The following is a 134,774-nucleotide window of genomic DNA, read 5'->3' as shown; positions in this document are numbered from 1 at the left end:
TCCCTTAGTTTCCTCATCTGCCTTCATACTCAGTTTTGCTGATTTCCCTGCCCTGCCACTGTGGTCCTAAACTCTAAATTCTTCTTCCACCCTTTTTTTTTCTCTTACCTCTAGCTATGGTTGTCTCTTTACTAGTTATCTATCACTTTAGTGTGCTACCTGTAAGCTTTCCTGAAAGGTCCAACCTTAAGCACAATGTTTGAGAAAATGGATGGATGGATGGGTGATGGATGGATGGATAAGTGAATGGATAAGTAGATAAATAGATAGATGCATGGAATGATGGGTTGGTGGATAGATAGATGGATGGATAAATAGGTGAAATGATGGGTAGCTGGGTGGGTGGATGGATGGATAGATGAATAGATGAATGGACAGACAGATGAATGGACAGACTGATGGGTGAGTAGATGGATGTATGGAAAGATACATTGATACAGAGATGGATAGATGGGTGTGTGGGTGGGTAGATGGATGGATAGATGGATGGATAGATGGGTGAGTGGCTGGCTAGATGGGTGGGTGGATGGATGGGTGGATGGATGGATACATAGATGGATGCATGAATGGGTGAACAGGTAAGTAGACCAATGGATAAATGAATAAATGAGTGGAAGGATGGGTAGCTGGGTAGATGGATGAATGAGTGGATGGACAGACAGATGGGTGGATAGATGATAGATGGATAGGTAGATGGATGGATGGATGGATAGATGAGTGGGGATGGATGGCTGAATGAAAGGAAGACTGTTAGATCAGTCTTTCATGTTCCTTCTACTCAGGGCCTCAATTTTTCGTCTTTAAAATAGAAGAGCTTGCACTCAATGGCTTTTTCCAGATCGTTTGTGATTTAATGGTTCACTCAACAACTCCTCTTATGAAAGGCCCTATTAAGGGAAGCACTAGGGAGGTCTGATTTGGTCCCTGACTCCCCACCAAGGCACTCCTATTGGGATGGAGAAAAGCTCCCATCTGGAACAGAGCCTACTTGATCACAGTAGGAAGAATAGAGCAAGCTCACAGCACATTTCATCTTGCAAAGCACCATCACACACACCCAGCTTCAGGCAGGCAGCAGGCTTGAGGAGGGCTATAATATAGGGCTGGAATGAAATAAGGGGTCACCAGAGAAACCTGCCAGAAAATGTTGAAGTCTGGGGACTTCCTGGGCTTGGTGTCTGATCTCTGTTTCTAGTCAGATCAGAGTGAACACAGGAGGTAAAATGAACTCACAGATCTTCAGTGAAAGCCAACACTGTTCAAAAAACAGGGAAAAGCTAAGCATGGTAGCGCATACTTGTAATCTCAGTACTGGGGAGGTGGAGACAGGTGGACCCATTGGGCTCTCTGACTAGCTAGTTTAGCCTACTTTGCAGGTACCAAATGAGAGACTTTGTCTCCAAAAACAAGGTGAATGAATCTGAGGAATGGCTCCAAAAGATGACTTCTAAACTCCACATCCATGCATACATATGTGCACACACATACACACACACAAACACTTGCACACACACAGACACACATACAGACACACACACACACACACACACACTATACATACCAGAATAGACATACCTGTACACCCATTTACAAACACCACACACCTTCACACACACACACACACACACACACACACACACACACACACACACCATGATGACCCCTGCAACTGAAGGGAAACTGGAGAAAAACAGAGAAAACTGAAATGAGAAACATTTTTTTTTTAAATTTTGTTTTCCAGTGCCACTAAGTGCACATAGCTGAGCACTCAGATCTACACTGGGCTCCCCTCCTATCTGCTCCCGGAGACCGTGTGTGTTCCCATTAACATAAAATGCTTTCCTGGTAATGTGAATATTTGTTCATATCCATGTTCCCCTCTGAAAAACCAGGGACTAAAGAACTGTTCCCAGAAGGGCAAAAGGGCACAGTAAATATTTTAGACCTTGTGTGCTTGTTTCTCCAACCTTATTTTGCTATGTGTCAGGGTAGCATCTATGAACATCACACAGAGAGCTTTGGTTACAAAAGCTGGAGGCTTGCTTTGTTGTGCTGTATATAGACCAAGGCCATTAAAAAAAAAAAAAAAAAAGACATCAAATGCTGAAAGCTTGCTTATGGCTCAGTGGCACTGTTTCCCGACACTCTCAGAGAACAAATGGAAAAACCCCTACTTCATTGCTCAAGAGAAGTATTTCTACAATTGTTCTTTTAATGAAGAAGTCATCATGATCATGAACTCCATCACTAACAGTTTGTCTCAGTCAAACTGACAAACTGAACTGGCACCCATGTGCCTCTCTCAGTCACTCAGAGTTGGTTCCACAAGGAAGCAAAATACACTTTAATAGAAATCCTCATTATTGTCCATCTGCAAATTCCTTGCCATGGAAAGTGTATTGGCAGCCATTGCCTTAGGGCTATCTGGTCTACCTCATGTTCACCAGTCCACCATCCAGCCTGAGGAATGAAGTATGCCCATCCTGGCCAATGAATAAGCTGCTCTCCTGCATTGGAGACAATAGTCTCTCTTTCCTTTGGTGCCTTTAACCTAACACTCAAAGAGGGCCTGAATATATTTAATAGATCAACTCTCTTGATTCACTTCTCAAAATGGATCAACTGTTTGCCTGAACCTTCAGGATTCTTAGTGATACTTAGAAAATCACAAGAATATCATGTGGGCTTCTAGAGGAAGGATAGTTGACAGCTCTGGCTTCTACCCCAGCTCACCATCCTTATCCTCCTTCCACCCCAATGGCTCACTCTGCACTGTCACTTGCTGCAAATGAGCTATCTCCTGGTGGGCACATGGGTTAAGAATCCAAGGTAGGGTAGTGATTTGGATGACTTGCTAGTCTGTCCTCCCAAAGCCTGTGAGAAAAATGAGTTCAAGCCACCAGAAGACTCAGGCAGGAGACACTATGATTTGGTCTAACTTGGCTCATTCTAGATTTTTAGGAATTACATATTTTCTTGGGTCAGTGTTGATTCTAGAATCAAACCAGACATTTTTCCTTCACAGCTTAGCTCTTATTTAAAGCTGAGAGGGGAGAGAAATTGGGGGAGGAAAGAGAAACAGGCCTGTGCTTAGAAAAGTATTAATTTTTCCATTGGATTTATTTAAACGGCAAACTCTCTAATAGATTTCTAATATTTGGCTCATTTATTATATTAAGTAGATAATGCATGCGCGTAGTTAAAAAATAATTCAAACAGTCCAAAAGGGTTAGCCGTGGGAAGTCACTCCCTCCCTCCCTCGCTCCCTCCCTTCCTCAAGGTAAGTGCCTTGACTGGCTTTCTCATGAACCTCCAAAGACAGCACTTTGTATGTAAAGGACCGAGTATGTGCATGTGTGTGTGTGTCATTCTTAAACAAATAGCAGCAGCATGTCCTATATGCTGTGTTCTGTTCTTTACTTCCCTTCCCTCGGCAATCTATCTTGAGGTTTATTCCATATCAGTATCTATAAAGCTGCCTCGTCCTTCTTAACGGCTGCACAGCGCCATAATTTGTTTATCCAGCCCCCTGGTGGGGGGCATTCATTCTCTGCTGAAATTTTTCAGAGAATGAGATTAACACTCCATTAGCTGAGACATGTCAGCTAAGCAAGGTGAGGCTTGTAACAGTGCACAGAGGCTGATAAGGGGGTGAAGCAGCCACTTTTCCAAAAAAGCCTCAAAAAAAGACCCTTGTATATCTCACCCAAGACACACATCTGCCTGTGGTAGGGGAATATGGGTCACCACAAGAGTGGAACTAGTATCTGTGTTGCATTAGGAAGGAAAACTGGCCCCCCAATGTTGGCCTTCTCCTCCATGGAGTTAGTAAGACAAGTTTGTCTCTCAAAATCTCCATGTTTTCCTTGTCTGAGGAGTTGCCTCCATGGCTGGCTTCTAAAGACAGGTCTACTACCCTGCTTCCTCTGCCTCTCTGCAAGGACCCTCTCAGTGCCACGGGCCTCCCAGCACATCTTCTGGGGGTGGGGCCAGACAGTATGTGACTTCTCCCATTCTCTGGGGACTCTAATCTCACAATGTCCCCCTCCTGCTTTCTCCAGGCTCATCAAGCTCCCAGCTTAGATGCAGTGACGCATGGTTAAAAACAAACAAACAAACAAAACAACAACAACAATAAAACAGGAGGATGGAGATGAAGAGAGAAAGACAGACACACACACACACACACACACACAGAGAGAGAGAGAGCATTAGTGGGCCCGTTTTACAATCCCTGAAGGAAACAATAGTAAATCTCGGTATTTCGCCGATGATGGTATGGTAGCACCACACAGTTTGATTGGAAACACAGACTCAGGCATTAAGAAGCCTGCAGACTGCTGCTTAATATTTCATAGCAAGAAACTGAATCGCCTTGGCAGTGTACCGCCTTTTAAAATAAAGAATTCTGCAAAGTGGTTTACCATATTAGTGGCTGAGTTTAAAAAATTAAGGAACCTCTAAAAGCCACGTGTCACAGCCAGCCTCTTAATTTAGTTAAAGTACAGAACGGTAAAAAAAACAAAATTAATCCTTAAGCATGCGGACCGTCCGTGGATGGAGGCCTTATACCAGAATGTTTTTTTGGAAATCAGAAAACAAGGAGCCACCTTCACAGAGGACAGATGCTACTCATCAGCCAAAGGCATCCTGTAAAGAGTCTCCAGGTTCTGACTTCCCCAGCAACTCCAAAAGAACGCCCACAACGGATGACTCAGCAAATGGGCAGAAAATGTAATTCTCTCTGCAGAGCAGAGCCCATTCGCTGAGTCTATTAGTAGAATCTCCAATTGCCACCCTGGGGACAGCAGGGCCTATCAGGTGTACCTTCCTGTTGAATGGGAATTATTATGCAAACTGGTGGTCTTCAGAAAGTGATCATTAAAGTAATGAAGTTGAAGGATGCATGCTAACAGAGAAACAGCAGGCAGTGGACTCCTAGCAAACAGTCCCGCGGTGCTGAGCTACTCAAAGAAACAACACGTAGCCTGAAATGGTGTGGGGGAGGCCTAAAACACCAGACAAACCTTCAGCTGGGTCCTGCTTGCTGAGGTAGCCCTTACAACCGGCTGACAATGATTTTTGCAGATTGTACTTGGCTTCCATGGATGACTGTGCTTTGGAACCACTCAGGGATTTTTGACAAGTTGATTCCTCTGCCCTGAGAAAGCCCAACATTAGCAGAAATATGTATGTACTTTTGCTGGAAACTCAGTCTGACCAACCAAATCCAGAGAAGGGAACTGAAGATGTGGAGGTGAGAACACCATGGACTTGGTTCTGGTCTCAGGATCCCAGCGCAGCAAAGGTACCAGCTATGCTTCAGGGTGTCCTGACATCAGGGATCCAGCCTTAAAACCCGGGAGATCCCCAGAACCTCAGTGTACTGAGAACATGGTAGTAGTGCCTTCAAGTAGGGACAGAACCAAATGGTAGAGCAAGAACCTTCTTGTGCTTTCTCGCTGCTCCTCATGACTCAATGGGGAACCTGAGATGGTAACACAACTTCCTGGGTTCTCCACAGTATTGCCAGAAGCATCAGTGTCACAGACACAGGTCCCAGGGAGTCTCTGCTCCTTTGCCTATGGACCATTTCACCCAGGAAGCCAAGGGCTGTTTCCACAGCCTGCTGTAACTTCCTTGATCCCAGAAGCACATAAGCTTTGACTAAGAGGAAGTCAAGAGCCGTGAGCTTTGAAAACAAGTTCTCACCCCTCTTTGACAGCCTGAGGATGGATGAAAAACCCAGTCAGCAATATCTCAAGACTGCCCAGTACAGACAGCTGGAAAGACCATGTTAAATAAGTGATCATGAGCACTCCAAAGTCCTTCCAGATCCTTCTTCATGAACTGTGGAATGTCTGCAAATGGAACAGGTGCTGCTCGACAATCCATTGCAGGTCCTTGTGGAAAGGGACCAGGGCTTGAGACAACCATAACTTGTAAAACTTCAGTTTCAAAATTTCAAATTATGGTAATTCCTGTTCAAAACCCTGTTCTATAGAAGAAAGAGCTTTGCTGGAGAGATGAAGCTCATTTTTAAACAAAAAATCTGCACCAGTTTTTATGAGACACCCAAACAAATTCCAGGGTTGCAGGTTTAACTAAGCAGCCTGCAGGAAAAGGCAAGCTGTGAGCTCAAAGTGTACCACCAAGGAGGCTGGCAGCCTGTGGCTGGAGGCTCTGCCTGTTTATCGAGCAGTGATTTGGGTGGTATCGGAAATCAATCCCTTCTTTCCTCTACCTGTGTTGGGGAACTTTAGGGTTATCTAGAGAAGTGTGTTGTGGATCTGGTCCTGTAACCTTATTGACAAAATGCAAATGTGGTCCTGGTAGTTTCTCCTGAGCCTCTGTGGCCCAGACCCTCTACTCTGTCAGAGTTAAGAAGCAGAGACAGAGGGTGTGGAGGAGGATCACTGATCAAACCCAGGGCACCAGGGAACCTTGGCAATACCAGTTCCGGGGGGGTTCAAGCATCTGGAATGTCTGTGGGAAAGAACCTGAGACCTCATCTTACCTAGGTCTCATCTTCTGTCTGGCTCCATGTTCTTCTGCATGAAACCATACACACATCTCTAGCCAAGGACACACCCACCACAACCTCACTTACATAAGTCTGTGCCCTCTGTGTCTTGTCTGAAGTTTCCCATAGGTACAATGGCCCTTACAATGCTCGGGACCCTGAAGAGCTTCATCATTGAGGGCCTAGAATTCAGAAACGAACTTCTTAGCAGATACTTTCAGAATAAACAAACAGGCTCCCCACAGCAGGAAACCAGAGATCATTGGATGTTTTCTAAAGCATCGTCCACGACACTCAGTTATCCAAGAAGCCACTGTGAGGTACCTTCTGCATGCTCAGGCTACACTAAGGATTGCAGAGATCATCAGATAGGTGGCAACTCCACTATCCAGGGAGTCAGCAGGTCAGTGGCAGATAATCCAAAGAAAATTGATGAAAACCAATAAGACTGCCTGTGGTCAGGGCATGTGAGCTGTTGAGAGTCACAGCAGAGATGAGCGTGTGCAGAATCACATGGACCAGTTTTATCCCTTTGGGTCATCACAATCCCTCTTGCAAAGGGAAGTCTAGTATAGTGATTCTTATGGTACTACTGATGTCTCATAGGCAAAGGGACGCCCTGTCTTACACAGGATAATCCAGCCATACACACTGGCAAGACTCAGGGTATGAAGTTCTCCAGCATAGCAGTTAATAGATCGCTTGGGTTTCAAGCCGGGCCGACAAGGGGTTAGATACCTAAGATCCTGCACTCCGCAATGCCCTCATCAGCTCAAGGAAAGCAGAGTAGACTCTGAGGCAGACTCATTTTATCCTGGGTGAACGGAATGAGATGGCATGTGTTGAAGGCTGGAGGGCAGCTCCTAGCTCATGCATTTAAACGGTTTAGTTCTCACGATGACTCTGAACCTAAAAATTGTCAAACCGGAACAGAGATGTATGAGCGTCACTCTGCCACTCAGAGGTGTCCTTTTTGTTTTTTGTTTTTCCTCTCACCAAGAAAAGTTACACAAAAGGGTATAAAGTCCAACCTGGAACTCATGCTGTTGTTCCTGAATGGGTTCAGCACATATGCTTCCACCATCCGCGGGTGAGATGCAAGAGTTCCCAGCTGACCCTGCACTTGGGAGGCCCGTGACCATTACTCCTATTCCTGCTATTGCCTCACAAAGGAAGGGTCTCAGGTCTGAGTGCCTGGGACAGTTTGGGGCCTCCGGCCTGCTGTTTGTTCTCTGCAAAGCTCTTTCTTCCTCGGCTGTGGAGCCACTGGGGCTCCTGCCACATGAAGCACAGGTTGAACCAGTCCCCACCGGGAAAAACAAGGGACAGGAAGGTTGGGGAGGGGGTGTGATGAGATAGATGGGAGGTGTACCCTAGACACCTGGGATGAGCTATGGAATCCCATGTCTATGAAGACAGAAAGCAACAGTCAGGGGATGTGAGTGTCTGATCAAGGAGCTTGTCTTCCATCCAGAGCCCTTCCTTTGTGCACCCCCTCTCCCACCCTCTCCCCCTCCCTACTTCCTTCCTTCATCTTTCCCTTCATCCTTTCTTTCTTTTCTTCTCCCAAACTTGACCTTGCCAGCAAGATGGCCATGGTCCCTAATACTCATGCTGCCTCCCACCTGTTCTTCATCTTACCTAGTGTCCCTCATTTCTTGAGGAATCTTCTTCCAGCACCCACACTGTCTCCCTCTGTGGTGACAATCGATCTCCTCTGGCATACCAGCAGCTTTTAATAATACTGCCATGGTCCAACCACAGCATCCTAATTCCTAGGCCAGGCCCTGAGAGGGTTCAGTGACTACAGGAGTCTGCCACCAAGTCTGATCCCCAAAATTTACATGGTAGAGAGAGAGTACCGACTCCTACACATTATTTTCTGACCTCTAACATGTGCACTACAGCACACACTTTCCACCCCCAACATATATTAAATAAATAAATAAATAAAAATAATGTTTAAAAAAAAAAAAAAAAAACAACCTCCCAGGCGACTTGCAAAACCCCATGCAGCCATTTGCTCAAGAGCCCGTGACATGTTGTCCATGAAACCATGAGCGAAAGTGACCCACATCAGTGAGTCCTCGCTGCACACAGCCTGGCAGCAGAGGGACATTAGAAGACTATTCACACAAAGTATAAGATTATGGTCGTGACGGTAAAGACAGAAATGTGGCGAGTAGTCAGGTAGAATTGGCATTCTGGGGAAAGTAAGAACTGAGTGTGAAGGAAGAATGGGAAGATGGGAAGGGAACTGGAAACTGGGCGGCAGCATTGGATGTCCGTGATGATGGACAGAAGGGAAGGAACCCTGACAGCAGGAGCCGTGCTTATGGAGAAGGAGGGCTGCATGAGTGCTGAAGGCCATCAAGAGCATATTGGTGTTCATCCCATGAACAAAGCATAGCTAAAGGGGGGACAGAGAGGAACTCCCAAAAAACATCTCAGACTGGAGAGATGCCTTGGCCACAAAAGGCTCGTCTTAACGAGCAGAAGAATTTAGGTTAGTTCTTCACGTTCAACACTTTCAACAACTGAAGGCCAAGCTGGAGAGACAGTTCAGTGCTTAAGGTACTTGCCTCATCAGTGTGATGAGCAGAACTTTGATCCCCAGGACTCCAAAAAAATGCTGGGCAGACATGGCTGCACCCAGGAGGGAAAGACAGAAGATGTTGGGGAAAGATGACTAGTTAGATTAACCAGAATGAGTGAGCTGTCTGTTCAAGAGTCTGTCTTAAATAAAGTAGAGGGTAACCAAGGAAGATGAAAACCTCTGGCATCCACATTCATGCACATACATGTACCCACACATATATGCACATTCATACATGCACACGCGAGCACACACACACACACATACACACACACATGGAAAAAAATCAGGTTGGTGTGGTGGCAGCATCTGTAGTCACCAATGGAGACATGGGAGGTAGACAGGCAGAGCTTGTCACTGGAGCTCAGTAGACTGCTACCCTGGCCCAAATTAGTAACATTTCAGGCCCAGGAAAGATCCTGTCTCAAGTAAAAGGTGGAAGCTACTGAAGACCCCACACCTAAAGCTGTCAATTGTCCACAAACACATGTGCCCTCATGCACAGGAACACAAGAACGCACAGGCAGGCACATCTAGCTGCTACACAAACAATACACTAGAGAAAATATGAAGGCTGTCCAGAAAGACATTGCAGAGGCACAAGAAATCTGTCAGGGCCACCTAGGGTGGTAAGATGGGGGCAAGCTGGGGAGAGGGTAGATGTCTCCAGAGACTTGTATCCCAAGAGTGGGCTAGACACATGCTGAGGATAAGGAAGGGACCTTGCTTAGGAAGCCCTACTTAATGGAGACCCCAAAGGCTATGGAAGAAGTAAATGGGAAAAACCAAAAATAGTGGGAAATCCTGATTGATTTGGGGAAGAGGAGGTCTGAGGGCTTTTAGGACATCCAAGTCCTTTGCCATCTCCAGCCATTGCCTATGTCTACTTGGAAGCTACTTCTTCCACACCAAAGCATATGTCGACCATGTCTTTCCCCATCAAGAAACAGACCTTCCATCCAAAAACCCCCAAGCCTAGCTTTCCCTCCAAGGCCTCCTGCAGAGCTCTCATCGAGTACCTCAGACTAGAACAAGATCAGACCACCATCTTCCAAACAAAGTTCCCAAAGAACCTTTCCCCAACACACCCAGGCTCCGCTCAAACCTCTCCTCGGCATGCTCTCTGGTTATTCACCTGGGCATCTTAGTGCCCTGTCTGAAGGACAGAAGCCCTGTAGTGAAGGGGACCTCTGTGGACCCACACCTGAGGTCTTGCTCTGAGCTGTCACCCAGTGCCCTTGTTGAATAACAGTCCCCCTTCCCGAGTGATGGGGGCACAGCTGCATTTACGTGTCAGGGTATGCATTCCAAATGGGCAGAGCGAACTGCTTGCTGAAACACCATTCCATCTTATGCTCCAAGCCGAGGTCGCGCAAATGGATCTGTGCAGAAAACGCTCTTTAAAATGCATTACGTGCATGAGTTTAAAGAGACGCCTGCTGCTCGGTGAATTTCAAAAAGGAGCAAGCCAGTGATGAATGACCTCAGGTTGATACCAGGCTAAGGAACAAGGGGCTCTGTCTGTCTGCCGGTAAATAAAGTGTGATCATATATCACCTAGGGGGCTCTGCCGGGGGAGGCTTATAGACCAGCAGGACAGGAAAGAATAGATCCCCGTTCATCAAAATAGCATGCAGTAAGGATCCTATTTGGGCAAATTATGGAAAGAATCATCTTTTGGAGCTAGAGGCTGCCCCATAGCCATTATAAAGGACAGAACCTGGGGTCCAACGTCCTGCTTGGACACATCTGAACGTGAAGGCAACTTCTATGCAGAGCGGAAACAGAAGACTGCCTCAACCATGTTTTTGCCTCAACACATAGGCAAACAGGTGCAGTTATGTGTGTGGGGGGGTATATGAGTGGGGTTATATGTGTATGAATGTCGATGTGTGGAAACCAAGGTTTGGAACCAAAGGCTTTCTTCTGTTGCTCTCCACCTCATTCTTTGAGACAGGATTTCTCCCTGAATCTAGCATTCATCTGTTTTCCTAGGCTGGTTAGCGAACCGCCCTACAGGCCTTCCTGCCTTTACCTCCCCACTACTGGAATAGCAGATGAATACCACCATGCCCAGCTTTGTACAAGGGTTCCAAGAACTACAAGAGTCTTTTTGATCATGTGTTCAGCGCCTTACCAGCTGAGTCATCTTCCCATCCAAGTTTCTTTCCTTCCTTCTTTCTCTCTCTCTCCTCTTCCCTCCCTCCCTCCCTCCCTCCCCCCTCTGCCTGTTTTCCTCTGTCTCTTTCTATCTCTTTCTTTTCCTTCCTTCCTTCCTTCCTTCCTTCCTTCTTTCCTTCTTCCTTCCTTCCTCTGTCTCTCTCTTCCTACCTTCCTTCCTTTCTCTCTCTCTCTCTCCCTCTCTCTCTCCCTCTCTCCCTCTCTCTCTCTCAATCTACCATAGAGGATTCTACCTTCTGAGTATTTACCCTGGGCATGTGCTGATGAGATGCGTGTATGCCATTTTAGGTCAGCCTGGCTTAATGAGTGAACAAATGAGTTGAGGTCATGGACTGTCTATTAGTGATCACCTTCTGTGTCTTCTCCTAGAGCTAGCTGTGAGAGCCAAAACAAAATGAGCTATTAGCAAACCATTAATAACATTTCCCGTGATTTCCCGTGTCCAGAGTAGCATGACAGGGAACACGGGATGAGCTTTGGGGCGGCAGACATGCTCCTTGGTGCTCCTGGCCTCTCCATTCATTTGTGGGGAGCTCAAGAGCCGTGAGAGGGCCACACATCCTCCATGTGAGCGGATGAGCAGAAGTAGGGTAGATGTACCCCCAAGCTGTGGTTTGGGGGTAAGGGGAAGCTGTGTCCCAGGGGAGCCACATCTGTAGCCTGCTCACGCTTTTGTCTGAAGGCTTCCTTGCCATGTATTACAAACTGTCGCAGATCCGGTGGCCTGGATGCCACTGTTGTCACAGGGAGACCTACAGAGGCAGAGGCAGGATGAAGGATGGGCTCCGTCCTGTCAAGGTGATCAGGTGTATAATCACCCTGGAGCCAGTGGTTTGGGTAATTATTCATACCGACTATTTTTTTTTTTCCAAGATGGACAGCTTCTCATCGGAGCTCAGGGGAGCTAGGTTTGTGACCTTGGACAAGTTATTTGCTTCTGGGAACTCTACCTCGGCACACCCACCCCCTAATCTGTGGATAAGCAGTCCTTGCCAACTAGTCTCCAGGGCATATCTGTGAGCCCTCCCCATCCCAACTGCTTCAGTATTCCGGCCCACACCGGGGAAAGGAAGTGATGAATGATGCATGGGCGCCAGACTTGGCCCTGAGACAGAAGGCAAGCTCCTTGTTCAGCTCCCCAGGGCCAGCCGTATTCATTAAGCACATTCTTATTGAGTGTCTCCTAGGTGTCAGGAATATGCTGGCCACACATTGCTGCACCATTTATGCTTCTCGGTTTAGCGGCTTGGAATTTTTGATGGAGTTTATTTGAACTCAACTCCAGACATACTTTTGTGGTGAGGGCCATACTCACTGCTTGCTAAGGAGATGGCAGTGTGAACTGTTAAAGGAGAAGTCTCCTTGTCCCAAAGCTCAGGTTCCAATCCCAGTGTTATCACACACAGTGCCGTGATTTGAGCACCAACATTTCTGTCTGAGTAAGAAGCAAGCCGCTGAAACTGTACTGATTTGGAGGAACCCCCAGTACACAGACTTCTCACTGTCATCGCTGGGCTATGGGTAAAGTTCAGAGGTCACCTCTGAGTACTATTTCATTTGTTTCTTGAAAGGGTTTCTCCCTGTGGTGCCTGTGCTCATTGGTTAGCCTAGGCTAATGCAGACCCCACCTATACATCCGTCTTAATTTCCCCAGCACGAGGATGTCATCATCAAACCTTTCTCCTTTAAGTTGCCTCTGTCAGAATAGTTTATCACTGTGGCAGGGAAGGAAACTAAGAGCTTAAGCAAGCACTTGGCAGACTGAGACTTCTCAGCAGTGTATTTCAAATGCTATAAAGGAAAAAAGATTACCCTTGAGGCCATATGTGCTCTGGTTAAGTACCTGTCCCCTGGGCTTCTTCCCTGGAAACCTGTGGTGCAAACCCCTCCGTGTGTTCACTCCTGCATGGTAGCTCTGGCTGTTTCTGGGAATGAAACATGGAATCCAAGCCCTGGCCTCTTCAGAGTCCCACTGACAAGAACATCAGGTATGAAGAAATTCTCCACGGAGGACAAAATTGAACATGCAGTGTTGCAAATTGAAGGTTTGTCCCAGCAAACCCCACCTCCAGGTCTCTGGGCCCTGGAGCAGGGAACTCTTGCTCCAAATCCCAGGTTGCTGCTGTGTAGGCAGGACCGAGAATTATTAAGGAACTTAAAACATCACTCAATATGCTGGGAGAATAAACATTAAGGTGTCACTTTATGTTTTTCTTCCCCACAGCATTTTTTAAGCAGATATATATAATTATTTAAAATATTTCAGTTTTCAGATTTTTTTTCCCCAAGAGAGCAGGTCTCACTTAACCCAGGCTGACTCAGGCTCACTCATTATTTATCTGAAGATAATGTTGATCTCTCTGATCCTGTTTCTGCTTCCCAAGTACTTCGGTTACAGACAGATAGACATATGGACATACAACATCATGTCCTGTTTCAGATGCTAGATTTTGACAGAAGCAGACCCAAGCTATACTTAGATTTCATGGAGATCTAGTTCTCTAGCTTAGCCCCTCACACTGCACAGTTCCCAACACTGTAGCCAAGCATTAGAATCTCACGCAATTCAATCAAGTGTTTCCAAATCTTACACTGCAATGAAGTCAATAGTGTTTACACATTGGTCATACTGGCTGTGTGTTGGCACCAAAAAGTCTCATAATCCACAGCCCTGGCCAACTCAACACCAGCCTCCTGCTTAGACCCCAGAAGATAAATCAGTTTTGACAGCAACCTGCACAGACATAGTTTTAAAGCATGGTGCACCGCTGTGGGCAGGATATAGGTCCCAAGCTTGAATTTCCTTCAGTGGTCTGAAAACAGAGTTCTCTGCCTTCCATACCATAATACCAAATCCTAAGCAAATAGAACCTATCTTGGTCTGTGTACAAAAGTGTTTTATCTATGAATGACTCTGTTTCTTCACTGCTGTTGTGGTCTGGAAAGTTCGATAATTGAGGCATACCCTGAACACCTGATCCTACTTTGCAAGCCCCAGGCTTTCCCAGACTCTTTAGAGCTGTCTGTTCTATCAGGTGTCCCACAGCTGTTTCCCTTGGTACCTGCCAAGTCTGGAGAAGAGCTACCAGGACTATTGACAGCAGAGAAGAAAGGTTCCAAGATAGCATCCAAGCCTCAAATGAGGGAGTTAACCTTAGGACAACATCCTTGCTGAACCTCCCTCGCCCCTCAATGTAAGGGTGAAAGATGGAAAGATCATCTTCAGAGAGGCTCACGCGAACCTGAGGAAAGCAGGGGTGAAAAATGCCAGCCAACAGGAGCCTAACAGCCTTCCTTCATCTGAGAAAAGGGCAGGACATGTTGGAATCTGGAGATGACTCTTGTGTTAGTTGGGTTTCTATTTCTGCACAAAACATCATGACCAAGAATCAAGTGGGGGAGGAAAAGGTTTATTCAGCTTACACTTCCACATTGCTGTTCATCACCAAAGGAAGTCGGCAGGAACTCAATTGGAAGTCATCTGGAACTCAAGCAGGTCAGGAAGCAGGAGCGGATGCAGAGGCCATGGAGGGATGTTACACTTACTGGCTTGCTTCCCCCGGCTTGCTCAGCCTGCTTTCTTATAAAACTCAAGATGACCAGCCCATAGATGGCACTCCCCACAATGGGCTCTCCCACCATTGATTACTAATTGAGAAAATGCCTTACAGCTGGATCTCATGGAAGCATTTCCTCAAGGGAGGCTCCTTCCTTTGTGATAACTCCAGCTTGTGTCAAGTTGACACACAAAACCAGCCAGTACAACTCCCCAAAAGATTTGGGATCAACCCTTCATACATATGTAAACATATAACCTCTGTTGGGTGCCCTCCAGGTATCCCAGATAGCAGGCATGACTAAATGAAGTCACTCAGCAGTCCTCTGGTCCCCTGGTTGCTATGAAGCTCAGAGAAAATGACAACAAACACTTCTATGGGATTGAATTTCAGCATTTGACAAATTCAATCCAACTGTTATTCCTCTAGCCCAGGACAGCCTCAGGCTGTGTCTTAGGGTTTTACTGCTGTGAACAGACATCATAACCAAGGCAAGTCTTATAAAGGACAACATTTAATTAGGGTTGGTTTACAGGTTTACAGTGAGGTTCAGTCCATTATCTTCAAGGTCAGAGCATGGTAGAATATAGGATGTAGAGCTGAAAGTTCTAAATTTTCATCTGAAGGCTGCTAGCAGAATATTGACTTCCAGTCAGCTAGGATAAAGGTTGTTAAGCCCATGCCCACAGTGACACACCTACTCCAACAAGGCCACACCTCCAAATAGTGCTACTCCCTAGGATATGCATATTAAAACCACATTCTACTCCCTGGACTCCATAGTCTTGTTCAAACACATGAGTCTATGTGGGTCATATCTAACCATATGATAATTTTAAAAGTACATATGGTCCAACTTCCAAAGACCCCATAATCTATAGCAGTGTCAGCAATGTTAAAAACCCAAAGTTCAAAGTCTTTTCTGAGATCCAGCCAAATCTGTAACTATAATTCACCGAAGCAAGTCAGGAAACCAGCTGGGAAAACTTAAACTTTGCATCTCCATGTCTGATGTCAAAGCAGTTTTCAGATCTCTAATTCCTTTTTTATCTTTGTTGACTGCAACAAAGTTTTTTTCCTGGGCTGGTTCCACTCCCTGTTAGCAGCTTTCCTCAGCAGATAGCCCATGGCTCTGGCATCTCAAAAATCCTGGGATCCCTAAGGCAACTTCAATGTTACAGCTTCTTGTTTCAATGTCTGGGATCCATATGTGATCTTCTGGGCTCCTCCAAAGGGCTGGCGTCACTTCTCCAGCTCTGCCTTCTGTAGCACCCTAAGCTCTGATCCACTCCACTGCTGCTGCTGTTCTTGGTGGTCATCCCATGGTACTGGCATCTACAATATACTGGGGTCTTCTGTTGTAACTAGGCTTTACCAATAGCCTCTTAGAGGATCTCTTCATGGTGCCAAGCCTCAACTCCTTTGCATGATTCCTTCATTCCTAAGCATCAACTGCAACTGAGGCTGCACCTTCACCAATGGCCTTCCCTAACCTCTCACAGTGTCAAGACTTCACTGTTCTTCATGACCTCATAAGGCTTCAAAACCAGTACCACTGAGTGATTCTTACACATTACCAAGTGCAGCTATAGCATGAGGTACAACCTTAACTATCTCTGAAACACAGCTTTTTTTTGTGCTCTCAGAAAACACTTCCCAGAAGATTTCACCTCAGTGATGCTGGTCTCTTCTTAATCACCACTAATTTCTTAGCTTCAGCTGACCAGCATCAATCATCCCAGTAGTCCCTTCTATTCTTGACGCTAAAGCCAGAGTCACATGACCAATGCTGCCATGTTCTGCTGCTTGTTGAGGCTGGAAGATAGACCCCATATTTTATTACCAGCTTTCTGTTTTCTAACTCTCTCACTGGCTAAACTTGGCTGTCCTGGAACTTGCTCTGTGAATTGACATTGAATTCAAATGTCAATTCACATCTACATGGTTCTGTCTCCTGTAATTAAAGGCATCTACCATTATGCCTGGATTTAAGCTTTTCTTCATCTAGAACTTGCTCTTTCCCAAGCTGGCCTTGATCTCAGAGATCTGCTTGGTTTTTGTCTCCTGTAATTAAAGGTGTGTATCACCATGCCTGGATCTGAATTTAGCTGGGTAGAATCTTCCCGCAAGGTCACCAAACACTTAATTCTGCTTAATAGCTTTGACCATGGGATTCAGCTCCATTTCATTTTCTGGTGCCCCTTTAACACTAATATCACATAATGTTTTTTTTTTTCTAATTTGCTATGCTTTTTCAAAATGCTCTTCATGAGACTTAACCAGAGAACAAAGTCTATAATGGGCATCTCTGAGACTTCCTTTGCCAATGCAATTAATCTGAATCTCTTTACCTTAGCCTTAGGCAGACTCTTCAGAAAAGAGCAAAAATCAGCCACATTCTTCACCAAAATACTATAAAAACAATCTCTAGGCCACATACTGAAATTCTTCTTCACTGAAATGTTTTGGACTATGTCTGCACAATTTAAATCACTCACAGCAACAAAAACTTGCATATTCTTACTAGGAGCCCATTAAGCCCCCACTTAGAGCATTCCATGGTTTTCCAAATCCAAAGCCCCCAAATCTACATTCTTACAAACAAAAGCATGGTCAGGCCTATCACAGCAATACCCCAGTCCCTGGCACCAACTTCTTTCTTAGTTAGGGTTTTACTGCTATGAAGAGACATCATGACCAAGGCAAGGCTTATAAAGAACATTTCATTGGGACTGGCTTACGGGTTCAAAGGTTTAGTTCATTGTCTTCAAGGTAGGAGCATGGCAGCATCTAGGCAGAAATGGTCTGGCAGAGCTGAGAGTTCTCCATCTTATCTGAAAGCTGCTGGTAGAATACTGACTTCCAGGCAGCTAGGATGAAAGTTGTAAAAGCCCATGCCCACAGTGACACAACTACTCCAACATGGCCACACTTTCAAGGAGTGTCACTCCCTGGGCCAACCATATTCGAACCACGACAGTCTGTAATACAACTGCTACTCCTCTAGCCTGGCACAGTCTCCATCTGTCATTGGTACCCTGTCTCCACATTTCCCATTGTTTCACCTTCCTGGCATATCACAGAGGGCCAGAGACCTGTCAACATTCTTGGATACAACCTCTGAACTGAATGATAAAATAACAAACCCTGTATACAGTAGCTAATCTTGATTATCAATTTGACAGGATTTAAAGTTACTTATTGACAAAACCTTTGGGTGTGTCTTCAAGGAAATTTATAGAGAGGTTTAACTAAGGGGAAAACCACTCTAAGTGTGGGTGGTATTATTCCATTGTAGAGGTTCCTAGACTGAGGGAAAAGGAGAAAATGATTAGATTACCATCTCTCTGAGTCCCTGCAAGTGCACTGTTAACACCCATGTCACACTCCCGCCCCAGTCCTTCCTTCATGATGGACTGTTCCCCTTCAAACTGTGAGCCTTCCTGGGGTGCTTCTGTCAAGTACTCTGTCTCAGCAATAAGAAAAGCAACTATGATGAGTGGTTTTAGTGTTAACTTGCCACAAATGAGAGTCATAGGGAGCTTCAACTGCAGAATGATCCTGATGGATTTTATTGATGTGGGAAGACCTGCCCCAGATGTGGCTAGCATCCTTTGGTAGCAACCTATACTGGCAGGGGCTTTGCTGAAGGAAGAGAATGTCTCCTTTACCCCTTCGACTTCCCAATTGACCTTGACTTCATTCACCCTTATTGTGGCCACTGATCCCTCTGGTATCAACACCAGCATCCCCAAGATTCCATCTTTGAGTGAAGACTAGCTGTTCTGTAGGAAATTTCAAGGGTTCTGCTACTAGATTGGGGTTGTGAAAGAACCCAGCCTCATGGACCAAACAGCCTGTCAGCCTTTAAGGTGTGAGACAGCTGAAATTACTATTTCAACAGAAGCTGATTTCATAGATTCCCTTTCCTCCCTGTATCTCCCTCCTACACACACACACACACACACACACACACACACACACTACATGCACAAGCACACTCTCACTCATCCTACTGGCTCTGTTCTGCTATAGGATCCTGATTTATTCAATAGCTAATACAGAAAACTGTTGCTGAGGAGAGGTCTGTTGCTGTGATAAACCTGTGTGGTTAGTCTTTAGAATTGGTTTGTGAAAGAACTTAGAGAGAATCCCTGATGTGCTGCTGACAGGGCAAATTAGACTTTGTGGTGAGAATCCAATATATAAAAATACTGATCCACATGCTGACAGCGGAGGCCCAGCTCAGGAGGCAACTGGCTGCCAGCTTCCTGTGTTCTAAGAACTTTGAGTGAGGACGAACTCAAAAGTGATGGGTGAATTTGTTTGATGAAGAAAATTTCAAGACAGACAGCGTTCAGGCTGTGGCATAGTTACTGCTCGCTTCTCTTTTCCAAGTTTACAGTGGAGGAAAGCAAGTGCATCAGAGAGATTTGGAAATCGTGCGCTGTGAGACAAGTGCTGGAGTGTGAGTGTGAAGCTGCGGACAAGGTGGAATGCAGAAATCTGGAACCATGAGAGAGATTAGCATCAGTAAGGAGAAAACTGGGCTTAGCTCTGGGGAGAAACAGGATGGTACCCTGGTACTCATCTGACACTCCAGTTTATACACATTCAGATTCATTTCAAAGAGGACATCTGAAGGTAATCTCACCATGCAGGAAGGCAGGATAAAGTGAGGCCTGTCATTGGACAAGAAGAAAGGATGGGTGAAGGAAAAAGCTTTAGAAGGAGAAGAAGGAGCCAGAGTAAGAGAAGGCAAGATGGAAGAAAAAGAGGGACGGGCTTCTGCGTGTTTCTGCACAGATACAAGTTGTTATAAATATTTTAAAAGAATAGGGTTCTAAGTTTATGGTGTGGATGTTTTATGGAGGGTAAAATTTACTGAGAAAATCTGAGATAAAGCCATTGTTAAATTACAAGTTCCTGGACTTTTGAAATTTGTCAGGCTCATTGGAGTCTGGGTAAAGTTTGTGGCTAGCACTCTGCCGTTAGAGAGATGCCAGAGGGGAGAGGCCGCCGCTGAGATGAATTAATGTAAGTTCTATATGGCCTGCCAGTGCTGGAACTAACGCCAGGGAGCAGTGTGGCGAGGTACCACACTTGGGGAGCTTGCAGAGGGGCACAGAACCGGTAACAACCGCTCTTTTTTCTTACAGCAATAGAGATCCTGAGCTGGAAACGCTGTGGAGAAGGCTCCCTGCTCAAAAACTATGGGCTGGGAACACAATTTCTCGGGGTTAGTTACCAAGGCACACAGAAGTCACTACAGCTGCAATAGAAGATGCCAGACCTCAAGCTCTCTCACATGTCTTTCTACTATGGTGGACTTAGATACTCAGACATGAGCCATATGAAGCCCTTCCTTTTAAGTGGCTTTTGTCTGGCAGTGGAAAAGGGGTCTCTCTTCTGGAATGATTTGGCAAAACATGGGCAAATGGCCTGGGGAATTCTTTGTGGTTATCCTAGCCTCCTGGGAGTCAAGGGTAGCTGGTTGCCCATTAATAACTCACTCTATCTTTTTAGTCTCTACTTCACTATGGCTTCTACTGCAGTGGGAGAAGACTCTGTGCCTTAAAATACATAAAAATAAGCGTAGAAGGAAAGCATGTGTCCTCATCGTCTTCACTCCGCTATCTCTGATGTTAAAAAAAAAAAAAAAAAGTGGGGAGGCTCAGCAGGAAACATAAACAAGCTTGTGATGATGATTCTTGGTTGTTAGTTTGACTACATCTGAGATTAAAACCCCCAAATGGAGGGCAGTGCTGTGAGAGATTCCTGCCTAATTCTAATTAGGGAGATTTACTTCTCATCCAGACCTTTGAGAGTGGAAAGGGACATCTCTAATCCAGATCTTGGGGTGGGAAGACATATATATATATAAATATTCACACCTTTAATCCATATCTAATCTGGGCCACACCTTCTCTGGAAGACTATACAATCTCACCTAGTTCATGCCTTCATTGGCATTAGAAGCTTCTTCTTTGGGATCTGGGTGTACACTGAAGACCAGCTGAGAAACTATTGGATTCTTGGACTTTCTGTTCACAGCAGTCGTTGTTGGATTAGATGGACCACAGCCTGAAAATATATACTGTGTGTGTGTGTGTGTGTGTGTGTGTGTGTGTGTGTGTGTGTGATAAAAGATATATCTATCTATGATGTAATATATATTATATCTATATCTATCTATATCTACATTATATATAGATATATATATATAGAGAGAGAGAGATTGAAAAGATTGAAATTCAGTCTATAAGTTCTGTTGCTCTAGAGAATCCTGACTAATACAGGGTCAGTAGATTCCCATTCCACTGTAGGAAGGTTCAGTTTATGAGCAAGGTTAGAACCGTGGGGTGGGGACACTAAGGACCTGGCCCTTTGACCCATTCTGATCATATGGTAGAACATGTGCTGTGTAGTTACACTTGACCTTTAGATAGGTGAATGATAACTAGTCCTTGATGCCTTGTATTTGCAGGGGTCTGTTCTGATAATCCATATTGAGGGAAATATGAAAAGACCCTGAACACAACTGTGTCTTCCTTAATTTCTTTATGTCCATCCATAGAGTCCAACCAGGACATATTATATTTTCCCTAGGTCTTGCAAGCAAATACTTTATACACAGATGTACAGTTTGATAGGTAGATAGATAGACAGATGATAGATAAATAATATATTATGATAGATATGTAGATGATTGGATAGATGATAGATAGACAGATAGATAGATAGATAGATAGATAGATAGATAGATAGATAGATAAATGGGTGGGTGGGTGGGTGGGTGGATGGATGGATGGATGGATGGATAGATAGATAGATAGATATAGATAGATAGATAGATAGACAGACAGACAGATGATAGATGGTGTCTTAGTTGGGGTTTTACTGCTGTGAATAGACACCATGACCAAGGCAACTCTTATAAAGGACAACATTTAATTGGGGTTGGCTTAAGAGGTTCAGTCCATTATCATCAAGGCAGGAGCATGGCAGCATCCAGGCAGACATGATGCAGAAGGAGCTGAGAGTTCTACATCTTTATCTGAAGACTTTTAGGAGAAGACTGGCTTCCAGGCAGCTAGGATGAAGGTCTTAAATCCTACACCCATAGTGACACATCTACTCCAACAAGGCCACGCCTCCAAATAGTGCCATTTCCTGAGCTAGGCATACTCAAACCACCACATTCCACTCCCTGGCTTATGACCCCCCGTAGGCTTATTCAAACATATGAGTGTATGGGGGCCATACCTACACATAACATAATAAAAATGTACATTTAGTCCAACTTCAGAAGTCCCCATAGTCTATAGCAGTCTCAACAATGTTCAAAGTTCAAAGTCTCTTCTGAGATCCATCCGATCACTTAACTGTAATCCCCAGAGCAAAATGGGAAACAAGCTGGACAAACTCCAGACTCAGCATCTCTATGTCTGATGTCAAAGCAGTCTTTAGATCTCCAACTCTTTTTCTATCTTTGTTGAATGCAACAAACTTCTTTCTCCTGAGCTGGTTTCACTCCCTGTTATCAGCTTTTCTCAGCCCATATCTCATGACTTTAACATCTCCAACATCTAGGGGACTCCAAGAAAACTTGAACATTGCAGCTTCTTGTTCTGGTGTCTAGGATCCACACATGATCTTCTCAAACAGGCTTGGGTCATGTTAACTCTGCCCTCTGTAGCACTATAGGTTCTGGTTGACTTCACTGCACTGCATTGTGGCTGCTGTTCCTGATGGTCATCTCACGGTACTGGCATCTCAAACATGCTGGGATTTCTCATTGTAACTAGGTTTCACGAATAGCTTCTCATAGGCTCCCTTTATGGTACCAAGCCTCAAATTCTTTGCATGGCCCCTCCAGTCATGAGCCTTCAACTGCAATTAAGGCTGCAAATTCAGCAGTGGCCATCTACAGTCTCACACAGTGCCAAGCCTCAGCTGTTCTTCATGACCCCTTCATGCTTTCAAAACCAGTAAAACCTGGATGACTCTTACACATTACCAAGTCCAGCTGCAGCATGAGGTACAACCTTGGCTATCTCTGGGACACAGCTTCTTTGTGCTCTCAGAAAATATTTCCCAGAAGTTTTCACCACAATGATGCTGGTCTGTTCTTCTCCTTCTTCTCCTTCTTCTCCTTCTTCTTCCTCTCCCTCTCCCCCTCCTCCTCCTCCTCCTTCTTCTTCTTCTTCTTCTTTCTCCTCCTCCTCCTTCTCCTTCTTCTTTCAATTTTATTGGTTATTCTCTGTATTTACATTTCAAATGTTATATCCTTGCCCCCATGACTGCTAGTCGCTTCTTAATCACTACTAATTTGTTAGCGCCAGCTAACCAGCATCAATAGTCCCAGAAGCCTCCTTCTCCTCTTGAATATAAAGCCAGAGACACATGGCTGAAGCTGCCAAAGTTCTCCTGTTTCTTGGGGCTGGAACATGGCCCCCCTCATTCTATCACCATCTTTCTGTTTTCCATCTCCCTCATGCCTAAGATTGGCTGTCCTAGAATTTGTTCTGTAGGTTAACCTTGAACTCAGATATGCATGGATGTCTCCTGAATGCTGGGATGAAAGGTGTGTGCCTACCATACCTGGATTTGAGCTTTTCTTTATCTAGAACTTGCTCTGTCTCAAGCTGGCCTTGATCTCAGAGATCTGCTTTCCCCTGTCTCCTGGGGTTAAAGGTTGGTACCACCATATGTGGACCTAAATTTAGCTGAATGGGATCTCGTCCTAAAGCCCCATTCCCTGTTTATCTCCTTGAACATGGGATTCAGCTCCATTCTACTTACTGGTGTCTTTTAATACTTGTACCATATATTTTGTATTTTTTTCTTTCTCAGCATGCTCCCTTTCACTAAAATGCTCTTCTTAAGAGTAAACTTTAGTAACCACACAGCAGAATTTATACCAGGCTATTTTGAAACTTCATTTTTCAAAGCAACTAATCTAAATATATTCACATTAGCCTTAGGCAGACTCTTCAGACAATGGCAAAAAGCAGCCATATTCTTCACCAAAATACTACATACACAGTCTCTAGGCCACATACTAAAATTCTTCTCCACTGAAACTTCCTGGGTCAGGTCAGCACAGTTCAAATTACTCACAGCAACAAGTATTCCATATTCTTACTGTGCTATACCACTAAGGCCCCACTTAAAGGATTCCACTGCTTTCCAAATCCAAAGTCCCCAAGTCCCCATTCTTTCAAACAAAAGCATGGTCAGGCCTATCACAGCAATACCCCACTCCTGGTACCAACTTCTGTCTTAGGGTTTTACTGCTGTGAACAGACATCATGACAAATAACCAGCCTTTCACATGGCCAATAGACCCTGAGTCAAGGCTGGGACCTTGCTTACACCACTGTGTCTCAATTTACTTTCTGTTGCTGGACCAAAATCAACTTGAGAGAGGAAAGGGTCTGTTTGACTTGCAGGTTTCTGCCTATCATCAAGGAAGCTAAGACAGGAACCTGGAGAAAGGAACTGAAGTAGAGGCCATGAAGGAACAATATTCACTGTTTTGTCCCAGGGTTATGTTTAACTGCCTTCCTTTCTTTTCTTCTTTCCTTCCTTCCTTCATTTATTTTTGGCTACCGTTTTTTATACAACAACCTGTCTGGGATTGTAACAACCACAGTGAGCTGGACCCATCTCTAGCTATTAGTAATCAAGAATATGTCCCCACAAATAAGTCAACAGGAAAATCTGATAAAGACACTTTATCAAATGATGTTAGCTTTTTCTACATGTGTCAAATGGACAACCAAGATTAGGCATCTAAGACTTAGAACTCTGCTGGACCAGGAGAAGCCCTGACAGGGTCACTGTCACCTACATTGCTCTTTGGGATCCAAATGATTATCTTTTCTGAGACTTGATCTGAGAAGGTGGTTTCTTTCTGGTGTTTTGAAATAAGAAGTGCCATTTGCCCCCTGTTTGTTAGGTTTACTTTATGCGTCAGTCTCTCCAACCTTCAATCTAGCCAGCTGCTCCTTTAACATCACCAGAGAAATATTATAGTGCGTAATCTGAATGTGGAAGAATGCCCCAGATGTACTCCAAAATAGTTCATGATGACCCCTCACCCCTATTAAACTCAAAGTTCTCCATGAGGTCTGTAATCCGAAGCATGACTGAGTATTTATTTAATGCTGATCTCAAAGATTATGAGAACACTCTTAGGTCTGTCCAACAGGCCACAAAAATATTGTTTTGTGATAAGGCTAGATCCATAAGTTGGTGGAAGGCTTTACTAAAACCTTTAAGAGTCTTCTACAGGAGTTCCAGCTACTTCTCAGATGGCTAGCTAGAGAGTCTGGGTTATTGGCTCTCAGGAAGCTAGCCCAAGGCTTGAGACTAGAAAACTGAGGCCAAAACCTTACGGATAACAGACAATCCACCACACTAACACCAAATATTCAGAGTTTTAAAAGCAAAACCAAAAGGTGATGCCCTAACATCCACTGTGTACGCCTTTGCCAGCGATGAGTAGGGAATAGACTGAAATGTCATTGGGTTGGTCTTGAAAATCAACCTGTTAAGATTAGACTTATTTTTTTCAGGTGGGTTTTTAAATTTTAGGGTTTTTTTTTTTTTTAAGGAAATAAATAATCCTGTAGTTTTTTTTTCCCCTCCCAACCAGATGCCCATCTTTGAAATTAACCATTTCCTCAGCTTACCTCTGAACTGGGATCAAGCCCCACTGTGCAGGTAGCCACACAGAATGTAACTTTAAAATGTGATGAAGGGGGGAAATTAGCACTTCCAGTGAACTGGAAAGAATGCATCTGATTTCAAAACGCATACTTTAAAGAAAGAGAAGGTGCAGCCAAATTGATTCTACCAACTACAGGGCCCTTCTGCCCAGTCAGATTGGAAATGCGTTCTTTGCAAAAGGACAAGTTTATTTATGTGTGTGGCTTTTTTTTTTTTTTTTTTTTTTTTTGAAAGAAATATGAAGATCTAGGCAGAGGGAGGGGAAAAAAGCACTGTGGAATTAATATAGCTTGGATTAATCAAAGTGCCGGCTTTTAAGCTGTATGCCCCCACAGAGGAGAGAATTAATGAGCACTTTATGCAATGAATATATTTTTTTCTTTCATTATCTAGGTATTTCAGGGGAACGTGATTCTTCTGACTTGAATTCCCCCAGGTACTTGCCTTTCACTTTGCATGTATAATTACAGCCTCAAGTTGTTTGGAGAGGAGTCTCAGGGTGGAAGAAAACTTCAGGGGCCCCTACCCTCATGCAAATGAAGCTGGTCCTCACCATCCACTGCAATTCTCAACTGACTCCTGTGCGAAGACTCCATTTTGGGATTATCCTCAGGCCAATCTCTCCAGGACTGGTTAGGGGAAGGGGTGCTTTAATAAGAGTACAGATACCCAGCCCTCTCCAGGAAACTTAACTCTAGCAGGTCTGGGGCAAAGCCTCAGAACCTGTACTTTTTAAAAATCCATTCAGCAGATACTGTTAAACCACCGTAGTTAACGCATGAACCTCATTTGATTTGTCTCAGGCTCAGTTGCAGTGTGAGACCCCTAAGCATGTGAGGGCTCTGGAGAAAGGACCCAGTTTTCCACCTATCCCATCCCGGTAGCCCCCGGTCACACTGGCTGCTGGGTGGTCTGCCCAGGGTCTTCATAATCTCTGATGGTTCCAGCTTCCAGAAAATGGGGAGAGAGCCAGGGACTAGATGGATAGAATTCCCCAAACCCCAGGCTCATGTGTGCAGTTGCACACAACGGAAAAACCGGTGGCCGGAAGCAGTAGGTGTTCACTTCTCGACCTTTTGGCTAAAATCAAGCGCAGAAGCAGAAGGTGAGCGCATCCAAGAAGGCTGGGACCGCTGAAAGCCTGTCCCCGCCCATCAGCAGGCGTTCGAAAGAAGAGCCTGGGGCAAGTCCTCCACTGCAATGGCTTCGGACGTCTTCTGCCTGACCTTCCTGGGCCACCTCCTTCACTGAGCTCCCTTTTAGACTGAAGTAGGGGCGCATGATTGGAGAAAAGGGGTGCCCTGGGCCTGCCTCTCATTAATCCATACCCCCAAGTTTCCTATGTCAGCAGGCTGCAGCTTACATGACCTGCTGGTTCACATCATTCCCAAAGCCCCACTCAAGATGAAAGAGGAAAGGCAACAGCTAGTTCAGGAAACAGGCTGAGGTGGCTCCTTAGCCGATCCCTGCCCTACCCCCACTCTTTCTGAGCCCAGAGACTTCAAATTCAGTCAAATAGTAGCAGCACTCCTTCTGGCCACCTTCCCTTGGCCTCATTTCCATTAGCACAAGCAGTGCACCTTCCAAGGCCTGGGCTTGGGTAATTACAGTCTCATCAGTTCTGTTCACCTGCAACCTTCATTAGACACTGGTGTATAAAATGGCCATCTCTGTACACACAGCCAACTGGGCAGAAATGGCCTCCCAGACCTCCACCTACGCCTGCTTCCTCCGCGGGGGTGGCTGGCAACAGTTCCTTGTTCCCCCTGAGTGCTGGAGAACGTGACTTAGAGTGGGGCAGGGGCTTTGGGCCCTCTGCAGACCCCTCCCTCTCGGTACTCGCTAGCGCCCTCTGCAGACCCCTCCCCCAGTGCTCACCAGCAGGTCAGTGGTTAGAGTCGACAATTGTTCTTTTCTTGGAACCGCAGCCTCTTCAGGCCCTGTGGCTTCCCTCAATCACCCAGTGTAGGTCCTGTCTCTGGGACAGATGGCCCAGGGAGTCAGTATGTCCTCTCTCAATGCTGCCTTTGTCCATTCACCCAATACCATACATCAAATACCTACGAGGTAGCAGTCGCTGGTGTAGAGGAGCAATTCAGCAGAGACTCAGAGAAAGCCCCACATCTCAGTAGAACCCACCAGGTTAAAAACAGGGCATGGGCAATATGTAACTGTTTAACCAGCAGGAACCGAAATTTCTCTTGGTTGGAATGGATGCCTTTTGGTAATGACAGTCAACAAATCACAGCTACTTGTGAACGTACTATGGAACCTTGGAGTTGTAATAAAAAATAAATTAAAAATAAGCTGGAGAGAGAGAGAGAGAGAGAGAGAGAGAGAGAGAGAGAGAGAGAGAGAGAGAGAGAGACAGAGAGATACAGAGAGGTTAGGAGTACCTGCTAGAGATTCCTGGGCATTCTCAATAGAAGAGGATGGGGTGCATCCCAACCAGACCAAGGACAAGCAGGCTGGAGGCAAGCATCAGTCTAGCTGAGGGATAGGAGCTGAAATGGAGGTGGAATTTGCCAACATCTTTGTGGGGGTACCCACCTGCACCCAGGAAGCAATGGTCTATGATGTTCCTGGAGACAAAGCCACTCCCTACATGCAAACTTGGGCTAGAGATAAATGCCTGGACCATAAAGACAGAGAGAGACTCACTACCATGGGCCTCTTCTTTTGTAGATCTGCCCTCTCCTCCGAAAGCTGAGGTGTTACAATGTCCTCCAGTTTGGCTATGCCCTGGCCTCTCTAAAGGATCGTGGACTCAGAAATAGCATCCGCGCAGTGTGTGCTGCACTCCCCTAGACTCCTGTCCCGCTGCATAGGCACCTGTGGGCAGCTGTGGTTGCATCATCTTCCCATCATGCCTTGAAGATGACCCTGCCTCCAGAATCAAATCCGGATTGGGGGCCTGTCCCCAGTGGCTTCTGTCTTTGTGATGGTGGCTCTAGGCAGAGCCTTTTAAGAATGGTGGGGACAACACTCAGAACGCCCTCTAAATCCCAGTTAGGTGACAGCATCTTTCATACAGACCACATCCAATGGCTTGGGATCCCTGCCTTAGCCAACAGGCAGGTGTAGGGAGCTCCCTGAACCCAAGCCTGCTTGTGTCTCTCAACACAACAGTCAAGATGATCTTTAAATCTCAAAGGGCTGTTTCAGAAGGATCATAGACCAGCCAGAGCTGGCTTTCCCAGTTCATGGTCCACAGCTAAGATGCTTGTTGAAGAGAAGGAAGAGACCAGTTTTTCCAGTACAGGAAGCTGAGCAAGCAGACAGATGCCTACCAAAAAGTCTCTCAAAGGGGACCAGCCCATAGCCACTTAAGAGCTTGTATTAGGTAAAAGGAGTGGCAGGAAGACATCTCCTTGGTGACAGCCACTCTACAAACACTCAGCTGGGGTTCTCTTTGCCCCAGTTGGGAGAAGCCATTGTGCCTCCTCTGTGGGAAGCCTCCTGCGTCCTGCTGGGTGTTTCTGAGGCCACTTGCCTTGAGGTAGCTACAAAGCAGCACCATCTTCTCAAGTGTTAGTTTAGGCGGAGGACTTTGTCCCCTAACACATCACTGAGGGTCTCTCTTGATACCCCCGAAAAAGGATCTCAGGCAAGTGTGGATCTAGTCAAGCCCCCGGGATCATCAAGGCCTCCCTTCTCAGTTTTGGATACACAGCACTTAAGGCGTAATTGGCATGATAGAACGAACGGTACATTCTAGAATGGAACACAAAATACACTTTAAAATGGAATAGCAAGTGAAGGTCATCCCTGCTGTTCAGAGATGGACAGAGCAGGCACAGAGCATCTCGTACTTTGGGAGGTTGTTTCCCCACATCTGATTTGCTGCTCGGCGAGTCACTGAGAGCTTACTGAAAATGCGCATTATTCTCCTCTCTTCCCTTGATCATATTGATTCAGAGAGTCCAAAAGGACAGGACATTGAAAGCAATGTACATTTACTGGGAAAAATGGGGTGGGGGGTGAGGCATGTAGAACCATACACCCTGAATTTCAGCCATTGCTGCCCTAGTTAATATTTCCTTCATCTTGTTTTGTTCTCTCTTTATTTAAACACATGATTTGAAAAGGAAATTTGACACTAACATTTTGAATGAAAAACTCTGAGTCATTTGCCACAAATAGGGAGTTCTCCATAGTAATAGTCTATAATGTGCTTATTAGCATAATAATTCTCCAGTTCCCTAAACCTACTCCATTCTCATTAGGAAGCAAGGGGTTGAAGGAACAGGGGCTTTGGAATATCTTTTGATCTGTAACTAGATGGCATTGACACCTTATTCTTTAGAAGGACCCCCCCACACACACCAAACCATCACAGAACATTAAGCAAAGCAAAGGATCCTTCCAAAACAATAGCAGAAAATGAACCATTCTGGGAGCTGAAGCCAGGTCCTGGTTTCCCAGGAGACAAGGACGCGAGAGTTTATGGCTCATCACTCACACCTAAGCTGTTTTCATAACTAATTAGTGCCGGATGTTTTCCATTAGCTTGTTTTGTTTTTTTAAGAAATTAAATTTTATACTTTGACTCTGTTTTGAGGATTTTACTTCTGGTTTAAAAATCAGCACACAAGGGGAAGGGGGGAGAGGTCCAGTCAGTGAAGAGCTTCTCAGGAAGCATGAGGGCCTGACTTCAGCCCCCACCCAGCACTTACATTAGGGAAGGATAAGACACAGGAACAGGGATGGGTTCTATAAGCCCGCTGGGGAAGGAGGGGACAACTGGATCCCCTAAGCTTGCTGGCTAGCCACACTATCCAAATCTCTGAGCTCTGGTTGAATGAGAAACTTTTTCTAAAAAATTAAAACAGAGGGCAACGAGAAAGACACAGACATTGACCCCCAGCTTCCACATGCATGCATATACATGCGCACTTGTGCCTATATGTCCATATGCACAACCTCTTACACATATATACACACAAACTAACATATGCAAATGGAAGACATGGAGGTGTTCCTGTAGACTCTTTTACTGCCCCTCTGCTTGGATCCACACAAGGCACACACAGCCACTGCTTGTGTGTGCATACGTGTGCCTCCCTCCTTTCTTATCACACGTCAAGCAGTACAAACATTATTCTGTTCCTTGCTTCAACAATGCAATAAGAAGACTGTCGTCATTACCCAGAGTTTTGAGGCTCTTTTATTCACCCCCCCCCCCCCCCCCGCTTCCCTGGCCTACATCGTGACTCCATTGTGTGGAGGAGGGGCAGATGGGGTTTTTGAACCAGCCGTTGGTGATGGTTTCCTTGCTTTAAGGGAGTAGCACCGTGATGAATAAACCTGGGTACTTATCACCTGAGTTTCTATGGGCAGTGGCAGCGTGAATCCCAAGTACCAAAATCAGCATAAGCTTTAGAAGGTCATTTAGTGTGGGCTGATGCTACCCCCGTCCCTATGGGCTGAGGGGCTGCGGCAAGGGAAATATATCAGCTCAGAAAATTCCCCTTTTTATTTTCTCCATGTCAAGAAAATGCTTCCTCTGGCTTCAGTCTGTAGAAGGGGGAGAAAAAAGATAATTCAATTTGAGCTGCGTACCCCCTGACTGGGTTCTGTATGAATTATGGATTTTTAAAAAGACAGGAAGGGAGGTGAGATATTGAATTTTCCAAACTGGTTTTATCTTACTCAATTTAAAGTTCATCTTCTTGTTCCGATTTAGGCTCTGGCGTGAAAAGTGGCCCCGCAGCATCTCTCCTGGTCTTCTCACAATTAGTTGGTGGGTGTATGCAATCCCAGGAAGCGAGGGATTTGTTTTCCTGTGTTCAGTGGCCCCTTTCTGTGGTTCCCGTCAGCCCTGTCAATGTTTGCAGGAAAAACCAGAGCTCTACACCCAGGTTTTAATGGGGCTTAACAGGAAAACTACAGGGGTTCTCAGACCACCAAGGGGCTCACATTCGGGTGCAGGGCTGTTTCAGAGGGGGCTCACACAAATGGAAGATTGTTTAAAGACAGAAACACAGGCAGTGACTCAGAAATGCAGCAAGCAGAATCCTGACGTGGGGGACTGTCATCTTTATGAAATCTTTTTTCTAAAATATCAGGCAGGCTGGAGCCGAGGGGTCTGTACCAGTTGTGACCTTGGGCGCCCCCACAGGACATTTGCCCTTAAATCTGGAGACATTTTAGGTTCCTCATGACTTGCTGGGGTGGGTGGGGGTTGGGAGTGCTATTAGCATCTAATGGGAAGCCAGGGCAAGGATGCTGCTAAGCACCTCACAAGGCCCAGCAAAGCTCTCTACAATTAAGAATGATCTCACCTAAGTGGTCCGTGGCTCTCTGGCACAGAAATCCAGCCCGAGCCCAACTTTGAGATAAAAATCAAAATTATGTAGGAACCAATGGCTGCCTTGGCTCAGTGGGAATACCTCCTTCACACCTCCCAAGGGCTGGGAGAATGCTGGGTATGTCCTGCGTCTGTCACTAGTCATGGAACTGGCACAGATGGGGCTTTCCTGAGTCTCCCTGATTTCTCTGCTACAAAGCATACACACAATACAATCTCAGAGGGGAAATGGGGGGGGGGGGCGAGGAGAAGGAGGGAGGGAGGGAAGGAGGGGGGGATCTAATATTTTTTCCTCAGGACAATGTTACTTCATGTAGCCCGAGAAGGATGGATGCTTGCCTTCTCTATGCCCACATTTTCCAGATATCTGTTCCCGACAGCGAGTTAACGAGGGGCCTGAGTCAGAATCGATAAGTCCTGGAGCCCTTTTTTATTTGTGCAAAATGAAAACAGCTCCTTTTTTCCCCCCTTGATTATAAAAATGATACATGCACATTCTTTCTTTTAAAAAAAAATTCAAACTGTACAGGAAACCATGAGAAAGAGACATGAAAAGGCCTCCTTACAGGAGATAAACAAGTGGAGACATCTTGGTTTAGATGTATTGCTAGCTCTTTCTGTGACATGGGCTGGTTTTTAAAATCCCGGCTTGCCTGTGGGGGCCGGAGAGGGTGGGGCGGCGACTCTGTTCTCAACATTGATGTGCCTGGCTGGGTAGTTCTTTGTCCTGGCCATTGCAAGATGTTGACCAGCCTTCTTAACTTCTGCCCCCAGGGAACCAGGAAAATACCCAGCCCCAACTGTGACAACTAAAAACTGTCTCTAGATATTGCCACATATTCTTTGGGGTGAACAAACTTATCCCAAAACCAGAAAAAGGTCTAAGTTCCAAGTTCTTGTTGTTGGGTTTTGTTTTGTGGTTTTTTTTTTTTTTGTTTGTTTGTTTGTTTGTTTTTGGCTTGGTTTGGTTTTTCTTTTTTTTTTTTTTTTTTCTTTTCAATTCTTTTAGTCAGAACTCACTGTGTAGACTGCCAGCCTCAAACTCTAAATTCTGCCTGCATCTGCTTCCCAAGTGCTAGAATTAAGGGTGTGTGTGTGTGTGTGTGTGTGTGTGTGTGTGTGTGTGTGTTTACATTTCAATATGGAGGATTAGCCAAGAGCTTTAAATTCATTGTCTTTCCTCAGCCTCAGTTTCCAGCCCTACTTATTGAGAAGGTGATTGATCAATGAACACTTGTAAAACATACAGTGGGGGTGGGGCTGGGAAGGGAGGAGAAAGCCTTAGGGTGTTTCAGCCACTCAGCCCAGGTCAGTGAGGAGTGCTGGGTTGTTTGAGGTTTGAGTTTAGTTGAGTTCTCTTGGAAAACAGAAATAAAGAAAGTCTGCTTCAGTCCTGGAGGCTAAGATTGGGGTGGGAGTGTGGTTGTTTTGTTGTTGTTGTTGTTTGTTTTGCTTTTATTCCGTGTAAACCTCGCTGTCTTTTGAGCTTCAGATATGTTTAAAACAGGGGTAGGAAAAAAAAGACAAACTCGTGAGACCCGTTGGAGAGCTGAGCAAGAGAACAGGGGGATGGGAGAGATGAGTCACAAGATGATTTTATTGGATTGTCACGAAGAAAGCCATGGTTTTCAACTGATGCTGGAAAAAAAGAGGGGCCCTGGAAGCCTCTCTTTCTGGCTCCTTTCCGGTGTACCCCGTCTCCACACACACTCCATTGTACCATTGTGTGGCTCCGGGAAGCCTTTTAACCTAACAGCTGTGTTGTTGTTGGTGGTGGTGGTGGTGATGGTGGTGTGAATGTGTGTTGGTGGTATGTGTGTTGGTGGTGGTGGTGTATGTGTTGGTAGTGTGCTTGTGTGGTGTGTGTGTTGTTGTGTGTGTTGTTGTTGATTGTTTTGTTGTTGATGTTGTTGTGGGTGGTGGTGTGCGTGCATGTGTTGTTGTTGTGTGTGTATTGGTGGTGGTTTTGTTGTTGATGTTCTTGTTGTTGGTGTGTATGTTTTGTTGTGTGTGTTGGTGGTGTATGTATATGTGTTGTTGTTGGTGTGTGTTGTTGTGTGTGTTGCTGTTGGTGGTGGTAGTGGTGGTTTTGTTGTTGATGTTCTTGGTGGTGGTAGTGGTGTGTGTGTGTTGTTGTTGGTGGTGGTGGTGTGTGTGGTGGTGGTAGTGGTGTGTGTATGTGTTGTTGTGTGTGTTGGTGGTAGTGTGTGTGTTGGTGGTAGTGGTAGTGGTGGTGTGATGTGTGTGTGTGTGTTTCCCATGGGAAGAAACCATCTTTCCTTGGTCCCAAAGGGCAAACCTGTAGAGTGACCTCAGCCGCTGATCTCTATTTTCTTAGCCATAGCTAACTCTTCAAAGATGTCAGTGTTCCCCTTGAACCATGCTCCCCAGGGGCCCTTAAAGCCTGTCTCCTATTCCTGCCCCTCACTTTTCCTCTGCCCCAGAGGGCCTGGGGCTCCTTGAGGTCCCCTATTCCCTTTGCTGACTCTATATGTCTAAGATTCTCTGGTAAACACTGATCTCTCCACCAGTCTCAAAAACTCCCAAGGACTGCGTTTCTGAGTTTACCCACAGTTGTATTGAGACCATCTCATGAGACTGCCCAGAAGCAGTAGATATTAGGGTGGGAGTGTTTTTACACCCAAAAGTATGATTTGTTTTTTTAAGCTTTTACCATTGGTCTTTCATACCTGTCTGGAGCTCCCACAATTCCCCCTACTCTATTCTTCTGGAGTACCACTCCCTCTTTAGGAACTGAGATGAACATCTCCCATTAGTGAGTTTGAGGATTCATCCACTAAACTACTTGCCTGATGGCCCATACATCACACCTGCCCTCCCTCTGTGCATCTCACAGCCTAAGCCACCAAGACTGTTGAACTCATCCCATTCTTTCCCCTTCACCTCCTCCATGGTGAAGTAATAACACCTCTCCAGGACAGTCCCATCAGCCCCTGCTGAGTCTCCTGGTTTTCTTTGACTTCCATTAGCTATCTCCAAAGAACTTTCCGAATTGCAGACTAAGGCATGTCCGTCCCTTGACTCTAAGAAATATGCTGTGGTCTCATCCCCATCCCTGGTTTAAAAAAAAGAAAATCCAAGCTTGGGGTGAAGATAGTTCTATGGGATCAAGGCCTTCACATGCTCTACTTCCTGCCCCCACTAACATGGCTCTTCCTCTAAGAAGCCCCTTCTACACACTCTGCCAGGACTCTCAAGATATAAACACTGCAGGCCCATCTCTACCTAGTCCTTGCTGTATCTTGGGGGCCCAGAGCAAGAATGGCAAAAGATGACAAACATCCTGTGGGCGGTTTGCCCTAGCAGAATAGAGTGACTCACCATATGGGAAGAGGGCTGGTCCAGACTTTTCCGCCCTTCCTCCAGCCTTCCTGGGACCCTACCTTGGAGGAGGTTGCTCTAGGGAAGCTGAGGTGATTAACTCACCCCCACTCCCTCTCTGCCTTGAATCCTCTGGTCCTTGGCAACAGGCTGAGGACCTCCCCTTCTGCTGACCCCTGGGCACAGATGTTCCCTAGGTGTGAAGGCACAGACCACAGATGGCTCTATTCGCAGGCAGGTGCCAATGCCTGGTACTCGGGCACATTTGTTCTCTCAGAGGGTGGCATCAGCCCAGAATCACCTCAGATTACATGAACATCCTGCCTTTCAAGAAAGCAAAGAATTTCGGGGGAGTATAGGGAGGTATTTTGGGCAAACAAGGCCTCCTCTGAGTTCCTTCTGCCAAGTGCTCTAGGTTTTCCTCAACTTGTGAGAAACATTGCCAATGGTCAGACTCATAGCCCTCAGATAAGGTGAGCCCTGCTGGTTGGCCTCTGGCTAACCTTCTGAACCTATAGACTCTCCTATTAGAGACAACCAAGGCCTTTTCCTAAAACATTCCATACATATGCACGAAACCTCTGGACCCCAGTCTATCAGCATTACCACGGCTAGAGCCCAGTCACGTCTTCAGACTTGCCTACTGCCCACCAGGGCTCCTGCACAATGACACTTCTTAACTGCTCATCAGGGCCCCCTTTCCCCATGGCTCCACACCAAGGTGTTAGACTCTTCCTTTTCACCCAAACCACAATGGCCTAGTAAGGGACCATCTGCTGTTCCATCATAGGTGTGAGCACATAAAGATGCTGCCGCCTGTGTAGCCAACCCATGTATGCTCCAGTGTGGCTGCAAACCCTGCTTCATTCTGAATACTCCTGTAGCAGTGGGGAATTCCACCTCTGCATTGGCTTTTCCTGAGGCTTATGGGGGGTTCTCGCTCCTGGAGGACTAGGCAATGGGCCTCATGAGGCCACTTTATTATTCTTGATGGTGCTCCTCTCACTTGGAAAGAATGACACCTATTTGGCCTGACTACTCAGCTCTGGAGGGCTGGGCTGTACATTTACATATATGGAGATGTGTATTATAAATGATTCTGATTTACAGATACATTGGAATAATGGCCTCAAGCCCCCATGGCCTTGCCATTTCTGTTTATGATTTGCTAGGTGCTCAACTAGAGGACTGTTTCAGGATACCATTGGCTTAACACTCCTCCCCGTCCCATTCATACCCCAAAGGAAACTTGGTTCTCTCCAGACTCCCTGCTTTCTGTAGCTTGGTTGTTTGGAGTCCTTCATAGGATGCTCTTCAGTGTTGGCTGTCTGTCTGCTCTAGCAGTTTTTCATGTTGAACTGATGCAGGGGACACACTGTACACAAGTGACCCCCATGCACAGTTTACCAAGGCTCTGGCTTTTCTTCAACAGGAGGCTGCTATCTGGGGTGAGCGGCACTAACATGAATTCCTCTTGCCTTCTCTGACTCCCTATACACCCATTTGCCCCCTTAATGGCTCATAGATATTTAAAACTTTTTTTGGTTGTTGCTTAAACTGTTGCTGTTTTGTGTGACAGTCAAAGCACAACTTTGTAGAGTTGGTTCTCTTCTTGTATGGGTTCTAGGGATAAAAGGTAAGCAGCAGAATGGCTGGGTCATAATCTGGGATGACTACTGGTCCAACCACCCAGCTTTGACTCTTGGTAGCGTTCACTTTGAGTTCTACATCAGCATACCCGTGCTCCAGGGTCATCCAGTCTTAGTAAGAACCACCCATTTCCCTCCTCCCAGAAGTTGGATCCCTTAGTTGGCAAATGGCCTTTGCACCAAAGTCTAGGTATTGGCATTACTTCCAAGGGCAACCGTGCACGTACTCATGAGAAAAGGGAGACATGGCCATGTGTGTGCATGGATAGTGAGTTCTTCTGTTTGTGAATGGAGACTTCCTTGTACCACCGGAACCTCTGCTAGGTCACAGGTTCTTATGCTTAACTGTCTGAGGCAGCAGGATAGTTAGATGGAGTTGAAGACAGCTGACAACCCACATCCTAAGTGTATTTCAATGTTTCCTTTGAATTTATTTGTAAATAATTTAGGTAAAATTTCAGTGCAGCTAACAAACACTATGACCTCCCTCTGGAGTCAGTCATTTGTCCTCAGTATGATCTGGGACAAGGTCTAAAACGCTTCTGTTGTCATGGCAAAATGGGAATAGTGGCTTCTGGAATCTAGTGAATACAAGCCAAAGGGGATTCACCCCCTTTTGTGCTCAAGAGAAGCCCCCCACCCCCCAAATCCCAATGTGAGCAGTGGCCAAGCCAAGGGTGCACATGACTAGGGGTAAGGACCCCAGGAGATCCTTGGTCAGTTACACTCTCTGCCAGAGTCTCTCCTGACACGTGTCGATGTTCACAGTTCCTGATGCCAACCATTTTCTCTCACTAGTAATGCACACAGGAGAGTCTTACCTCTGTAAGGACAATGGCTACAGACAAGGAAAAGGGTGGAAAGAGGAGCGACAGGTACAATAGGAAGGAGGTTCAGTGTAGAGGAGTGTTGGAGAAGCAGAAAGAGCAGGCCTATGGTTTGCTGGGGCTTCTCTTGTTCTGGATGCTGGCTTCCCAAATGAAGAGAGCTGCATTTGACAGACTTCATGTCTGAGGGTCTTACCCAGCTTTTGCTCACAAGATAGCTGATAAACAACCCATTTGAGCTTCACAGCTACTCCCTGCTTAACACTTAACCTGCCCTATTTATGTTTGAATCTTCAATTTCTCTATCCACTCACCCAGCCACCTACCCATCCCTCCCTCACTCCCTCCCTCCCTCCCTCCATCCACCCACACATCCGTGTGTCCATCCACCTGCCCACCCACCCACCCATCCACTCACCACCCCCACCTCCATCCCTCCACTCAGGGTGTACTGTACTCTAAATGAAAGACGCTCCAACCCTCTTGCAGTTGAGTGTAATCTAATTAATGGGAAGAGACACTAAGAAGTGAGATCAAGCCAAGTGTTTGTGGGGAACACGCTGGGGAGTGGAAGAATAAGGAGCACACCCACTTTTTACCCCAGCAGGCAGCCGGGCAGCACGCAGCGCACACATGAGAGTAACACGACCAATCTTTCTACACCAATTTATTAGGCAGATACTTTGTCATACTTGGGAGAGGGTGGGTGTTAGTAAACCAAAACTGGGTGCTTGACCTCCATCTCTGGAGCTCAGTCTTACAGGGGTGGTTCACCAAACTGCCCTCTAGACTGGACATAGCAGTTTATGTCCGAAACGCTGGAGTCTAAGGCACGAGAATTCCAAATTTTAAAGCCAGTATGGATAATTCAGTGAGATCTTGTCTCAAAACAGAACAAAAGGGGCTGCCATGAAGATCAGGGTAGCTCACGGCCTTGTGGACCCAATGTCCATCCCCTCCTGTAGGAAGAAGAGAGAAGTGAACAGAAGCAAACACACGTCATGGAAGGTCTGGTGCTAGGAAGCAAGTTTCCCAGACAAGGGTACAGGAGGGTAGGAAGATGCTATACAAGGTTGTACAAGTCCAGGGAAGCAGGACACTGTCAGCCTAGAGCAGACAGGGTGGAGCCAGGTCTCTGGTACCCCATGAGCACTGGCTGGGGCAGGACTAGCCTAGCAGAGGCTGCCACAGGGATCAGGCCAAAGGCAGCAAGCATTCTCTAGAGCAATAAGGGACTCCTTACCGTGTGATGCTCTGCAGACACCTTCAGGAGAGCCTCCACCCAACCCTCTGAAGAGAGCACAACAGGATTGAGGGGGGGCCCTCCAGAAAGGTCCTTCCTTGTCATCTTCCACATAGGCTGTTGTGTGTGCATGCAGATAGATGGAGATCCCCTCCTAGGGGTTCTGCCTCTGTCTCCCTAACCCCAAGACCTTAGAGAGTCTCTTTCTGTATAAGGTCTCAAATGATCATTAAATGATTTTGACCTGTTCACCCACTTCCCAGCCACCCATACCCAGAAGCCCCTTGACAATGGGAGTGGTGGTCTGAGTAGTGGGCTCAGAGCACTGTGACCTCATGCCTTCATGGCTTTTACAAACAGCTATCTCTGGCCCCTTTTATTTCTACCAGCTACCTTGATGGGGGAGGGGAACCTTGACGATAAGTTCTGTGTGTCAACCACCATTCTACTGGAATCTGAAAGAAGGAAGCTGTTGGCCCATTCCTAAGCAGAGAGAAGGCTAGTTCCTCCCAGTCATAAAACCCAAGGGAAGAACAGCCCTCCTCTGCCGAAGGCTGGGGCCTCTTGGTATCTCTTTCAAGCACAGCAGGACCTTCCCAGCCTACCTCAAATAGCTGTGGTGCTCAGGAAGCAGCCTGGAAGCAGTCAACTGGGGAGGAGCTAGTGGGTGTCCTGAGGGCCACTCTCTGAGTGCTGCAGGGAAAGGGCCCACAGACATTTACATGGCCAGATTTGTTTAGGACCACTGCATCTGTGGGCTCATTTGCAAGCAGTAGCACAAGGAGGGCATGGTGTGGCAGGCAAGTATCTTGTACAGTAAACCTCTTGCTCTACTAAGGTGGCTTTCGGTTATGAACCAATCAAACCATTTCTAAGCAGCCCTGTAGATTCCCAGGATTCAAGGGGCTACCTTGCTGGGCCTCTGCTCCAGCAAGACCCACCTCCCAACTCAAAGGCCCCATCCCCATGGGTACTGACTGGGCTTATGTAAAGTGAAAAATCAATCCTTACCTGAGGAGATGGAGCTCCCCCAAACCTTTCCCTCAGGACTGAATGTTGTGCTCACAAGTAGAAGAGGCTAAAAGAATGCAGGCTCCAATCCTCGGGACTCCCCATCACATAGGACAATTGTTAAGACTCCAAAGGTAGTATTATTGTGCTGAAAGCTCAAAGATGCTTAGAACAGAGAGAAATGGAGTAGGGAATGTTAAGACATAAACAAAACAGACACACAGCCTCTAAGGTCATAGGTACAACGCTCTTCAACTTAATGGTTCTGTCCTAGTAGCCAAACAGCCACCAGAAGACATATTTATAGGCAATCTTTTGGCTACTGTCTGACCATGTGAGACACAAGAGCTATGTTTTTGAAAATACAGATCCTTTTCTAATGAGGGAATGCAAGTTGTTAATGAAATAGGCTTGAATGTCATCTTCCAAGGCCTTTGTCCACGACCCTAGACAAACCATCTTCCTAGGGTCCACGGTTTCAGGGCCCTCAGCGAGACAAGCACTGAGAACCAGAAATCAAGTCCAGAGACTTCAGAAAGGACTTTGTCTTTTCTGAAACCCTTCAGTTCAACAGAGGAAGAGGACATCATGCTCTCACAGGCCCAGCAGAGCAGTGGCGGGAAGTGAGACGCATCACGGAAAGACACATTTAATGGTCACCCACCCACCCTTGATCCCAACCACTAACATGGACAACAAATCCAAGCACCCAGAGGTGACAAAGCTGGGACAACTGGGGATGGTGCCAGGCCCAAGAGCTGCTCAGGACAGAAGGGTCACAGGAATCCTACACTAAATGGCTCTCAGAAAGGGGTGCATCACCACCAACCTATGAGGGGCCATGGTGCTTTGTATTTCCACTAGAGCCCCCCAGAGGAAAAGGGCAGCTTTAGTGGGATCCCTTCATGGAGTCCCCTCCCCTCTGTGCTGCTATTCCCAATGAATCTGACTTGGAGATGTCCAGTAACCTGTTAACTTCCTCATGGACTGCAGATGTGGCTCCAGGTTTTGACCATACAAGTCCCCTTTCCCACTGATCAGAAAACAAAGAAATGCCACAAGGTACACTGAACTTTCCAAGTTGCCAAGAAGGTAAGCTGGTGACCTCAGAGGTGCTACTAGGAAGCTACTGGAAGGGGCGCCCATTGTCCTCAAGGACACTCTAGGTCAAAACTGTGTGTAGCACCTCGTCTAGCTCCCTGCTGCAAGGGAAGAGGATGCTTTGTATCTTCACTTGGGGTAGATGTCTTATCTGTTCAAAAGACCTACAAAAACCCATTCCTAGATACAGGCTGAGCCCCCAAAGAGCTGAAGATTCCACAAGTACGAGGGGGCCTCAGAGAAACTCTGACTTGACCATTTTAGTGAACATTCCCCCAAATCCTCAGTCTAGGGTGGCTCAGACGTCCGTCAGCTCCGAGACAACCCTAAGCTTCCCCTCACACATAGACCCACCACTTGCCTCCTGCATGTATCATCCATCATAGCCACAATGGCCAGGGCTCACCTGAATCAAATCACCTCCCTGCCACTCCTGCAAGTAGACAATTCACATGTAGCCCCCAGAGCTTCTTTCTAAGTGTGTTGGCCCCTATGTGCCTTCCCTGTTATGCTTCCTTCTAACTCCCTGCCGGCTCACCCCAAACCTCTGTTCCAACCCCAGCAGCCTGCCCTCCACCTCACCCTCCCTCCCAGCACTTCAGGTCTCTGACAGCCTACATTCACCTCAGCCTGAGTAACATCTCGACCCCCTCTCAAAAGGCCCTTCAGTTTGCATCAGTATCGATGCCAGTGCTGGAAAATAGGCTCTGGACGTCAGCCCACTTTCTCAGTCAGAAGACAGGCTCTACTACTTGGCCAAACAAGTTGGGAACTCTGTTGCAGTTAGGCTTCTCTGTAAGTTGCCATGAAGATGGAGTGAATTAAATGAACATATAGTCCCCTGAGGCCTAGGACTCTACACTGCAGACTCTACAAACAGGTCAATAAAAATGAGGGCTTCTGAATCACCAAGACTGAGCTCGGAGCAGTAAGAAGCCAACACTGACACAGTGCTACCTTTGAAGCTCATAGGACATAGGCCTGGGGCTTCGGAAGACAGAGATCATCCATGCCTCACTGTTTCCAAGAAAACTATGTTCCCAAGAAGACTGAGCTGGGGGAAGAAAATGGAGGGAACCCAGGAGGCACAGGGTCACCTTCCCCATGTCTGTTCATATGCTGAGAGGAAGCTGCAGATTCCAGGACCTTCTGGCAACACTGATGCTCTCTATACCAGGCTAGGCCCCATCCATTTGGGGTGAAAAAAGGCCCAGGAACAGACAGCTCCGATGTTGTGTTGCCATGGCAACCATGCCGAATTATCAAGCCTAGTCCAAGCCTTCATGGAGGTTGTTCACTGCTTATCCTTTGGTCTTCTCTTCTGCAGACCCAGCTTGTGTCCATGAACAAGCTCAGCCTCCTAGACCAATGTCACAGCAAAGTCAAGGATAGCGCAGCCAACAGCTCAGCTCTGACGGCCCTGTATTCCTGGGACAAGAACAGCTGCACACTTAAGAAAAGGCAAAGGGCAAATGGCTACAAATGCCAGCTCCCTCTTCAAATGAGTGACAAGGCTGGCTGGGAACAGGCACCAAGGCTGAGCAACAGGGGGCAGTCGCCCCTTGCCCATCTGTGGACATGTGGATGGCAGGTTCAGATCCCTCTGTTATAAATTAAGTAACTGGTGATTTTGGTAAAATCTAATATCTAAACACCAGAATAAGCTACTATTATTCAGACAGAAAGAATGGGGGAAAATATGTGGCAAAATATCATGTACCTAGACAGAACTAGGACCAGACGGTGTTTTCTAGCTCTGATCTTACAATGGTGGCTGTTCAAACTTGACCCCCCCTTTTTTTTCCTGAAGCCCAGGGATTGGTCTGTGTTACTTTGGACTCATTCAGCTTCTTGCCTGTAGCCCTAAGAACACCTTGCATGGAGTTTGCCACTCATTTCTCTTTGACACCAGAACAGGGCTTGGCCAAAGATTTTCTTCCCATACAGTCCCTGTGAGCAGCGTTTACCTGGACTTTTCTGCTCTAGACTGTCCTTGGCCCCAACACTAGCTCACATTCTTCACCTGTCCCTGACTCTGGCTTATTCACTCTTTACATGGCCCCTCTTCTCAAGCTGGGCGTTGTTCAGTCCATAATCCTGCTCATATCTAGTCATAGCAAATGTGTCCTCCAAACCCCCTCCCTCTACCCTGCTTCCAATTGAGCAAACCATTTGGCCTCTGACATTTAAAACCACATAGGCCCCAATACTCCCAGTTGTTGGGTTACTGCTGCCTTACTTGGCTCCACATGCCTGGCCTCCAGCACACTTGCTTGTTGACTGACAGCTCAGGCCAGTCAAACCCTTTTCCAGTCAGGCTGTCTTAATTTGGCTCCTTCATCTCATAGATGGCCCACACAAGCCCATTCCTGTCCCTATAAGGAGAAGTCAGGCAGGGGACTAGGGGCGTTTTGAGCGGCAGGATAAGGTGTGGGCCATCTGTGTGCCTGTGACATAGGAGCCCATGCCTAGAGCATGGTGTGATGTCCGCCACAGCTGTCTTCTTCTTGGCTTCCAACCCCAGTGGACCCCATGGCCCTGCTATTAATATAATACAAAGAGGCCTAGCAGTTGGCTAGGACAAAATCTTTCCACACAGACAGTGACAACTGTCATAAGGTAGACTCCAAATGTCCCCACCATGCATTCTTCCAAAAAGGGCACAGCTGAATGTGCCTGGGTGCCTGCTGCTGAAGATATGTTGACTTGGTCTTGGAAAAACAGAAATTGGCAGAGACTAATTTGGAGGCCTTTCAAAGACTCCAAATCCAAGGGGTAGCAGCAGGGAGCTCTTGGGGCTTTTATCAGCACTGGAGGCCCAAGGCAGTGCCCATCCTGTTTGAATGGCACCTCATAAGAAACATGGGAAAGCTGCTTAAATGTTCCCTACTTGCTCTCTATGGGACAGTGAAGGAGGCTTCAACTTATCCAAAGAACTAAAAAGGGGCAATGACCACAAATGGAAGATATGGAAAGTCACTGTTGTCTAAGACTGCCAAGGGAGCTGTGTGCTTTCTCCACCTTAAGGGCTCCAGAGGAGACGGGCAGCTATCACAGCTACTGTCACAGTCATCCTCTGGGTTTGATGACTTTACCTATACTAGGGTAATCTTAAAAATGTCCTTAACAGGCTTAAGAATGTGGACATGAAAATAGGATTCAATAAATATTTTGAAAGACTCTGGCTGAAGCTGAGCCTTCCCTGGCCTGAGGAATCTAGGAAGCAGCTCCCTGAAGCCTACAGCCACAGGTCAAGCATTTTATGATAAAGGTTGCTTCCTCAGCAATGTAAACATGTCCGATGATGGGAAATGTCACAGCCAAGTCCCTTGCAACGATGACTTCTGCCCATGTATTATTAGGAGGCAAATGTCAAGGAAAGAAAATAGGCCCAAGGCATTTATCCTGGTTACAATTCAACTTACTAGAACTAGAATCCTCTTCCTCCTCCCCAGTGCAGACTAAGTCTCATCTGGAAGTTGGGAGAAGGCTGGTGGTGAGACAGTATAGATGTCTGCTGCTAAGAACCTGAGCTCCATTCCCAGAACCTACAACTGTCCTGTGATCTCTGTACCTGTGTGCACCACTCCCCCATCCCCAAAACCCATACACTATACCACCACACATAAATCAAATTTAAAAAATCAGACTGGATATGGTGGCATAAATCCTTAATCTCAGTACTGGGGAGGTAGAGGAGGGTAGATCTCTGAGTCCAAGGCCAACTTGGTCTATAACATGAGTACAGGACAGCCAGGGCCACAGGGCGAAACCCTGTCTGGGGGAAGGGAGGAACCAAAAGCTAAAAGCAAAGGAGTCATGGAAGACAGAGCTGCTGTGTTAAATGCATTAAGAGTAATAGGATAACACTCGTCTATAATTACCACCATATACTCTGCTGACACTGACTAATTCAACAGTGTCAGGGGACAGGCAGCAGGTGGGGCTGGGGACAGGAACCTTGACTTCTAAACTTGAGAGCATTCTTTAGATTGTGGCCATTCCCAGCTCCAACTGTCTAGATCCAGGATTAGAAGGAGGTCTCGTTTGGGCTTTGGTGCTATTACAGGAGGAGTGAGTGCCTATGATCTAAGTTGAGGTCAAGAGCTCTTTAAGGGCCACAAGTCCAGTCACCCCCAGATTAAAGAAAATAAACCCACAAGATAGAGAGCTCCCCACTCCTCCCCAGACCACGGCTATCATCCACCCCGTGTCCTTTTTTCTTTTCCGCTCACAGCAAAGCTCAGAAATACAGGTGGCTGACTTTAACTTTCTTCTCTGATGGGCAAGAGTGATTAAGCCAAGGTTACACCCTAGCCCCACAGGCAAGGAAAACAATCCCAGCTCTCTCCCTCCCACGCAGATTCTGGGCACAAAGTGACTTAAGTCGTAGCTCTTTGTGGTATTGTGGAGTTATTAGATAGTACATATCATTTAGACAACCACATATACCCAGTGGAGCTTTTAGCCTGCCATGGATTCATGGGGCAGACATCTTGAGACACAGTAGGCTCTCCTGTCTTGCGCCTCCACTGTCTGGTGCGAGTAATCACGGGAGCTTTAGGAGCTGGAGAAACTTTCTGAATAGCCAGCAGAAAAAGTACACTACCAAACTACATCAGCTTTTACCTTGGCCAAGTCCTTCTGGCCTTGTGTAGACTTCACCAGGCTTGACTACTGAGGCATGGTATAGTTCTATTTCTAGCCTCCAAGGCTCTTCTAGTTCCTGCTTTGTAAAAAAGGAGCCAGTGGAATGTCAGCACTGAAGTGATCAAGAAAAGAATGTGGAACTGTAAACTGTCCATTTGGTTGTAGACAAAAATAGATCCAATATCAAGAGGGTTGGCATCTGAGCCTGGGCTCACCATCCATCTCTACTTGAAGACTCTTCCTTTGGTGCATTAAAATTTGAAAGAGTTCAGATCATGCAGACTGGGCCCACACACTGGCTTTACTAGACTTTAAGACTCTACCCTCCCTCTCCCAGCCAGTGTCATTACTTGTAAACTGAGGGTGGCTTAGGGTGGGTCTCTCTGGTCTTTTGTTTCTAGAATTTCTGTGTAAGTCCAACCAGCTAGAAATAATGTGGAGCACTTCTAAGGTGGGTTCCTTGGCATTAGGTTTCTCCTACTTCCATCTCAGTGTTTCTCCACCAAGGGCCAGATTTAGACATCTCTGCATTATCCAATGCTTTTTTCTGTGGGTCCAAGAGTGCTTTTAGTCCCACAGTTAATGAAGAATGTTTAGCATGGGGTACCCTGCTATCACACAACCAGTTGTGTTCCCTATTTTTCTTGTTCAATGAAGAATACACATATCCACCCCCCTTGGCATACCCATGTTGTCCCCAAGCCTTGTGGCTGGCCTCTTAATGACACTGAATGCTCTCTTACCACCTCCCATTTCATATAGTTCTATAGACCCCCATCAACTCTGGTATTCCCTTTTACCTCCTAAGCCTGGTACTAGATAAGAGCTTTGAAACAAACTTGATTGGGTACCTCCTAGTCCCTAAGGTAAGGACTTCCTACCACTGAACACCACTTCCAGACCCATTCCTCTGTCCCACAACCCTGCTGACTGCCTGTACCACCCCTGCCACCACAGGATCAACCTTCAGTCTTAGCTCAAGTATTTTTGGACACATGCCCAGGAAGGCATCTCCTGGCATATCCAAGTAGAGGTTGGCTCCCTGTGCTAGCCCTGAAAATAAAACATTGCTCTTCTGGGGGGCTCTGCAGTGCCTTGCAATAAGCCCCTCTGCAACATGTGCCCCAGCATGTAGAGTAGGGAGGCAAGCTTACCACCATCCAACCTCATACTGGGTTTTCTGTATTCCATGGCCTATCCTGTCTCAAAAACAAGCAAACCCACTGAAAGGAAATTAGAGTTGTATTTCATGCAGACACGATGCAGCTTGGCTGGGTCTGACTGCTAGGCTCTTTCTACCTGAGATGATTAAATTCTGCTCTGCTATCTCTCACCTTTCCCACCACCAGAGCCGCTGGCTTACCACCTTTATCTACATTACCGCCACCATTCCCAGCATCAATGCTAACAGTAGTCACCTAACATCCAGAAAGCAATGACTAGAGAGAAATACCTGTTTAAAAACAAGTCAAACAAGATTGCCCCTCTCTTTATTATTTTCAGAAAACACATTGAATCATAAATTAAGGGTGAAGAAATTACAAAAAAAAAAAAAAAAAAACAAAACAAACAAACCCCAAAACAAAACACAACAACAACAAAAACAAACCCAAACCCAAAAGGATAAAAACAGAAGCCTAACTAAATGGTACTCAGTGGTTCTCAACCTTCTCAACTCTGCAGCCCTTTCACAGTTCCTCATGTTATGGTGATCCCAAACCATACAATTCTTTTCATTGCTATAAGCATCATTTTGCTGTTATGAATCATAATGTGAATATCTATATACCTTCTGACGGTCTTGCGTAACCCTAGTTAAAGGATCCTTTGACCCTAAAAGGATCACACACAGACCACGGCTGAGAAGCAACTGCTGGATGAAAATAATCCAGAAGAATAAAATGGAAACTATTGTAGAGGAAAAGAAGCTCAGATTTACCAAAGGCCTGAACTCTCAACCTCAAGAGAACACTGGGCTAGAAGTTCCTACCCTGAGATTTTATGATGATCAAATTTCAAAAAAAAAAAAAAAAATCTGTGTTGAGAAAAACAAAAATTGCCTTTTGGTTTCTTCCTCAGGCCTGTTGCTGGAGCACGATGCATCAGTTTTGTGACTCTGTCCAGCTTCTGAGCTAACAGTGTTGGTGTGCTCAGGGTTTCCCACATCATCTGCAAAAAACACTAACTTCCTCCTCTCCTATGAGACGTGCTTTTGCTTGCTTCTCTGTTCTTGTTGCTTGTGGCCTAGACTTTGATAGAAATCCTGGCCTTGTCCCCACTTAGTAAAGTGTTGGCTGTAAATCTGTCATCTGTGGCCTTTATTACACTAAACATAGCTCCTTCTAGTTTTTTCAGGGAGTTTATTGTGCCTGTGCACAGTTCATAGAGAAAAGAATCATAGAACAACTTGTAGGATTCAGTTCTTCTTTTCCAATACATGGGTTGGTGGTTGGTCCTTAGCCAGGCAGCAGGCTTATTCACTGAGCCATCTTCCTGGACCCTGTGAGTAATCTGTTAGGCATTTTTATACCTGCGTAAAATTGGTCTATAATTTGTGTGTGTGTATGAAGAATTCTGGTTTCTTACAAAGGAGTTTGGTAATGTTATTGCCTGCCCTGTTGTATGGAGGAGTTTGTGAAATACTGGTCCTTGGCTCGTGTGTTAAAGGCTGGTAAAATTCACCAGTAAATCTGAGCCTAATATTTTTTTTTTTTTAGTCAGAAGATTGTTTTTATTACTATACCAACATCACTACTTGCTATAGATTTGTTTAAATTATTTACCTAATCTGGGTTTAACACTGGCCAGTCACATGCAATAGAAATTCAATTTTTTTATTCAAAAAGAAAACTCAAAATCAATTTCTTTAGCTGTTCCAGTTTAACAGACTGTATATGCTTAATGCACTAGTGTTTTGCTGCCTTCCTTACTTCTGCTGTAATGTAATTAATAAGATTAGATGTATAATATAACCTTCATGTCTAATTTAATTAACTGAGTCTGCATCTTTTTTTCTTGTGTCCCTTTAGTTAGAGGCTTTCTGATGCCATCTTTTCAAAGAGCCAGCTCTTTATCTCATTGATCCTTAGTTTGTCAAAATGTTCACACTGCTGCTCTCTGCCCTGACACACTTGTCTGCAGTTTACTAATCTTGGCTTAGCTCTTCATCTTCACCCAAGGATATGAGGTGCATCAGTGAGCTGTTTATTTTGTGGGTTTTTAAAAAACATGTGTGTGTCTGTACACACACACACCCATACCCCCTACAAACTTTCCTACTTATTTTAAAATATCTAAAAACTTAAAGCAAAATAAACATTACACCATACCAAACTTCTAATAAATATCTTCTGTACTTCCAAAAAACAAAATAAGACAAAAAACCTAAAAGGTAGGAAAGAGGCTTAGGTGGCATCAGTAAAGGTTAGTCTTTCCCTAACGTCGAGTCTGTGTGAGAATCCACTGTGCTGTCCATGCTTTTCTCCCTAAACAGCAGCACTCAGCCATCAGTGGAGGGCCTGAGCCCTCCCCACTCTCTCCAGAAGTCGGCTAAGCGTGCACCAGAGAGCTACTGGGGGCCTCATCAACCAACCAATTCTAGAAGTAGCAGAATATGAGGGAAGTGTACAAAAATCAATATCATCCCATAAACACATTATAAATAGCCTGAAAACCTAATGAAAGACAGACAGCCCACTCACCAAGCCAACACAAGAATCAAATGCCTGAGAAACCTATGTACACCATCTCTTCAAAGCATCAAACACCACATTTTATATTCAAATTGTATAGAGAAAATACAAGCCCTTAATGTGGGAAAGACTTGAATAAATAAAGAAACTAGACTCCAGGCTTAAGACTAAATGCAGAAGAGACCACAGTGCTTCCTCATTTAATTTACAGACTGGATGCAGTTCCAGGCAAAATATCACCAAGGCCATTACACAACTTGATAGAAATGGTTTTTAAATTTGTATAGGAAAATAAATGGGCAAAACTATCAGAGAGCGAGAGAACGCAGTACACAGGAGAAAGCCACAGGCGCTGGCAGGTCTTAAAACTCGGCATAAAACAACGATGGCCAGGCTGTAAAGCAACCGAGGGACACATCGGGAAGACAGTACAATTTAACAAACTAAACAGGAATAGACCACATCATAGTAAGAAAGTACAGACCACAGGATGAGTCAACCCTTGGAGGCAGAAACCTCCTTCAAAACCTGCTTAGCCCAGGATTGACAAAAGGTTCTCTCTCCCTCTTTCTCCTTGCTTTCTTTTTAGTAAGAGAGACATCAGAAAAATGTCAAGGGGACAAAATGGCTTTTCCTGACACTGAGAGGAAAGCAGCCTTTCCTGTTCAAATTTCCCAAGATCCATCTCCAGGCCTCCATTCCTAAAGTCCAGTCAAAGGCATGCTGAGGCAGCGGATTAAACCAGTGTTCTCTAATTGTGCTGCTGTGGGAGGGAGGGAGGCTGTGCTCCCACACATCTTTGCCTGCTCTGTCACACCTTTTGGTTGGCACCCGAACTCCCACAGGCCTTCCCATGCAACAGTAGTTCCCAGAGAACCCACAGGAGCTCACATGACTGTAAGTTTTCATCCAGCTCCATCCATCCAAGCCTCCTTCCATCACAGACAATGGATGGGTCAGGAGGAAAGCCATTGCCAGCATGAGAAAAAGCCCACAATTAATGAAGGATTTAATCACAATAGTGAGGAAGGACTGGGACCTAAGACAACGCTCCCATCATGAGCTTTATTGTGTGCCATGCAGAGTCATCCTGAACCCCATTAGCAATCATGTCACCTTAACACTGTACGTTAGTAAACTGACTCAGGATCTCAGGGTGGTGCCCAGAGATAGGGAGACAGAAGATGGACAAGGGCTGGTTAAAGGGCTCCTGGGATCAATCACACATCCATATGCACACCTGAGAAGCTTCTAGGTAGTACTCTGAGCTCACGTGGGTGGGGCTCAGCACAACTACTGCATAGGGCAGGATGGGATGGGAAGTCCAGCAGACTGCCTTTGAAAACAAAGGCAAGTGAGAAATAAACAAATACCTCAGAATTCTCTTTATCTCAAAGCAAAGCTCTGTGCATGAGGCCGATTTTGTCCAGTTATCAGGACAGGCTGATTACAGAGCCCAGACTCATTTGCCTGAAGATAATTGCCTCAATTCTCCACTTCACTCTGCACATATAGAAAGAGTCCCAATCTACTGCGGCCTCAGTGACTAGACATGTAAAATTGGTCTAATCATAGTTTGAAGAGCTCAAGCTGAAAGGATTCTATGAGCTCGAGCCTGAACCATGACACCACTAAGGGCTTCTTTCCTCTGGTTGCAGGCTCGCCCACTCCCTGGCTCCCTCCCCCAGGTCTGAAGGGTGACTCAGAACCTCAGGCAAAGTAGGCTCTGTCCATGGTGGCTGATGGGGGAGTAAGATGCTCACCAAAGCATAGCTGGGAGCAACACCTTTTGGGTAGCCAGGTCCAGAGCGGCCAGCAGTGTTTCCACCCCAAGATGCCAGTTCTAGGTAGAAACTGAGGCAGAAGACATCTAAGACCAGAAGCATCTGGACTAGTCTTAGGACACACTCTTTTCAGAGGGCCTGTGCTCTGTGAGGGACCTACTGGGTGCTTCTTTGGCTCCCATGTGTAGAAATATCTCATTCCACAAAGAGGGAAAGACAAAGAATTGTTGTTATGTGTATGTGTTGATCTTTCTTGACAGTGGAAGTCAAGAAAAGGCAGGTTGATGAGTTAACCATCTTACTCCCAACAGAAACAACCCAGATATACCCAATGACATTCAGGACAGAACCCAGAAATATCCTAAAGATACCCCCCTTCCCCATTGTTTCCTGTTAGCTTTAGCTGGCCTTTTCCCCTAAATCACAAAACCAGGAGCTTGGAGTCTTCACCATTTCTACTGGTGAGAGTCAACTGAGATCAATATCAGGTAACTAATACTTGGGGGACAGAGGGGCCTATGCCAAAGTCCCAGTGGGCTTGAGTCTTTCTGGATGACTGTCACGGTGAGGGGTAGGGACCACTGCAAAGTTCCTCAATTCGTCAACTCCAAAGGAAAGTCTGGAAAGCTTTCTATCGCTCCCAGTGGCTTTGGGATTGACTGTGCCTGCTGGCCAGGTAGAGCAGAACCCAGCCTCTACTATAGGTCTGTAGGACCTGTGACGATAGTCTGCGAGCCCCTACACCATTGTGCCTCACCGGATCCCAGCACGCTGCTCTGCACAGGAAACAATAGAATGGGGGAAATCCTCCCAGTTTGTAAAAATAAAGTAAAACAGACAAAAAACCTAAAAAGTTGGAGTAGGTTTTAGAAGACAAACAGATGGCGACGACACTCGGGAAGAACTTTACCTGTGATCTCACATGGGTCTGTGTCGCTGGGTGGCAGTTGCTGTTCATCCTCATTGACTTCGATCTTCCCACCATGCCAGGAACAGTGTCTAGGTCATAAAAGTGACTCAATTCATGATTACTAAATAGCCAATTTCATTTGTAATTTCCGAGACAGCTCCAGGAGGGAGGCCCAGAAGGCCGATGTAATTAATAGATGGGTCTGACTGATGCCTTTGCTCTAGAAGTGAGTACATGAGAGCAAAGCCTCCTTGCCTACCCGGCTGGCCAGCTGCCGGCTTACAGGAGCTCCAGAACAGGACCCAAGCTCCACTGTCAGCTACCTGGGTTGTCTCAGATACTCCCCCTCCTGCCAGAGTTTTCTGAAACTGAGGCAGAGTGGAAGGCTTGACACCCCTCCCCTAAGCCCTCTCCCACAGCCCTAGGGGGACAATTAGAGAGGTCTGTAGTCAACGTTGTCTTAGCTTTAGCTGCTTCAAGAGTACCATGGAGACATCTCTATCTAGCATGTGGTCGGCTGTGCTTTGACGCAGCGTAGCTTCTGATGGAGCCTGTTCTGTTTCAGAGCTCTGATTGCTATAACATTCCTCCTTAGGCTAAATCCTATCTGCACACAGCACCCATAGGTCCTAATTTTGCCTCCTGGAGCTATGTGAAATAACTCTCCACAGCCTTCTCCACAGGACAATCCTTTAAGGAGCTCATGACAATCTTCTTCACAATGGATCCAAATAAGAACCCTTCTGCACGAAACTGTAACCAACTGGAAACTGCTCTCCTGTCCAACTGTTCTAGTAGCTTCCTTCTGGAAAGGCCGAAGGTGATATATGACCATACACTGTTCACCAGCAGACACAAAAAGCCCCTTGTAGCTCAGCTGGTATCAATCGAGATTGTTCATCACACATTGGTCCTTTACGAAATTCACTCTGCAGCAAGCACTTTTTAAAGTCATGCACATAATGCATTTTAAAGAACATTTTCTGTGCAGATCCATTTGCTCGACCTCGGCACTAAGTGCAAGATGGAACTGTCTTTCAGTGCAGCCTGTTCCTCCTGGGGTCTGTGCTGAACACATGCTGAAATGAATTTCTAACTATACATATGACTAGGAGTTGAAAATGTGTTTTTTTAAATGTCTGTAGGCTGATTAAAATGCATCTTGCAAAGAAGGAGCAACACTAATGCAAGATCCTAGTCCAAAATATGTATTATGTAATACATAGTTTTTAATAACGTGGACAATATCCATGTTTCTGTATTAGTGCCTGAGCTCTGGGCTGCCATCTCTACCATAGGATGAAGCTTTCCCCTGAAAAATGAGGCACTTTTCCTCACACACTAAGCCCACTATCCACCTCACTGCTGGCAGCTGGCATCCATCTCCATCAAAGGGGCGTTTACCAGCAGCACCATATCCTGCTTTCTCTCTCCATGTGCCCTAAAATTGGCTAAACCAATGTCTTTGTGCTCCATATGATATCGGCAGAACTGTGTTTTAACTGAAAAAAATAAGGTCAGTGCATGGAAGTGGTCAGACCCCCCAGACACCCCCATTCGTTAGGGTGGAAAGGCAGAGATAAGGATCTGAGATCTCAACATCAAACAAACCCGAGCAGGGACTCAAGAGCCTTAGCAATACCTAAGAGTCAGCAAAGTACAACTAGATTACAGCCACACACTTGTTTAGGAGCTAACCCAATCCCACTCTTATCACAACAGCGTTTGAGGCTACACATGAACTCCTAGACCACAAGATGCAGCACCAACAGGTAAAGACACAGAGATGCCATCTTCAACCTAAGTCCGTAACACTGAATCTGGGGGCTTCAACAAAGCCTGGCACTGAGGAGCAAATGTATGAGGGTATGTGACCCAGGACCAGCACCGGCTTCAAGACATTACTGACAATTCCACCTCCAATGACTCTTCACATGAACTCAAGGAAAAAAAAAACAGTCCAATGTGTGACATGTGTCCCACCTTAAAAAAAAAAAAAACTGTCAGGACTTCATGCAGCCCACCCCCCAAAACAGCTCTGATAGAGTTATGCTATTAAAAAAAAAAAAGCACTCTATATTTAACAAGGCAAGAGGCAAGATAAAGGAGCCCCACACCCACTTCCCACAGGGCTCCATCCCCTCCTGGACCTACCTGAGTCCATCTGCTCTTCCAGCGCCCAGGAGCAAGCAGGTCTTTTACCTTGGCCTTCTGAGTCCTTCCGAGTCTAAAGACACGATCCAGTGGTCTCTAGCCGCCCCCTAGCCATGATGCGCTGGCTGACGCACCTGTTTTTTTTTTTTTTTTTTTTTTTTTTTCATGTAGCCTGAGCTAGATGAAGTAACGATGCTGGAAGAATGCGCTGATGCTCTGGTTAAGATACATTAACCCCTAAAGACCCCTTTTCTAATCCAAGACCCGCTAGAGTTCCTTGCTGTCTTCAGCACCTAGAACAGAGCCCCGCATGTGCCGGGAACTCAAGTGTGCTGGTTGAACCCTCTCAGCTGAAATGTATGAGTCCTTGCTCAATGACTACCCTAAAAATCTACAGAGAGCAGCAGTTGAAGGCCCTTCCCTAAGATACGCTCGGCTTCCTATGGTCTTTCAGCACACCTCAGTGGAACAGTGCTCTCCATGTGCTGACTATAGGCTTGCAAATTCCTACCTCTACGGTCGCGCGGGGGGGGGGGCTTTCTTGGGAGTGGGGGGCTTGTTTGTCAGCGGGGCTCATACCTTCTTGGGAGCCGCTCTAATTACAGTTACTTTAACAGCCCTGACGAAAGTAACCCCTTTGTTATAATTAGTGTTTACCCGAGGTTCCGATCCTCAAGCATTCAAGCTCTTCCGTCATTAACATTCATCCCGTCCGGGCCATCATTCCCCTGAATATTTACAGTTGTGCGGTCCGGTTTCCAGTTGTTTGATGGCTATGTTCATGAAGAAAAAGTTGAGACGTGGGGACAAAGCCCCTTGGGAATCTACACTTGGCTTCTAAAATCCGCTAACCTGTAGCTCTTTTATTCCCTTCGCCCGCTAGACCTCGATATCCGCCTCCCCCCCCCCCCCCCCGCCCTCAATGCTTTGGCTCAATCTTCTCAAACAAGGTTCCCGCCTGCCACCTGCCGGCCTACTAAGGTCTGCGCCATGAGCTATGCGCCACGGCACCGCTAGCGGGGAGGCACTCCCGCCCCCAAACACCACCCTACTGCACATGCCCGGCAGAAGTCCGCGCAACTTTATAGGGCCCCATTGCCCCATCTCTCCTCAGTCTCCTCTATCCTCTCCAAGTCGAGAGGACCAGTGGAGGCACCTCTCGGAGTCTTAGACTTCAGAGTCTGAGACTTATCGAGAGGAGCCTGGAGGAGACAACCCTTCTCTCTTCTTTACCCATCCCTTTCTTTTACTTACAGACGCAAGCTGAGGTGCGGAGCTTTAGAAAGTTCGCAGTGGTTGAAAGGTAGGTACATCCCTTCTTTTTTTGCCCCGAGGTGAGACTGGGGTCTCTGGACCCCAGCTTCTCACCTCATAAGGTTCATCCTTTTCGGCTCTAGCAGTCCTTGCGCAGTGGGGCCACTCTCTGCAGAGCCAGAGGGTGAGTCGGCTTCGCGGTGAGCGCCTAAGAGAATGGATCGCAGGTCCCGAGCTCAGCAGTGGCGCCGAGCTCGCCATAATTACAACGACCTGTGCCCGCCCATAGGCCGCCGGGCTGCCACTGCTCTCCTCTGGCTCTCCTGCTCCATCGCTCTCCTCCGCGCCCTAGCCTCTTCCAACGCCCGTGCCCAGCAGCGTGCCGCCCAGCGCCGGAGCTTCCTTAACGCCCACCACCGCTCCGCTGCTGCTGCCGCTGTCGCACAGGTACTCCCTGAGTCCTCTGAGTCCGAGTCTGATCACGAGCACGAGGAGGCTGAGCCTGAGCTAGCCCGCCCCGAGTGCCTAGAGTACGATCAGGACGACTACGAGACCGAGACCGACTCTGAGACCGAGTCTGAGTCTGACATCCAGTCCGAGACCGAAATCGAGACCGAGCCTGAGACCGCCCCTACCACTGAGCCGGAGACCGAGCCAGAGGACGAGCGCGGCCCCCGGGGCGCCACCTTCAACCAGTCACTCACTCAGCGTCTGCACGCTCTGAAGTTACAGAGCGCCGACGCCTCCCCGAGACGTGCGCAGCCCACCACTCAGGAGCCTGATAGCGCAAGCGAGGGGGAGGAGCCCCAGCGCGGGCCCTTAGATCAGGATCCTCGGGACCCCGAGGAGTCAGAGGAGCGCAAGGAGGAGCAGAACAGGCAGCCCCGTCGCTGCAAGACCAGGAGGCCAGCCCGCCGTCGCGACCAGTCCCCGGAGTCCCCTCCCAGAAAGGGGCCCATCCCCATCCGGCGTCACTAATGGGTGACTCCGTCCAGATTCTCCTTGTTTTCATGGATAAAGGTTAGTTGCCCTGACCAAATTGGGGACCCTGAAACAGTAGGGTGGGAGGAAACAAACAGATGGGAGGCAAAGTGGGAAGGGAGTGGTGCCCATTAATCAGCCCAAAATGCACCCCGACAAAGGAGAGGGGGCTTTTAAAATCTCTCCAGGGCACCCAGGGGCGCTCAGGAGGCCAAAGGTTTGTTGGACGGTGAGGCTGGAGCCTCGCTGGAGACAACCTGAGGTCCCGGAGCTGGCACCCGGTGCGCCACACTGAATTCCCAGCGCGCCTAAGGTTTGGAGTTGCACACATAAACGGCAAGGGTAAGTCACTTTTTCTTTTCTTTTTACGTTCTCTCCCCTCCTCATAGAGAGGCTAGTTTTCAACAACGGAGTTGGCTTTAGGTAGAGCCCACTGGGCTTGGTATGGAGGTGCACGCACTAACTTTGGCGATCTGAGATTGCTGAGCCATAGCTACACTATTGCAATGCGCAGAAAGTACCTGCGTTTGGTATTGGGTGACAATTCGGGAGCCTAAGTCGCACGTGGCATTCAGCCGGCGCGGAGCCTGGAAATCGGGTACCGGCATGGCCAATTTGGGGCCGCGGGACCCTGGAGTCAGTGCCTCCCCACGCCGTGCAAGTAGTTATAGCTAACACCGCTCACCTCTGGAGGTTTGATGAGGCCTGAGATCGTGAAAAGGGGCGCGCGCACCTCTCCCGTGCGTCCTAAAGCCAACCTTCCCGCGCAGATAGGAGTTTCTCGATAATGAATAGTGCTTGGAGGACACTCAGTGGACGTATAGGGACCTTTAGGGGTGCCCTCCTGGGCTACCTGGATTGGCAAAACGGCTAAGATCGCATCGGGGTATCGTGCTGACGGTTAGGCGTATCCGACTTGTCCGGTGAGGTCCTGGACTGTGCGCCTAGGCTCTAGCGGCAGGAGAGAAGGAATGAGAGCTGTACCAAGTGGTCCTGGGCGGAAAGGCAAAGCGGATCAAGGCACAGGCTGAGTAAGGGGGTCGTGGTTATCACTTTGACACCTTCAAAGGTGTCCCCAAAGATCGTGGCACTTCCCAAGGTGGGAAGATGTCAGATCCTGCACTTAGGACTGAGAGGTGGCAGGGAGGATGCACTACAGCCATTTTGGCCAGCTTCAGCTCGGGTGGGGCTGTATTTGGAATCTGCAACCTGAGGGGGAGGGGAGATTGCCGGTGATCTGCCCCAGAGCTAAGCACGTAATACACCTTGGAATGCTTTCCCCTCCAGCCTTGGGAGTAAAGGCTGATCTTAAGTAAAACCACCTACTGTATCTCACCCATTTAGAAACTTTTTTTTTTTTAAGTGTGCGAGGCTGGTCCTGCGGCGGCTTGAGATATTTTGATGGGATGATTTGGGAAATCTGGTTAAGAAAAGCAGTTTCAAGGTTTGAAATCAAAGACGGCTGGGCTCCTCAGAGGAGAATGGTGCTAGAAGGAACGCATTACATAGTCTCCTTCCAGGACCTACCCTCTTTTCTGGGATGGCATCACAGCCCCCAGAACTTAAGTGAGGGTGGGTTGTGCGCACTGCGGCTAATTGCGTCTTTGAACTGCAGGAAGCAGTTTGTTAGCAGGTGTGAGATGAGCCCGTAGTCTGCAGGTGGGGGGGGGGGGCTGGATTGAAAGCGCGAAATTGCCTAAGTGAATGAAACATCTTTCCTACGTTAAGATGCTCGGCAACATAAATGATGATGGTGACGTTTACTCGACGTTGGGTGCCATTTTGTCTTGTGATATATTAGTAGCCTGAGTTTTACCATGCAACAGGTTTCTAGTTAACAGGTGGAGAAGCCTCACTTTTCTGCAGTTAGATTTTTTCATTAGCTAAATTTGGATGTTACCTTGTTGCTGGGATAAATAAAAATCTAGAAGTGTCTCTAGTTCCTATAACCCCCACTTCACGTTGCTCTTTTAGAAGCCCAGAGCCAGACGTGGTGACCCACACCTCTAACCCCAGCGGGGGTGCGGTAGGGATGAGGAGGCAGGTGGACTTTTGAGTTCAAGGCCAGCCTGCTCTAAGAGCAAGTTCTCGAACTGCCAGGGCTGCACAGAGAAACACAGTCGGGTTTTGGGGTAGGCAAAACCAACCAAACAAACAAAAAAAAAACCCCAAAGAAACCAAAATAAAAAACAACAAAACATTAGAAGCCTAATTGAGCATTGTGCCAGGCTCAAACCCGGGGCATTAAAACAGGAACGGGCATTTTGCTGTCTCCTAGTAACCTTCCTTCCACTGTGTACCTGAGTCACTACCCACCTGCCCAACCGTCCCACTCAGCACCTCCCCCTCCCCAGCGCTATTCTGACTCCAGATGACAAAGCCCCAGCAGGCTACATACATAGGAGGTACCAGCCGTGGGAAAGCCCCACCACCCACACGAGGGGTTTTGGTAAAACTTGAGTTCCAAGCCCATTTTCTGTGAAATAGTTTGTTCACTCACAAACTCAGGACTTTCCTTTCCAGGGACTTTTCTAACAGGTCCTCAAACGTCCCTAGCTGGCTGGCCCTTTGTCTCACCGGGTTAAAGCCGTTAGCATTTGAATAGACTGGCTGGCCCTTTCCCATGGAAGGTAGACTGGCTGAGGGAGCTGCACCCGGGGACTAGGAGACCAGGGTGGGGGGTGGTGGCAAAGCTAGTTAACCGGCTTGCATGCCACAACCTTTAGGATCTTTTGCTGCATTAATCATTTCCTTCTGTGGGGGAAGGGTGCGCTTATTGAGTTTCTTTTAAATTATGTGGCAGTGTTCAAATACCATGTGGTGGCAAAATCCAGATGTAAGTATTTTTTAGTTTATCAATAAAACTTTTAACTGTATTTGTGAGAATTGGAGAATAAGATGGTAGGGTTTAAACTCTAGAATTGATTTTTAAGTGTGGGTTTTTTGTTTGTTTGCTTTTTTAATGTGCCTGAAGCCTTTTTTTTTTTTTTTTAATCTTCTGAAACTGCTTACAACCTTTGACTCTTTAGCCTACACTTTAGCAGCTGTGTTTCGTTAACAAGAAACTTGAAACATCAGAACTGGTAAGCAAGTTTTTTTTTTTTTTAAATGGATTTACTTACTTTCTCCTTCTGTCGTGCTCTAAAAGAAAAAGAGGACAAGGAAACTGAGCAGAAACCACGGTGTGGGGCAAGCAGGATCGCAGTCCATCCCAAAAGCAAGCCATGATAGCCAACTGTTCTGGGCCAGAGACCAGTGATGTCACATGTTAGCTCAAATACTGCTCCCTCTAAAGTAGCACTCAATAACAAGATGAGAAACTCAAGCCATACCTTTGATCCCGGGCTCCACTTGAGGGATCGAATGTCCTGTTGTGAGGGTTTGGCACTAATTAACCTATCTCCCAAACCTAGACAGGACAGCAGAGTGAGACAAAAGGTGAGCCCAGGGTGCCTCTTTCCCACCAGGTAGACTGCCTCCATCTTCCCTCACACCCTCTGCCTCAGTTTCTTCTAAAATGCACTAAGCAGAACAAAATGGTTCTCTGGTTTAATAAGTGTGGAGCCAAGCCTCTAGCCCTAGTGCCATTCTCAAATCTCAACCACTGACTGACTAAATAAAAAGCACTAACTGTGAAGTGTGTCTGTGTTGTCAGATCTTTTCAGCTCCTGGCAAATGGTTAAAGAATGCTTGTCCAGGGATGGGGGGGAGGGAGAGACGAGCATTCTTAAGAGCAGTATCAGTGTTGAGTGTGGGGTGCTCTTCTGAATTCTCCCCTTTGGTTAGTGTCTAGAAAGAACCTTCCAGAACTCAGTTGGTACAAGCCCATAGCTATGAAGTATGGGGGACAGCCAGCTCAAGTGCAGGTTAGGTCGTGGCTTAGAGCTCTAGCTGGGATAAACAGAGTGTCACCTCCTGCCCATTACCATTCCCTCCCAGGAGCTGTTCTCCAGCCATGTCTCTAGTTTTAGTACTCACATCATCTTTATATATGCTTCAAGACCTGCTAATAGCCACGTTCACTTTCATTCATACTCATATACACACATGCCACAAGAACATGTACATACTGATACAAACACATCAAGCACTCATGCTCACACCCCACAGACAGCACACACACACAAACACCACACTCACACACATACATACCAGACATATGCACCTACTCATACACAAACACACCAGTCATGCTCACACCCCAGAGACCACACACATGCACACACTCATCCACACACAAACACACCAAGCCCACACTCATATACACACATAAGCACACCCACACTCATACACACAAGCACACCATACATATACACACATTCACATACACACCAGATACACACAAATACACTCATACTCATGTCCACCAGACACACAAAAACACACCACACGCGCGCACACACAAACTCACCCACTCACATACACACCAGGCACACCACACACTCACCCCACAGACACAAATACACATACCAATTTTGGCTCCATCACCTGGAGCATACAGAGCCAACACTTCTCCCTATAACTGGTTCTGTAAATTAAGTGACTTTTTATTAACCATTTATTTTATTTCATGTTTTAACCCCTTTTGGGCATTTAAAATTTTGGTCAAATTTTACTTGTGTTTGTTTCCTCGAAGCCAGGAAGCAGGGGTTTAGCATGGCGGGGCCAGAGTCCACAGGCCAGTGACTTGGGTCCCCAAGTGCAGAGCAACAGCACTTACTGTTGACAGTGCTCAGCCAGCAGAGACAGGACACCCCAGGGGAGCTGGGCGCAGGGCTGGGCTGCTTCCCCAGCCTCAAATGTGACACAGCCTTGTATGGTTTTTTCCCCGCCCTGCCATGGACTTATTTTAGGGTGACCATGTTATACATTAGCAAGGGGATTGTGGCTGCCCCACTGTGAGGAAGGGTAAAAGGGGTGTGGAATTACAGGGAGCAAAAGAATAAGCTATGAAGCTCCCAGGCAGGAGCTCTAGACAAGGGTCGAAGGGTGAGGCACACATTTTATGGGCACACAAAAGCACTCTGAAGAGATAGGGAATAAAAGAGTTGAGGACACAACCAATCATGGTGAGCTGGCTGAGGAGGGTGGGACAAGGTGCTACAGGGAGCATCATCACCTCACTGTTAGCAAGAGTATTTTTAATACTCTTTAATAGCCAAAGATGGACACTAACGAGAATTTCAGATCAGTCATCCTTGAAGTCACTGTCCCCAACAGTCTTCACGACCTAGCCAGGGAATTTCAATTTCATCTGTACAGAATGAAATTCTCATAAGGATACCTCAAATTCATTAACCAAAAAGACTTAAAAGCTACTAGCCTACTTAACAGTTTTTTTTTTTAAGCATTGGGTCTTGACTCAAGGAAAATCAGCCTCTGAGGCTCCCACTCAGACTTGAGAGGCACAGCAATGCAGACCTAGACTCCGTAGATTTCTCCCTCCCCCAGGCAAGACCTGTTTGGTCTGACTCTCCTGGCTTAAGCATCTGTTACAATTAGGAAAATTTGCTTTAGATAATTGAGGTGTGTGAAAAGGTGAACACAATCCCCCTCAAATTCAAATAGCATTCAGGCCCAGAACCCCCCGGGGTACCTAGAATTAGCACCGCCAGTTACAGAAATCTTACATAGCCTTCCTATTAAAACCCAGCTTTCCTATTAAAACCCGTTCAGAATCCCAGCTCCCACCCCTTCCACCCCACCGCCCCGTAGGCGCCTTTCCCTCGTCGTCTCTCATTTGGAGCAGGCACTTCTCTCTCACTGGTCTCAGCTGCATTCTCAGCTGTTCTCTGCACAAAGAAACCACAGCAAAATGTGGACACTGTGCAGGCACAGGTGACAGGAGCATGGCATGTTAAGGCCCTTCCACAAAGAAAGCCATTGAGATTGAGCTACTGATTATAAGCCTGAGGGGAGGGGCCTGACCTCTTATCAGGGCTTTTCATCCACAGTTGACCAGCTGTATTCATAAATATCATTTCATCCCCCTAGCATGAGCCCCACATCAGTCCCTAATCCAATATTTTGCCCTATCTCTTAGGGGACATCTTTCCTTTAATTAGCATTTACCTCAAAAAGGCCAGCCATACAGCCCCTCTGCAGAAAGCAGTAAGCTGCTGCTGCCTCCACCGGCCAAGGCTGGCAGAGATGATGGCAGGGAGAGGGGGGTAGGACTGCAGCAGTCTTAATTGAACAGTAATTAATTGAACAGCTTCAAAGTCTTATTGCTACTCAGGGAAACACTCAGAAAACCTTTGTCACTGGGAGGCTGAGAGACGTAGTGATTGTCTGGATTCTTTTTCTATTTTCTCTTTTTCTGCACCTGTTTCCTTTGTCTAAAAATTAATGGCATATGCACTACATGCAGAACAGGCTCCCTATTAGGCTGCCCCTTTCCCAAAGCCACAAGCCAAAAGAAAAGGGGCCTTACTGCCAATGGTCCAGTTATTCCTGGTCTCACCCTCTCTTCTTCCCAAGGGACCTTTCCTACTTAGCTTTCTCTTTTGTGGCTACAGGGATAAAAAAAAAAAAAAAAAAAAAAAAAAAGTTAAGAAGCAGCTACTTGAGAGATCTGACTGGGCCTTGAGCTTTTGGCAAAAACCAAAAACCCCAAAGGGGGGGGGGGGACTTAAAAAGAAATCCTAAAATGTAAATATAAATACAATTGTTGATTACATTCGAGCAGTAGGCAGGATCATGCCTTTTGAGGTAATGAAGCCTAGGGAGAGTCAGCTTCCTTCTGGTTGGTTTGACTTTCAAAAGATCACCTGACATTTCTCACTTGGGCATCTGGTCCAACTGCACTGAGTAAGTTGACTTTCCTCAGAGCAGAGCCCAGTGAAAACAGGAGCAACACTTACTATCCCTTTCTCATACTCAACATCCCACTCTCCAACTGATATGCCATCTCCCTTAAAGCCTGTCACTCTAGCACGTTACTGCGTGGGTGGGTCAAGACCACAAGCTTAGCTTTTGCCCTTTACATCTATTATATCTTCTTTGGGACTTACTCCTTTCCCACCCACAGCCTTGTGACTCGGAGTCCACTCGCAGGCCTTTGACTCACTGCTCTCAGCACTTATTCCCCCTCCCTCACCCACATCACAACCATTACAAAGTCGGCCGGAATAGAGACGACATCTCTTATCTTTTGCTAGGGAGCTGGTGAAATAGGTAAACAAAGGTGCTCGATGCACGAAACCCGAGCGACACAGAGAATTAGATCTGACATGTTGTCTTCTGACCTCCGAATTAACACACACATGCTTGAGCATGCTTTGTGCACACACACTCTACCAAGCACACACACAAATAAGAGGGGAGGAAGAAAAATTCTTTCCTAGTGTAGAGTTATAATGTTGAGACCATTAGCAACCTCACTCCTAGTGGAGTCAAGTCCCAGTCCAGGGACTCACTCACCAACACCCAACAATAATGGTTCCCATCCATGTCAGTCATGTATTAAGCCAGCAAGGTTCAAACCTCAATAGGCATTAGACAGTGCAACCCACCAAAGTGACTCCCAGTCTACCTGCACACTGGTCACCTCCAGCTCTTACCATTCTGGGCTCCCCAAGTCTTTAGGCCAGGCCATCCAGTTATCTTTTTCGATGCTCAGCTTCTCTTACACTGGCTCCTCTGTAGGGCCCTCTTGAACTTGCTGCTGGTGTACAGCAGAGCCTCTGAACTTAGCTCTATGCATCCAGCTGCCTTGCTCAGCCACTATAGGAATATGAGAGCACAGAGCAGGGAGATAATCAGGATTAAGTATTGAACTGTTTTTTGCCCAGTTTGAATTTACCTTTTAAGTGTCTTTTTTTCTTTCTCTCTTTTTTAAAGTCAATGTAAAGACACTTTCTCAGCTTTTCTAACCAGGGGTAATTTTGTATCAGGATATTTGCACAAACTCTGAGGACATTATTACTACTAAGGGGATGAGAAGCTATTTAATATCCTGCCTCACATAGGACATTCACCATAGCAAAATAGTATCTAACCCAAGTCCCCAGTGTGAGGCTGCAAAGGCATGATTCATACACAAAGGCTGCTCCCATTTCTGCCTCTGGAGCCTGCCCTGCTGTCTCTCCCCAGCTGTTTTCTGGTTGACTTTCCACTGGAGAAATTTTATCTGATTCACATATCTCAAGCCTTAGGTTGAAAGACAATTTGAATTTTTGCTTTCTACCCTTCTCCTAAACTTCAGACCTTTTCTTCCCAGGAATTGGTTGTTTTTTTTTTTTTTTTTTTTTTTTAAAAAAAAAAAAAAAAAAGGAAATAAAGAAAAAAATCTCCCTCAAGCCGTCCATCTTCCATCTTCCTTTCAAATCTGCCATGTCTGAAATCAAAAAAGATTCTACCTCCACACCAGCCCCTCCCTGACTCCGCTCTGTAATTACCAGTGTCCATAACCCAGGTGGTAGCCTTTGACTCTTCCGCCTTTTGTGACTTGTCCAGAAAGCCCCTGGAACCCTTGAGTCTATTTTTTTCTCCATTGTGTCTGGGTTTCTCTCCTCTAAGGGCTTCCGCTGCTGCTGCCCCTTTGTGCACAGCCCTTCCTTTGTTCCCTTTATCGTAACCACCCTCCATGTTGGTTTTGCCCTTTCTACAACTTGGTGCCAATCTTGATCTGCGAAGGGGGTAGAAAAACACACCTTTCACCATCTACTCCATTTCCTCCTCTTCACTTCCTGCCAAAAGAACCCGGATGCTGCATGGATGCCTCAGAAAGCACATCCATTTTCTCCCTTCGTTCATACTGCTTCTACAAGAGCAAAGGTGTCCGATCATTTATGTAACCAGGCCCCACACTTCCTTAGGTTGGACTCTTTGTTCCAGATAGGTGAAGGTGTGCCCGCTCTGCCCCGCCCCTTCTATCCAGTCAAGACATCTTGCTATGGAGACCCATTCGAGGCGCCATTTTCTCCATCTGGTCTTTACAACCTCCTATTGGAGGCCTTCTCTTTCCATTTTCATGCCGTTCTGCTCTTTCACAAGGAGACTGGCATGCTCTGGATGTTTCTCCCTGTCAGAGAAGCATGATATAAGAAAGAACATGGAACAAAGGATTCTTACAGATCACAAGAATGTCTGAACAAAGAGAACCTGAACCCATTTTTTTGATGAATGGTGCTTTGGGGATGGGTGTGAGAGGCCTGGAGATCCCACGAGATCCGCGTGGCGGTCTCCTTGGGACTCCAACCTCAGCGTCTACTGACCTTCCACCTTGTGCAGGGTTCAGCATCCCTGGGAAATGAACTCTGTCCATCTTGTACTGCTCGTCTGCATCGGAGCAGTAAGCTCTCTCTCTCTCCAAAGGCCTGGGCCACCACTCCAGGCCCTGGAAAAGCCTCTTTCCGCGGTGCCTCGGCGATAGCCCTCTCTGTGAAGTGGGTTAGCCTACCGCCATCATGAGCCCAAGGGGTGGTCCATGGGAATCCCTGACCTTCCCACCTTGCCTTAGCGATTTAGGGCATCAAAAAGCTTGGCCCCACAAGGCACTCACGGCGACAGTGGCCTTCTAGGCCTGGCCGCCATACGCCCGCCCGCCAACCGCTTCCAACCAACCCAGCAAGAACAACCTCTTTGGGCGTTCCAACGCGGCGCCCCCTATTGGACCTCCCACCCATATCCGGTTTCCGGTCTGAAGCCCCCTGCTCATTCGCCAGGCATCCTTGATTGGCGTGACCCCAGCCCAATAGCTGACCTGTCGCTGGGGTCGGAGGGGAGTGGGTTAGTGGTTGAGACCCAGTTGGCCTATTCGGTGTATGTTCAAACCGTTTCGCCATTTTGAGGGGGGGGGTAGTTGGCCAAACTTTGGATCAAAGTTCAAAGTGTCCCGGCATGCAGTGTGTTGAGCCGTAGAGCTGAGGTGACACGCCTTCGGGAGGGTGCAGGCATTCACTACAGGTTCACTTTGTCTGCTTTCTTCTACTCAGGGTGACCACGTGGACGCTGTAGACAAGGGACTGTAGTGTGCTGAGCCTGCAGTGGGAAGAGGGACATGTTAGACATCAGAGAATATAATCTTGTCGCGGCACAGCCGCCTGTGTTTTGCAATGTAGCCATCTGCATGGTGCATAATTGCCGCAGCCCGCATCCTGTACCACTCCATACTCTTTCCTCAGGGTCCTGCAGGCCAGACCTGCCCACTGCCTAGCTGCACTGCAACAAAAGACAATGCCTCGCGCCATCGCCATTGCCTACTGGCAAAATGACTGCGGTGTGTGCGTGCCGCGTTTATATGCTCTGGGAGCTGAAAGACAAAAAACCAAAAGACAAATAAACCAACAAAAGAACACTCGCCCCTGTCCTGAATTGCTTTGCAAATTCCAGACCTAAAGCATTTTGTGATTATTTGCCGAGCCCACCAGCAATGCGACTTTATCTCCTGCAGCACTGAGCCCACCGCGGCACCGGAAGGGGCGCGCAGCCGCGGGCTTTGTGGCCGTGCTTAATATTGCCTGGATGGACTGTTGCAAATGCTCTAAGTAGCTCTCAACAGAAGGGGAAGAGGATAGAATGGGGGTGGAGAAGGGAACTGAACATGGAATCGGCACCTGGCGCTAGTGGCCGGAAGACGCGAGTTTCAGCAGCTGTTGCTACCCGGCACGGTTGGTTGGTGGGTTAAGTGCATATCGGGTTTTTAAGTCTTTAAGACCACCCTAAATGGGCCATCAGCCACACCCCAAATCTCCTTTTGCCCTAACCCAGAAGACAGAAATGTGAGGCCCGAGCTAGGTGGGGGTCTTCCGGTAAGCCCCGAGCCCCCTCCCCTATCTGCACGAAAGCGGCAATCATGAGTACCGCCTAAGGGGGCTTTGCTTGATTTTCCGCAGTGCACGGCCGAGACCTTTATTTCTACTGCGTCACCATTCATATAAACAGAGCGAGCCCTGACTGCGTCACGCTAGTCTACTGCTGAGACCCTCAAGGTGTAATGGGGATGGGGGACATTGAAGGTATTTACCGGAGCCATCTCCAACAAACATGAACCTTAAAAAAAAAATAGAAAAAGAAAACTACCCCGAAGCATCTAAAAAAACAAGTATCCTGTCTACATCCGGCACATCTCCACCCCCTCTCTACCCTTCCGGTGGGCTCACGACCACCTGTCGCATTTTCGTGGCGCGTCTCTACCCCTTTCCTTGTATCCTAAAGCCTTCTCTTCCTTACTTGGAGATGTGTGTGAGTGTGGGGTCTTTACATAAGGGATTCGCCGCATGCTGGGGTAATCTGGGGTGATAAAGCCCTCCTGCGGTCCCTCCTCCCCTCGGGAAGAATCAGATGGGGAGGGAGCCTTTCTGCTCCTGTACTCTAACAGACCAATGCCCACGTCTTGTGTCACGTGTCCCAGCAACGCAAGAGAGCTCGCTCTCTCTCTGGCCAGGGAAAAAGCGAGCAAGAGAGACTCGGATTCAGTCCGGGAGAGAAGAGGACGGAGTCGAACGTCCCTACGAGGCCTCCGCTCATCAGCCCCCTTACCCAAAGTCGGGATTAGCCGGCACCGGGAGTGAACTCCCGGAGCCGGCTCACCACAGAGACCGGCGTCCTCTGGCGGCAGAGAAAGAGTCCTACTTACGATTTTCGAGACGAATCGGCACGCTCCTGGATGCCAAGAAGGCGGAGCTAAAGTAGAGCAAAGTAAGAAGAAAGAACAGGAAAGTTTCTAAAGTTGCTGGCCGACCGCAGCCCGAAGGGATAAAGGTAACTCGGATGGTTCCAGACTTCACCAGCAAGAAATGACTTGCTTCAGCCATGGTCCTGGGTTCTAGTCGTTGATCGTTGATCCTTACGAAGGTTGGAAACTGAGGCTGGAAAACTTTCCAGCCCAAACTTGAATTAAAAAAAAAAATTTTTTTTTCACCCTAGTTTGGCTGGGTGCTCCGTCTTACGGGGCCCCAAATTTATTTTAAAAAGCCGCCACCGTGTTATGGGCATGCTCAACCGCCTCCACGGCAATAATATGTCAGGACAACACGATATCCCCCCTCAAGTCGGGGACCAGCCCGAGCAGGAACCTTTGGAAGCCCCAGGGGCAGCTGCCCCCGGTGCTGGGGCTGGCCCAGCCGAAGAAATGGAGACCGAACCGTCTAACAATGAGCCCGTCCCCGACGAGACTGACAATGAGGTCTGTGGACCCCCTGAAGACTCCAAATCTGACATCCAGAGCCCCCACCAGGTCTTCGAGGAAGTCCGAGTGGGTGGAGACTACAGCCCGCCTCCGGAGGAAGCCATGCCATTCGAGACCCAACAGCCCCGCCCGGGAGATTTCTGGCCCATCCTGGAGCAGCCTGGACCATCTGGGACCCCATCAGGCCTCAAAGTCTTCAACCCGGCGATTTTGGAGCCCAGGACCCCCACTGGTGCAAGCCCAGGCCAGGGAGCCTATAGCCCCCCACCAGAAGAAGCTATGCCATTTGAGTTCAATGAGCCTGCCCAGGGAGACCGCAGCCAGCCTCCCTTTCAAGTCCCAGACCTTGCTCCAGGAGGTCCGGAAGCATGGGTCTCAAGAGCTCCTCCCGCGGAGCCCGGGAACATCAGATTTGAAAATGCTGGCTTCCGAGAAGATTACAGCCCTCCACCTGAAGAGTCTGTGCCGTTTCAGCTCGATGGAGAAGAATTCGGGGGCGATAGCCCACCCCCAGGACTCCCGCGAGTCATCCCTCAAATCGGCATTGGCGGCGAGTTCCCGACAGCCGCGGTCCCGCTCTGCCTCGCTCCCGCCGAGAACGCGCCTCCCCTCTGGGTCCAAGGCGCCATTGACAGACCATTCCGCGAGGCTGTCAGATCTCCTCCTAACTTCGCATGCGACAGCCCCCCAATGGAGATCACCAGACCCCTGCTTGAGATTGGCAGAGCCTCCAGTGGGGTCGACGACGACACCGCTGTCAATATGGACAGCCCCCCAATCGCAAGTGATGGCCCGCCCATCGAAGTCTCGGGAGCCCCAGATAAGAGCGAGCGCGCAGAGAGACCCCCAGTTGAGCGAGAAGCAGCCGAGATGGAAGGAAGCCCTACCACCGCCACTGCGGTGGAAGGACCAGTCCTCTCTCCGGAGAGAGAGGACGGATCCTTCACCCAGCCTGAAGCGATGGATGCCAAGCCAGCCCCTGCCGCCCAAGCCGTCGTTACCGAGTCTGACGCCGGCGGAGCTCCTCCGGACCCAGGAACACCCACAGATCTCCAGCCTGATCCTGAAGAAGTCGGATCAGCCCCAGGAACACCCGAAGATCTCCAGTCCGATCCTGAAGAAGTCGGAGCAGTCCCAGATATATCCGAAGATTTCCAGTCCGATCCGGAAGAAGAAGGAGCAGCCCCAGCTGTTCGTGCAGAGCCTGACGGAGGGGCAGCCCCGGTCGCCCCAGCCACCCCTGCCGAGCCCGAAGGAGGCAGAGATCCAGCCGCCGAGCCAGCTTCTGAGGCAGTCCCTGCCATCAAGGCCGAGTCTGCCTCCGGGTCAGTCCCTGTCACCCAGGTGGAGCCCGCAGCCGCGGCAGTCTCTGCCACTCAGGCGGAGCCTGCCGCCCGGGCAGCCCCAGTCACCCCTACGGAGGCCACTACCCGGGCAGTCCCCTCTGCTAGAGCCCATCCAGCCTCCGGGGCAGTCCCTGGCGCCCCAGCAATGTCAGCTTCTGCTAGGGCAGCTGCCGCTAGGGCAGCCTATGCAGGTCCTCTGGTCTGGGGAGCCAGGTCACTCTCGGCTACTCCCGCCGCTCGGGCATCCCTTCCTGCCCGCGCAGCAGCTGCCGCCCGGGCAGCCTCTGCTGCCCGTGCAGTCGCTGCCGGCCGGTCAGCTTCTGCCGCCCCAAGCAGGGCCCATCTTAGACCCCCCAGCCCCGAGATCCAGGTTGCTGACCCGCCTACTCCGCGGCCTCCTCCGCGCCCGACTGCCTGGCCAGACAAGTACGAGCGTGGCCGAAGCTGCTGCAGGTACGAGGCGGCGTCCGGCATCTGCGAGATCGACTCCTCCAGTGATGAGTCGGAAGAAGGGGCCACCGGCTGCTTCCAGTGGCTTCTGCGGCGAAATCGCCGCCCGGGCCTGCCCCGGAGCTACACAGTCGGGAGCAACCCAGTCCGCAACTTCTTCACCCGAGCCTTTGGAAGCTGCTTCGGTCTATCCGAGTGTACCCGTTCACGATCCCTCAGCCCCGGGAAGGCCAGGGATCCTATGGAGGAGAGGCGCAAGCAGATGCGCAAAGAAGCCATTGAGATGCGAGAGCAGAAGCGCGCAGATAAGAAACGCAGCAAGCTCATCGACAAGCAACTGGAGGAGGAGAAGATGGACTACATGTGTACACACCGCCTGCTGCTTCTAGGTAATGCGGCAGCTTCTGCCCCTGGGCAGTAGGGCCGCCCTGGGCACCCGGGGAGGGGGTGGCAGGGCCTTCCGGTGGGGCTTGGGCCTTGCCCGTGGGAGGAGGGGTATGGAAACCCTGTTAGAAGTTCCAGGGAGGGACCCCAACTATGCCCTGGGGTGGGAGAGGGGCCTTTTGGAGGGTTCGGGTGGCCGAACTATATGCCCTCCAGGGAGAAAAGTGGTGCCGAGCGACACTGAGGGTCGTTACCGGCCGGAGGCCAGCGCCAGCGCCAGCGATCGTAGGCTGGACAGGCGGGGGCGTGAGGTGAGCCCAGAACTGCTGGGGTGGGCCCTTCGGGGCTCCCCCGGCTCGATTGTTCGTGACCGCGGTGGGCTAGGGCCATCGGGGTGCGCGCCCCCGCCTCGCCTGGCACGGCTGCTTCGACTCAGACAGCTTGTTGTTGGTGTGTGTTGGTGTCCATTTTCTGTGTTCGCCTGTGCATGACATGCTCAGTGTGTCCCAGTTTCCATCCCAGGCACCTTCAACGTACCCGCCGATTTTATATTTGTACTCTGAAATAGGTTCTCTTGTGACTTGCGCCATGGCGCGACCAAAACTTTCCGTGCTGGTACACTCTGTAATAACCTGTGTGCGGACTCTCTGCAGCGAGCAGAGGGAAAACGCGCAGGCAACGGTGGCGTGGCATCCTGGGTAATCTGCTGGGCCGATGGCTGGGGGGAGTGGGACCCGCCGCCGCGGGCCTCCATAACCTTTTTCCTGGTATGTCTTTCTCTCTTTTCCCCTTTGCGCTAAGCATTTCCTCACTTCTGAATACATACGTCAAACCCTCCCTCCTTAACAATTAAAAAAACATTCAGGTATCCAGGGCTTTAGGGTTGTTCATAACATGGGTATTTTGTATTCCGTGCACACACACACATACTGGGTCCATATTGGGGGGGAGTAGAGTAGGAGGAAGGAGGGGGTGCTTTAGCCCTGTTGGCAAGGCCACATTCTAAACACACAGGGTTAGTTCAAGGGGGTGGGTGTGGCTAGGCTTAAACATACATATATAAAATAATTTTCCTATTAGCGAAGAGCCCGAGGTAAGGCAATCACATATATCTTTACAGTCTGTGGCAGGAAGGGCCTAGTTTAAGAAGGTTGGGAGTTGTATGTTGGGAGGTACAATGTTGCCTTTGTATTTTAATTGCAATTAAAATAAAAAAAAAATAAATACTCAGTGCATACCGAATGTGTGGACAATGCATGGGAACCTGGGAATATCACTTGTGAACTGTGTATATGTTTGCATGTGAATCTTTTTCAAGCAGCTTTAGCTGCGGGAAGGAGGACTGAAGGTAAGATCTTCTATAAATCAATTTGTGATTTAAAAAAAAAATAAAGATTTTTAGGATGAAGATTAAAGAAATGTTATGCCAGCCAGATAGGTGCCCTTTGAGGCCTTCATCTTCCATCGTCCTCTGTCCAACCCACTCCCCAGCTCTCCATGTCCCCTCCCCCTGCAAAGACCCCTCCCCTCATTCCACAACCAGAGCCCCTCCCACCTCAGACTTCTCATTCCAACCTGAGGCATTCATTCTTCTTGCCAGATTAATCAAAACAGCAATTAACAATGGTCTGTATCTGCGGCTTAAATAAAATCTTCACGAGTGTATCTCCACAATTAATTTACTTTATTCTCTAAAACCTGTCAAGGGATCTCAGGATCACAGTTTCTAAGGCTGTGCTCCATTTGTCTGTGAAGTATCTGGTAACCTGTGACAATGTTTATTAAAGACATTGGTGTCATGCCTGTCGCTGTGATGTGCCTCCCCCAAATCATGATTTCAGATGGGATGGTCATTTTATTTATGCCTACCTGGGGAAATGTTGGCATCATTGAAACAAACACACGGAGAAGGGAGTTTGCTATAAATGTCAAATGTCCCTGTTACATGAAAAAACATAGTACCCTACGTGGTAAGGCTCTGATTTCACTGCAGGTCTGTTTCCATGCTCTGACCTCTGAGCTGGTGGTGGGTGGGGGCACAGATGTCTGCAGGTAGAAGACCCAAGTGACTGTGCACATCTGAATCCCAGTTGCTCAAGTGGTCATGGCCCTTATATTCTGGGGTCTCAGTTGCCTCATTTGAGAAACAAAGCTTTCCCAGAGAATTTTCATTCAAGTGCCCTGTAGCAATATGACATGAGTCTTCTGTCTAGCCCCCACCCCCAGTACAGGGAGAAGGGGCTTGGATGCTTATGTGCTGCTCTGTTAATGCAGCTCTCTGCGCCAAGCCTCAGGTCTGGGGCCAGCTTCTTTCAGAACAGCAGACGTTTCCCTTGTATCCCTTATTTTTTTTTCCCTAGAGGGGATAATTAAACCCAAAGAGAAACACATTTTTGGGGGCTACCATGGCACTGGCCTGCCTAACCTTTATGGATAGCAGCCACTACATTTTTTTTAGATGCAGCATCGTTCAGAAAACAGGCTGCTTCGTCTTGGCCTAGGCCTCGCCTGAGCCTCTAAGATAGCCATTGGTCCCTGCTCCGTGAGACTGCAGCAGCCCTGTCTGTCAAAGCAGGCTGCAGTTTCCCATTAGGCTGCTTTCATTTCGCTGAAGTAACAAGAGAGGGGGTTGTTTCTGGGTCCCTGTTATTGATTGGGGAGGGGCGAAGGAGAAGGGAAAGGATTTACTCACAGTTACGAGACTTTTCACTAACTGTCTAGCTTCATTACGTTAAACAAGATATCTGTGCCTCTGACCCCTGCAAATGTAGATCAAATGACCATCCTGTAACATGTAGATCCGGTAACATGCTTCTTCATGCATCATATACAGATTCATCTGTTGCTTTTAAAAAAAAAAAGCATTTTTTTCCCTGTGTGCATACTCCGTTTTTATTGCCCAAACATTATACTGCCAGGGTTATTTTTAAAGATAGACAATAGGTAGAAAAATGGAAGGATAATAATTTAATAAAAATTCTATAATATCCAGAGAGCTGAGGCTTTTTAACATAATGTAATCAAGGGCCATTTTCATGTTTCTGTTAGCTTAAAATCTATGGGTTAGACTTTTTTTTAAAAAAAAAAAAACTTCATTTAGATATGATTTCTTCTTGGTTTAGAATTGCAGGGGGCTACTAAAACAAAATTTTTTTACTATCCTCTGCCTTTATTACACGTGTGTAGGTAAAGCACTATGTATAATATGACCACTGTAGTAACACCTTATTTTTATAGCAAATCACAATTAATTATATAATAATTTATTGGGCTGCCAAGTGGTACGGTATTGTACTGCATCTCAGCGTGCGGATTGGTTTTTTGGGGGTTTTTTTGTATTATTTTTTTTAATGCAGCCATTTTCTCTTCGGAAGGCCTCTGCTGAACTGTTTGGTGCAGAGAGCAGCTCATAGCGCCCCCCGCTGTCTCTCGACCCCCAAATATTAAAGTTAGGAGGATCTGCAACCTACCTCCCAATGATATCTGCAATAACATGTTTAAAAATTTACAACTTCTCTCAAAAACTTTTTTTTTCTAAATAGGTAATTTTATTTTTATCCAGCTCATATGATAGGCAATAAAATCACCCCCAGCCTTGAAAAGGGAAGGGGTGGCTCATCTTTTAACATTGTTAGTGAGCATCAATGATAATGGTTTTTAATTGCATTTTGCATTCTTTAAAGCATTTTGTCTAGTCACATCAGTCCTTTGAAACAGCAGTGGGCAATAAAAGCACGTCAGCACCCCATTTTGTGAGCACTCAAATCAGAGATTAGATGCCGGGGCCTTTTTTCTCTCTCCCAGAGGCAGCAAGGTAAGTATGAGAAGGACCCAGGCCTCTAACTCTGACGGCTAGTGCTCATCGAGCCCATGAGAAAAATTCTATACGGCTTTCTCACTGCTGAGACCGTGACAGTTGGAGAGTTCTCTGTGATCTTAAAATCCCTTGGTAAATGACAGGTGTCTAACAGTCTGTTGCTTTCTGAATTCTAGCCAGGCCCTGACAGACCACTGACTGTAGATGTCTATCGAGTGAACATGAAATGTAAGCTGCCCATTTTGGGGAAGCCATTTTGTGGAAGCCATTTTGTGGAGGCTTAATACCCACGTTTGCTTCACTGCTCTCTATCACAAAACACACACACACACAAAACAACACACACAATACACACAACACAAACAGACACATACAACACACATGTACACACACAACACATACACATATACATACATACACAACACATACAATGCATATACAGACACACACCACATGCTAACACACACACACAACACACACACACACACATAATATATAATAAATACACATATAACACATACACACATAATATATATTACATGCACATACAACCCATACATATACACACATACACACAGTGCACATACATATACACAATACACACAATACACTCAAGCATACACATACATACAACACATACACAACACACAGCATACATATATACATACATACTCTTACATATACCCACACATGCACAATGCTTACATATATATATATATATATCAAACACACCACACACAAACATACACACAAACATAACACATACCATATAACACACAATACATACATACAATGTACACACAACACATACACATGCACAGAACACACATAACACACCAACACATAAATACAACACATACATAACACACATCTATACATACAGTGCATACATATACTCACACATACACAACACACACAGAGCACATACACATATACACAACACACATACACACATTCATAACACACACAAAACATACACACACATAACCTACAACACACACATACATATACACACAATGCACACACCACCCCACACACATTTATATATACACATACAACACATACACACAAATACAACACATAAACACATAACACAGCACACACAGATACACAACACACAACTTATACACACATATAACACATATACACACACTACATACATATACAACACACAGACATACATATACAACACATGTATACACATATACAACACACATACACATACACCACACACACATACACACACACAACACACATATACTTAACACAATTGCTTCAGACATACATACACATACAACACACATACACACATAGTGCACACACACCACACACACATAATACATATTTGCTTCACCAACACACACACACACACACACACACACACACACACACACACACACAGCTTTTTTCCCCTTTTGTTCTTTTTTATATATAATGTAGGTTTGCCTTGACATCTTATTAATAACAATTATTAATAATAATACAATGTAGTTGTTTTGTGTGCACTCCTGAATGGTCGGTGCTACAGTATACAGAATTCTTGCTGAAGGATTACAGAGCCTTCAGCAAGAAAATAACTTTTCTTTTCCTGGTCTTTTTAACATAATCCATATTTTTAGTTCACAGCTAAGTCCCATTTTCCCACTTATCAAGAATCCATGCGTAATTTTGAAAAGCATTTGTTTTGTTGATTTATTTTAATTTGGAGAATTTAATTTTTTTTAAATAGAGAAGATAGCTTAGTTGATTAAAATTGAAACCCTCAACTCTAGGCACATCCACAATCAATGCCCACCCACTTCTTAGCAAAACTATAGCTTTTCAAATGACTCCAGGAGACACACAGACAGCAAATGCACCTTCCCCCTCCCACAGTTTTAATAAAGTTAAAATTAGTATGCTTTTTGCCTATTTTAAAATAAAACTTCAGAGAAAGAGCAGGAGTTTTCCAAGTAGAAACAACTGGGCCAGAGTGAGCAGAAACCAAGTACTGTGGGTTCAGGAGTTTGGCCTCTGTGGGCCTCCTGGCAACAGACTCAGCAACTGCCTGCCGCCCACCTATCAAGGTTTTTAGTCTGCTGGATGGAGTGCCCCGTTGTTCCATCACATTCCTAGGCTGACCTCTGGACCTCTGACCTAGGATCAAGCTCTTCAGAGAGAATAGAAAGAAAATAGGCCTGGCCTTTCTTTTGGAGTTTCAGATGAAGAATCTTTGAAGCCTTTATGTAGCTTAAGAATACTTAGTGGGCAGTCTAGATGCAAGCTGCCAGAGGGGGCTTAGTTTCCAGAGAACTCAGAGAGGAGAACTTCTTTTTTTCTTCATTCCCTAAAAGGAGAGCCAGATCCTGGATGAAGCTTTTTATTGTGTAAGAGCTATAGTGGTTCACATGGGAGCTCCCCCCAGATGTTGAGTTTACAACTTCTTTTTTTCCCTTCTCTTATTTCAAGTGAGGTTTTATTTTGTTATTTTATTTTTGTATATTTTCCACGAGAGACTGTTAACTTGAGCCTAAACACTGCACACTTCCAGCTTCTACATTTTATAGTTCACTCCTTGTCCTGGGTTTATAACCACAAGTTAACTCAAGCAATAGACAAGACACCTAGCCAAATTTAGGACTATATGATAATGTGGCAGAAGAAAGAGAAAACCCTAAGGGGGTTATTTTTTAATCCCCTCCTATCATCTATACCATTCCTGCTTGTCCCTCCTCTCTGTTTCCTGTTATTAGCTAGCTAAGTATATATTAGTTCAGGATTGTTGCTTAGCTCAGGGGTCTGAATTGTGGTTGTTTGACATGCCAAAAAAAGTGTCTTTAGTTTCCCTTCCAATAACCAGATCACCGAAGAGGCAGACCAGCTGGTGGGAATGGAAGAGGACAAGACCCCAAAAGGAAGGTAAGGACCCACTCCCCCCCACCCCCAAAATGTTAACTTTTCGATTATTGCCAACCACCACAGGCTTGAGGGGGACACAGGATGCTTTGGTCTCTGACACAAGACCTTTGAAGTTAGAATTATTGGAAGCATTTTGCATGGGCTACACTGGAAGCAATGACCAAGGAGCAGCAGGCAAGTGACCCGTGAGAACAGTGAACACTAAGGAAGTTTGCTTCAGGTATCCTTAGAGGTAAAACCCCAACTGTGTTCCAGAGTGACTTATGAAAGCTCAGGGTAATTCAAAAATATTTTCACTTAAAAGAGTCCTTCCCACTAAACCCAAACAACGGGTCTTGCTAAATTTGAACAATTTAGTTTGGGGCGAGGAGAGAGGTATGAAAGTAACATCAGTTGGTACCCGATTTCAAATTTAATGTGAACCAGTCAGTATTTGTGACAGTCACACACATTTTGTGTGGGGGACAGAGCAAGTACTTAAACGTTGTCTCATTATTCTCTGATAACGGGAAAGGGAAAAAGCTTATGTACCTACCTTCTCAGGAGTGTCACGGTCGAGCTTGCTCGCTGCCACTGCTAAGGGAGAGTGACCTCTTACGAAGACTTCAGAATAGCCAGCTGGAGCCTCTCTTCTGACTTGCTGGCTCTTGCCTGTCCTTCTGTCAAAGGTTCTGAGTACCTCTCTCCTCCTTCCTACGTAACCAGTTTGTCCCTCATCAAACTGGTCGTTAATGTGTACACAACTCTGAAGACATCCCTACAGGTAACCTGCACCCAGGTAAGTCCAAAACTGAATTTTTTTTTCAGCAGATGTCAATAGTAATGGTCACAATGACACACAAAACCCAAAGCTAGGCACAGATGAGTCCAGGACCCAAGAGCTGCAAAGAAAATGAGAGCAGGTATCTTGAAGCTTACCTGCTAGATATGTTGAGTCCCATGGAGCTTCTGAGAGCCATCCTGGGTCTGAACCCCAGTTTCTAAAGCAGTAAAAGTAGCTCACTGCTCTCACTGACCCCAAATAAACAAAAATGGCTTCCCCTCACTCCCCAGAGGACACAGTGTTAAGAGTAGGTAGCATTCTTGCATAGGTGCATAGTGTATTCAAACATAGCCTTTTAAATAGTCTTCACATGTGCTCATCCTTAAGTGTCTAAGGGCCAGGACCAAAGCCCAAAGGGTCACTTCTTACGGAAGGCATAGTTTATTTGTAATTTGTTCCTTAAGTTGTTTGTTGGTTTTATGATTGTTTTTTAGCATGTGTGGGAAGTGTACGTCTTAATTCCTTGCATTTGCACTCTGAATGGCTCTCCTGGGCCCAGTGTGTGCTTAGAGGGCTTTTCGAGAAAATCATATGTCCTGCAGGAGCCTCCTGCCCACTGTCTCGTCATGTAAGAATTTTTTGGTGGTGGGCTTCAGGAAAGCCTGGAGACAGTAAATAAAGGTTGATATTTCAGGTGGCCACTAGATGGTGGGAAGGTATAAGGCAGGAGAGAGAGGGAGAGAGAGAGAGGGTAGGCAAGGCCAGTGAGGTGGGGAAAGGTCCTGCTTTACTTTCATACTTTGCCTCATCCCAAAAACGAGGGCCTTAGGGGCCCCCAAAGTTTAGTCAGATTCACATTTTTTCATATTTTGAGCTATGACTTAATCTTTTTAGCTATGCACTGAGATTTTAGGAACATTTAAAGGGTGTCTGTGTACAAAGGAGTCTTCCACGAAACTCCATTGACATTTTGCTATGGGGGCTGGGTCCCATCCTGTATACTGTAGATACCTGAGATCAGACACACACATGTACAGGTACACACACTCATGTACATCACCACCACATATGCACATAAGCATGGACACACACCTATGCCACCACCACATGCACGCGTGCACACTCGTGCACAAACACACACACACACACACACAATACTACCACCATAATCACCAAAAACCATCACTACACACATCTCACACACACACACTCACACCACCAACTCCCCACAATTAAGTATGACAACCCAAATCTTTCTAGTGACCACTAAATGTCACCCGTGGTTGAGAGCTCCTACCTAGACATTATTCATCCTTGTCCTGAGGAAGCTAGACACTGAACATAGCATAACTTGTTCATATACAGACAAGTTATCTAAAGGAAAGTTGTCCCTTTTATAACCAATCAGTAATGTGCACACTAATCTTGGTGGCCTACATTTTTGGATAGAAGCAATTTCCACAAATGTCTGAGAGTGACCCCCAGATGACCCTAAAGAAGAAAGAAAAGTAAATTATTTCAGGCAAACAATGTATTGCTCTAGGGCTCCAATAGGCTAATATCTAACTAGTTAATGGGCAGCCAGTATCAGGGGCATGCATAGTTGATTCTTTTAACCCTTAATAGTTGTATACAGGGCTCTTTACGTTGTGATAATTAGTATCATGCTAGCCTGTCTCCTTCTGCCTGGTGTGCACTGGTAAATTCTGTTACTGTAGAAGGGATATCCAGACAACAAGGGAGGGTCCTGTACCTCCCATTGTACTCAAGATACTAAAAGAGCTTTGGATTAGCCTGTACACACCAGTCTTAATGATGTAGACTCCAAAGACAGCCATCCACTCATGGAAAGGTGACCTGTATCACCTTTGTGTGGTAATGAGAACGAGGTAACCACAGTGAGGAAGAGGAGGAGGAGGAAGAGAAATAGGAGGGAGATTGTCAAACAGGAAATAGTGGTTCCAAAAAAGTGCCTGACCAAAGACATTTTCTGGTGAAAAGGGTTGTATTTAGGACTTTGATAAGACAGTCGATAAGTCCCCACCTAAAAGCAGCATCAACATCTATCCCCATGTCTACCCTTCAGATCAAGGCCCAGTTGTCACTTTTGTAGGCCCGAGTCACCAACTAGAACCTTATATGTCTCTGTCCTTTGGCATCTGGGGCTGAATGCAGTTCTTCATGCCATGCTGACCTGAACTGTACTCCTAGCTTCTAACTTTTTAAAGCAAAGATGTTTTCCAGTATTTTTCCCCTCTTCCAGAATTTAAGATTTTTCACACTTAAAAGTTAGCTATTAGGGTAAAGATTAGGATGAATCAATCCAAACAGATTGGGTCTGAGCAGTTAGAAGCTGGCCATGTGAGGTGGGGAAGCAGCATTTGCCATCCAAACTTCTTGCAGAGTTATTTAAATGTTCCAGGTTCCGCTAAGCAAAGTGTCCCTAACTAGGAAAACCTCCCTCACCAACCAATCCTAGAAATGACTTAGAGAAAAACCTCAGAATGTTGACTTTGAGATTTTGCCTGGGACCAAGTACAACATCTTTCCAAGGAAATGCTTAGAAGACTCAAGGCAGAACCCAAAATCCAATGCCAGATGTTAGGGGGATTTTTTTTTTTTTTAAGTTGGGTAGCCAAAAAGGCTATTTATACTTTGGCGTTTAGTTTCTTTCGTTTCTTTGCTCTTAAGAGGAGTGCACAGGAGATCATTTTGTTTTGCCAAGCAGATATGCAAGGGAGGATTTAAGACGTACACTTAGGAAGGACCCCACTGTCTAGTGGGAGTATTTGGAAATGTTATGTGTTATCACTTTTCCTGTGTTACCTCGATGGGAGAGAAAGTCCAGTAGTGGGGGGAGTGGTGCACAAAGAAGCCCCAGTGTTTGCAGAGGGTCGTAGGATGACGGAGAGAGCACTGGTTTAAGGTTTTGCTAGGACCTTGGTTGATGCTTAAGTTTAGGGCCCATGTGCTTGCCAAGTGACGCCCGGGAAAGACTAAAGAAACATCTTGAAGTATTCAAGCTGACCCGAGGTTCTGCCATGGCCAAAGAGGGACCAAGTTTGATGAGTTGTTTGAAGAGGAAGCCAGAAACTTCTCAAGTCTCCCAAGTCTACTTCTATGTATATGAAGTACTCAGATGGGGTTTTAGAGCAAACACATCTGGAGAAAGTGGGACACAGAGTAGAAACTCAACTCATTTGGCAGGCAAATCTAAAACTGATGTAGCCAAGGCTCACCCCAGACTCAAGGTGACAGGAAACAAACACCCGCACCCTGGGAGTCCAGTAAAATCTCACCTTGAGGTAGCTCTCAGTGAGGAGTGGGGTCCTCAGGAAGGCAGAGGTGGGGCCAGCCTGGCTGCCTTTAGGTAGAGAAGGGAACCCGCCTCATTTGCACCTCAGGTTCACAGTGGGAGGGAGGGAAAAGCCCTGAGGCATTTTACCTGTTTGTTCTCTTTCTGTTCTCTCTCTCTCTTCTTGTTTTTATTTTTCCTTTTCGTTTTCAGATTTTTTTTAAGTAGGATTTTTTTGGTAGGGAGAATATTTCTGGGCCAGAATTTATAAAATACACATACTTTTTAAAGGAAAGAAAGAAGAACACCTACTATTTAGGGCTGGGAAGCAGAAAAATCCTAACAAAGGAGGCTGTTCAGAACTGGCTGGCAGATGGCGCTCCGAGTTTACAATTGAGAGCCTGGTGTTACAAAATTCACGCCTGCGCCTGGTTCAGGCAGCCCCTCCCTTTATCTTCCTGCCCAGGGACGCAGCTCCGCCCTAGGCCTAAGAATGTATGTTTTTTAAGGTTTCGCTTCAGTGATTAGTATCTGGTGACAGGTATCCCGACTTTGTAGTTCTTTGGAGGTCAGAAAGATAAAATACAATGGGGTGCAAACCTGGTAGCCCCCCTTTCCTGGGCTTTGGCCTCTTGTTTAACAGTGTTAATTAAGTTCTTGTTCAGTCAGGAGCAGTTCTGAGACCCTGGGCACATCCTTCTCTGTTTTGGGGAAAAGGAATTGGGGTTCTTTCTCAATTTAGAATTTTAAAATTCTCTTAGGAGAAATTTTAAGTAAAAGGTGTTTGTCAGCATTTTCCCTTGCTGCAGCCTCCACCCCCCTCACACACACACCCCTTTGAATGGGTCCTTACCAAAATGGCAGATGGTGTAAGAAAAATATCTTAGGTCCATCTTTTTGTCCATTAACAAATGACTAAACATTTCTGGGTCCCCATTTTGTATAGCAGTCAAGATCAGAAAGTTCATTCTTTCCTACCCAGCCAAGGGCTGGGAAAGGACTACACATATAAGGCTCCTTGGAGAAATCCAAGGAGCCTTCCTGGAGGAGAGGACATTTTAGTTGAACATTTAGTGGAATAGTGCAGGACTAGGTCCCAAAGATAGTGCCTTCCTACTTGCCCTGATCCCACTGCCCTGTCTCCTCCACAGCAACAGAGGAAGGCACACAGGCTTCCTAGGCAGGGGTGGCAAACTCTCTGGGAACTTACCCTCTACTACTAAGGCCAGCCTTAGTACTTCATTCTCCACAGCTTCTTCTTCTATTGCTCTTCTAAAATGTAACAGTCAGAGGAATAAGATACAAAGTATTAGTTGAGCCTAACATTTCTCCCAACTCTCCTGGCCAATTCTTTTCAAACTTGGCTACAGCTTTCCTTCCCTCTTACCCATTTTGTTCTTTTTTTGTTTTCTTTTCCTGAAGGTTTAAATGGGCAGGGGGTTTTATTTGTTTGTTTGGCTTGTTTTTATCTTTTACCCCCACCTTCAGGGCTAGTGATATGTGACCTCTGAGGCTGTAAGTAAGTTGTCCCCAGGTGTTAGAATAGATAGGGTATAGGTGAGCAGCCCAGTCTAGTATCAGTGAACTCACCCACCAGAGGTCAGCAAAGAGCTCAGAATAGCTGGGTCTGCTTGCAAATAAATGTGGGAACCAGTAGAATTCTCTAGATCAAATGTAGACAACTCAAACTGAAAACAGCCCCATATTTCAATGGTGTCCTTAGGGGAGGTGTCACCCTGTCTTGGGTCTCTTGGTGCTTAGTTTAAACACACTGGGAGGGGGATAAAGTTTTGATCTGTTGTCATTTGATGGGGTTCTTTCTCAGGCCAACTCCAAACACACAAATAATCAGGTACTTCACCCTTCTAGGGCCCCTAACCTCCTCTGGGGAAACAATGCCCACTTTCACTTCCCACAGGACTGAAAACCCATGCCTCACATTTGGCCTAGCCCCTTTTCTTTTAGGAGCGATGTTTATTGTTAAAATGAAGTCATAGGATTACAACCCCTCTGCCAACCTCCAGCCTCCAGCCTCCAGCCCCCAGGCCCCAACCCCCAGCCCCTGCCCTGATGTAACTGTTCTTACTTATCTCTGATTCCTCACCCAGATGTATAGCTAAGAAGTATTTATTAACCATGGGTCGCAGGGTTCTTTATTTGGCTTTCCCCACCCCAAGTGTATGTACAGAGGCCAGTTCCCACCTTCTGCCATCTCTCCACAGACCCTTGACTTAATTTAACCTTTTCACTCTAGTAGGGAACAGGAGAAGGAATTCAGATTCCTTTCCCCTCCTTGCCTCCCTTTCTTTTTCTCTATCTCTTCCTGAGCTTTGAAGTCTGTGGGTCCTCAAGGACTACTTGTTAGTTAAGATTACCTCACTTAGCTAGTTTCTTTTTTTTTTTTTTTTTCATTGTTGGGGGGTGGGAGGGAAAGGAGCGAGAGAGGTACAAAGGGCACAAGAGAAAGAGGCGCAGAAATGTAAGAGAATCAGTGTCATGGCAAGGGAGAGAAGAGAGAACAGAAGGAAAGCTTTTGCCAAGTAGGCACTATACTCCGGATAAAGTCCCTGCCCTGGGGAAACTGCTAGCCTAGGAAGAGATCAGGGTTTCAAGTAGTGGTTGCTGCCCAAGCAGAGATGGATGGTTAACAGTGAGCAGGATCTGAGCACCACTGAGGCCTGGCTGGGCTTAACCAAGGAGGAGAAAGAGCAGGGCTCAAAGGGTGACCAAACTTTAGGACCCACTTGGAAAAGCAACAACCAGGAGGCTGGTGGTTAATTCAGGATGGAGTCACCATAGCCCTCTGAGGTCTGGCCGCTGGCTTCTCTTTCCCAACAGGCCCCATTTGCTTTCTTCAAAGTTTTTTTTTTTACCTGAATCCAAAGGAGTTTGTTTAATTGTGAAGTTAGAATTCCTCACCACCACGCCCTCCTACCACAAACTGATTTTCTGAATGTTTCCACATCCTTCGCCCACTGAGTGCTTTTTGTTCTATTTTGTTTTAAGCAATCTGGCATACCAAGGACTTTTTTTTTTTTTGTCAGAAAAAAAGGAAAACAAAGCAAAACAAAAAAACAACCCAGTCTATCTTCGTGAGTCCTTTGATTCAATAATTATATAGAACAAAGCCAGGACAGTCCTATGGGTGAACGTGAGCACTTTGTCCATTGGGCATACATTTCAGAGATTAAGGAAATCCTGAGAGTTTTGCAGGTTGATGGCCTCAAGAATTTGGCACCAGCCAGGTTCCATATAGGCATTGTTTTCTGTCTTTTTTTTCCCCTTCCTTCCTCTCTTCCTTCCTTTTTTCCACTCCACCACCCGGCTTTGAAAAACAACTTTTATTCTCCTGGGTATCTTCAGTTGAGAGGAAGATAACTATCTACAGTAAGGAAAAGAGTAGGGGGTAGGTTAAGCCAGAGGACACAGGGGACAAGATTGATGGCTCTGCGCTGGGGTCAGGGCAAGGCTGGAAGACACCATAACCAGACACAAGCCAAAAGAGTGCAGCTTTGGCTTCCTGGCTAGAGTAAGGAAAATATTCTGTCAGCTGCATCTGTGTCCTATGTTTTACTCACTAGGTCAAGTTTAACAAAACAACTCCAATCCCAGCTCAGTTGATTGTGCTAGGACCCTATTCTTCCACATTTGCGTCTTTTGATTTAAGCCCAACCACCGCCCAGAGGAAGGGGCTTCCAGACCAAACATGCTGGGCTCCTCACAATTAAGATTCCCCCCACCAGGAAAAGTTGTTGACCCTCCCCAACAAGTGCTGGGAGTTAGAAATGTGTTGCTAATTGTTTGAGCTGAATTTGTATTGCTTTGAGGCTTAGTGAAATGGCTTGGGGTTGGGAGGATTACAGTGTTGCTGTTCTCATAGCCAAGAGAAAGAACTCCCCCCAAAACATGCTCAACAGTGAGCCTTCTGTGACATTTTGGAATCTTTGAAGTGTGTGTGTATGTGGAGGGGGTCACAGCGGTTCTGGGGAAGGAAAAGGGAAGATTGAATGGGAATTTAGCATAAAATTGACAGGCCAGCTTTAGGCAAAGAGTCACTCTAGCATGGTTCCAAATGAAAACAGTTGTCACAAATTAATTTTTCCACATTTTTGACCATTGGCAGACCTTGGGTTTATTCTTATGTAGATTTTGTTAACCTTGGCAAAGAGCATGGGAAACTCTCTAGTCTCTTCTACATATGAGCCCATTTTCCCTCCTAGATAAGTTGTCCCCAAATTTCCAATCAACATGTGTGTTAAATGTTCTTGTTTCCTGTCTGCTTGTCTAGTAGCCTTACTATGCACGCAGTAGCCGCCCACGTGTCCACCACGCCTCTCAAGAGGATGAGTCCTCCCTGGGTCGGTGAGTCTGCCTTGATTTGGGCATTTTTATTCATTCATTCATTCACCCACTCACTCTACTCAGTATATCTACACTGAAATGTGCCCTTCCCTGTGTAGAAGCCAAAGGTCTAAGACATGGCTGCTCTCCTTATGGTCCTGTGGTTAAAATCAGACACAGGAAGTAGACAATGGTGGGTAATTTCTAGGAAGGTATTCGGTGAGAGTAGATACTGTAGCTCACAGACAAAGAGCTTATCCAAACATGGTTTCAGTGGCCTTTCAAGAGTGTTCTAACCCAGAACTGACATGGCATAATACTGTTCTAATAACTAAGCTGCAGAAAACCCAGAAGAACTTATCTTTGAGGGTCAAAACAAGCAGTCATAGTACTGAGGAGTTAGGCTTAGGTCCAGTAGGTACTAGGCCAAGTGTGGTATCAAATACTACCTTTAGCCAGGTCTCACTTTAAAGGTCTGTTTGGTATGAACCAAGGAATACCTTCTAGAGCTAAAATTCTCTCAGGGAGTAGACTCAAAGTTATTTCACTCAACCTTAAAATATTCTGCCTGTGTTATGGCTGCTGTTTAGTTGGTAGGATTGATCCACCATTTTAGATCCTGGCCTGCCCTCCATCTTAGCTCTGATCCACCATTTTAAATCCTGGCCCATCTTTTATCTTACCTCTGATCTACCATTTTAGATCCTGGCCTGCTCTCCATCTTAACTCTTATCCACCATTTTAGATCCTGGCCTGCCCTCCATCTTAGCTTTGATCCACCATTTTAAATCCTGGCCCATCTTTTATCTTAGCTCTGATCCACCATTTTAGATCCTGGCCATCAGGCCCTTCCTTATTCCCTGAAATAGATAGTCTGTATTCAAATGCTGTCATTAATTCTATTGAATGAAAAATATACAGAATTTGTTTCCAGGTTTTATTTCACAAATACTCATAGGTTGCCTAAATAACCCCCTTGAAATAAAATATCTTAATATATATACTCCTAACATTCAGCCTGGGTAGGTTACATATACTCTTATATGTATATGTATACATGCATGGGTCTTTTTTTTTTTTTTTTTTTTTTGGGGCAGACAACTGAACTAAAAGAATTCCTCAGTGAGTTTTCTATAATAAACTAAATTCAGATTTATAGAATCCCAGACTTCTTTAAAATTTCCACCCTTCAAAGAGAACTGAAGCAGGGATGTGTGGATTGCTTCCTCAGGGTATTCAGGGATGAGCTCACAGTAAATTTGAGAGGTGGGGATTTGGCCCAGGCCTCCTTACAGGGCTGCAGGTGGCTGTGTTCAGTTCAGTTAATCCCATTAGCTGCCAAAGGCTTATAAGGTTACTCTTAATAAAGAGTTCTGTGAGGCCAAAATGAGGAAAAGTCACATTTTTAATAATGAAGTCCCTAGCAATAGGACAGGGGCAGTGCAGGGAACAGGGAGGGCGAGTCAGGCCCTCATTACTGGTTTTTCTCACCTCATTCTTCCCTGCTCAGGACTGCGACTGCTTAGCAACCTCCTGTCCAGCAGGCTTTTCAGAATGTAGGGACCCCCATAGCCACCATACCTCCAGGGCAGCATGGTGTATCGGTAGTCTGGTCACTTTGATTCTTTTCAACCAGAACTGGAAGGTCCAGGCATGGAGGACGAACCACGAGGGGCCAGTAAACAAGCCACAAAATAGCTTTGTTGTCTGTAGGAATAGCCTTCTAGCTGTGTGGTCACAGCCAGAGGAAAACCTGGTACTTAGTGGCACAGGTTGATTGTACACCTTAACCTGGAGTCACTCAAAGGAGCATTAAGCAACAGTGATTCAGCTGAGGGAAGCCTGGACATGCTATATACTAGCACACAGTCTAGAAACCAGAAAGCCTGCCAATTGAACTCCTGAGTGTAACTTAAAGGGGGCCTTCCCAAAGTGTATGATATTTAGAAAAAGGAAATTAAGCTAAGTGTGAAAGCTCCTGGCCAGTGAGTTTCCTTAAAGCATAAGTAGTTGAAGATAAGAATGAGTTTATGAATTGCACCCGTAATATGTGTTTGAATATATGTCCCATTCGGGCAGCAGAGAGAGTTCAGCATCCCTGAGAGAAAAGGTTCTTTTGGTTTTTGAATGTTACCTACCTTCAAGGTGCCTTGCATGAAGCTCTGTGATGGTTCATAGGATGAGGATAACCTTGTCACAGGATGAGACATTGTTGCAGATAGACCCTTCAATCACTTGGTGTCCACACCACATAGAAATGACCTTCCCTGTAGCTGGGTGACACTCGGCTAGGAACAAGGTGATTAATTATGCGTGTAAGTCATAGCTTTATTGCAAGCCTGCAGCAGGAAGGCTGGAAATGATGGTACACACACACACACACACACACACACACACACACACAAACACACACACACACACACACACACACACACACACACACACACACACACACGTACGTTTTCCCTCCAAGCATTAAAGGCATTTGGATTTTATCTTCCCCGATCAAACTTCTCCACTTCCTTCTAAAATAGCTTCCTCTTGCCCCTTAGCTAAGCCAACAGGGAAAATGGCCTCTGGGTTTTGTTAAATTGTGGATCCTGACAATGACTGGTATACAAAGCCAGACATGACGAAGCTACTGTTCCCCACCATGAAAATTGGCCGTGCAGGCCCCTTGCTGCAGACACTGGGCAGGCTCAAACCAAGGGTTTTTCTCCCCACTCTCCCAAGGTTAGGGTTTTGCTCAGAACTTTCTGCTTCCAGGTAAAATCTCCATCAGCAGAGGGGCTGATTTCAGGCAGAGAAAGGACTACATCAGCAAGTGAGATTCTACCAGGAGAGTGTGAAGGGAAGAGCCCAAAGGGCAAGGGATGAGCCTGCCACCTGCTAGCTGCTTCTCCCTCTCCTTCTGTAGGACAAGATGAGATTTTAGTCCTTAGGCCAGACTTTCTGGCTGGGGCCTATCTCCAGTGGCTGGCAGACTTTTCAAGTAGTCTTTCCCACAGCCCCTGTTGAAAATTGTGCTTTCTTTAAGGTCAGTGTGCTATTCCAGTGTGCATGCAAGAGCCTTAGAACTGGGGAGACCCAGAGCCAACAGGCCCAGAGACAGACAGTGCTGCAGGCAGGGGACATGTTGTAGGGCTGGGGAGGATACACAGGCCTAGGTGTTGAGCCCATGTTCACGTCAAGCAAGAATCAGGAAGGTCCTTATTTCTCTTCCCACCTCTGGCCTTATCTCTAGTACTCCAATTTCAAGCAGTTGTTTGTCCAGCTCAAAGCTCCCAGAAGTACTCTAGCATGTCCAGAAAAGAAATAAAAGTGAATTCTAAATGCTTTCTTGGAGATGGTTTCTTGGAATGGGAAAGTAAGAGAAGAAAAGGGTAAACTGAGCATGTCCAATGTTTGCTGTGAGATCCCTGGGGACACACACACACAGGTATGGAGACATACGAGGTGTGTTGTTTTACACTGCCTCCCTGCTCCCCCCCCCCTCCCCCCGCTTGTGAGGTGGAGAGCAAAAGACAGGGTCTGAGCCACCCATCTTGACGCCTCTGTGTAACCATTGCATACAGAATGTCTGTTAGAAGTGATGTTGCCTCTGAGAGGGACCCCAGCCTTCAGTCTAGCACTCACAGATATGTCCATCTCCCACTGACTCCAGGCTACACACTACACAGTCACCTCCTCCGAGACAATGTGGGTTTTCTCCCCACTCCCACCTTCTTCCCCTCACTCAGTTGACACAGTTCCATACACAGTGATTTTGATGATGATTAGCCAGCAACTGACAATAAACCTGTAAGGACTTAGGGCTTTGTGGTAGGTGAATTACTGGCACTCACAAATAAAACCACTGTGTTTTCTGCACTCCGGATTAACAAACAGAATGCTACATCTGTGGCATCTTCTGGGAGGAGAGAATCTCAGTGGTCAGGCGTACTACAGGGATGCAGAGCTGTTCTCCCCCCGAGATGAGCCAGGTCCAAGCAAGGCATTTGTCCTAGACACTGGCTGTGCAGAGCTGCTCTTCCTGCCGCTCAGATGCAGGACCGAATGGCAATCTCTCAGATTTTAGTGGATCCATGTTAGAGAAAACACTTGAAAAAATATAATAGGTGGGCCCTATTTTTTCCTGTTTTTTATTTGGAAAGCAATACTTGGGGAGCCAGGGGAAAGATAACAAGGACAGCACCCCCCATTTTATTGCCCTACCTGCCTAGGGATTTCATTTTAAAATGGTTGTTATCTGGAGGAGAGAAAAAAAAAAAAAAAAAAAAAACCCAAAAACATCCCAGATTCCTGCGGTGTAGAGGTGCACCCAACCAGCTTAGGGGTCAGAAAAAGCCTGTGTTAGAGGGTTGGCATTCTCAGTGTCAGAATAAGAAAAGTATTAGAGAATTTCATCCCTTTTTAACAATAAGCAGGCCCTTTGGGAAGATAACAGAGATTCTGTGGAAACACCAAGGTCACGAGATCCTAATGATGTCTGGTCTTTGTCATTCTGTTAGAATCCACATTGGCAGAGATGACATGAATTTTTACTTATATTCTATAGGGCACTAGTATTAGAAGGCTTCTGGCTATGCCCTAGCTTCATCATCACCAAACTGCTGTGGACAGTACAGCCTCAGAGATGCCCTTTCTTTCACCCCTGTAGCTTTGTTGTTGTGAATTTTGAGCTATTTGGCACAACTTAAAAACCTAGGTTTTCCTTGCTTGAAATAATGTGGTGCTCGCTGCCATCCCTGTAGCCTTCCATTGTCTACCCCTGTGGTGGCCTTTCTGACTTGTGTTTTTTGTCTTCTTGACACTAATGTATCCTATCAATCTGCTTGAAAGTTCAATTGTAAAAACTCGTCTGGATGTCTTGTCCAGAAGCAATCAGTCTGCCTGAATAGTTGTATTCATCGGCTACCCCCTGCCCCGATCACACCCCCATGCAGCCTGCATACTGTAAGAAAGCTTCTGTTTTAGAAAACAGTTCTGACCACAAAGGCAGCCAAGGAAGGGAGCTTACACATGAACCAGATGTGGGAGCCTCTTTCTTTTTTGGGTAGCCATTTGGAGATTGCTGCAGAGAGAAGCCAGGGATGAGGAAGCAGGCTGGTCCCTACAAGCAGGTGGGCAGGAGAGTTGACCCGTTAGGCTCCCAGCAGCATCCGCATCCTCAGAGGCAGGGTCTGTCTAGTGCCCGCAGCCATCTTTGATTTAGAGGAAGCAAACGCCATTCACCCTTGCTTTGTCTTAGTTAACAACAAGCTTGATCCAGTTCATGGAAAAAAAAAAAAAAACAATGAAAAGTGCTTTTATCACAAAAGAAAAATGTCTATAAATTTAGTTTGGCATAAATTGATGTCCTCTGTGCATCTTTTATCTCACAGTCACCAAAACTGAACCAAGCTAATCAGTTCTCTCTCTCTTTCTCTCTCTCATCTGCATAGACAATTAGCTGGTCTATGCCAGACTCCCCCCCCCCCCCATCCCCTTCTGGTTTATCAGTGCAGTAAAAAGCTAGGCAGGTGGGAGAGAGGATGACAGGTCAGTTCCTTTGTGGTTTAGTCTAGCTCTGTCTACAAACACCTCAGGCAAAGGGGAAATGTTGCTACTTCTAACCTACCTCCTCAATAGAAATTAAATGATAAAGATTATTTAAGAAAGTCATCCTTTCAGCAACCATGTTACAGAAGCTACCAAGATGTTTGAGTTAAAAGCCCTAGTTCAGGGCCAGGCAGGCTTTTAGACCGTGGTATGCCCTTAAATTGCCAGGATATCTCTTGATCCCAACTGAGTTTGCAATCAACCTTACTATATAGCTCAACCATCTTGACCAAAGACAGTCAAGGGCCTTTGCTCTGAGCAAAAAGGGCCAAAGTAGGACTTGGCAAACATAACCTCATCTCTTTGCATTTGGCTTAGGTGGCTCCGTACACCTCAGTGCCACTCTTTCCGAGCAGTTGCAACCCTACCCAGAACCCCAGGGTTTGGACTAAGGTCCCATCTACCTCTCTTTTCTAGTGTTCAGGTCATCAGGTGACTGCTGACTTTTGACCCCAGGGTACTGGCCTCCTCTATAGGTGAAGGGCTACTTTCCCAGGCTTCCTTTCTTACTGTTAGGACACTGCAACCTAGTGATAAAAATAGGCCTAAGTAGTATGTTATAGTTCACCACTGGATGTCCAGCTTTGTGCCACCTCCTTTAATGACACCAATTTTGGTGACACGCTTCCTAGAACCCTGAAACAAACATTAGAGAAGCTAGCTGCTTTCTCCTGCCTTCCTTAGGAAGAGCCATCCAGGCTTTCTGGTTCTGCAGTTAGGGAGCCCCAGCTCTCTTCTGGCCCAAGGCTGACACTATTGTTGAAAGGTTGAAGACTGAGAACACATGTTCTGCTGTGCCCTTAGCCAGAGCTCTTTCCTGGATGGATACAATGTTGGCATCAGTTAATTGGGGGTATCTGAGTTAGGCCTTGTAATTTCAGCCAGTCTGGGCAAGTGATGGGTACACCTGTCACTTGAGCTAGTGTCCAAGCTGCAAGTCACAGCTGTAGCATGTTTTCCACATTAGCTGGTATTGTACTGTTCCTTAGGAAAAATAAACCATTCCATGTTGGTAGTGTTTGCCTATTAACCCTTAGGAGATTTCTCGAGATCCTTTATTTGTTTGGCTAATAGGGACAATATTTCTTCACTCATCCTAGCGGTCTTTTGTTAAGACCTAACCCCTAGTCTCACTCTCTGGCTTAAGCTGGTCTCTCACTCATGGCAATCCTCCTGCCTCCAGTGCCAGCTTCCAGAGTGCTGAGATTTCAGGTGTGAGGCACTACACCTCTTTGAAAAGGCCATTTCTGGTACAGTGAAGGATGGGGGCTGTAAGTGAGGCAGGCTCACATTCCTCAGTAGCTGCAGCTGTAGCAGCCAGAAGGAGAAGTTGATGTTCTTCTCCGTCGTACTTTCAGCTACTCAGAGCAGATACTTTTCTCAGCAGCTGGGGGCTTCCATCCCCTTCTTTCCACGGGACTTTAAAACCAGTCTGTTATCCTCACCCAATCTGAATTTATGTTTATCATTTTATGTCAGTCCATGTTCTCCAACAGTAACACGCATTTTAAATACCTACCCTCAGACATATTAGCCAGTCTTTCTTAGTGAAGATGTTGGCATCTCTAGCTAATAAAAGCAGCAGAAGCCACCTGAAGTCCTGAAAGAAATTGGCTAGATTTAGTTTTTAAAACCAGTCTGCTTTGTATTCTTTTCGAGGTCAGAGACACTCTTTTAATTTGGGGGATGTAATGAGCATAAAAGGAGTTGTAATCTGAGAATGTAGTACAGACTAATGAAAGGGATAGACAGGAATGTTCAAGAATATGAGCCAAGGCGACTTTCCCAGTATTGGGGGGTATGTAAAGAGACCCTGGGATGTGGCTGTAGGTACAGCTGAGGTCTGTAGCTCATAAAACATGTCCTTTTATCCAGTCTCCAGGCTTCTTAAAAAATGTCTGACAATTTTGGGCTCCAGAATTTCCTCCAGTTTGATATTTCCAGAGCTAGGCAGAGACCTCTAGAGAGCCACATCTGGGCCCCGCTGGTGCTAGCAGGGTGCTGCCACTGACATTCTAGCAAACACTGAGCCATCTGTCTGTACAAGGGCAGACAGGGACTTCTGCACGTGTACCTTCCAAAGAGCCTTCCTCACTGGATGGGGCTGTGCTTTTTTATGCCCTTGGGGAAACAGGTGGAGCTAAATAATAATTATACATTTTCCAATTTCAATGTGTGTGAGCAAACACAAAAAGATGAAAAGATACTACACCTCCAGAAGAATTAAACGTGTGATTAGGTATGTCACATTGATAACTTAATTTGGGGTTTCCTAACAGACAAAGAGAACGCTGTAGAACTGAAGGACCCCTGGCTCCCATCAGAATCTCAGTTGTCCCAAAGTGGGACTAGTCAAGTCATCCACTATTTGGAAATGCATTTTGGTCAGTATCCTCACCAAGCTACAAAATATTTGTTGTCAACTCAGGTTTTTAGCTAACCTAGTTCTTGGGATAGGACTAATTTTGAATAACTGAATCTGGGGGGTGGGGTAGCATTGTTCAGAATCTAAAAATAATGAAAATATAAGCATTTGGCAGAGGCTATGTTTGTATATTTTATTGAGACATGGTATTACTCTATAGCCCAGGCTAGCCTCAAACTCAAATAGCTCCTCTTACCTTAAATTCCTGAGTTTTAGGGTTACAGTCATGAGCTGCCATGTCTATCTTAACAAACTTACCTTAGCTGAAGATTTTGTGTTTTAGCAGAAGGTTTCAGTGCTCTCTCTTCTCCATGTCAGGATCACATCACCAGTTGCACCAACTTTAACTTTAGGGAAAGTAGTTGTTAGTTGGGAGAACTCTTTAATAATCTTTCACACAGTCATGCTCTCTGCTAGGCTGGTTCATGGGTATCCTGTTGAAGCTGGTGTGCCCCTCTGCCCTCTCTTCTTTCTCCACGTTACTCATGAGTTCTGTGGTTCATGATTATGCAGCTGAGATCTTCCTAGGGGAATCTTTCTCTCCTTTATCTCTTACTGTCTAAAGTGTTTAGCCAGGACAATCAATGTACTGTTTAGAGTTAAGTTTCAAAGGGAAGAGAGATCCTCTCATCTCCTTCTGGTCCCCTTTTTATAAGTCATAGGGAGGGGAATCAGGCTTCTGTGGTGGAGACCAAGCAGTTTATCTTACAGGAGTCACTTTCCTAGCTGGATCACAGATAGTCAGTGAAGGCTACAGAAAGTCTCAGCTGCCCTCTAATTCTGAGCTATGGTTTTAAACATGTGTCATCTCAAACAAACAAACCAAAACCAAACCATACCAAAAGAAAACAAACAAACCCACAGGCTCAAAAAATCGGGTGCCAACACATTGGCCAATGCCCTTCTTTATTTGGTTTGAACTATTCAAGTGAGATTCTATTCTAAGTTAAAAACACATTATTTGAGGATTAGCTGATGGATATAGAACAGGGAAATTTCATGTACTTAGTTTATTCTTCAGCAGTTGACTTAGAACTCATGAGGCGACATGTAAATATCATGCCTAGTATAGATTGTACATTTGGAGTTACTTTGTAGTTGAAATACTAACTGGTGGGTGTGACATGAAAAAAAAGTCATGAGTGGTCATGACATTGGAGTTTGAAAAACTTTCCAGTTCTAAGTATTAAGGCCTTCTTATGGAGATTAGCCGGGACTAGAAGAGCTTTTTACAATACCTGCTTTCACCTCCAGTATGGCCAAAGCTGCAAGTAACGTTTATCTGTAGCAACAGTTCCAGTCATCTGACTAATTAAAGTGCAGAATGTGCTTTGAAGACAGAGTGCATCACTAAGTACTATTATTAAAGCCTTGGAGCTAAGGTTTCTGTTTCAGTGGAAGCCTAGTTATTGTTTCCTGGGCTATTAAAATAATATCATAATTGTGTTTTCTCTAGGCTCTTGGAAAGTTGCTTACAATGACCTCCAACTAATGAAAGGCTCAGAAAGACATTCTTGTCCAAAAACTCACATCATTAAGTAAAAATACAATTTCCAAGATTCTAACCTATAGCAATGTTGTCACTTCTGAAAGTAGATGAAACATTTTTACTCAAAAGAAAGATACAGCAGGGCTGAGGAATACAAAACTTATAAGCTCACAGAGTCAAAACCTCAAGCTTGAAGTGTGCAGTCAAGCTATATGTTAGGTGACCCAGTATTTCAGGTGAGGAATGTGTTATTCCAACTTTCTGGCTTTGGCGTGAGCCAGGGAGAAGCCTGTATCCTCTCTGCCAATGTATTTTATGGTCTCACTCGGAGCTTTAAGGTTTCTCTAATGCCCATGTGTCCCTGAATCTGATGAGGACACTTTTCACTGGAGCATTTCTAGTGCAGTGTTCCAGGAATTATGATAATTCATTTGCTTTACTTTCAAAGCATAAACGTAGTATTTAAAATTGTAGGGCAATTTATTAAAATCAATTGGTAACCCACAAGTCCTACATTGTGAGTTCCGACTCTGGAAGAGTTTCAAAAAAAAAAAAAAAAAAAAAAAACAAAACAAAACAAAACATACATCCTCTCAGGGCTCAGGCAGGTCGATGCTAGGCCAAAACCATAGATGGTGTCAGCTCACCGTACCAATTAAATAAAATCTCTTTTTTCACTTTGTGTCAAGTGAAAACAGAAAACTGAACAGACCACAAGGCAGCTTGTGTTTCAGACTCTTGGTGTCCTTGCTTACCTATAAACCCTCGGGACCACCTGCAGCCATTTATTTACAAAGTAAATGCTTTCTTTACGGATCCCTGGTTAGGTCATAATAAAACACAGGCAAAACTTAACAGTTAAAAAAAAAATCCTTCCCTCCCCCAAGAATGTCTAAGTTAGGAGTTGAATGGAGAAAACCCTGACATTGTGTTACAGGTTGCTAGGACAATGGTCTCAACTGTGACTTGCCTACAACATGTCTCACTGTGTGCCATTGGACAGTTCACTCTTCTTAAAGATTAGGTGTGATATTTATCTAATAGGAGAAGGCCCAGAGACTCTTCATTACGCTCAGTGTTTGATTATGTAGATATTGTAGAGGTGTGGAGGTTGTGCTGGCTACTGTTAACTCCTTACCTTTTAAATACAATGTATCTTGTGCTTCGGCATACTGGAAGCAGGAAGGAAGAGGCTTTTGAACAACTGGAGCAGAACCGAAATTTCTGGCCAGGTCCTCTCTCTTCTAAGTCTTTAACTTCACAAATGACAGATGAATCAAATTCAATGGAGAAGTTTTTGTTGACTGTGTGAAGAAGTGAAAGGTAGCCCCTGTCTTCAGGCCATCTCTAGCAGAGCAGGCCGAGGCTTGGAAACTCAAGACTGTCATTCAAGCACAGCAGGAGCAGTTAAATGTTTCTTCTCATCCAGTCTGGTTAGGTTTAAAAAAAAAAAAGGAAAAAAAAAGAGTATCAACCGGGGGCAGTAGTTGCTTTGAGTTTTTTTGTATTTTTGACGTGTGTTGTGGTGATGAAAAGAGGTCATAATCAGCTGTGGATAAAAAAAGTAACTTTTGAGGACTCAGAGAAAGTCGAGACAGAGTAAAAGGCGGCAGAGGCCCATTTGATAGGTTTAGCTTCCTGCTCTTAATTCCAAGAAACCCTTGGTTGCTTTCAATCGCTTTCTGTAGTTCTTTCAAATCCGTTTTTGTTTGTTTTTTCTTTGTTTTAAGTGTAGAATGGGGGTATAACTGTAGCCGCAAGGACCAAGAAAAACAGGACACTGTAGCTTTATAAGGCGCGCCCTTTCTGACTTTTGAGGTGGTAAACTTGAGGGAAGGAGTACCGAAAACCCGCTGAGGGAGTGATCAGCTCTGTCTTGCTATTTTCAAAGCTAGAGCTGTCCGCAATAACTTATTCGAAGCCGCTCGCCCTCTCCTCTTCGGGCCCCTGGGTGTGTTTGTATTCAGAGTCTACATTTCTGTTTCCTTCTTCCCAGCATTCCAAGTTTTACGAACTGTGTTCAAAAGTGAAAGGAAGGCTACGTTGGAAGAGAGTTTATGATACTCGGCAGATGCGGGTTTACTGGCGCCTGCCTTGTCCCATTTAGGGAAGGGGCCATGTCTTAGTCTGACCCTTGGCTCTGTCTACCTGGGCACAAGGTGCTTGTGGGGTCAGTTATTGAATGAATGAATGAATTGTATCCCAGTAGACCCCAGTGGCAGACCCTCAAGTCCACCCGAGGAAGGTGGTTCCGAACGGAATGTCCTTGCCCTTTGACTTAGCCCGGTGCTCTCTACCATGTCCTAGTGTGGAGGCCAAGGAATGGGGCGGGACACTTGTGAGTTATGAAATAATTCTTCAAAAAGTTCGTGTTCAGTAAAGTACTTTTCCCCTTTTATTCTAGAGCCCCGCGTGGCGCCTGAGCCAGGCTACCAGCTCTCCCACCTAGAAGCAGTCCGGATGCACCACCGCCATCCACCACCGCCATGGCTCTTCTCCTGGGCTGTCGCCTTGCCTGCATAATGCTGCCTGATTCTTCTATCCATGGTAGTCGGGTATACATAATACAGCTTGTGAGGAGATCCGAACCCCCATTTGGGGCATCCCGATTAATTAACCCGCCGCCATCCACCTCCACGGGCACGCGCCGCAGGGTGGGAGGGGTGTGCCGCCGTCCCCGCGTGCGCTATCTGGGAAGCTGAGGTAAGAAGGCGCACATGGGTAAGCGTCGTTTGTCGTCGTCGCATACTTTCCACGCTGCCCAGGGCTACACCACTACACGGAAAACTGGGAGGCAGGTTTAGGAGGCGGGGTCGGGTGCCCACCGTCTTGGGCTCGCCCGTACCCCTCAGTAGATTACTCCCCACGCCCCCTACCCACACTAGAGGTGCCAGTTCATCGGCCCTCATCCCCCGCCTGCGGCGCAGCCCATTTGGGCACGTCCTCGGTGGGCCGATTTTTCCCGCTTCCCCTTCGCTTTATAGGGGCCATTGCTATGGGTCGGTCCTCTGAAGAGGTTGGGGCGTCATCAGGCTGGTTAGAAAAGCCCGCTCCGCGGCGGGGACACTCAGTCGCGTCGGCACCGCGGAGCGGGCTGCTTCAGGTGGCTGGTACCAGCGGCGCTCGCTAGCTCCCAGCTCTCGGGCTCGGGGCTGCAGCACCGGCTGGAACGAACCCTTGTCCCAGCGCTTGGCGGCGGCAGGCAGACGGGCAGGCAGGCGCTGCCTTGCGTGTGAGTGCGCCTCACTCACATGTAAGTCCGGGAGCGTGGGGTCTTCCCGCCCAAGTGCGAGGTGCCCGACACGGGCAAGAGCACCGGGCAAGAGCCGGGACAGGGCAGAGGCGCCTGGCGCTGCTGCCCTGCCTCGCGCCTCCCAGGCTCCCTCCAATTTGCTTTCTTTTCTCTTTTCTCTTCTTCATTGGCGTCCCCAAGAGCTAACCTAAGGAGCACCTAAGGGTAATAGCAAACTCTTGTCTTCTGCACCTTTACACTTTCCTTTTTCTTGTGTTATTGTTATTTTGTGTCTTTTCTATACTCTTTCCCCCTCTTTTCTGAGTTGTTGGGCATTTCTTATTTCTTGCTTGCTTTTTGGTTTCGTGATGTTTGTTGGGTGCTTTTTTGGTTTGTTCTCGCTTTTTTTTCTTTGCTCATCCTTTTTGACGCTAACTCTTAGGCAGCCAGCCCATCAGCCCCCTTCGAAGCCCGGGAAGCCTCACTCGGTGACCCCAAGACAGCAGAGCAGAGACTTCAGCTGAGCCCCCCGACACGGGGCGCACAGGAGCCGGGAAGCCCGAGGCCGGGGGCAAACAGACCGCCCGAGCCAGGCGCGAGCCAAGCACCCCGAGGTGGCTGGAGAACCATGCTGAAGATGGCCATGAAGCTCAGAGCCCGAGCGGCCGAGAGCGAGAGGAAGACAGCCGCGGCTGCCGCCGAAGTGGCTGCCGAAGCTGCCGTGGCGGCTGCGGTGTTGGCAGAACCGTTCGCTTCGCAGAAGAATGGGAACCCCGCGAAGCCCCCGAAGTCCGTCAAGGTCTTCGTGAACGCAGGGCGCGATGCGCTGCCCGCAAAGTTGCTGACCGACAAAGAGCGCAAGAAGATGGAGAAGAAGCTTCTGGAACAGAGGAGAAAGGAGGAGAAGAAGAGAGAGAAAGAGAGGAAGAAGTTGGAGAAGATGATGAAGAAGAAGAAGAAGAATGTGCCAGAAGCCCGAGCAGAGGCCCGAGGCCGCGAGGGCGCCGCCGCCACCACCGCAAGCGAAGACGAGGGCGCCGCTCAGGGCGCCGCCGGGCTCGGAGAGGGCGCCGCCGCCGGGGGCGCGAGTAGGGCCTGGGCCGAGTGGGACAGTGACACTGAAGATGAAGATGATGCCTACTATGCGCCTCCCCGCGTGGGGGGCGTCGTGTGGCGGCCCGGGCCTGCCAAGGTAGGCGCACTCAGCGCGCACATGCCCCTCGTGGTGTTCCTGGTGTTCTCGGTGCGCAGCCCCTCCTGGGTGCTCAACTTCCTGCTACAGCGGCGCACGGAGCAGGGCAGAGGCTGCGGCTTCGTGTTCGGGGCGACCTGCTGCTTCAGAGTGTTCCTGGGCTGCGCCTTCTTCTCCTTCCTGAGTGGTCGCGCCAAGCGCAGAGGCCGTGGGCGCTCCCGGGCCAGGGGCACCGGGCGCCGGGGGCGCGACGAGCGGCTCATCTAGTCAGCCCCCCACCCCTCCACCACCACCATCTACATTGTCATTGACCACCACCACCACCATCAACACCAACACCACATTCACCACCACCTTCCACCACCATTGCTGTGTAGTGTGGATCTTTATTAGTGCTTGTGTGTGGACACATTTTCCTTTTCGGTTGCAATGTCCTTTGCTTAGTGCTTTCCTTGCTTTTCTCCAAGTTCCCTGCTCTCTGGCTCTCTCAGTGTCTCTCTCTCCCTCTCCCTCTCTCTCTCCTTTTCGAAATTTTCCTAAGTCCGGGCCCGCACTCCCTCCCTTTCCGCCCACCCCGGCCCCTTGGCGGCGCCTGCCCGCCCTGCTGCTGCAGGAGGAGGGGGATCGGGGGCCGCCCGGCCCGGGGGTGGAGCGCTGGCATCGTGTGAGGGGTCGTCACCACCGCGGGGCCGCCCCCTTTTCCCCCGCCGTACGGCCAGGCCCCGGCCCCGAACTGCGGGTGGGGCAAGGGGGCGACCCCTCTGTGGAGCCGGCCTGGGCTAGACGTGGGTGCTGGGACCCCTGCCCGGCCTCTGGGCACCGCCTCCCGGCGCCCGCGCCCGCCCTCCCAGCCGCGGCCCTCCTCCTCCTCCTCCTCTTCCCACCCCCCTCGCCGCCGTCGCCTCCGCCTCCCCCCGCTCCCCCGCCCGCCGCGGCGCTTTTGGGTCGGGGCGGCGGGCCCGGGCCGAGGCAATAAGAGCGGCGGCGGCGGCGGCGGCGGCAGCAGCTCCCGCGGCTCCTGCTCTGCTCCGCCTCGGCCCCGGAGCGAGGGGCGGAGAGCTGCGCGCTTGCCTTAGTCCGAGCCGCCACCCTCCCCGCGTTCCCGGCTTTCCCGGCCCGCCCGAGGCCGCCCGCCCCGTCCCCGCCGCCCCGCAGCCCGGCCGCGCCCCGCCGCCGCCATGGGCTGCCTCGGCAACAGTAAGACCGAGGACCAGCGCAACGAGGAGAAGGCGCAGCGCGAGGCCAACAAAAAGATCGAGAAGCAGCTGCAGAAGGACAAGCAGGTCTACCGGGCCACGCACCGCCTGCTGCTGCTGGGTAAGGGCGGCCCGGGGGGGAGCCGGCCCGGCCCGGGAGTGCCGCGGGGCGACCCGCAAGGCCGCGCGCGCCGAGCCCGCCCCCCTCCCCGGCGCTCTGGCGCTCGCTCCCAGGCCCTCTGGCCCGTTGGGCCGCGCGCGTGCAGGGGGCGAGGCCGTCAAGGGGACCCCTGGGCTGAATTCGGCCGGGAGGGGGCTGCAAACTGGGCGTGGGGCCCCTTAGCTCGGTCTCGTCCCCTCAGTTGGCCACACTCCCCCCCCCCCACACACGTCCCTGGCTCGCGGTCCGCGCGAGGCCTACTTAGTGCCAGGGGCCAGGGTGCGTGTCGGGAGGGGGAGGGGAGGCTCACAGGGCCCCTCGGACTGCGACAGAGTAGGGCTAGGGACAGGAAACGGGCCGGCGGGCCCAGGGAGGGGGACCCGCCTCACTGGGGCGTGCGATTTGTTGGGAGGGGGCCCGAAGAGAGGCCAAGGCCACTAAGAGGGACTTGGGGACCTGGGCCCGGGAGGCTCTGGCGAGGGAAGTAGCCGCCTGGGTGGGGGGGCGGGTGACATCAGCCCCTCGGAAAGGACGGGGCGGTAAAGGTGGTGCAGAGGGGGGAGGGGGCGCGGGCAAGTCGTGGCGCCGAAGTGGGGGGGGGAGGGAGCGTGGCGGACTCTGGGCGCGACTCGGGGCGATTCGGGCAGGACCGACTGACTGTGCGCGGAGCAGACGTGTCCTGAGCCAGGCCTGGCCGTGGAAGGAAGAGAAGGAGAATCAAATCGAATAAGATCAAAAAAAAAAAAAAATGAAAATAAAAAAAAAGTACGTAAAGTGCCCAGTGAAGCCAAATGACACGTCATTTCACAGTGTGACCTTTTCTCCCCCTTCTAGACTTGCAGGCTTTTTTGAAAAGCAAAGAAGAGCATTAAATGGTAGCAGATGACCCCCCCAGCTGTGTCCCCTCCCGTGCAGCAAACAATTAACACACGTTTTCCTGGTACTCAGCCTCTTCGGGAGTGGAGACAAGTGAAAAACTAAAATCCTGTCTTAAACAGACTCATAAATAAGATAAAAACTAGAAAAAAATGACATTTGTCTGTAAATGGCTTCTTGGTTTCGAAATGGCGTTTTTAAAATTTTTGTCCTTTTCAAGGTGGGAGGGGGGAACTCAGCGCTCTGAGGAGACTCGAGTAGAAGCTGATGAAAAGACATTAATTAGTTGTTTGGCAAGTGACATTTGGTTGTTTGGTTTTCCTTCTCTTTTTTTCACTGCGGCTTTTCCTCCTTGGCAGAAAAGAAAGAAAAAAAGAAGGGGGGGGGGATCCCAAACTAAAAGGATGTCTCTCCTCCTTTTTTCTTTTAAGGTCCTGGGGTGGGGGGGGCAGCATAAAGCACAGAGACACACATGAAAATTGTTGAAACGACCACAAAAACACCACACTGTGTTAATTAGAACGGAAGCTTCCCACTTCTTGGTATTTTGGCTATCTGAATAAATTTGTGCGGGGTCACTTTTCAACAAAGTAGTTTAAATATCAAAAATAAAATGTAGTAGGCTGTATTAATTCGCGGTGGCGTTTGGTTTGATCTTTTTGGATGGGGTCAAGTCTTTGTTCTCCCTGGGCCAGATTTAGCAAAGCAAAAAATTAATAAGTGAAAATAATCCCGTTGGTTGTTAGTGCTTTTGAAATTCAGTAATTAGATGATATATGGGAAACGTCTAAACGCATAAATATGCTGCAAGTGTCAATATTCATACACCTTGATTTCAAAGTACACACCTGGAAACATCTAGAATCTTCTGTCTGGTGCATTTTTGCTCATATGAGTGCTTATTTAAGTCCACTATGATGTTAATGACACACCAAATTTCTAACGCCTTTTTTTTTTTGTGTGTTTACAGTGATTTCAAATGTCCCCACTTATTTGAGACTGCAGTTGTGAGCCCACCCCGCCTGCTCTGAAGTCTCTGGTCTACATGGCTGCATTGTGCCACAATTTATTGATGACCTTTGGCACAGAAATCTGTTGCCCTAGCTATTGGCAACATTTTACATTTCTTAAAATTAAATAATTACCCACAAAGGAAACCTAATACTCCCAACCTCCTTTTCTTTAACCCATCTTAACTTCTAGTATGCAAATTGCAGAGCCACAAAACAAACAAAAGCCCGGCAGTTACTTTTCAGCCCAATTTTCTCTTCTTACAAATGTGGAAACTGAGGCACGGATCTAGTGCTCTCTCCCCCCCACAAAAAAAGTGTCACAAATGTTACCATTCTGAGAATGGTTCCTTCATGGAACCCCCCCACTCAAATATTGCCTTTTATATTTAATTTATGAGAATTTTGCTCATTCAGATGGTGTCTACTCTGAAATCAATGCTGCTGTGGAAACCAGTTTCAACTTTTACAAATCTTGCTTATAGCCTTGTGGAGGGATGGAGAAGTGGAGGGGTGAAGTGGAGGGGTGGAGAAATGGGGGGGGTAAACTGAATGCTGGGTGGGGTGGGGTGGGAGGAATGCGCTTCTGAGCATCAAAACAGAAACAATATGGAGAAAAAGAACAAGATTTTAAACTATATATATATATTTAGATTTTTGTGGGAGGAGGGGGAAGACCATTCCCATAGGGAATACTGGTTCAAAAGTACATTTGCAAAAAGAAAAGCGGAATAACTATCTTCCCTCTAACTTGATGGAAATGGGGTGGGGCAGGAGGGTCCTCCAAATACTATTTTAGAAGGAAAAGGTGGTTTAAAATGGAGGCTTGTGTTCCTATTTACTTCTTTAGCTGAGAAAAAGCCTAGAATCTTCTATTCAGGACCTTCCAGGAGTATTTGTGCATATAATTAAAGTCTTATCTTTTTTTTTTTTTTTTTGGAAATTCTTGGTACTGTTGATGTTGCATGTTGCCTGATGCTAATGAGGTTTCAAGTGCCATGTTTGATAATGAAATGTGTTTTTTGTGTTTTTTTGCTATTTTGTTTTTGCTCCCCCCGCCCCTCTGCTGCTGACAGATAATTGATGGGCCTTCCATTTCCCTCTGCAACATGGTAGTTGTATCCAGAGAAAAATTTATCTTTAGAAAGATTCCTTTTGTAGGGGAAGGGAGTGGATAAGTGGATACAGTGTAGCCCTGTGGTTTTAGGGTGGACCTGAGGCATGCAAGAGAGCAGCTGCATTGTGGCGTTGGGAGGTGCTGCAGCGGGACGTGATAGGGGGAGTCTGCAGTGTCTAGGCATTGTCTGCCATTCCTGAGTATTTTAGCCATAAAATGACTAACAAACAGGAAATTAGGTGGCTGCTGCATTTCTGTGTACCTTTGACCACATTTCATACTAAGTTCACAGTTTTGACTTAAAATTTTCACCACTCCAATGACAATTACGTCATTCCTTCATGGCCTCATGAGTTTTAAAAACCCAAAGAGAAAACAACAACAAAACTCACAAGGAAAAAAAAAAAGCTGCTTAAGAACAGCAGAGCCCTTAATTCTTGCTTGTTACTCTATGGTGAGATACTTCAGGTAGACGCTATGTTGGACGCGTTTGTTGTTTCGCTGCGTCGTCATGTGAAGGAGGTTTGCAGTTGTGTCACTGTGTGTGTTGTTGTGTGCTGCTTTTGCTGCTTTCCAAGGCCATCATCCAGGTGAAGTGTGACAAGCCTGTTTCTTAACCCAAGCCCTCACTTTCCTTTCTCAGGTGCTGGAGAGTCTGGCAAAAGCACCATTGTGAAGCAGATGAGGATCCTGCATGTTAATGGGTTTAACGGAGAGTAAGTGTCAAATCCGAGCAGGGCACTGAGCAGGACAGGCCTTACCTGGCCTGTAGGAGACGCAGGATTTTTGAAGGAGTGTATACTAACCTCTAGAAAGCACAGCTGCTAATTGCCACTAATCATTTTTTTCTAATTTGCATATTAGACAGCCCAAGAAAGCTGATGGGTGCGCCCCCACACCCTTCTCAACCTTTGGGGCAACAAATAGGAATAAGAGTAAGAGAACCGGTGTCCACCCAAGCGGCCCCTCGCGCTGGAAAATGGTGCCTGGTTGCAGAGGACAGTGAACAGCACTTGGCCGGGTGACAGCGTCTCTGAGGCCAGGTCCTCTGCCGCAGCCTCGTCTGCTGCAGTGCGGCTCCAACATGGCCGACGGGCCTTGGCCACCCCTTGACCAGCCAGAGCTGGCCAGCACAGGAGGTTCCCATCCACCACCCTGCAGGTTTCACTGGAGTCAACTGGTGTAGGGTTTTACACTCTCATTTTAGTTACATCTTCACTTAAAAGTTGGAATCCACAACCCTTGCCGACAAGCTTCAAGCTTCTGAACCCCTCCCTGTTTCAGAATTAATGTGATAGGCAGATGTTTCTTTCTCTAATTAAAAAATAAATAAATACTCCTACCTGAACAATTGGAAAGGAGGTATGAAAATGGTAGAAAGACAGGGAGTTAGCTACTTCAGGCCAATCCAGGGGCTGTTTTGCCTTTGAAATGACCTTCCTGGTTTAAGACAATATGGCGATGCAATACCGCAGTGAAAGATTTTTCTTTTTAAAAAAAAAAAAAAAAAAACAACAGAGATACGTGGCAAATATGGGGTCCTGCCTCCCATGAAGAATGCAAACTGAGGAAGCAGTCAATAAATAGGGAGTTTGCCTTTTCTGCATGGCCCCATTGTTCTCAGTGCTGATATAAGACAGCAGGCTCAGGGACCTAACTAACCCTGGAGAGGGGGACTGGTTTCCGTCCCCTCCCATGCACTCGGTGTTGGAGAAACAAAAACTGAGCGGCACCTTTCAGCCTGCCACAAGCTCATTTTCATGGAAACTTCTAGAATTTGTTAGCTTAACTAATCGGGTTTTAAAAAAAGATGACATCACCCATGTGAAAGTTTTGGGTTCGTGTGCTCCTCAAGTTACAGCCCAAAATTCAATGATTAGTTAATATACAGAAGTGGGGGGGGGGGTGGCTCACTTGTTTTAGGATTCAGTTACTACTTTGTATTTATAATCTATTAAATAATACATTGACACCTATCAGGCACCAATTCTGGAATTAGTGATTCCTGATATGCCTCCCTCAAAAAGCCTAAACAATGAGATTGGCACCTATCAGTCAACAAAAAGAACCCACAAAACACCCTGCCCCAGGTGTGAGGGACTCTTCAATCAGAGGCTAGTTAAGCAAAATTAAATGTGGCCATGCGCCACAAATTATTTCTTCGAAAATATTTTTTCTGTGTGTGATGAAAGCTAGATACACAATTTTTTTTTAAAAAATGCAGCAGCCATTGTTTAACCCCGCGAAAGCAGTGTTATTCCTGAGGTTTAATTACCTCACAAATTTCCCTAAAATCTTAACTTTTTGATTTTTATATATCATTTCTCTCCGAGTGTTAATGTGGTGGAGGGTTCTAAACCAGAACTTCTCATTTCTATTTTCTCTCTGAAAAGAGGAAGAAGCCTTCCCAGTTTGCCTTCTTTGTGGATCTCTGAGAAGTTAAATTTAGCCTGTGAAAGTGATACTCGGGACCTCCATGGGGGGCTGAATTCCTTATTTGGACCCCGTCCAAGGAAGGTTCTTTCACTGTCGTATAGCCAGTAAATGCGGTTCCATCTTGACGAACAAGTCAAGACCTGACCCTCGCCTCAGCCCCGCTCTTGGTTCTTGGACAGAGCTATTAAATATGCCCTAACTGTCCATGGCCTGCCTACCACTACATTTTTCAATATTTATTTGACCTTCAGAAATACAGAGGGCAAAAGTAGATTTTTCCCTAACTCAGAGCTAACTTCCTGAAGTTTAATGTCAGAAAAAATTAATATTGGTTGAGCTAGTCGATCTCAAAGCTGAGTGTCAATGTCCTGTACATAGCCCCCCACCACCACCACAAAAAGGTTATTTATTTTGCACCAAAAAGTCAGGAATAGGAATGTCCCATTTGTGCCTTTGTGGGCATGGATTGGACAAGAAGATTCTGACGTGCCCTATCCTCAAGAGTTAAGTCTGTGCCTCTGCTCCCTGGTGCATGTGCATTTAGCGAAAGCAGAGGAAAACAATTACCCGTCCCTCCTGTCTCCAGCCCGAGTCTCCTGAGGGCCCTGCTAATACAGGAAGGAAGGTGTGGAGTCTCAGTAGACATCCCTATTTAGCCAGAAAGTCGACCTAAGAATTAACTGGGAGGATGGTACGCAGGACTGTCAGGTTTTCCTACCTGGCTGTTTAGAGGTACAGAGACTGTGTGGGTTTTGTATGAAATTACAGTGCCTTGCAGATAGGTGAGCTTTCAATCTCTCTTTAAAAGGGGCGGCGAAGAGGACCCGCAGGCTGCAAGGAGCAACAGCGATGGGTAGGCACATTCAAAACCAGAAAACTCTTCTAACAAACCAAACAAACATGAAGATCATAGTGGGGAAACCGAGGACACAGACTGGGGAACAAAGCAGAGATCACCTCAGGGCCATCAGCCATCTTGGTGTGCATTTGCAAATGACGTGTCAACAAGTAAAGTGCAAAACAGAAAATGTTTTTGGCCCAAAGAATAACTAGATGCAGCTGGGGGAAAGTTAGCCATTTCAGCTTCCATTGGAAATTTAAGATCTTGAGAATCGATGTTTTTCATACGGTCTTAATTTCCCCCCAGTTCTACTAAATTCTGCCCATACAATGGTTAATCTGACTTTAAATATTCAGACCCATTTGGAAAAAATAATCTTAATTTTATTTCCTCAATTAAAAAAAAATATGCCTAATGCCCCTCAGGCAGCAGGCTATTGACAACCTCTGGCCTTAAAAATTATTTAAAAAATAAATTGAACTGTTAATGCAAGGCACTTTACATTAATCAGCGAACAAGAGCATTTGTGACGGCACCCAGTCATTCTCATTGTTTATTATTTTGCTTTCTCATCTCTACAACCATCTCATGCCTGCACACATACGCACACGCATGCCAGGCATCCGTCCAGCGCCATTTGCTCACTAGCATGCAGGATGGAGGGGCTGTTCCTCATATCAATTCATAGAGCAGCTTCCAGCCTAGAACACGGAAGAGGAATGGCTTCTGAGATGGGCACGGGCGGGTCAAAGGATCTGGGGGTTGGGGACAAAGTGACTGACACATGTCTGTTCATCTGTTTCTTTTAGAGTCTATTACCCCCACTAGATGATGGCTACAGTCCTCCACCTTCGCTATGTCCTACCCCAGTTATCCCAATTTGCATGCTGGAATTGCCCGGTCTTAGGAAACCACTAATAAGAATACTATTCTGTTGTCTGGGGAGGGGGAGGGGGGACGGGTCCCTAACCTATTACCTAACCTTTAGGCGTAAGTATAAACAGAAAGATGAAATGAAGTCTTTAATTGGCAACAGTGTAGGAGAACAGCAATCAGAAAAGGCATCGATATATTGATAATCTGCTGTACCAAAAGTTGGCATCTGAGAAGTGTGACAAGCCCCTACTGAGAGAGCCTCCTATATATTGTGTGCTGTGCTAAGCCCTTCAACCCTACTAATACCTGCACGTTTTTCTTCCTATGACTCTACAAGTAAAAATAAGTATTAACACTCCTGATAAATAAAACTCTCTGCATGTTTCAGCAATCCCTGTATCTTGCGTCTGTCTTCTGTCTGCTCTTTTGTCTGTCTTTCCCCACAAGCACAAAAATAGGGTATGAAGGTGGAGGATGGGCTCCACATAGCTTTCCCCTAACACTTAACAGGAGAGGGGGTAGGACCTACTAAACATGCTAACCCCACTAATCTGCCTTACACTTTTGGGGTGGGGGTGGGGGAGCAGTATCCTATAGATACCACCCACCCCAACTTTCCAGTCAGAATCCTGGAACTGGCACATGTCTTGCCTCTGTTAAGTAGCTTAGAGTCATCTAAGAAATTTCCTCTGAATTTTTACAATCAACGGGGGGGGGGGGGGGGGGGGCAGTGTGATGGCTCCATCTACATAGTAATCGCTTCAATGGAAAGGTTTGTTTTAGTACTACACACCCGAATTAGATTTTAGATTTTCTATTTTAGCTGTTTTATACTGGATACACTCCCACACCTATTCACATACGTAGATGAATGCTGAACACGTTCTCAGAATATCTGTATTTTAAGACTGGAAGCTTTCCAATTATCATACTACTAAAATATCAAACTGAATGAAGACTCTTCCCTGGGGAAATGCTTCCTTCTACCTGTGTGTCGACTGGAGTAGTTAATCCAGTTATCCTCACTTTTCCGTTGTGGAGCCTTAAAACCAGACATCTGGGACTCGGTACCAATGGCAGGAAGCCATTAAAATAAAAAAAGTGGGAGTAGATTCGTCCCAGGACAGGATAGGGGAGGCTCCACTGAACTCTATGTTGGAGTATTGGGGACACCAACACATGCTTCTAGTCTCTGACATCTACGTAGCTAGTCCCAGAGTCTAACACCAACTCAGAAATGATTGCAGAGCTGAGCTTCAATGTGCGCCGCCTTCTCCAACCCTAACAAAACCAGTCTCACTGAGGGGTGGGCATACCATGCCTCTAAACTCAGGGTGGTGGCTAGAGCTTTGAGTCTGAGGGCCCCAAGCAGGTTTCAGGTGCCTACATCTCCCATATCCTGAGTGTTCACCCCAGCCCTAGGACAGCCCCTTCTGCTGCAGTGACCACGGGACTTTAAGAGTTTCTTCTTGCCCCCTTTTCCTGTTCTGGGTGGTGGGTTTGCCTTAGTTACATGTGTGGAGTGAGAGGCAGCTTGCCCTCTTCCTGTGGGGAAGATTTGGGCTCTGATTTTCCCACTGTCTCAGCCCTGTCAAAATCCTGGTAGCAGAGCTCTCACCCTCCCCCCTATTGTTGAGAACACCCCCAACCTCTAAGCCTTGCAGGCCCTTACCTAAGAGATGGGCCCCAAGAAACGTATATAGTGAGATCATTCAGAACACAGCTCACTCCCCAAATACAAAGCCTACATGGAAAGAAAGCCCCGTTCAACTATCAGCTATTATACATCTAAAAAAAATGGTTCTTTGGGTGTGGTCCTATTGTTGGTCCTGTCCATGATCTGCATATTCCCACTGTATTGGCTGGTGTGCACATGACCCCAGGCCCCACCCCTTAGGGTTAGAATTAGGGTTGCATATGACCCCAGGCCCCACCCCTTAGGGTTAGAGTTAGGGTTGCACATGATCCCAGACTCCCGCCCCTTAGGGTTAGAGTTAGGGTTGCACATGACTCCAGACCCCTACCCCTTAGGGTTAGAGTTAGGGTTGCACATGACCCCAGACTCCCACCCCTTAGGGTTAGAATTAGGGTTGCATATGACCCCAGACTCCCACCCCTTAGGGTTAGAGTTAGGGTTGCACATGATCCCAGACTCCCACCCCTTAGGGTTAGAGTTAGGGTTGCACATGACTCCAGACTCCCACCCCTTAGGGTTAGAGTTAGGGTTGCACATGACCCCAGACTCCCACCCCTTAGGGTTAGAGTTAGGGTTGCACATGACTCCAGACCCCCACCCCTTAGGGTTAGAGTTAGGGTTGCACATGACCCCAGACTCCCACCCCTTAGGGTTAGAGTTAGGGTTGCACATGACTCCAGACCCCTACCCCTTAGGGTTAGAGTTAGGGTTGCACATGACCCCAGACTCCCACCCCTTAGGGTTAGAGTTAGGGTTGCACATGACTCCAGACCCCCACCCCTTAGGGTTAGAGTTAGGGTTGCACATGACCCCAGACTCCCACCCCTTAGGATTAGAGTTAGGGTTGCACATGACCCCAGACCCCCACCCCACTTGCAGGCATGAACATGACCCCTAGATCCTCACTATTGGTGGGCAACCCCAGATTCCCACTGTATTGGTGGGTACCCCAGACACTCCCATATCACCACTATCAGTGGGCACCCCATTGGAAGGTATGCACGTGATCCCCCAGATCTCCAGTCTTGGCAGATATTTCACAGGATCCTTAAGCCCCCACCCCATTGTTGGTTATATACATGTCCCCTAGACTCCCACCCTATTGGAGGATATGCATATGATCTCCCAGACCCCCACTCCATTGTTGGGTATCCCCATGTCCCTCATACCCTCACCCCACTGGTGGGTATGCACATAACCCCCAGACCCTCACCCCATTGGCCGGTATGCATATGCCCCAAGATCCCTACACTTCTGGCAGGCAGGCACATGACCTACCCCCCCATCTCCTCCTGTGGCCCGCTTACCACCTCTCCTGGCACTAGACCCCATCTTAAAATTCTACTAATTGATCTTCTACCCTGTTCCATGGGGTGTGTGATTTAACTATCTCCCATCTTGTGACTTCAGTGGTAAATGTCAGCCAAAGCACCTTTGTCACTACCACCCTGGTCCTCTGCTTCAGTTTCCTTCTCAAAAAGAGCCTGTTTCTCTCTGTTTACTACTCTGTGCCACCAGGCCTCATCCTGAGGGTGCTATTCATGTTGGTCTTCTAACCCCCGCCCCACTAACTATGCAGAAGACAAAACTCAGACAAGATGAGGTCTGCTCCAAGCAAGGGGGTGGAGCTTTGCTGGTCCCCTCAATACAAGCTCATGATTCTCTATGGCTGTGCCCGGCATATAGGCTGTCTACTAAAAGACACAGCATTTTGAACCACTGTACCCTCCATTGAGTTAGGATTCTTTCTGGGGGAGACCACCTACCCCCATAACCAGAAGATGTGGCCTGTGACCTGTGGAATCAGTGACTCTGCATACAAATCACCCTAGAAAGGCCATATTAGTTATCCCAAAGGCTAGTTACCACAAGCAAAGGGAACAAACTCTACACAGCTCCTCCCCCCAGCATACATGAACCTCATGCCCACCAACAATATGGGGATCAGGACTCCTAGCCACAATGGGGAGCCCATGCAAAAGTGCTGAGAGCCACAGTACCCCAAACAACATCTCCTCGTGACAGATGCGCATATATTTAAATAATTAGATTTACAGATAAATATGGGAAACCCTAACATCAGTAATTAAACACTTGTCACCTCTGGGTCTCACAACCTACTGAATCCCAAGTCCAGCATGCCTTAACCCTACCTCTGCACAAACTTCGGTATGCTAATCAAGTAAGAGCCACGGAGGAAGCAACCGGTGTGGTCAGAGCAGCAGGTAGACCAGGTGCAATTTCTGGTACAGTTAATCAAGATCTCGATGCCATGTCTTAATCCAGCCTCATCAGGCCTGTCCTCAGGACATGCTTGGCAAATTATAATCTATTTGTATTTGGACACCTCCCATCTACAGATCTAGTCCACAATTCCTCGGAGAACAGAATACTATGCTTTTTAGTTGATGTGCCTCAATGAAGAGAACACCCTGGTGGGCAGGATGCAATATGATTTTATTTTTTTTCTTTTCAATCCCACTGTAGTGAGAAGGCCACCAAAGTGCAGGACATCAAAAACAACCTGAAGGAGGCCATTGAAGTATGTGCCTAGCCCCTGGCTCTTATATTTTAGTAACCCCCTCTTCCCATAGTGCCCCTCCCTGACTGCTTTGCTAAACCGTTTTCAGACCATTGTGGCCGCCATGAGCAACCTGGTGCCCCCTGTGGAGCTGGCCAACCCTGAGAACCAGTTCAGAGTGGACTACATTCTGAGCGTGATGAACGTGCCGAACTTTGACTTCCCACCTGTAAGCTGGTTTCCCCTGTCCCTTTCACCTGAGTCCCAGTGGGAACACAAGGGCCAGACTTAATTCCAAACCTATGCCTAAGACTAAAAGATGATAAATATGTGATTACGGCTTTGTCCAGAATGGATGAGCAAACTTCTTCACCTATTCTAGACCTCAAATAGTCCTCCATTCACCACGTAGTACGTTTTTATGTGGGAAGAAACCTCTTAACAGGGAAACAAAGATAAAGTCATCTGACTCCCATGACTCTGTGTCTTGGAGACAAAATGGCAGCCTACCCACAATGCATCTGATGTCATTGATGTCTGCCACTCTGATATCTGGACAATATTCTAGCCTTGGCTGATATCTCTACCATAGGAGAGTACATAATTCTGGGGGAAAAGCTTACTCAGTTTGCTTGCCCCCAACCTCACAAGAATAACAGGAACAGCCACCCGAGACTGAGCTTTTCACTCCCCAAAGATGAAAACACGCTAATTAATTATACAGGTTTCTGAGTGTTTAACAGGACTACAGGTTCTTTCCGAGCACTGATTCACACAGGGGCTCACACTTGGACTCACATAGTGAATGATGGCCTTTCAGGTTCCAGGGGTGGGGTCCCTGATTGGTGCACATACATATCTTTCAGCCAACGTTTTTCATGGTTCTTTTTCAGGAATTCTATGAGCATGCCAAGGCTCTGTGGGAGGATGAGGGAGTGCGTGCCTGCTACGAACGCTCCAATGAGTACCAGCTGATTGACTGTGCCCAGTAGTAAGTAGCTGCTGGTGCTAGCTCTCTCTCCCTTCCTCCCTCCCCCTGACCCCCCACATGACAAAACAGAAGCTCGGAAGCTAGGAAACTACAAACCCACCAGTAGTCAGTTCCAGTCTGGTTCATTTGTTTTATAAAGTTTTTAATTGCACTTTATAGCATACTGAGATTGTTTTACATAAACAGTTAATACCTGTTAGATCAAGGCAAAAATAATTACTTGCAATAAAGTGGTGCAACTCACTGAAGTCACCTCTAAGCATTTAGGGGTACATACAATGCAGCAAGCATATACAAGCCCCTCATACAAAATGCACAGAGACTTTTGGTTGACTAGTGCCTTATAAGGTACTTTGGCTTCACGGGGCCCAGTCTCCTATAGGGACTTGCTGCTACATATATAGTCATGTGATGATTTAATACACAGTTATATATTCTTTCAAGGAACTGAAAAGCTGTCCCCACAGGCCCCAGCCCCCTCCTCCAGCAAAGTTCCTGATTTTTCTCAAAAGTTTGTACTAAAAGCTGGAAGCACTAATTATAGAAACAGAAAACAAATGGAGATCCTGGAATTGTTTGTGATTTGAATTTTGGATCCAATTCAGGAGTTAAGTACAGATACGAGATGAGGCTCAGCTACCCGGTGGGGAATTGCTGGGTCGTTTTCTTTAACACTGGCTTAGCCAGGTTCTTTGTCCATCTTTCCACTTTGAAGATCTGTTGTTGAAAGCAGTGCACTATACTCCTGAAAACTGCACCACGAGCACCAACTGTCCAAAGTTTTGGGGAAACTTGAAGAACAAGAAAACAACTTTAAAGTTGTATAAGATGCCTCCCCAGCCTGAGCACACAGTGGCCTGCTCATTTGTTTAACTGCCTTTATGCTGGAGGGCAGGCACTGGGCCTGGACCTGGTTCTTAAGCTGCCAGGTTTGTGTTTGTTGAGCTTCAGTTTGGCTGGCCCCACTCCAGATGTCTTCTCACAAGATTTGGTGCTAAGGATCTATTTATAGAATTGTGGTTCTGTTGCCATGGCAACATGCTGGAGGCCAGGGCGGCTGGGGAGCTATTTCTGGGCCTGTGCTGTAATGTAAGATTGATTGGACCAGTTAGTGTATCCCCTAAGCCAGACTAACTCGGATCTGGTAAAAAGGAAGGGAAGGAGGAAAAACACACACACACACACACACACACACACAACAAAAAAACTCAGGGGCTTTCTTTAAATAGACTATGCTCCTTTGTGATTCTCTTTTCTGATTGGTCTACTTTAAAAGAGTTCCCAACCCTCTGTTCTCCCCCCACCACGCCCCACCATCCTCTGAGGCCATATTAATGTGCTACTTTTTCACATTATATTATCCCAGTCTTGTAAAAGGCAAAAGTTAACTTTCCTGTGTTTAGCCGAGCAACTTTTTTTTCTTCTTCTTTTTTTTTAACTAAAAGTTTGCTATCTGGACTGTTCAAGTCCACAGACCCAGTAGATAGGAAGGGAACTTCGTGTTTGCTTCCTGTTCAAAGTTGTGAATGCAAGAACGGCCCCTTTGTGCCCACTGCTTGTTTTGGCTCGGTTCTCAATAATCAATGAGATTCTTCCAAAGCAGATAGGGAAGGCTGGTCCTGCTTTGTCCTGGAACAGAGGCCCGTGCACCCTTACACCCACAATTGTACCTTGCTTTAGGAAAGGGATTTTAAAATTCCCTTACATGTCAGAGGCAAAGGCCGAGCCCACCACCACTTGCTTTGTGGGGGAAACACACGACACACACTGACCACCATGTCTCCTTTTATTCCAAGCTTCCTGGACAAGATCGATGTGATCAAGCAGGCCGACTACGTGCCAAGTGACCAGGTATGTGTGAGCCTCTGGTCTCGTGGCTGTGGCTCCACATTGCTAGTTCTCCTGTGGGCAATTAGGGTGAGACCCACTGACCCCCTCTTTGTTCTAGGACCTGCTTCGCTGCCGCGTCCTGACCTCTGGAATCTTTGAGACCAAGTTCCAGGTGGACAAAGTCAACTTCCAGTAAGTGAATGGTTGTCGAGTCCCAACTCTCTGGCCTGGAGAGTGGTGAGCCCAGGGTACTGACCCAGTGTTCTTGCTTCCAGCATGTTTGATGTGGGCGGCCAGCGCGATGAGCGCCGCAAGTGGATCCAGTGCTTCAATGACGTGACTGCCATCATCTTCGTGGTGGCCAGCAGCAGCTACAACATGGTCATTCGGGAGGACAACCAGACCAACCGCCTGCAGGAGGCTCTGAACCTCTTCAAGAGCATCTGGAACAACAGGTGCGTGGGGGTCTCCCCGACTTGGCTCACCCTGTAGGTCTGCAGCTCGCTCTGGCCACAGCCCTCACCTGATCCCTCTCTCCTCAGATGGCTGCGCACCATCTCTGTGATCCTCTTCCTCAACAAGCAAGACCTGCTTGCTGAGAAGGTCCTCGCTGGGAAATCGAAGATTGAGGACTACTTTCCAGAGTTCGCTCGCTACACCACTCCTGAGGACGGTACGTTCACTGCGTTGGTTTAATCAGGTCGTTCTTGGGCAAAAGGTATCTCTTAGCCCCTCCCACTACAGAAAACTGAGGACACTTATTTCCCTCATTTTCATAGGCAGAGATCAAGAGTTTGGGGGTGATAGGCTACAATGGTGTCAGGCTAATTCCACTAAACTAATTAGCATAATTAATAATATTTATATTTTTTTTGCAGCGACTCCCGAGCCCGGAGAGGACCCACGCGTGACCCGGGCCAAGTACTTCATTCGGGATGAGTTTCTGGTAAGCAGGACTTACCCTCACTTCTCCTCTTAGGCATTTTACACTTAGAGCTAGATTTGGAGACTGAGCCGCCCAGGCCTTCCATTGTATTTTCCTGTCAGCTGACTGGTCCTCTGGTAGGGGGAGGGGCTCCTGGAGAGGGTTGCTGACCGAGCCTCTCTCTGCCCACAGAGAATCAGCACCGCTAGTGGAGATGGGCGCCACTACTGCTACCCTCACTTTACCTGCGCCGTGGACACTGAGAACATCCGCCGTGTCTTCAACGACTGCCGTGACATCATCCAGCGCATGCATCTCCGCCAATACGAGCTGCTCTAAGAAGGGAACACCCAAATTTAATTCAGCCTTAAGCATAATTAATTAAGAGTGAAACGTAATTGTACAAGCAGTTGATCACCCACCATAGGGCATGATCAACACCGCAACCTTTCCCTTTCTCCCCAGTGATTCTGAAAACCCCCTCTTCCCTTCAGCTTGCTTAGATGTTCCAAATTTAGTAAGCTTAAGGCGGCCTACAGAAGAAAAAGAAAAAGGCCACAAAAGTTCCCTCTCACTTTCAGTAAATAAAATAAAAGCAGCAACAAAGAGAAATAAAGAAATAAATGAAATAAATGAAATTCAAAATGAAATAAATATTGTGTTGTGCAGCATTAAAAAATCAAAATAAAAATTAAAAATGAGCAAAACATGGTGTTGCTCTTTGATTTGCGGCGAGTGGGTCCCGGGGTCCACAGGTGGGATTGGTCTGTGCACCAACTAGAAAATGGAGGACAGGTTCCAGGGCGATAAGTGGGGTGAGGAGTTACCACTATAGACTGGGGGAACCTAATCTTTGGTGCACCAAAGCTCCTACCTGTTATCCTGGCTCCTGCCCCCAAGCAGTTGCTAGCTGCATTTTGACCAATTGCTCACCCATTTGAGGCTAGCAGCCTATGAGGAAGGCTGGGAATGTATTGGGGTGGGGGTCTACCATAAATAAGATGGTGTCACTCAATAAAACAAGCTTTCATTATTGGGTGTGAGAAGAGGGACAAATGGGGAGGCCCAACCTATGATTGGGCATAAGATGTGGGACACATGGGGAACCCAACATATGATTGGGCATGAAATGGGGCACACATGGGGAAGCCCAACATATGATTGGGTGTAAAATGGGGGCTCAACATATGATTGAGCGTGAAATGGAAGCCCAACATATGATTGGGTGTGAAATGGGGCCCAACACATGATTGGGCATGAAATGGTGGCCCAACTCATGATTGGGCATGAAATGGGGGCCCAACACATGATTGGGCATGGAATGGTGGCCCAACACATGATTGGGCATGAAATGGTGGCCCAACACATGATTTGGTATGAAATGGTGGCACAACACATAAATGGGCATGAAATGGGGGCCAACATATGATTGGGTGTGAAATGGGGGCCCAACACATGATTGGGCGTGAAATGGGGGACACATGGGGAGCCCAACATATGACTGGGCATAAAATGGAGGCCCAACACATGAGTGGGTATGAGATGGGGCACACATGGGGAGGCCCAACATATGATTGGGTGTGAGATGGGGACACACATGGTAGGAGCAATATATGATTGGGCATGAGATGGGGACACATGGGGAGCCTAATTATGATTGGGCATGAAATGAGGGCCCAACATAAGATCTGGCATGAAATGGGGGCCCAACATAAGATCTGGCATGAAATGGGGGCCCAACATATGATTGGGCATAAGATGGGGGACATTTGAGGGGCCCAACATATAATTGGGAGTGAAATGGGGCACACATGGGGGGACCCAACATATGATTGGGTGTGACATGGGGGCCCAACATATGATTTGGCATGAAATGGGGCCCAACCTATTATTGGGCATAAAATGGGGGACACATAGGGAGCCCAACATATGGTCAGGCATGAAATGTGGAACCCAACATATGATTGGGCATGAAATGGGGGCCCAACATATGATTGGGCGTGAGGATGGGGGACAATAGCAAGGCCCAGTGTGAAGCCCAATCTTATTATGACTTGGGACTGAGGTCTACTGTACCTGCCTCATCTTTGCCCTTCAGACTCATACCCCGAGTTTGTGCTTACCATACAGGGAAGAGCCCAGTGTTGACCCCAGCATTAACACACCATGTATGACAACCAAATACACTGACCATTCTATTATCCAAATGAATTAAACCCAGGTAGATTAAATTTTATAGACCTCAAATCCTAAAGCTAGATTACATTGCCTCCACGTAGTAATTAGAATATGCAGATTTGAGTGCAAAATAAACCCAGAACTCTCTCTAAATAATCCAAAAGTAAAGATGAAGGCTTGTTATACAAGTATCCAGGCAAGCCCACAAATTCCCATAATCCCTCAAGACCATCCAATAAATGTATATTCCAAGATGGAGGCTTGATAGGAAAATAGAAGACACTCCAGAATTCCTACAATTTTCCAACCCCTCTGATAACCAAAATAAACACTCAGTCCATGGGCCTGCTATGCACACAGTCAGAGGAGCCAACAAACTCCCACAAGCCCTTAAAACTATCCAGTAAACATAATCTAAGATGGAGGCTCAATATGCAAATAGCAAGACCTCTTCAAGTTCCCATAATCTTCTAAAGACCTTCAATAAACATAATAAACAGTCTAGTGACATACAACCCAAATAGTAAAAAAAATAGGACCCCAAATTCCCACAATCCCTCAAAGTTTTACATATAAAACTTTTATTTTTATATATATCATATATAAACATAAACTCCAAGATGGAGACTTGATATGCAGATAGGCAGAAAATATGTCCACAAACTCCCAGAGTCCTTTAAAACTATCCAATAAAATGCACACTCCAAGATGGCAGCTTCTATACAACTAGCAAGAAGACACTGCAATAAATCCTCATGATCCTACATTGACCCTCCCCCCTAAATAAACATATAATAGAAATAAAGATGGGAGCTGCCTATACAAATAGCCAAAAGACAGGCCCACAAACTCTCATGATCCCTCAAAACTACCAAACAAATGCACAATCTAAGATAGAGAATTAGTATGTAAATAGCTAGAAAGCATACCCACAAATTCCCATAATCCCTCAAAGCTTTCCAAGAAACATACAAACCAAGATGCAGACCAATAGCTAGAAGACACACCTGCATTTTTCCATAATCCCTTCAGTAAATGCATGATCCAAGATGGTGGCTTGCTATACAACTAGCCAGAAGACAGCCAAATTTCCACAACCCCTCAAAACTACGTAAGAAATTCACACTTTAAGATGGAAGTTACCCTTACAAAATTTCAAGGTTGTCCATTAACACCTTCTATTAACATAATAAATATCCAATCCAATGATTTGCTATGCAAATAGCTAGATGATAGGTCTACAAATTCCCACATCTCTCAAAATCATCCAATAAATATACAATCTAAGATGCAAACAGCTAGAAGACACACCCAGAAAGTTCCATCATTCCTCAAACTGTCTGCTAAGCATACACTACAAGATGGTGGCTTGCTAAACAAATAGCCAGATCAGTCTACAAATGTCCATAATCCCCCCAAATTAGACAATAAATACATAATGTAAGATGGAGGCTTTCTATACAAATTCCCAGAAGACTCCTCAAGTCCTATAGTCTTACAAAGATCCCCATTAGTTAACACAATAAACACTCAACCTAATGACTTGCTATGCAGATAGCCAAAGATACCCATAAAATCTCAAGATCCTCCACTGACATGCCTTAGTAACATAATAGTCAACCCATACAAATAAATGAAGACAAGCTCACAGATTCCCCCAATCCCTAAAAACTATCCAATAAAAATACAATCGAAAATGGTGATTTGCTATGCAAATAATTGCCAGCCCAAAATTCCTGAAATTCTCCAAAGACTCCCAATCAACATAATAAACGTTGAGCACAGGGCTTCAATGCAAATAGCCAGGGTGGCCCACGAATACCCACAATCCCTCATAGCCCCCCAATAAATTCTGAAACAAAACTCATTCTCTTGCGTTCACCTGAAAATACAAAACTACATAGACACTACCAGGAAAGCTAAGGTTGACCCCTCAGATCCTGTCCCAAGGTAGTTTCCTGCGGTCCCCTACTCCACAAATATTCTAGAGCCTCCCCTAGACAAAACATACACAATGGTCTAGCGCGGAACCAAACAGGATTCAAAATGGAAACGCATTTTTCCGGGTCACAGGGCAGTTAGGTCAAATGATTCCCTAGAATCTCACCTTAATGATTAAAACTGGCAGAGACATCCGGTTTGTTCTACAAGGAGGGCAGTACAATCACACCTCCTATATTGTCAACACTTTTCGGTAGGTGATTGTTTGGCCATGGCCGCCATTTTATCCAAGAGCAATGAGGGCTTAGAGAGACCCCAGTGAGGACAGGTTCCCACTGATGGATTAAAACCCTGCTGCTTAACCACAGCCCTACCCTGTTGCCTTAGAAGATGCAGGGAGACAGGAAAACATCTCCTAGTGTTCTGCTACAATGCCAGTTGTCAGGAGTCCAGAACATGTGACTCCAAGGGGGAAATCCTGTAGGGTGTCGTGGGATTCCACGATCTGGTGGGAGGGCGGATCCTCTTCCCTCAGAGACTGGCCTTGGGAATGCTCTTTCCTCTCTACAGGAACCCCACTGCTCACTGGGTTGTCTTCCAGCCTTCTTTCAAACACCCTAGGAATCCGCTCGAAACATTTTAAATTCCATTTGCTTTTTGTCCTGGTACTAGACTTACTAATTTGCATTTTAGCAGTATAATGGAAAGTTAATAGTCATTTTCCTACTGTATAATAACTGCATCAGGCATGTGTCTTTATGTTTGTCATGTACCTACTTAAAATTCTAGAGTTTTAAGAATTCAAAAAGCGTTCAGGTATTCGTTAAGATGGCCACCGTTTTTTGTTTTGCTGTGTTTTTGTTTTTTTGTTTTTGTTTTTGTTTTGTTGTTGTTGTTGTTTTGTTTTTTTTTTTTGTAAGCATACAGGTTTGAGTTTAAGTCTTCATTTGAATGTAGAACTTCATATTTTCTGAAGGTAACGATTCTTGCCACACTTTATCCAGGGGTCTGGGCCATGAATTCCACATGATGGTACAAATTCCTTTTGGAGATGGAAATGTAAAAGTAGATGGAGAGGTCTCTTACTGGGATGGAGGCGCTAGAACCCAGCAAGCTTTTCTGTTCTACTCCTGTACTGGTCATGGTTATCTGGAAAGGAGGGCTGTTTAGCACCAAGCTCCCTCAGAAGATCTGCAGGATGGCTTTGGCCTCCTTTCACGCCATTTGGCACCAAGTGATGGCGCCTCTATGCCAGCAAGCTAGTTTGCTTTTGTGGTGTTTCTTTTCTAGCAGGGGAGAGAGACTGGCTCTTATTTACCAAATAGCAATCAAAACATTTACAGTTTCAGGCAAATTCTTTGAGGGATTAAACAATGGAGGTACTGGAAAATGAGGAGAAACTGTGGCGTTGTCTCATTAGGGAGACCAGAAGAAGGCCTCTGGAGGGCTCAGTTAAAAATAAACATATAAATATCTGTGTGTGTGTGTGTGTGTGTGTGTGTGTGTGTGTGTGTATTATATATTATATATATATATAATTTTCTGTGTAGAAATATTTGGCTACATGTGTGCATGTGCATTGGATCCTTTAGAACTGGAGGTACAGATGGCTGAGCCACCTTGTGGGTGCTGGGAACTGACCCTGGGTTTTACATTCAAATGTAGGAACAGCTAGTGTCTTAAAACTCTGAGCATCTTGCTGGACCACAGCAAAATAGGAGTGTGAAGGATATGAAAGACCCAGCTCTGGCACTAGATCCCCATTAATAGTGTTATTGTTATTAATTACTAGTGAATTCAATAGATATTCTTCAAGTACATGGACCAGGACTCCTGAAGGGCTTAAAAGAGCATCTCATTTTTAAAAAAGATTTATTTATTTATTACATATGAGTATAGTGTAGGTAGGCACACCAGAAGAGAGCATCAGATCTCATCACAGATGGTTGTGAGCCGTCATGTGGTTGCTGGGGTTTGAACTTAAGACCTCTGGAAGAACAGTCAAAGCTCTTAACCACTGAGCCATCTATCCAGCCCCTCACTTTATTTTAAACTCTTGGGAGGGTGTTAAATGTAACTCTGATGGCAGGCCATCTTCTATTATACAAGCAGGAGCTTAAAACTCAAAACACATACATTATATCTACTGTGGGTAATATACATACAAACTGTACTTTTATTATAGAGAGTCACTGCAAAACTGCAAGATAGGCTGTCATGAAGTCACTGTTACTCCATTTCTGCTTCAGAACAGACCTCTGTGTCTCCAGATCATTTTCCTCCATCGAAATGTTCAGATTCTGTGGGCAGCTAGAGTTTCCCAGGCCTGGATATGACCTGTATTGATTAAGAAAGTGTTCAACTGTAAACAAGAGAATGCTGCTTCAAAGGGGCATGGACAACCCACTTCTGTCTTGCTGAGTATAAATTCCAAGAGCAAGAGGCTCCTGAGGCTCCCCAGCAGTCAGCCAGAGCAGGGGCTGGGCCTCCACATTGGATAGACTCTTGTGACCGACAGCAGAAGGAAGCAGAAGTGAATAGTTGGGCGAGTATTTCTTAGATGCCATGATCACGTGTTTGTAATGTGCGGCTTCGTGTGCCTTAATACAAAGTCTGCAGTTGAGCACAAATCCCACCACTTCCAGTCTTCACAGGCTAATTTGCATAATTCAACACAAATAATTTAGACACTAAAAAGAAATAATTGTTTAGGAAAAAAACCAGTATCTATCCAAATTGACCTCCACAGACACAAAACAATCTGAGCAGAACAGTTCCTACAGTGGAGGAGAAAGTCCTGATTAGAGGACCCTCTCCTGGCTAGTGCACTAAGGAATGCTCTGGGTATGTATAGCTTCTGTCTATCCCTATACATGCAAAGACATTCTGCTAAGAAAACTTACTGAGCCATATGCTATCTGTATTATATTTCTAAGTTTTTGTTTAAGCAGGGATGTGGTGCCACACTTATAATCCCCACTCTTAGAAAACTTGAGGCAGGAGGATTGTGAATTCCAGGTCACCCTGGGATATCAGAATGTATAGAAATTCCAGATAAGTCTGGCCCATAAGATCTGGTTTAATAAAACAAATAAAAATAAAAAGAAAAGAAAAGAAAAGGAAAAAAGAAGAGTTTGTTTTGTTTTTAAAGGCATTGGGCCCATACAGTTTTACAGGAGAATCATTTTAAGACTTAAAAGATCATATAATATGAATGATTCTTAAATTATACCAAAGTCTGGCAAAAGGAAAACTTCAAGTTTAGCTTTATACAGTAAGTATAACCTTGTCTCCGAAGCACACTGTCCCATATCTATGTTAGGAGTATCAATGTAAATATAAAAATATTTGCAAACAGATTCCAAAATAATATTAAAAACATAAAACACATTGTATCTAAGTACTATAGGAATTCATGTTTGGCTCAATATTACTAAATATAGTAATATTTGCCAAATTTTAATGCTAGTTTATACTTTATAAATCAAATAAAAATTAACATTTTTCTAATATATGACTGTCGTTTTACATATGTAAAATCCCTAAATATGATATGCATATACGTAAGTAAATGAAATACCCTGAAGCCAACGCATTAGTTAATGAAGAATCTCAAAAGGTGTTTCTACTAGTGTCAGGAACAGGGAACAAGGAAGATTTGCCTCATGTCCCAGTTTATTAATACTATTATAAAGAATATGATTAATATTGGGCAAATAAAACAAAACAAAGCAAGGAAAAGCTTGAGAACCCAAAAGAAAGATTTTAGACTATATTTTCCAGATTATTTAGTTAAATTATAACTTCCCTCTCCTAAGTAATCCCTGGTGAATAGTTATTTAAGATTAGAGGGCCAGAGATGGAGAGCTGGCGCCATGGTGACAAGCACTTGTTGCTTTTGAAGAAGATGGGAGTTCAATTCCTAACACCCACATTAAACAGCTCACTACTGCCTATAACTCTGGCCTCAGTAGATCTCACGTCCTCTTCTGGCTCCCTCAGGCACTGCACCCATGTGTGCAAACACACAGACACTCACATTAAAAATTAATAATGAAAGTTTCAGAAAACTGGGATATGAGAGACTCCTGAGACTCGGGGGGGGGGTGACCTTAGCCAAAATGCCGAACAGTGGGGAAAGAAAACTTGAAGAGACTGTCTCCCATGGAGGGACAGAATTACAGGCAGAGGTGGAAGGACAGAGTTATCAACCCACCTTCAAAAGTTCTGACCCAGAACTATTCCTTTCTAAAAAAAACTTCAGAGACAAAAATGGAGAAGAGATTGAAAGAAAGGCAGTATATTGACCAACCCAACTTGGGATCCATCCAATGGGGAGTGGGCACCAAGGCTTGATTGACTATCACTGATGCTATGATGTGCTGAGAGACAGGAGCCTAGTATGGCTGTCCTCTGAGAGGCCCTTCCAGCATCTGACTGAGACAGATGCAGGTATTTATACCCAATTATTGGACTGAAGTCAGGAACCTCTATGGAGGAATTAGGGGAAGGATTGAAGTAAGACCCGATAGGAACACCAGCAGTCTCAACTACCCAGGACCCATGAGAGTTTCCACAGACCGAGCCACCAATCGAAGAGCATACACAGGCTGCTTCAAGGCCCTGACAGAGGACTGTCTTGTCTGGTCTCAGTGGGAGAGGATGTGCCTAATCCTGTAGAGATTTGAGGCCCCAGGGAAGGGGTGTGGGGATAGAAGGGAAACACCCTCTCAGAGGCAAAGGGGAAGGGGAATGGGATGAGAGGAGGCCAGAAAGGGGACAATATCTAGAATATAAATAAATTACTTACTTACTTAATTAATTAAAAATAAACGTAAGTATTAACATGCTATAAAAATTAAAAAGTGTCTAGAGAAAGATAGCTCAGAGGACCAGAGTTCAGTTTCCAGAACCAATATCAGGCAACATAAGATCTATAACTCTAACTCCAAATAATCTGATTCCTTTTTCTGGCTTCCTTAGGCACTGCACTACACACATGCAAATGCGCATGCTTGTAAAACACACACACACACACACTTAAAATTAATAAAAGGGCTGGAAAGGTGACACGGTGGCTAAGAGCACTTACTGCCCTTGCAGAGGACCTGAATTTAGTTCCTAACATCCACAGCATGTGGCTCCCAACCTCCTGTAACTACAGTTCTAGAGGAGCTAATGTCCTCTGGCTTCCCTGAGCATTGGATGTATGCAGTACCCATGAACTCACACACACACACACTCACACTCACACACACACACACACACACACACAGAGAGAGAGAGAGAGAGAGAGAGAGAGAGAGAGAGAGAGAGAGAGAGAGAGAGAGAATACAAGCAGACAGACAGGCATACAGAGAGACAGAGAGAGACTGAGACATAGAGGGACACACAGAGAGATACACACACAGTGTGAGTTGTATTGTGGAATGAGCTGAGACCCCTGGGAAACAGAAGGAAGGGCTGCTGATCAGTTTTTCTTGATACTGATGTTAACTCATTCCCATGGCTCTCACAGACAGACTTGGACATCCTTCAGTGCTGCTTCATGGTCAAGTTCAAGTTTGAAAAGAACCATGGCAGCCCCCAGAAGTAAGGCCTGGGTTGGGCAGAAGGCACCAGTGTTCTTCCTCCAAGGAAATGCAGGACAGGGCACGAGCTGAGGTGGGAGGGGAGTGGAAAGCTGCTAGTGCAGGCTTCAAGGAAGAAGAGGCGGTGGTAGAATAGCACACACAGTGCAGGGACCCTCAAACAGCAAAGGATCACGACATACTAGTGCTCTCTCAAACTACTCCCTGCTCCTCTGTGCTTGTGTTAGAGGTTAGGGACCATTAGCAGATGGGATCCTTGCAAATTGTACTGGGCAGTGGTGGGGTGGGGTAGCACTCTGAAGACAACCCTCAATGCTGTTGATGTAGCTTAGAGAACACTGAAATGTCCTCAAGAGTCATGTCATAGCTGGAGATGTAGCTGGTAGTTAGGGAGTTTGTTTACCGTGCACGAAACTGGGATTTCATACCCAACACCATGAAAACTGTCTGTGACTTACAGTCCTGGAATCAACAGTGATCCTGACACAGAGGCAGAAGGATCACAGTTCCAGGTCACCCTTGGCTAAGATGTGAGTTTGAGGCCATCTTAGGCTACATGAAACCCTGTTCAAAAAATGAACAAACAATGAAAGCAAATCACAAACAGAAGTCAAAATAAACTTTCTTCTGTCTAAAAACAAAGCAAGCAAGCAAAAAACCAAATAAATAAAATAAAAAAATAAAAAAAAACCCCACACACCCTGGTGCATTGGTAAACCTGAAAGCAATCATATTTCTCTCTTGACTTTATTTGTTCTTCCCAATAATCAATCAGCCTCCTTGGTCAGGATCCATGATAACATTTTCTTGAAAGCTTCTTTTCCCCCATTTGTGAGGATCCATCTCAAGGCCTCAAGCATCCTAAGCAAGTGCTGTACCACTGTGGCTCTTCCTCAGTCTTTAATTTACACTATTTGTTTTAATTTGGAAACAGAATGTTTCTAAGTTGCTGTGCTGGCTTTGACTCACTATATAGCCTAAACTGACTTCAGAGTTGTAACCCTCAGCCTCATAAAGGGAGGATAAGAGGGGAAAGCTGCCAGGAAAAGCTCTGGGGACTCTGCTTGTTGAAATGACCTGGGCTTCCAAAGCCTGAAGGGTACTCAACAGAGCTGAGTTTGGCTAATTCTGTTCTAATCTTCTTCCTACCTCTCAGCCCCAGTTTCATGATTTTGCAACAGCACAGAATTGGGCTGGCCACTAATATGCCAATATTAAAGCCAGAAATTCTAGAAATGGAGGCTCCTGTAGACACATGATCAGAGGTGAAGGATGGATCCGGCTGGTGGTGTGTGCTCGTGTCTAAGAGAACCGTCAGGATGTCTACCATCTTTAAGAACAAAGCACAAATGCAAAGATGGCTGAAATCCCCTCAGGGAGTCCTTTTCTTCACTAGTCACTATGAATCTAAAAACACAGTGGGCAGTGCAGGTTAAATTCAAAGGGACAGCACAAGATAACAAAGTATTAAGTCTTCATCCATAAAAGTGTTGCTTATTGAAGAACCCATTGAGAAATTACCCCATATGGGAGTCTGTAAATATTTCCATTATCTTCCTACAGAGGGTCAAATGTTCTTATAATAGATTCAGCAACAGATTGAGGTTGTAGTGGTGGCCATCCCTTGCCCTAAGGCTTGTATTTTTATTAAACAGGATGAGCAGATAAAAGCTATTTGGGGGAGCTCCAGGGGCCATGCATGGGATGATGCTTAAACCTCAGCAGATCCAGTTTGTACAAAGACAAAGAAAGAATCCAAATTTAAGAACCTCCTGTCTCTGTGTGTGTGTGGAGAAAGACTTCATTCTGTCCTGTGCACCTCCCTTCGTGGAGGAAGATGACACAACATGGATGACCTGCTCCTGAGGTCTTCGAAAAGGACTCACCACAGACTCAAAGGGAGAGAATTGTACCTGCCAACATGGCTGTCACTGAAACTAGTTAATAGAGAGGACATGGGGGTGGCTTAATAAGATCTTTGGTCAGAGTGAGGAGAGGATTCAGTGGAGAAACAGTTGGCGTACAAGATCGAGGACAGGAGTTTGGATTCCCCAAGGCCACATAATGCTGAATGTGTCATCCCAAATCTAGGTTTGCAGTGTTCTGAAGGTGAGATGGGTGGATCTCTGCACATTCCTGAGTCAGGTGGCCTGACATACACTGTAGTAAGGACAAGAGGCTCTGACAAAATGTGGAGAAAGCCTGGCATCAAAGGTTGTCATGTGCCCTCCACATGTGTGATGTGGTATGTTTGCACTTGTACTCACACACAAAGGCCGCACACATTCCCTAAGCCAGAGACAAATGTTCGTCATTGTTTTCCTCCTACGTTACTGGTTACAATTGGACAGAAACAGTAATTTAAGAATACGATAAAAACAGAGCGAATTCCAGGACAGTTGGAGAAACACGACCAACCAACCAACCATACAAACAAACAGACAAAAAAACACACCAAAAACAAAAACAAACAACAACAACAACAACAAAAAACCTATGGTGGTGGTGCTGCTGCACACAGGTTGCAGAGGCAGGAGTTTGAGGCCAGGCTGGTCTACAGAGTTCTAGGCTAGCAAGGGCTACACAGAGAAACTGTCTCAAAAATAAGCATGCTATATAGGGGGCAGGGCAATTGCTCACTAGGGTAGAGTGCCGTATCCTAAACACAAGGGACACCAATTTGCCCTGGGGCACTGGGAGAGAAGTTCTTGCCTGCACATAGAGGAAGCCACAGGCAGCCCAGTGGCTCTGCTCCCAGGACCTGGGGTCAGCAGCCCAGACCTACTTGCCACTTATACATCCAGTGTTGCCTTTGCCTTCATAGCCAACACAGCCCACAATTCTGTTAACTTTCAGTGTTTTGTCCTTTTTGTTACTTGTCTTTACAAAGCTCCAACTCTCAGGTTTTTCCAGTGGATTTTATTTCTTTGAATGGTTGATTGCCTTTTTCTTTCTTTCTTTCTTTCTTTCTTTCTTTCTTTCTTTCTTTCTTTCTTTCTTTCTCCCTTCCTTCCTTCCTTCCTTCCTTCCTTTCTTTCTTTCTTTCTTTCTTTCTTTCTTTCTTTCTTTCTTTCTTTTTTTTAGACCATGTCTTATATAGCTTAGGCTGGTCTTGAATTCATCATGTAGCCAAGAATGGCCTTGTCCTCCTGGCCTCTTTGCCTTCACTTCCCCAGTCCTGGAGTTTCTGGTGTGTTCCACTGCACCCAACTGGTTATACATTTATGACCTTTTTAAACCTGTTTCATTTCTTTTTGCCCCGTCTCCTTCCTTCAGCTCTTTCTGAGTCTCCTTTATTCTCTGCCATTCCCTTCCAGGGCTATGGTGGGTCACGAATTCCAGGTCTTTCTTCTCTCCCTTCAGACCCATCTACTGCAGAAAACCCTGTAAGCTAATGGTGGCTGCTCCTGTAAGTCTAGGGGCCGCTGCTCCCCCTTCTGTGGGTCTCGACAGAGTTTGTAATTTATTTCTGTCTATCGATTGCCCACCAGTGTGCTGTCTGAGTCCCACATTCGTGAACTTTCTCAAATGTCTCCTGTTATTGATTCCTGCTTTCCTGTCATTACAGCTGGAAAAATCTTTGCTATGGTTTTCTGTCTTGCTACACTTCAGATGGCCGTGTGGTCTAAAGTGGTCTATCTGGAAATGGTTCTGTGTGTGCTGGGGTTTCCTGCAGCTGTGGGGGAGTGTTCTGTGTGTGTGTGTGGAAGGTAACCACACTCTTTCCACATCAGTACAAAGTGAGCTGGAGACTAATATTCGTGTGATGCTAAATGGGCCAGAACTGACAATGGTAATAAGGATGTTAGTGGAAAACAATAGTTCACACTGAAGGATGAAAGAGAATTGATCTATTGTTATTATCCTAACTTTAAAATTAGGTTCTCTCTCTCTCTCTCTCTCTCTCTCTCTCTCTCTCTCTCTCTCTCTCTCTCTCTCTCTCTGTGTGTGTGTGTGTGTGTGTAAGCATACAATCACAGACATACAGGAGTCAGAAGACAGTTTTCTGGAGTCAGTTCTCCTTTCCTACCTGGGGATTGAACTCAGATCATCAGGCTTGATGGCAAGCACGTTTCCTGCTGAGCCATCTTGACATCCCTAACACATGATTTTGGAAAGGAACAGATGTGTGCAGAGACTCAGGCACCCACCAGGCTTCCCCTGATTTACTTAGTAAGGACAGAGCAGATGCCCAGGGGCTTTTTAAAGTAGTCTTCAGCAGCACATAGAAGGAAAGAGACAATGCTTCTCCCCAAGAGCCATAGACTAGCTAACTCCAGTACCCACCAGGAGAAACACTAAGACAAATACCCAAACAATTTAGGCTATTGCTGTTTGATGCCATTTGTTACTGACCAGAGGTTGGATTCAGAAGTTCCAAGCACGATGTAACCTCAAAGCCTCCTCCCCAACTCATAGCTTCCAAGGTACCAGAAGGTGCTGTGCAAGATTCCAGTGACTGTCATGGCAAGAAACACCTAAGAGTGCAGCAGTGGCACACACATCACTGCAGTAACCAACAACTCTGCAACTGAACTCAAGGCCAAGTCCACAAGAGGAAAACTATGCCTGGGACTAGAAACCTAGTGAATTTGAGCACCTTTAAGGAGTATCAGCTACCACCACTTTACTAAGCTGGCGTAATTCCTAACTTTATTCTGAATTTTTAGCTTTATGCCTAGAGAAAAGTGAAGCTCTCACCCTCACCGAAGAAACTTCTATTTGCAACCAATGGAGACCAATACAGAAAGCCACAACTGGTCAAAATGCAGAGAAAAACTAACCATAGGATGCCCAGCTCTAATGGATGTATTTATAACACAACTCCTGCACTTGTGACTCAGGGAATATTGAAAGACCCCGAAGTAGGTTTCCTACCTACTGGGAGATTGTGTCTCCTAGAAATGACACCTCACCAGTATGGCTGCCTAAATAAGACCTGAGAAATATGGAAGGGAGAAATCTCAAGAGACTGTCTTAGTTAGGGCTTTACAACTGTGAACAGACACCATGACCAATGCAGGTGTTATACAGATAACATTTAATAGGGGCTGGCTTACAGGTTCAGAGGTTCAGTCCATTATCAATGCAGGAAACACGGCAGTGTACAGACAGACATGATGCAGGAGGAGCTGAGAGAGTTCTACATCTTCATCTGAAGGCTGCAAGCAGAATACTTCCACGTATCTAGGATGAGGGTCTTAAAGCCCATGCCCGCAAGACACACCTACTCCAACAGGGCCACACTTCCTAATAGTGCCACTCTTTGAGCTGAGCATATACAAACCATCATAGGGCCACAACCCTAGAAAAGGGATTTCAGGCAATTTAGAAATGACGGGACAGGAAGAAAGCCTTCAGCAGGGATGAAGAAGTGCCTAATTACTTATGCAATACCAAGTGGCCAGCTCTGAAATCATATACACCTAAGCAACCCTATATGAACCCAACATGTTGTATTTATATATTTTTGCACTCTTTCGTGCGCTTCTCTCTCTCTCTCTCTCTCTCTCTCTCTCTCTCTCTCTCTCTCTCTCTCTCTCTCTCTCTCTCTCTCTCTCTCTCTCTCTCTCTCTCTCTCTCTCACACACACACACACACAGGCCACAATAACAAAGAAAGAGAGGTCATGAAGTGAAGAGAGGGTAGGGGCAGTTATAGGAGGGATCAAAGGGAGGACAGGAAAGGAGAAAAGATGTAATTATATTTTAATGTAAAAAATTTTAAGTAAGTAAAAAGAAAAGGAAGGCACTGAGAAAACCGTGTGAGGCTCTTTCCTCCACATGATGAGATCATGAACTTGGACCTGAGCAGCAGCAGGTGTCTTCAGATGTGGAGTGGACAGCACCCATTCCTTTCCAGAGGCCACACAGCTCCACTGAGAGAGCCACCTACTCACTCTAGGTCCAACTTTGAGCTTCCAGGAAATACAGAAGAAGAAAAATACACTAAAGCCACATGAGAGGAACTAAGTCAGAACAATCCACACAAACAGCAATGAAGAAGGAAGAAAGGGGAGCTCGTGACATCAAAGAGACCTGAAACCATGCCACATTGGTATGGAAGTCCATCCCATGTGAAGACCAGAGGTGGGTGTCTGGTATCCCCTTCCACCTCTGTCTACCTTAGTCCCTTGAGACAGGGTCTCAGCAATGTGGTTACAGGCTCATGCAGCCATGTGCAGCCTTTTACATGGGTGCTGGGATCTACACCAGGTGTTTCTCTGGACACTTACTCACTGAGCCCACTTCCCAGCCCATCTGATACGTTTCCTTAAGTTCCGACTTAAATGGTCAAATGAGTACATTCTCAGAGAACAGCTTGTCTAATTTAATGTCAGCTTTATGGTGTTCCCTGGCCACCTTTGTCACCATACCTTAAGGCTCTTCGACATCAACACCTCATGCTTGTTTGCAAAGTCTACTGTGCTCAAACATTGTCTTTGTCTGGTGTAGCACCTTTAGTGACAGATGGGGTGGGTTATGAACAGAAGAAATCAGTTCCTCATGGTTATAGAGTCTGAAAGGCCATGGCCAAGGAGCTGGGGCCTCCTTAGGATCACTTCTCAGAGACAGCACTTTTCTGATACGTCCTCAGATGATGGAAACCAGAGGCAGCTCTCTAGGACCATGTCAGCAAGGGCATGGATGTCCTTGAATGTCCTTGATGAGGATTCCACCTCCCAGGCTACCATTACCTGTTTGGTAAGGATTTCCACAGAGAAGCTCTTGCTTGGGGAAGGGACATAAATAAACATTCACACTTTAAGAGAGTTTGTTCACTTGAATTTTCAGAAATATATTCGAAGTTCATTAGTCATAGAATTGGAAGTAATTGGGAGTCCAGAAGCTCATTTCATGCACACCTGAAGCTGGCCACCAGCATCCTCCAGCTTCTACAAATGCAGCCACTCTCTCCCTCTCAGTGGCTTCCCTCCCTCAGAGACTCCTACCTCACGATAGAGAAGATGGTATCGGAACCCCACCATTTCCATGTGAACATGCCTGCATGCCAGCACAGAGGCCACTGGCTGGGTAGGATTTTGTTATGTTAGTAATTATCACATTCTGTTTACCTAACATGCGATTAATGAATATTTTCACACTTTCAGATGTTTTAACACTTCCTATAATTAGAGGATTCTGACTTTGACTGACAGCACAATTCATTATTACCATTGTCATTTCTGGCCCATTTAGCATCACACGAATATTAGCCTCCAGCTCACTTTGTACTGACGTGGAAAGAGTGTGGTTACCTTCCACACACACACAGAACACTCCCCCACAGCGGCAGGAAACCCCAGCACACACAGAACCATTTCCAGATAGACCACTTTAGACCACACGGCCATCTGCAGTGTAGCAAGACAGAAAACCATAGCAAAGATTTTTCCAGCTGTAATGACAGGAAAGCAGGAATCCATAACAGGAGACATTTGAGAAAGTTCGCGAATGTGGGACTCAGACGGCACACTGGTGGGCAATCGATAGAAATAAATTACAAACTCTGTTGAGACCCACGGAAGGGGGAGCAGGGGCCCCTAGACTTACAGGAGCAGCCGCCATTAGCTTACAGGGTTTTCTGCAGTAGATGGGTCTGAAGGGAGAGAAGAAAGACCCGGAGCATATGGTTCTACAAGTTGTTCTGTATAAGTGAGCAAATGTAATAAAGTTTTTTAGTTAAATTGGGTGAAAAGAGGAGAGACCATTGTGTTTACTGCATCAGCAGCAACAACAACAAAAACCAAAACAAAACAAAAACCTCATGAATGTACTATGTAATCAGAGCCAAAGTTCTATACATCCACTTGCATAGAACACTGCTGAGAGAAATTTAAGGGCACGGTTGGAAATATGGTCATGCTTTGGAAAAAAATATTTCTAAGTTATCTGTTTTACACAAAGTGGTGTGGATGGAGATTCTGTAGAAGTCCTATCAAAATCCCATGGCCTTTGAGAGATAGATGAAACAATCCCAAAGTTCATGCAGGGCCACACAAGACCCTCAAAGCGAGAGAACAGAACGAAACAGCATAGTTGAAGGTGACACATGAGCTGACCCCAGTATCACATCCACAGCCAAGCTTTAGCCATAGGAAGAGTAGCAAAGACATTGGCTTTAGTAAGATGGGACACTTGCACGGCAGAACACCCGATGTAAGAACGGACGTGTGGTCCCATGGGTCCCACAGAACATGGAAAGCAAGTCTTTCATGGTGATTAGTCAATTTTAAAGAAAGATATCAGAGTGCTCAGGTATGCAGCAGATAGCTTGCTTACTGACTAGTGTTTTTATACAGAGTAAATGAAATTCTCACCCTCAGTAAGTGAAGGGTAAAGAACAGATCTCCACATGGAAAGCACAAAAACGCTCACTTGAGGTCACACCCAACGACCCTGTCAGTGTAGATAAAATGCCAGGACCTGTAGAATTTATAGATTAAAAACAGAGGAGGCAACTCCATGACTTTGAAGAGTGAGGTTTTTACATGTTAACCTAAACCCTGCAACCCAAACAAACAAAAGGACCCAGGAGCCCAGCAAAGCGGAAGCTCTGCTCAGCAGAGGAATCGGCAGCATTAGGACAGCCGCAGATGGGGAGTGGGTGCAGCCCTCATAGCCGGGGAAACCACAAGCAGCTCCAGTTTAAACACGGGCAACACACCTCGGCAGCCGCCTCCCAGATAAACATGCGAACGTGGCGGGCAGATACGTGGAA

At 46.5% G+C, this 134,774-nt stretch overlaps 3 protein-coding genes across 4 annotated transcripts; all 3 read left to right on the top strand.

The window, feature by feature from the left end:
- Positions 1 to 55,468: 55,468 nt before the first annotated feature.
- On the top strand, positions 55,469 to 56,535 carry LOC308427036 (neuroendocrine secretory protein 55). 2 transcript variants are annotated; one of them, XM_080925075.1, is made up of 2 exons: positions 55,469 to 55,570; positions 55,665 to 56,535. In XM_080925075.1, the coding sequence occupies exon 2, from the start codon at positions 55,738 to 55,740 to the stop codon at positions 56,497 to 56,499; it is 762 nt and encodes a 253-aa protein (XP_080781201.1). In that variant the 5' UTR covers positions 55,469 to 55,570; positions 55,665 to 55,737; the 3' UTR covers positions 56,500 to 56,535. The 2 variants fall into 2 exon arrangements, with proteins under 2 accessions (XP_080781201.1, XP_080781202.1); XM_080925076.1 differs by having other exon boundaries at positions 55,505 to 55,570; positions 55,668 to 56,535.
- Positions 56,536 to 68,434: 11,899 nt separating this feature from the next.
- LOC308427396 (guanine nucleotide-binding protein G(s) subunit alpha isoforms XLas-like) lies at positions 68,435 to 117,050 on the top strand (the record flags this gene model as incomplete). The annotated part of the gene is made up of 18 exons (XM_080925531.1): positions 68,435 to 70,820; positions 71,032 to 71,126; positions 71,469 to 71,582; positions 74,809 to 74,860; positions 78,199 to 78,308; positions 100,410 to 100,607; positions 100,945 to 101,185; positions 104,871 to 104,943; positions 107,472 to 107,516; positions 112,564 to 112,618; positions 112,707 to 112,826; positions 113,491 to 113,588; positions 115,385 to 115,439; positions 115,537 to 115,610; positions 115,694 to 115,873; positions 115,961 to 116,091; positions 116,297 to 116,364; positions 116,536 to 117,050. 18 exons carry the CDS (start codon positions 68,435 to 68,437, stop codon positions 116,680 to 116,682), a joined length of 4,242 nt encoding a protein of 1,413 aa, XP_080781657.1. The 3' UTR covers positions 116,683 to 117,050.
- Positions 98,528 to 101,051, top strand: LOC308427035 (uncharacterized protein). Its single transcript, XM_080925074.1, has 2 exons — positions 98,528 to 98,697; positions 98,878 to 101,051. The coding sequence occupies exon 2, from the start codon at positions 99,305 to 99,307 to the stop codon at positions 100,133 to 100,135; it is 831 nt and encodes a 276-aa protein (XP_080781200.1). The 5' UTR covers positions 98,528 to 98,697; positions 98,878 to 99,304; the 3' UTR covers positions 100,136 to 101,051.
- Positions 117,051 to 134,774: the final 17,724 nt, after the last annotated feature.

This window comes from Micromys minutus (genome assembly GCF_963924665.1).
Source record: "Micromys minutus genome assembly, chromosome: 11".
Lineage (NCBI taxonomy): Eukaryota > Metazoa > Chordata > Mammalia > Rodentia > Muridae > Micromys > Micromys minutus.
The sequence above is the reverse complement of the archived record's forward strand: the minus strand, read 5'-3'. Positions and strand labels throughout refer to the sequence as shown.

Excerpts from the sequence above, each read along its gene's own strand:
- LOC308427036 (XM_080925075.1), top strand. The coding sequence starts at position 55,738 with ATGGATCGCAGGTCCCGAGCTCAGCAGTGGCGCCGAGCTCGCCATAAT.
- LOC308427035 (XM_080925074.1), top strand. The coding sequence starts at position 99,305 with ATGCTGAAGATGGCCATGAAGCTCAGAGCCCGAGCGGCCGAGAGCGAG.